The sequence below is a fragment of the Aphidius gifuensis genome, linkage group LG4 (assembly GCF_014905175.1).
Source record: "Aphidius gifuensis isolate YNYX2018 linkage group LG4, ASM1490517v1, whole genome shotgun sequence".
In the NCBI taxonomy this organism is placed as follows: Eukaryota; Metazoa; Arthropoda; class Insecta; order Hymenoptera; family Braconidae; genus Aphidius; species Aphidius gifuensis.
In genome coordinates this window covers 22,032,823-22,177,001 of record NC_057791.1, presented here as the reverse complement: position 1 = coordinate 22,177,001, position 144,179 = coordinate 22,032,823, and the positions used below count along the sequence as shown (strand labels likewise).

The 144,179-nt window shown below is 24.3% G+C and overlaps 11 protein-coding genes across 13 annotated transcripts; 7 read left to right on the top strand and 4 right to left on the bottom strand.

Annotated features, from left to right (window-relative positions):
• Window positions 1-24,047: 24,047 nt before the first annotated feature.
• Window positions 24,048-30,527, top strand: LOC122855701 (homeobox protein 5-like). Its single transcript, XM_044157254.1, has 3 exons — window positions 24,048-25,806; window positions 29,359-29,555; window positions 30,226-30,527. Exons 1-3 carry the CDS (start codon window positions 24,480-24,482, stop codon window positions 30,469-30,471), a joined length of 1,770 nt encoding a protein of 589 aa, XP_044013189.1. The 5' UTR covers window positions 24,048-24,479; the 3' UTR covers window positions 30,472-30,527.
• Window positions 30,528-48,676: 18,149 nt separating this feature from the next.
• On the bottom strand, window positions 48,677-51,887 carry LOC122855702. The gene is made up of 5 exons (XM_044157255.1): window positions 51,800-51,887; window positions 51,593-51,734; window positions 51,104-51,507; window positions 50,837-51,033; window positions 48,677-50,768 (listed from the first exon to the last, which is right to left on the bottom strand). Exons 1-5 carry the CDS (start codon window positions 51,848-51,850, stop codon window positions 50,525-50,527), a joined length of 1,038 nt encoding a protein of 345 aa, XP_044013190.1. The 5' UTR covers window positions 51,851-51,887; the 3' UTR covers window positions 48,677-50,524.
• Window positions 51,888-52,322: 435 nt separating this feature from the next.
• LOC122854054 (protein PF14_0175-like) lies at window positions 52,323-57,737 on the top strand (the record flags this gene model as incomplete). Its single annotated transcript, XM_044154466.1, has 3 exons — window positions 52,323-52,573; window positions 52,748-52,814; window positions 53,145-57,737. A coding segment is annotated over exon 3 (4,521 nt), but the record flags the coding sequence as incomplete, so codon positions are not given.
• A 3,097-nt stretch (window positions 57,738-60,834) lies between these two features.
• Window positions 60,835-73,566, bottom strand: LOC122855700 (high-affinity choline transporter 1-like). Its single transcript, XM_044157253.1, has 10 exons — window positions 73,311-73,566; window positions 68,843-69,032; window positions 65,962-66,069; window positions 65,450-65,678; window positions 64,116-64,344; window positions 63,695-64,045; window positions 63,531-63,634; window positions 63,053-63,455; window positions 62,401-62,991; window positions 60,835-62,337 (listed from the first exon to the last, which is right to left on the bottom strand). Exons 2-10 carry the CDS (start codon window positions 69,015-69,017, stop codon window positions 61,891-61,893), a joined length of 2,637 nt encoding a protein of 878 aa, XP_044013188.1. The 5' UTR covers window positions 69,018-69,032; window positions 73,311-73,566; the 3' UTR covers window positions 60,835-61,890.
• Window positions 73,567-74,434: 868 nt separating this feature from the next.
• Window positions 74,435-78,336, bottom strand: LOC122855699 (caspase-1-like). 3 transcript variants are annotated; one of them, XM_044157251.1, is made up of 7 exons: window positions 78,207-78,336; window positions 76,979-77,158; window positions 76,453-76,604; window positions 76,128-76,372; window positions 75,868-76,046; window positions 75,660-75,807; window positions 74,435-75,190 (listed from the first exon to the last, which is right to left on the bottom strand). In XM_044157251.1, the coding sequence occupies exons 1-7, from the start codon at window positions 78,237-78,239 to the stop codon at window positions 74,955-74,957; spliced, it is 1,173 nt and encodes a 390-aa protein (XP_044013186.1). In that variant the 5' UTR covers window positions 78,240-78,336; the 3' UTR covers window positions 74,435-74,954. The 3 variants fall into 3 exon arrangements, with proteins under 3 accessions (XP_044013186.1, XP_044013185.1, XP_044013187.1); XM_044157250.1 differs by having other exon boundaries at window positions 74,911-75,190; window positions 76,128-76,375; XM_044157252.1 differs by lacking the exon at window positions 78,207-78,336 and adding an exon at window positions 77,523-77,631 and having other exon boundaries at window positions 74,911-75,190; window positions 76,128-76,375.
• Window positions 78,337-79,290: 954 nt separating this feature from the next.
• LOC122855698 (transmembrane 9 superfamily member 3) lies at window positions 79,291-82,227 on the bottom strand. The gene is made up of 8 exons (XM_044157248.1): window positions 81,946-82,227; window positions 81,622-81,817; window positions 81,433-81,555; window positions 80,884-81,368; window positions 80,519-80,803; window positions 80,077-80,435; window positions 79,922-80,005; window positions 79,291-79,846 (listed from the first exon to the last, which is right to left on the bottom strand). Exons 1-8 carry the CDS (start codon window positions 82,033-82,035, stop codon window positions 79,702-79,704), a joined length of 1,767 nt encoding a protein of 588 aa, XP_044013183.1. The 5' UTR covers window positions 82,036-82,227; the 3' UTR covers window positions 79,291-79,701.
• A 164-nt stretch (window positions 82,228-82,391) lies between these two features.
• LOC122855696 (nucleoplasmin-like protein) lies at window positions 82,392-84,447 on the top strand. The gene is made up of 5 exons (XM_044157246.1): window positions 82,392-82,524; window positions 82,949-83,064; window positions 83,637-83,850; window positions 83,948-84,024; window positions 84,116-84,447. Exons 1-5 carry the CDS (start codon window positions 82,503-82,505, stop codon window positions 84,230-84,232), a joined length of 546 nt encoding a protein of 181 aa, XP_044013181.1. The 5' UTR covers window positions 82,392-82,502; the 3' UTR covers window positions 84,233-84,447.
• Window positions 84,448-85,610: 1,163 nt separating this feature from the next.
• Window positions 85,611-92,187, top strand: LOC122855697 (fibrinogen-binding protein-like). The gene is given in 6 exon segments (XM_044157247.1): window positions 85,611-85,782; window positions 86,021-86,309; window positions 86,406-86,668; window positions 86,741-87,357; window positions 87,359-90,713; window positions 90,807-92,187. Coding segments are annotated over 6 exon segments (5,709 nt in total). The 5' UTR covers window positions 85,611-85,730; the 3' UTR covers window positions 91,940-92,187.
• Window positions 92,188-92,657: 470 nt separating this feature from the next.
• On the top strand, window positions 92,658-93,464 carry LOC122855695. Its single transcript, XM_044157245.1, has 2 exons — window positions 92,658-92,972; window positions 93,045-93,464. Exons 1-2 carry the CDS (start codon window positions 92,692-92,694, stop codon window positions 93,400-93,402), a joined length of 639 nt encoding a protein of 212 aa, XP_044013180.1. The 5' UTR covers window positions 92,658-92,691; the 3' UTR covers window positions 93,403-93,464.
• A 134-nt stretch (window positions 93,465-93,598) lies between these two features.
• Window positions 93,599-95,087, top strand: LOC122855694. The gene is made up of 3 exons (XM_044157244.1): window positions 93,599-94,231; window positions 94,298-94,413; window positions 94,505-95,087. The coding sequence occupies exons 1-3, from the start codon at window positions 94,055-94,057 to the stop codon at window positions 94,860-94,862; spliced, it is 651 nt and encodes a 216-aa protein (XP_044013179.1). The 5' UTR covers window positions 93,599-94,054; the 3' UTR covers window positions 94,863-95,087.
• A 6,390-nt stretch (window positions 95,088-101,477) lies between these two features.
• Window positions 101,478-118,313, top strand: LOC122855693 (balbiani ring protein 3). Its single transcript, XM_044157243.1, has 9 exons — window positions 101,478-101,794; window positions 110,198-110,352; window positions 112,521-112,954; window positions 113,025-113,571; window positions 113,648-113,897; window positions 113,967-114,235; window positions 114,371-116,224; window positions 116,306-116,763; window positions 117,188-118,313. Exons 2-9 carry the CDS (start codon window positions 110,256-110,258, stop codon window positions 117,341-117,343), a joined length of 4,065 nt encoding a protein of 1,354 aa, XP_044013178.1. The 5' UTR covers window positions 101,478-101,794; window positions 110,198-110,255; the 3' UTR covers window positions 117,344-118,313.
• The last annotated feature ends 25,866 nt before the right edge of the window (window positions 118,314-144,179 follow it).

Sequence of the window (144,179 nt, the reverse complement as noted above, 5' to 3'; positions counted from 1 at the left end):
GATTGTACACATCCATGTTGACTTAAGTATAGCACAAAAAAAAGAGGTAAAGTTTGTAGGTCATTTTAAAAAACAAATTAATTATTTATTTATTTTTATAATTAAATGTATTTATGAATTTAATTTTATTATTTCATTGAAATTATAAATTAATGATAATTTATAAAATGAAAAAAATATTATTTATTGATAAATTATAATTCATTAATGAATCGAGAATAATTAAAATAATAATAAATATTATTTTTAGGCCAGGGTCAGTAATTGTCGATGTGTTTTATACATTTGCATTTACAAAATACTTAAATGCAATTTTGTGTGTGATATTTATGTATTTTTTATTCGTTATTTTTAAAAGTTAATAAGTTATTTACTTGATATATATATAATTTGTGTTGGCTGATGAGTTTGAACGTTTAAAGAATTGGTAAATAAAATGTTAATGTCAAAGATCAGCATTACAATGACAATCGGAAATGCGCAAGTATCTTCAGCAATTCAAATTAACATTTTCCAATTAGAATTTTATTATTGAATTGAAAAATAGAAAAATAATTATTCATTGATTATTTAGTACCGGAAACTAGGTCAACATTGAGGCCAATTTCTTGAGTTTTATTTTAAATTATGTTTTAAAATTTTTAATTAAAATACATTTTAGTTTATTATCAAAATTAAAAATCAGTATTTTTAAAATATTCAAATCTATTTTTATTGCGTTTTAAAAGAAATGTTTTTTTATATTTTTTTATATAAATTATCATGTTTATAATTAGATGACTAAATAGTTTAGTCATATGTCTGATAAATAAAATTATAAAATAATATACTGATTAATCGATCAAAGATTATAAAAAATCAAATAAAATAATTATAAAATTATTGAACTTATCTCTTTATCATTTCAACTTTGTATTGTCAATTTATTTAAATTTAATATTTATGATTTTCCTATTTATTGGCATAAATTGCCTTTTTATTTATCAAAAAAAAAAAACATGAATTTTTTATTTCAATATCAAATGACAAGCCAATTGTAAAGTAATTTAAAAACATTACACGTCAATTGACAATAACATTCATCAAAAATAAAAAACTCAAAATTAAAATAAACAATTAAATTTCATTTCACAGTAAATTAAAATTTCATTAAAAAAATATTTTTTTAAATTTCAACTTGTCTATAAGCTTTACAAAAAAAAAAATAATAATTGTTGCTACTGAATAAAATATAGTAGAGAGGGATGTTGAACCAATTTGGATGGTTACCAAGGCAAACGATACGTTAAATAGATAGGATGGCAACGTCGGTGGGGAGCCTGACATAATGAGACTTGGAGACCACCCGCTAGTTATTTTTCGCGATGTCAGAATGTCTACCCGCTTCATCCGCGTGCCACATATACACCCCCCACCGCACATATGCAAAAAAAAAAAATACAAAATTATATAAATATCATCACAGCCATGACATTAATTGTCAATAAAATTAATTAAATAACAAAATGATATTAAAAAAGTAATAAAAAACAAAAATTTCTGCTTGCGAATAATTATAATTATATAAAACACACATATACATATTTTATTTTAATTAATCATTGCAACATTATATCATTTTGCATCGTTTGAATAAAAATTAAAACTTGATTGATATGTTTTTATTGAAATGAAAAAAATATATATATTTAAATTCTCATTTTCTTAATTGACTTGTTTATAACAATGATAAGAGAAAATGATCAAATCTAAATTACACAGTAGTCCAACAAAATGTTTTTAAAAGGCACTTAATCTTTTGTTGAATCCGTTTCACGTCCAGGACATGCATACTATGTCCTTGTGTTTCGTGTCAGTCTGATGGGCTTCCCCTTTTTTTTTTTTTTTGTTAATATACATATATCCTCAAAATTTTAAATTTTATCCCTCAAATATAATTTATATATTTACAATTTAAACATACACTTGCATACACTTGCTGCACGTATGTGTATATTCAATCGAATGTACACAAATTAATATTTATGTAGACACATTAAGAGTTAATGTTTAAGTCATTAATTATTACTGGCCTAGCTATATTGAGCATGAAAATCATATAAATATATTTTATTTATTTTATTTTTTTCATGTCAAATTGCCGTTAAAATTGCAATCATGGTGGTCCTGGCATTTCTCACTTTTTTACCCTTTTTAAATCTTAATTGACAATTTTTTTTTTTTTACTAAAAAACACCCTGTATTACTAGTGTAATTATCATCATCGTATATGGATCATTTTTTTATTTTTTATATCATCATGAATTTATGTTTTAATTTTGAGACATTTAACTAAGTATATGTGTCGTGCTCAACCATAAAATTAGCTATGGTCTATTTTGAGAACAGACAGAAAATATATACATTTCAACTTGGTGAACAAGTTCAAACCTTTAAATACAATAGACAGAAAATAAATGATTTTTTTTTTTTTATTTGGAAAAGGTATATAAATAGTTGAAGGAATTAATTGAATTTTTTATATTTCATTTGGTTTTTTTTTATTTTTTATTGATGGACAAATGTAACAAACGATGCTATAAATATTTATTTTTCAATTTTTTAAATGAGAAAAAATTGGAATAATAAAAAAAGTAAAATATTATTTCGTTTACCGTGCAAGTTATAAGCTCGTTTGTTTTATAGTTTTTATTATTTTTTATTTTTGTCTTTTAATACGATTTTTCATAGATCTGTATGTGCAATATATTTGACGTTTATATATTCTCTTTTTTATTTTTTTTTTTTTTATTATTTTTTTTATTTAGCCATTTTCATTTTTACTCTTTCTCTTTTTCTCGCAGTCAATAATTGAATATCGTGTCCGGGTGAAGCGCCAGATCGACACAGAAAATAAAACGTTGAACAGAAAAAAAATAAAGGTAAAAATTAAAAAAAATAAAATAAACGAGTAAAATAAAAAATTAAATAAAGAGAAGATGAAAAGGTAAAACGACGGCTAATAATAAAAATTGAAAATATAAAAAAATAAAAAGAGGGTTGTGCAGGGATATGAAAAAGAAAATCGATATTTTAATTGGACAAAATAATTGGAACGAACGAACGAACGAATGGAAGATCGTAATCTGTCGGTACTCTTTTTCTCTTCTCGATTTAACTCATCCTTTTTTTTTTCCACCCTTAAACCACCCACCTATTTTTCCCCGAAGCTTTTGTGTGTTAAAAATTCATGCGCACGCCCTTTTTCACTGTATTTTATTTATTTTTTCATTTTATTATTACTATTTCAGCTCAACACAAATGCACAATGCTCATCGACACAAAATTCACCCTGTCAATTTTTTTTGGATGAAATACGCATGCGTCAAAAAATCCAGAACAATTTTATAATTTAAAAAATTTAAATTTAATTTAAATTAATTGAAAATAAAAAGGAATAATTTATTGTATTTTGTTGATTAAAATTTTGCATCGATTTTGGAAAATTAATTTTTTTTTCATTGTGGTTAAATAAATATATCAACGACAATTAAATGTCATAATTAAAAATAAAAAAAAATCATGATAATGCATGATAATTTAATCTCTGTATATTTATTTTTTGGTTAATTAAATTTACGTTTGACATTTAAGCTGCTTTTCTGCATGAATTATTTTTCAATGTGAGTTTGGATTAACTCAAGCTTTCATGCATGAACAATATACAGGTATATTGTGAAATTTTAATTATTAATAATAATTTATCTCTATTCTCTTAAAAAAAAATAAATTATTATTTTTCAATAACATTGATTCGTTGATTTAAATTGTTTTTTATTTTTAAATTTGTATTTAAATTAATATTATATATATAAATTTTATTTTTACTCGATTATGAAAATCTTCCTAATAGTTTTTTTTTTTATAGCTATTTGTCAATTTTTTATTATAAAAATTAATTGAAAAACAAAATATATGTATTTTTAAAAAATATATAAATCTAGTCTTTCAATGAGAAAACTAACAGTTAAATATTTCATCACTTTTATAGAAAAAAAAAAATATTTTTAATAATAAATAAAATTTAAATTGAAAAAAAAAAAATAAATAAATATATATTTAATCTAAAAAATAGAAAATTTCATAATAAATAAATTAATAATCAATAACAAAAAAATAATATAAATATTCAATAAAATATTAAATTTCAATATTAATTTTTTTTTATTACTTGTAATTTATTTATTTTAAAAATTTTGAAAGATTTTTTTTTCTCATTTTCATGATTTTTTCATTCAAAAAAATTTGATATGTTTTGGAAAAAATATATGATATATTGATAAAATAAATATCATGTTAAATATATATGATTTTTTTTTTTGATTTTTTGTTGGACTCGACACCTCAAACACGTGCTCACCATGCGTGGCTAGTTAAGTGGCCCCAAAGTGGCGCCTTGATGAACCTCCCTTTCCTCCACCCTCCAATCCACAGTTTCTCAAACTCTTCACACCGATAAACAAAAAACAACACTTGTATAAAACATGTACACTATATTAATAATATACAAAATGCAGTGTCGGAAGTCGTTAGTACATTTGTATATATATATTAAAACCAGAAACGCGCACTATATATAAAAATACAAAATTAAATTATAAAAAAAAAAAAAGAAATATATGTAAGACTCAAAAATATCATAATAAGAGCAGCATAAAGTCTTGGCTACACTTGTGATACGCCTAAATGCTTCATTTGTTTTTCAAACAAACCAAAACATGCTTGTTCTTCCGGCTATAAAAAAAACCACATCAAAATTCATATTACAGATGAAAAAAAAAAAAATTTTATATTTCCGTTTTACCTAAATTGCTAATATGTTCAACGAATTTTCTTTAATTAGTCTACATAATTTTTTCAATTTTAAAAATAACACATAATTATTCTTCTTATATATATTTTAATTTTTTTTTGATTTTTTAAATTACAAATTTGTTTGCTTTCTTTTAAAAAGCACTTAGTATAAATGTATTTAATTTTTTGTCAACTTTTTAACTCAATATCTATATATCTTTGATGTTATAATATTTTTTTTTATATTTATTATTATTTATTTCATTTTAAAACCAACAAAACTAGTAAGCTTAATTTACTCAGACTTAATCTTTTTTTTTTTTTTTTTTCGTCAGAGTGATTTATTACTTGTTTAGATCGTACGACGCCACACAGTGGATTAAAGTGTTAAATAAAAATGCCACAAATTTTAAACAGCACTTGACTGAAAAATGTGGAAATTGTTTCTTCTGTACTTTCAATCGATTTACTCTAATTGCTTGTGACTTTTTTTTCCTACTCTTTTTTATTTATTTGTTTATTTATTTTATTTTTTTTTATTCGTCATTTAAAGTTCTTCAAGATTCTCAAGTACTTTAAACGTTTGTTAGCCGTGAAATTCCAGTCTCTTGACTTTAAATATATATGTATTTATAAAGAGTATTATATACCTTTTAACTGTTCAAAGAAAATATCTTTATACTTATTCGTGACTATGTTTTAAGTGAGAGACTTTTCTTGTCAGATCATTTAACCCTGTAAAAACATTTTAACATTATTATTTATATTTGTAACTTTAGCATATCATTTTAATTATTATTTATCATTATTTTCATTTAATATTTGTTTGAATGAATCAACAATTTGCATGTAATTAATTACTGAAATATTCTTAACGACTAATTTATACTAAAATATTATAAATTTAAATTAAATACATTAACATATTTTTGATGAGTTAATTCTACTGTATAATATTCTTGCAAAAATAACCAAATGACTTTTGTTTTATTAATTAAAAAAAAATAAATAAATAATTATTCTCAATGTTTGTTTATTTATATTTTATAAAAATACAAACAGTCAAATTAGCTGAGTAGAAATTTATTTAACGACAGGAAGTGTATTTTACTTGTAGCGAAAAAGAAAAAAAAAAGGAAAAAAAGATATAGTAAAAATGAGTATAAAACAAATGAATAAAAAAAAAAAATCTTAAAAACATGTGTGTTTTTAAGGTTTCGCGGACGCACATTTAAGTAATCATTACACTTTGCTCTATTCGACATGTCCGGCTCAGTTATTTTGTCCCTCATGGCTCTAATTAACATCCCATTTAATTTTTATATACATTCGGCGAAAGAAAATTTACCATTCATATATTGTCGTAAATTAAAAAAAAAAAAAAAAATTTATTATTTATTTTATATACTTCACGTGGTATATAATGAGTATATTTTTTCCAGACAAATAAAAAAACAATTTTAACAAAATTACCCGAAGAGTGAAGAAGCAATCGTGTTAAATATAAAAATTTTTTTTCTACAATTTAAATGTCTTAACATGTATTGCTTACAAATGTTTTGTTGTAAAAAACTGAAAACTATATAACAGCTCCTAATGAGCTTGTAAAAATATATATTTGTTTTATCTCTAAAAATTTTCGTTGATTTTTGCTTTCTAACTTTTTTATTTTGCAAAAAAAAAAACCATTACATTTTTATCATTCATCTCCTTTGGATCCTCCCTTTTCAACTTTTTTCCCATTTTATAAATATTTTGTATATATTATTTTATTTTTTAAGTGTCGTTTGAGCTTTTATTTTTTATAAAAAAAAATTCACGTATCCGTTAAAAGCCATAAGACATTGTGGGGAATTACATTTTATTTTTTCAAGTTGACGCAAATCTTTTTCACTGCCGTAAATCGAGCAGATAAATTGCCGAGTGTTCAAGGAATATTACGTGACCTAGGGAAGTTGAAAAAAAGAAAAGGAAAAAAGTGTGTTAAAGCAAGAGAAAAATTACATTTTAAAATACATATATATCGCTCAAACGAAAGAAAGAAAATCCAAGAACAAAAAAACGAAAAAATCAGATATATATATATTGAGGAGGATTGCGGGTGACACTCTCTCTCAAGAAGCGCAAAATTTATTCGAGAACATGGTACACATGTCAGTAGCGTGTGTACATACACAGACGATAGAAATTCCAACCGATTACCAGTGACAGGGTCGAGCTACAACCATGTCACGAGAATTGTAAATGGCTTGTGGATGCACTTTACCGCCCATTTCCCTCCGAAAAATCATCCCAAATCGTTTAGTTCAGAGCAAAGCGATCCAATTAAGAACTATGCACGCTTTTCTCTCAAATCTTTATGATCCTATACACCAAGGCATTTAAAATAAAAAAACATTCTTAGTGTAAACACAATTATACATAGCTATAAATTACATCAAATTGATTCAATTACTACTATTTATTTTTTTTATAATGTACAAAATAAAATATCTATTTTAAAAAATTTATTATTTTATTTAAATAATTATTAACAATAAATAATACATTTATTTTAAATAATTAATATTGAATTTCTAATTGCAAATTATTCAAGTTTTAATTTATAATAAAAATTTAATTGTTAATTGTGAAATTAAAGTTGAATTGAATAATTTTTAAGAATTTAATTTTTGAATTTTACAACAATTATATGGCGCTAGTGTCGAACAACCTGCCATCTGTTTAAAAAAAAGGAATAAACTTTTGAAAAATGTTTGTGGTTTTGAAATTCTTTGCCGCGTGCCACTGTCATTTTAAAATGAGGATGATACGTAATTTATATATGAGGGTACACATGACTGCAAGTTAAATATTCCATGGTTAAGTTTAAGTGAAGAAAACATATTTACACACACAGGGATTGTGGTATGTCAGTATGTATTTTGTGTATATATCATGTATAATATGTCAAAACAAAAAAACCACTAAAAACAAAAACTCACGGTTATCTTAATTTTTAAATGTTAGACGAACATTTTAGTTGGGAATAAAATGAATAAATATTTCAAAGATGGCACATGTTTCCAGACACTACTCTCTGGAGTATATACACAAAAATTTATCACTTATTTTAACACGAAAAAAATAAATAAATAAAAATATATTTTTATTTGGAATGAACTAAAATAGAATGTCAAAGTTCCATACGTCATTCTAAATGTTTTGCGTTGTGTGGTAAAAGTTTTACATTCATAAACGACAAACTTCCTAATAGACTCTTCTGTCTTTTTTAATTGACAGAGGTGTAAACCATTAAACATAACTAAAAAATTATTTTTTTAATTTTATTTTTATTAGCACAAGTAAAATCAATTTATCATTTTTAAAAATTTGTTTTTTAAATTTTTGTATTTTTTTGGAAATTATATTTTTTTTTAGAAATGCAAGAATTGTCCAAAAAAAAAAAAAAATTGAAGGATTATTTTTAAGTCTAGATGTTTTTTTTAAATATTTTTGTAAAAAGGAAAAAAAAAAAGAGAGGAGTAATTATACGTGAAATTTAGAAGCCTGAGAATTCCAAGTAACTGGTATTAGAGAGTCGATTTTTTTTTTATTTTTTTTTTGTAAATTTACTACATTATTATAGACAGGTATATGGATTTCAATCTCATTCTTTATTTTTATTGTATTCATTCATTGTGAATGGATAGGTATTTTTTTCGCCCCCACAAAGTAGAAAAAAAAAATAATAAAAATAAAAAAATGGACCGCAAAAAGGAATCCTCACGCCTTTTGACAAAATACGTCAAGAAGTCTCTCTCGATATTTGGTGTGGCCCTTGATTCTTAGATTCGTTTTGGTGTCATTGTCATACTGAGGGGTGAGCACCAAAAAAGGATCAGTTTTTGAGCACACACTGGAAAATAGACGAATGTGATATTTCTTTATTTTTTTTTTATTCTTTTTTTATTGTAAACTGCTCTTCTTTTCTTTACTTAATTGCGATTTAAGAGGCTCGTGGGTTTTTTTTTTTTGGCAGAAAAACAGCTGTCGACTGTAATAAATACACAATGAACTATGTAAGATCGATGCTTCACAGTCTTTATAAATATATAGATATGTATACAATCTTGAAGTGGCCACTCGAATATCTTGACACTTTTCTTTGGCTTTCACTGATGATGGGAACTGAAAAATAACACAATGTACTAAAAATACAATTACTATATCTGAGCAAAAACCCCCCATGGATTTTTTTTTTTTAAATATACCAACCATTTTATTGCTTTCAAAATGGTCAATGGAATTGATTATTCATTTTATTGAATTATAAATTTTTATTTTTTTTTGTTACATATTTAAAAATTTCCTTATTTTCCTTAAAAAAAAAACGACAAAATCTTTTTTATTTTTATCAATGCGAATTTTCTATTTTAAATATATAAATAAATATTATTATTAAAATTAAAAATTCATAATTTAAAATAAAATATTAATTTTTCAATTTTTCTTTAATATTTCAACAACAAAACTAAATAAATAATAATAAATTCAAAAAAAAAAGTTTTAAAAATACATGTAAAACTTTTATGGTTTATTTTTCTATAAATGCAAATAGATGTATCATTTTTACAAAAGTCAAGTGGTGAAAAAGAGAAATGAATAAATAAAATACAGTAAAGAATAAAATATAATCTGGAATAATAAAAATATATAGTCAAACCATTGAGGGTTTATTCACGCTCACAACAATAATAGAAGAAAAAAAAAAAAAAAGGAAAATAGATCCCTTCATATGTAGGTAGAGTAGTTCCAAGAGTTGTATATGACGATGACGATGATGATGATGATGATGGTGATGGTGGTGGTTTGTCCATTGTCAAACAGGACCAAAAAGATCCCCATATAAACTTTCCATTTGAAGTTGTTTAAATCCTTGTAAAGTCAAATGCCTAGAATGCGGTTGAAGTGTCTCGAATTTTTTTATATTTTTTATTATTCTCTCTCAAGTGGATGCGATTGTCGTGTTGCTTTACAAAAGAGTGAAATTGAGTATATATCCACCACGCTCTAAAACATCTCTTAAAAATGAAAAAAAAAGAAAGCAAAGTGGCCAGACGCGCGCGACTGAAGAATCTTTCTCATGCAGGTGATATTTTTTTTTATTTTTTTTTTCTTTCAATTCTTCTTGAACTTATATTTATATCACTATATTATTTAATTTAATTTTAATATTAAAAATTTATAATCACTTGTTTGTAAACGTCCATCATTTTCGTTTAATAATAATTCATTTATAAATTTTTATAAAAAAATAAAATGACATTAATCAACTTATGACTTGACTAAATATAAAAAAATAAAAATCTAAATGGATAGATAGTAAATTGTTGTATTAATAATTTCATTTGTGGCTAATTCAGTCCCATAAAAATAATCTCAATGAGGCAAATTAAGGATGACTATAAATATATATTAAAGCACTGGGTTGTCCCCACTGAAAATGATATATGATTTTGTAATGGCATTTCAAGTTGTATAAAAAATCACGTATAACATAAGTGTATATATACACAAGACAAACCGACACCTGGACCCGGTGTTAGACCCTTTGTGAAATATTCAAGGAGGGCCCATCAAGAAATAATATATATAAATTTTTTTATTTTTTTTTAAATGTCCTCAGGGGTCCATGCTTCTCGGCTAGTATTTAATATAATATCCTCATAAACTCGCGGGTGCGCCTTGTCACTTGTAAATATTTTTTTTTCTTTTTTATATATATTTTATAGATATAAAATACTTGAACTTTATAAATATCCTAAATCTCATATTCTCATTACATTATTATTTTTAAAAATCCATAAATAATTTTTTTCTTAAATTTAATTTTTATTCAATTTGAAAAAATTATTTTTAAACTATATTTTTATTTATTTATTTAATTATTTATTTAAAGATAAATAAAAGCCTTATATTCTTTAGCTTATTAAATTTCATTTTTCTATATTTTTCTAATAATATTCCAATTCATTTTAAATAAATTCAAATATATTTGGTTGATTTTTTTATTTCCATTTATTGTTTAAAAAATAAATCTTTCGAAAAAAAAAAAAAAACATGAATACATAATATATTATAGTCAAAAGACACTTGGTTTTTTTGTTAAATATATTTTAAAAACCATTGAATAACATATGAATGATATATATTATTTTGAATGAATGAAAATGATCGAATGACCATCAGTTTGTTTTCAAAGAATATCAATAGTAAAATAAAAAGAAATAAAAAAAGAAAATACTTATAGCCAAGAGGCACGTGTATGCGATATACGTTCAACTATTATCTAATATTATCTATTATATTAGACTATAATACACCTACATTAAAATTTTTTTATTTATATATTTTTTTTTTTCATTATGCGGATTAACGTTGTTCCTTGAAGCAATTGTGATTCACAGTGGCCACGAGTATAATCGTCTATCTTCTCTTCTTCTTCTCAATTTTAATATCAAAAAATAATATATACTTCTTTTATCTTGAAGCAGAAGCAAGAGGTGTGACTCTATGTTTGAATACACCGTTGATTGGAGCCATAAATGTGTCTTGAAAATGTGCAAACGCCTCTTGCATTCGTTTTGGTTTATTTTCATCATTGCATTGTGTGACCACACACGAATATACAATAATGCATTTTTTTTTTTTTTATATTTTATTATTATTGTTATTGTTTGGTATTATTATTGTTGTCCAATGGTCAGTGATCCATTTGATCGATGTCCCCATACGCCATATTCGATTCTCATATATTGCCATATAAATTTATACCTGAAAAAGAAAAATTTTTTAAACGTTTTAAATCAATAAAATATATTTCAAGAAAATTTATAAAAAAACTAGACAGGTGGCCTCGCACTCTCTTGCTTCATCAATAAAAAATTTGCCTCATTCAAAATATCAACAATGAATATCAATTGTTATAAAAAAAAAATATAAAAAATATATATAAATATATAAATCATGTTATTTATTTTGCTTGAAATCAATTGGTCATTGGGGCACACATGGTACATCATCAAATAATTTTATAAAATTATATTTATATATTTTTTTTCTTTTATTATTCATCTTGACTCATTGGTGGCTTTTTTTAAACTGGCAATCAAAAAGCATTCTTCTATATAAATATTATTTTTTTTTTTTGGTGCATCATTCTCATCATCAGGTAGTTTGGGTTAAACAAGTCAAGCCAACACTCGTTCACAAACTAGTTAGCAATGTTAGTCTGATATATATTTAAAAAAAAAAATTATTCAACAATTTATTCACATACACATTCACATTGATAATTTGATATTATAAATACACTTGTAAGTCATCATCATAAATTGTTGATAATAATATTAATAATAATAATTTTATATTTTGAGACATGTAGAATATGTTGTATTTAACAATACAGTATTGTTGTTGAATCAGATTCAATTTGGGTCCCATTCAAAATTAGGATTAATAAATTATTTGGGCAATTCATAAATTGACTCTTGATACACCTTTGATGCCCGTTTATTTTCCAACTAAAGAGTCAGCATTTTTAATTTTTATTTTTTTTATTTAAGCATGTATTTTTTTTTATATAGATATTTTTTTTATAGTGGTATTTTATCATGTCATTCTAATGGTTATACAAGAGTTTAGAAAAAAAAAAAAAAATTTATGGAAAATTCATCGTTAAATTTGCGATGAAATTTGAGAGATAATCATTTCGGTTCAACATCAAAAGATATATCTTTGTCGTAATAAATTTTTTATCTTGTTTTTTACCCTCAGCTTCTTGTATTTTTTTTTTTTTTTTTTTAATTTTACATGTAGCTTTTCACGTATCAACTGTCTATAGATTTATAAAGACTGGTTTTTATATATATTATAGAAGAAGAAGAAGAAGGTGAAGAAAAAAAAGAAGAAGAGAAATCAGATGCTAGAAGAAAATAAAAAAAAAAAAAAAAATTAGAAAATTATCTTATGTAGAATTTATTTTTTGACTTGTGAAAAGTTGTAAGGAACCAGAAGCTTCTTTGACATCCCGCAAACACGCCCGAGCCGACACATTACCGAAACAATTCGAAATAAAAGAACCCAACCAGTCGATAATTAGCGTAGTCGTATTATAGATCTTTTTCTTTTAAGGGCGTAGAGGATTTTCTTTTTCCCTCTGTGATAAAACTTTCCACACCAAAAAAAAAAAAAAAAAAAGAAACTCATCTTTCTTTCACAATGGTCAAATTCAAATGTGCGTTAGATCTTGCCGCGCAAAATTAGTCTCACTTCATTTAAATACTCGTATTTCTTTTTTTCCAAAATATATATTTTTTTTTCTTCAACTCGACTTCTGTCTTTTTTTCAATATTTTATTATTTTTATTATCTATCATCAAATCTGATATATCTATTTTTTAAATCTATACATTTAATTATGTGAGAACATACACAAAAATTCTTGACTGACATTTTTTATTTCCATCATCAATTGATGATATTAAAACACGAGTAATTTAATTAAAAAAAAAAATATCATTGACATAAATTTTTTTTAATTTAATTAACTATAAATGTTTTTAATATAAAAAAAAAAAATCTGTATATTTTTTAATTAGAATAAATTGAATTTTGTACAATGCAATTGGACACTTTGTTGTATTTGTGAGCTACATGCTTGGTCAATGATGCATACAAGGGGTTTAAGAAATAAAAAAAAAGTATATATAAATATTAACAATACAGTGTAACAGTGTATTTATATGTTTGTCAATAAGTTTGAAGTAAAAGCGTTGACAGTTTGGGCCCATCTGTGATGCCAACTTGATTGGTGAGGGTGGATTGTATTTAATGAGACTGTCCTTTTATTTATTTTCATATTATAATTTAACTATTTTTTTTTTTTTACATATTGACTAGTCGTACGTATTGACATGGGTGATGCTGGCAATTTTATTTCAATCAAATAACACACAAGACACAACATAATTGTATTATATAAATTTTTTTTTGACACAAGTAAAAATAAAATATCAAGGTTTATTATTTTTCATTCATCTCAATCTCATCACATATTATACTCATCTCATGACTTATATTTTTTTTTTAAACTATCATATATAATATTTTTATTTGCCATAACAAAAAATAAATATTTAAATTATTTTATATATTTTTTCAAGAACTCAATTATATTCTCTTATTCGTCTTATCTTGACACGTCAAAAATAATAATATTATATATAAAAATATATATAAAAATTTATATAAAATCATCGTGAGTATATTAAAAAAAAAAAAATAATTGATAAGTGCTTTTGAAATATGTTTTTTTTTAATTTATGAAAGATGAATATATTGGTTATATTTTTTCCTCTTTTTTTTTTGTGTAATTTATCAAATAAATAGTTGTGAGATTAAATGTTTATGTGTATGAATGAATTGTTGGTAATCGGAGTGGTATAAAATTCGTATATCGAGCTTGGGAATATGGATTTGTAATTAAGTGAGAGCTTGACCTGTGAACTCGCTATTCAACACCAATATCGTGCTTAACGTCACGCACGACCTCTTGCAAGATATACATTTACAAAAAAAATTTACAATTTATTATATATACTTGGTAATGTTATAATAAAATAATAATGGATATTTAAAAAATGAAATAAACAATAATATTTATTTTTTTTTTAATATAATTAATTACTTTTTTGTTTAATTAAAAATAATTATGTTATTGTTTGTTTAAAAATTCAACTTTAAATTAAATAATGAAAAATTGTTGTTTTAATATTTAAAAAAAATTTATATTAATTTTTTTATCAATTGTGTTAAATTTATTATATAAAAAAAAAATTTATTATTTGTTTAAATGTTGCTGTAATCATGAAATTTTAAATTATCATATTTTTCTTTCATTAATTTTATAATTATATATATTTATCTGCTCCAATTTTTTTTTTTTTTTTTTTAAGGCTGATTATTGTTTATCATTTATCAATCATATCTTTTCTGAATTATAATTATATATATTTTTTAATAAATTAATAAATAAAAAATTCATCAGATTATTTTTATAAACATGTAATTAGAAATTTTAAATTCAATTCATGCGTATCAATATAACATGTTATCATCATTTTAAATTTACTCCGAAAAAAAAATAAAACCCCAGCAATCTTTTAAGATATATTTCAAAATAATTTTATTCTTTTTCTTGTGTGTATTAATGAAGAAAAAAAAATTAAAAAAAAAAAGATTTAGGGTAAAAAAATAGGAGTGAAGAAAAAAAATGTAATTTATAGGTTTTTTTTCAAGTGAAAATTGATATAATTTGATAAATTGATTTAACATTTCCGGACAAATAAGGAAGATGATTTTATTTTTTTTAATTATTCTGGCGCCTATATTTAATTATGGCTAACGATGAAGCAAACGCCGGACGTCCATATTTTTTCTTCAACAATTTAACCAAAGATCAATTAATTTGTGGTTCCCTTCCACCTACTTTTTTTTTTTTCCTTCAATTGTGAATTATGTTTTTTTTTTTTGTAACAAAATTTAAAATTTTTTTTTCTTCTGGGTTATATGGTTCAAAGGGAAAAATACATTTAGACCGATAACTATATATCTTTCAACTCTAACCAGACTATCGAATTTCTTGACGCCAGGGCGTGGTTCAAATTTTCAAAAAACCAAGTGTTACAACCGTTGCAAATTTCCTCTTTGTCTTTTAAATACATATATATTTTTGTTTCTTTTATTTTTCATCGCTATATCGTTTTCAAAAAATTTTTCAAAAACTACAAATACGTCACGCCCTTGATTCTCATATAATCTTCCGGTTATTTTAATACTCATAAATGTCATAACACACTTTTGAAAAGAATAAAAAAAATATATTATATATCCACTTGATAATATTCATTTTTATTTATTATTAAAATTAATTTTTAAAAAGTCATATTGACAAGAAAAATTTATACATTATTTTTAATAAAAATATTTTTTTCAATTGCATTAATTTATTTAAATATATCATTGAATTCTTGGAAGTTAATATTGTTATCTCAATACGAGGAAGAATTTTAATTCGCGTGACGATGATACCATGGGGTCGAAACTCTTTTTTTTATTTGTTTTTATTTAAATACTTTTATTTCTTTCTTTCGTGTTTTTTTTTTTATCTTCTCTCTCTCACTTGGTAATGTTATTTTAAAAATGTAATTATTTTTCAAATATGTATATTAAATGCATATTAAATTTTTACATATACTTGTATATATATTTCAATGATAATGAGTAATACGTTGTTGACGCAAAACTCTCATCGTGAGGTCGCGATAGCCTACCGATAAACTCGTTGCAATTAGTCACTGCCAATTAACAGCCCCATATAAGCCGTAAACAGTCATACAATTATTTTAATTTTATTTATTTTTCATTTAATTATTATTCCAATTTATCATTTATTTTAAATAACAAAAAAATATATATACAATTATCATTATATTATTTTTGTAATTAATACAAATATAAATTAACAAAATTTTGGAAATTTAATTATTTTTTTTTCATTTTAAATTTACTAAATATTTTTAATTTATTTTATTAATTAAAAAATAATTTAACGAGTTGATATTAAACAAAGGCATTTGAAAATATTTTTTTTTTGTTCAATTCATCACACATATTTGTAAATTAATTTATATATTTATATTTATTTGTGTAAGTAGAGAATAAATATTTATTTAATGTTGATAATTTGCCACAGTTACCAGCCACAAACGAGCCGTGTCACATTTATGAATATTACGAAAATTTATCGCTCACTCGATTCATATCGAATGAATTAAATTGACTTTTTTAATTTAACTTGATAATAAAGTAATAAATAAAAATTAAAAGAAAAAAAAATTAATTAATTTTAAATAAAAAAAAATTAACAATGAAACAACAACAACAAACTTGTAAGCAGAAAAAAAAATAATATATTATTAATTTTTATATTTAAAAAATGTTTGTTGTTTTTTTTGTAACGCGTTGGATGGTCAGGAAAATATGGGGGTGCAAGGGGGGAGAGACTAGGGTGGACGGTATAATTAGAGCTTCAGATAAGGCGCGAAATATGCAGTTCTTCAACTGGCCACAACAACTTTTTGTTGTTAATCATTATAACAACGTACAATTTTTAATTGCAAAAAAGTTTTGATGTGCCAGAGTGCACTTGGAAAAATTAATTATGCTGATTGTTGCATTTTTACAATGTATTTACTCGATAATATTATTATTATATTTTTTTTTTTTTATATATAACAATTTTTCAACTCAACAAATAAATTTTTTTTTTTTAACTTTTAATACTCGATTCACACGATTAATTTTGTTTATTATATAAATTTTTTTTTTTTATTTACATTCTTTGTATGTATCTTTTAAATTTAATTAAAATTTTTTAATTTTATTTCTCTATTAATAAATTTTTTTTTTTATTTTTTTTTTTAATATGATTTTGTATTTTTATTTTAATAAAAAAAAATACATCTTTTAATATTAATTAGTTATAAAATTATTTAAAATATGAAAAATTTATTTTTTAAATTTTTTATGTAAAAAAAAAAAAACGAAATTTCTGGTGCTTTTGCTTATTCAGCAATAGTTGAAAAAAAAAAAAAAAGAGATTTACAAATTGGATTATGGTGTCTCTTGAGATTTGAAAAATAAAGAAAATAATATAAAATAAGAAGAAAAAAAAAGGTACATGTAAAACAAGCATCATAATGGATATTTTCTGTTCGAACAAAGTTAAGTCGTTCAGTAAGTCGTTGTATTTTTCTCTTGGAAAAAAAAAATATATATTTTTTTGTATTTATAAGTGTGTTGGTATATATCATCAAGGGACATTTTACCCCCTAAGCTTAAATACCTTTTTTTTTCGTATCTTGTCTCGTATACTAAACTCCCATCTCCTAAATTTTTCAAATATTTTTTCTGATATATACCTGAACACACAAAATTAAATGATGAGTGTCATAAAAAATGTTTCTTTAGTTTATATCATTGGGAATTGTCAAAGCACAAATGGGTGGAGTTCATATTTTTCAATAATAATAACAAAAAAAAAAAACAATTTATATATAATAACAAAAATGCATATAGAAAGATGAATATTAACTTGACAGTTTTGACAATCCCTTGAGAATCACCTGTTAAGCTTCTTGACTTTAAATCTTTTAGAAAATATTAAAGAAAAAAAAAATGCTTGTCATTTAAATATCCTTACATACACTGTCAAAACTTGTCACCAAAAATGTCTCTATTACATGAACAATAATTCAAATAATAAACAATATATAAACATACATTTTTTTTAAATTTAAATAAAAAAATTAATCTCAATTTTTATAAATAATCTAGAAGCAATTGCTTTCCGTTTTTTACTTGTATTGAATACTCAATTTTATTATTCAAAAAACGAGTCAATTGTTTTTTTTTTTTTTTATTTTTAATCTGTGATAAATGGTGTGAATATAAAATATCAAATTTAGATAAGCCAATGTAGCCCCTGAATGACACGATGATCATTGCTTTGCGATACAGTTACTTCAAAAAAAAAAAGATAATAAAAAAGATAAAATGTTGAATGGCTATTGAGCTATTTAAATAAACCCAACTCGGTCAAATTTTTCATCCGGAAGTATGTTGTATCGTTGGTAAATGCCATTGGCAAAATAAGGGTGACATGCTTCTCTTATGTATATATGCAATTTAATCTCTCCCTTTCCTCCCTCACTTCCAGCCAACATGTATGTATGAATTTACAATTGTGTTATATATTTGTAAACATCCCTTACATGTATATAAATTTTCTCTCTCTCTCTTTTGCTCTCTTTAACTTGTGATAGTATGAATGGTTGTTAATAAAAGAAAAAATATATATATATATCAACTTTATATATGAAAATTCTACGATGTATACATTGCTGGTATCTCTCACGCTTCGTGGCTATTTCAATGTGAACAGACGTTCGTCTAATTTCCTGTCTGAATTTTAAACTACCCTATACAAAATTTCAAAATTTACTGGGTGTATATTTGTAAACACTTTATACTATCTTGTATTATTATAATTTAATCAGTTTTATGTTATAAATATTAATTGTTATAGTTAATCAAATGTATTTTATTTTTTACATAAAAATATTAAATTTATCTGCATTAAATTTGCAAATTTTTTTACTCATTTTCACGTGAATATATCGTAATTATATTTTTTTTTTTTTCAGTAAATATATTCTATTTTAAATAATGATATTTTAATTTAAAAAAAAAAAAAATTATATTGCATTTTATCAAACAAATAATATATCGATATTTAATTATTTTTTTCAAATATTTAATTTAATAAATTAATAAAAAATTAATTTTAATTAAAAGAACCAATTTATTATACGTTATAATTTATAAAATATTTTTAAATATAAAATAACTCATTAAATATTTTTCAATTGTTAAAAAAAAAAAACCACAACTCTACCCGTTAAAAATCTATTAAATTTTTTTTTTATAAAATAAAATTATTTTTATCTATTTATTTTGTATTAAATTGAGATCAAAAAAAAATTTATATCACTGTCATAATCTGGTGTATGTAACATGTCAAAAATATAAATACAATAAAACTGAAATATTCAATTGAAAAAAAAAAAAATAAATCTAGGTTTCCATCATCATCACCAGACAAATAAAAAAATAGATAAAGAAAAAAAAATTCATATATAAATATAAGGGACACACGTTTCTATTATATTATTGCTATATGAATTTGCTATTAATAATAAAAATAAACAGGGGATAATAGGCTGAACGATGATACTCCTGGTGGATGATGAAGAAGAAAAGTCAAGGGGAGGATCTTATTCGTCGCGGTGCGTTAACTCCCATATAATACGAATAATATATATCCATCTGGTTGTACGTATTATGTATACTATATATACACTATGCTTTGTTGAATTTATATTTAGTATATGGCTCCCATGAACTTGCATTTAAACTATTTTCAAATAACAAAAAAAATATAAACTTAAATTTAAAAAAATAGACATTATTAACCTCATCATCCCTCCAACAAATCATCCCCTATTTTTTTTATTTATTTATAATATTGCATGAAGTGCATTTTAATAAATATGCACTTAACGTCATACAATTTTTTTTTTTTTAAATACATCTTTATTTATTTATTTATGTTTTTTTTTTAACCAACCGTCTATTTTATTATCTCAAATAAATTTAAACAAACGTTGTAGATTTTTTTTTTTTTTTTAAACAAATATATTTATTTATGCAAAAATTATTATTTATTTTCTTTTTAGTAAAAGTCAAGTTTTTAAATATTCAGGTAAATTTAAAATAAAAAAAAAATATATATAAAAAATTATAGAGAACGTGTCAAAGTTTGATGTTACTCCACTTATCCCAAAATTTAATCTTTATATAATCTCGTTTTTTTTTATATATATTTTGTCGAGGCGTTTTAAGCTGCATGTTTGATATTTTAGGATAACCTGGAACTAGCCCACACACATACATCAACAATCATTGTTATTATTTTATTATTTTCATACACAAAACTAAACCCAGTGAATAAAAAAATGTATAAGCAAAAATATACCTATATTTAAAAATATGAAAAAAAAAAAAAAAAAAACACGCCCAGGTAGTTCGAGGTAAAACATATACATATGACAAAAGAAACAATAATACTTAATCCCAAAAACATTGAAAGATAAAAATCTATAAGTTTATCCTTTATTCTTTTTATTCTTTTTAAATTGTAAATCCTTGTAATACATACCAATTTTTGGAAAATCGCGAAATTTAGTAAAAAAAAAAATATAAAAACCAGCTCAGTCAATCAATAGACTGAAATTTATCCCTTATGATATGTGTCATACGACTTAAGAGTTTTTTTTTTTTATAAATTTTCATTTTCCTCATAAGTATACAGTGTTAAAAAAAAGATAAAAAAGACACATCTCTATTGTGTATCACACTCTAAACATCTAGCATATTATTTTGTTAAACTATAGGCGTGGCAAAATGAAATTTTTTCTTTTTCAAACTGACCATCCTCCCCTTTTGAATTAAAAAATGCGCGTGTATTAAATTCCCCTGAGAAATAAGGGTACATGTCTACACTGATATATATAATCTTTAACTCAGCCTCATTGAAGCCATTTAGTCAACACCGATTTTTGAATAAATAATAAATTCCAAAGATTCATCCACGTGTATGTTTAACAAATTTTTATTATATTTCATTTTTTTTTTCATAATAAATCTGTGATTTTTCATCTATCAATAAATCAGTTATTATTATCAAGATTTAACAATGAGCATTACAAATAATACGTGGGTGTATTTTAAAGAAAAAAAAAACATAAATTTGTATTAAACCAGGTGATGATTTTTGATCGAATGAGTCTGCGTATATAATGAGTAAATGATATATAAATTGTGTGCTCATCTTTCGGCATATGCTCTTTGATAAATTCAACACCCAATATATACAGTGTCATATTACAATAGAAACTCGAACTAATTCGACGTTAAAGAGCTTCATCCATTTGAAAATCAAATAGATGCACAGAAAAAAAAAAATACTAAATGAAATGAAATGAAAAAAAAAAAACACATTATTTAACAATGAAGAATTGCTACTCGTTCAGTCGTTGAAGAGTCATTTAATCTGATAAATAAAAATCTCTGGTATATAAATAAGTGGTAGAATAGATATAATAAAAAAAAAAAACATTCTATATATACAAGGATAAATACGTATAAGTATGATCAAACTGAGGGGTTGTCGTTGAAGCGTGAAACGCCAAACTAAACGTTCACTGAACGACCAAATATTATAACGCTATATTCTAAAACTAACACTGCATTGAAGACATGATGATGATGATAGTGTGCAAGTATATATACATAAATAGATAGGTATATAATAAGAGAGTAAAATAAAATAAAAAAAAAAAAGACAGAGTGAGAAAAAGACAATGTTATAAGAGACACAAGAGATGATATTATATTGTGATATGCCCAATAGAAGTTGATGGTATAAACGGTTGGGGATTGTACAAATATAGGGAGGGTTAGAGAGGGCTAAAAGGTAGCCATTATGGTGGCTTTTCCCCTCTTTTTACTATTATCTATATGTATATATATTACAACCCCTAACTATCCCTTAACTTGCAAGCGCATACTCCGACAAATATAGGTAGCCTATCCACACGTATATAAATGTGAATGAGGACAAGAGATTTTTTTTTTTTTTCAATCTATCTCTTGTATTTCTTACTCACTTTATATTATGTTGTCTCTATATATTTACCCTTGAAATAAACGCATCTGTCCCATTATCATGATGACATATACTACTCCCCCCTTTTGGTTATAGTTATTAATGTACATAACTATCATCCTGGACCATTAATTCACAACTAAACGACAGCCATTTTGTAAGTAAACTGGATTGTTAACTTAAACTAACTGGTTTTGTATATTGCTACTTTCTTTATGTATTTATATTGTTGTTGAATTTAATTTTATACTTGTTATTAATTTATACATGTCATTTTTATCGTCCCTTGTATATTTAAAATCAAAATTAAATTGAATTGATGTACATTTGTTTGTTCTTTTTCATAATGAATTATTGATGGGAAGTTATATTTATATTTATTTTTTTAATTTAATTGATAAGTGTATTACAAAAAATAATACAACAATAATGGATTATATAGTTCTTTTTTAAGATTTATATTGTGTATATGATATAGACGCACCGTTGTCAGAAAATTTAAGGATTATAGTGGGCAGAAAAAAAATGTTAAAAAAATATTTATATATGAATAGAATGACACCCTGCAGACTTTTTAAACTCTCCATCATTTCTGCAAAAAAAAATAAAAAGTTTTTTAACGAGATTCATAGATTTAAGCTGCTTGACTTGGAGAAACTTTTTTTTTTTTTATTCTTTTTTATACAATTTCTATATAGTGCTTTAAAAATTATATTTTGGTTATTTATTTTTTAGTGATTTAGGTGGATATATTTTTTTGTTATTAATTTTTGCGAATACCTACCACATTTGTAAGAGAGATTTATTTTAATCCAAAAGAGCTTTAATGGATGAGAAATCAATAGACTTGACTGCACTCGTCAAAATCAAACAAAAAGTTTTGTATTTTTATTTTGTTAAAAATATAAAATTTATTTATTTAAAAAAAAATGTTTATCAGCCAATTGTTTAAATGTTTTTAAATTTATAAATAATATAAATAAAGTAATAAATAAAATAAAAATAAAATCGATTGGTAAGCTCAAGGCGTATCCGTGAATTAGGCAATTAGGAGTCGTCACGTTCGCATAAGCATGGTTCACTTCTCCTTTACTTGCTAAATCTACCTATATATGGTTGGTGCTGCAACCAAGTGAGACAAAAAACAAAAAGAGAAGATAAAAATAAAATGAATAAGAGAACAATCAAGTCTGAGAGGTAGAGAGGGTAAGAGAGAAAGAGTTATAAAGTTCCAAACAAGTAGAGAAAGGAAATCATGATCAGACGAGGAGAGAAATATATAGCTAAAACAAGTAGAAAAAAAGTATAATGATCAGACGAGGGTGAAACAAGAATTTAACAATACGAGTGAGTGAGAAAATTCATTGTGGTAGTGGTGAAGACGACGACGAGGACGACGATGATGATGATCATGGTGGTGGTGGTAGTGGTGCTGGCAGTGGTAGTAGTGTGGTGCTGGTGATGATGGTGATAGTGGTGGTGGATTTTCGTATATGTTGTGTCTGATGTACCGATGTAACTTGACTTCTTATTGGTCAAATAATCAAGTAAATAGAGTTACGCCCAGTATGAAACGCCTATGTTATTTTATTCTCATCGTATGATTGGCTGAATAGTGTCTACAATATCCTGGAAGTGGTCCACTATTTCACATTGTAGGCGTTACTATCATATTCAAACCAAACCTCGAATGTTTCAAACCCCGATGTTGTAAAGCACTTTTTTTTTTTTTTTTTTTTCTTTTTTTTATTTTAATATTTTTTTTTTTTCCCTTTTTATTTTCCCCGACTTCTGACTACGATCACAAAGTCAAGCCAGTAATCAGTGCCGTTCATGCGACAGTAGCGGCAAGTTCACGCGCATCAATATTATTTAATAATATATAAATATTATATTTATATTTAAAAATTATTATTATATATTAATTAATTATTTAAATTTAATTTAATATTATTATTTTATTTTTTGTATTTATCAAAGTATAATTATTTGTTTGTAATATTTAAATTCGAGAAAAAAAAAAAACAAAAAGGTTGATCTAATATTGACTTGAACTACTTGAAAAGGAATAAATTATAAAAATTAAATAAATATGGATAATTTAAATATATCCATATGACAATATATAAAATTAATTAATTTTCATTTATATAAATAATTTAAAGTACAAAGAAAAAGAAAAAATATATAAAAAGCGTTGGATAGAAATAACGAATGGCGAGTGAAAAGTGGAAAAAAAAAACAAAGTGTCGAGTATGAGTAATATTGAAGGATTGTCAATGCAGGGTGCAAGTACAACACCTGCACCAGGTGGTGGTGGAGGTGGAGGTGGTGGTGTTGTTGTTGTTGGTGGTAATGGTGGTGGTAGTATTATTGGTAGTATTAGTGTTGGTGTTGGTAATTGTATTGGTGGTAGTAGTAGTTTATCAGACGATACAGATATGGCAAGTCCAACATCAGCATCATCAAATACAAAACCAATTAGAAGTGGTAAAATAAGTTTTAGTGTTGATTCATTATTAAGTGGAACTAAAAAATCACCAATTAATTTTTCAACAAGACGTATTATTGATACAAATAGTGATGATATTAATAGTGATATTTCAGAAAAAAGTACCAATGACATACATGATGAGGCACGTAGATATCGTGATTTTTTAATAATGGAACAAGAACGTCAAAGAAATATACAAAGTCGTGAATTAATAGCAAGATTAAGTCCCCTAACACCTGGTGGTTTAACAACATTTGTCAATATGCATAATCATAACAACAATAACAACAATAGTCATCATCATCACCATCATCATCAACAACAACATCATCAACATCAACAACAACAACAGCATCATCAACTTCAACAACAACAACAACAACAAAATAATCATCGTAATAATTCATCATCAAGCGAAATTATTAGAAGAACAAATCAAGATAATAAAGATAAAATAAAAGTAAAAGATTTTTCACGTTCTGGTTTACATGAAGAATCATCATCACCACCAGCCGTCGGTCATATTGATGATAATATAAGTTTAAATTCACCATCAGATAATAATTCACCAAAACGTATTAATAATAGACGTAGTAATAATAATAATAATGATGATGATGATTTAGATGATGAATTGGATGATGATGATGATAATATAATATCAAATCGTTCAATATCATCAATAAATCGTGATATTGATAATGAAATAAGTGATTCAGAGGCACCAAGATCATTAGAAGGTGATGGTAGCTGTGAAAGACTAATGGATATTGGTAGTGTTACTAGATCAGAAGATTTAAATGTTATGGATTCTGATTGTGAAATGGAACGTGATATTGATAATAATGATGATGATAATAATAAACGTGATAAAGAAAAATCAAGTCCAGTTATACCACAACCAATACATCCTGGTGTACAAAGACCAACTGGTGCATATTTAGGTGGACCTGGTACAACACCAGGATGGCCAACAACTGGATTTCCTCATTCACTTGCTAGTTTTGCATGGTTACCCCCACCACCACATCCACATAATCCACATGGACATCTTTATACACCACAGGGTGGACCAACAAGTCCCAATGGTATGGAAATATTTTTTCTTTTTTTTTTCTTTTTATTTTCTTTTCAAAATTTTATTCATGTCATTTTCGTAATCCTACCCTGGAGACTTGCTATTACTAATTTATCATAGTCAATTATTATATTATATAGACTTAACGTATTTATGTTTTTACTGTTTTTCTTTTTTCTTTCATTTTATTATTTTTCTTTGAATTTTTAATTGTTTGGTATTTATTTTATTTTTCTTTTTTCTTTTTTTTCTATGCGCAAGAAATTATTTATCGTTTTTTCTATATAATTCTTTTAAATTATATTTTGTCACGTATTTACTGTGAAATTTTTCATTTACGTAAATAATTTCATGTTTAACTTGTAATTATCGTTTAGAGACTTTAGAGTCATATATAAATTAAAGGAACAAACTATGTTCACATTTGATACAAATTAGCTGAAAATTAGATAAGGAATGACAAGTTTGTATAGTTGTATACATGGAGGTCTCCAAGTTAACTGTCATATAAAGACTAAAATTTTTTTTCATTTTATTTTTCAAGCTAGGCTAAAGTTCCATACATATATATATATAAATCCGATTGACTAAAAGATGAAATAAATATAAAAAAAAAAAAAATTCAAGTGTTTTCTGCCAAGGGTTAAAACGGTGATACTGACTAGGACGTGTCGTGAAACTCGATTTTTTTCCAAGAAAGAAATCTCAGCAGACCATTCGCGGGATTCTTGATAGTGTCCGCGAAGGAACGCTGTTGATCTTACATGGTATTTTATACTGTGTTTAAGTGGATGATGTTGTGAAAAAAAGTGGGAGAGTTAAATATAAAAAAAAACAATATATAACTCGTGATGGAATATTACTATATATACAGTGTCGAGTCACGAATGTCGAATGACTCTATGGTGAGTTTGTTGCAACAACAAAACAGCCATACAATTGTTTATTTATTTTAATAAATTTTCATCATATTTATCATGATGATAAATATATTCATTCCAATCCAAATACTCACGATAAAATTTAAGAGAAAAAAAATTTTTAAATAATTTTTAAATACACACAAAATTGCCGATAAAAAAACCATTTTATATCGTAAAAATTATTTATATATATTTTTTTAAGCTTATATTATTTAATTAAATTTAATTATTTTTTTATTTTCATTAAATTAATGACAATTTAAAAATGAATATGTTTTTTTTTATTTTTTGAATTTAAAATTAAGATATTTAATTTATATAAAATATTTATGTAATTAATTAATCATATATATATAAAAATAGATTTATATAAATGATAAAATAGTTCAAGTCAAATTGAATTAAATTTTATAAAACGTAAATTGTTTGAGATTCATGTATCGAGATGTCTTGAGTATCATCAAAACAAGGTACGACAGGTCTTCCGACGTATGTATGTCGTTTATAATCACAGCACACGCGCTCTCAAATAAATACAAACTAACAATCATTATCATCATCATCATCATCATTTTTTATTATTTTTTTAATTCTTCATCTTCATCATCATCTCTTTCATTGACTTGCGTACGTGTGTGTCTATGTTTGTGTGTGTATATATTTAATTTTCTCTCTTGTTCGTCCGGTCTTTCAAGAGCTAGTCCAAGAATAAATTAACGAACGTTTAAATATCACCACAAGCCATTTATATATTATTATATTATTATGTATGTTTTTATGCTGGTAATGTTGATTCAACAAGATGCTACTAATGAAGTTTTCAAAAACTATTAATCATTATATTTTATAATTACTGTGACACTATTAAAAAATCATCATCATATTTTTCAAACAAAAACAAACAAATTTTGTCAATCAATCAAATCATTAAATTTAATTGAACATCAATATTTGTTTTTCAATTATTTTTATTATACACTAGTCACAAATTGAAAATCAATATTATTTAAGAATCATTAAAGGCTTTATTATACGCAAGTAAATTAATTGAAAAAAAAAAATAATAAAATCATTGTGTTTAATGAAGGTTTATAAAAATAATAATAACAATATTTTTTTTATAATAAATTGTATAAATAATAATATGAAAATAGAGTAGTAATATCATTTAAATATTTTGAAATAATTATTTTAATTTCTATTTACTAATTTTTGTTGTTGTTGAAATTTTACTTTTGAAAATATTAATTTCTGCTTTGTTTATTTTCCGGATAAATATTTCAATTTAAATATTAAAATAAAATTTAAATGACAATATTTAACAATGACAATTGTTATTTTTTTTTTAAATATAATTTAAATAATTTAAATAATAAAATAACAATTTACAAACAAAGGTAGAGTTTATTATTTAGATAAAAAAATAAAAAAGTTGAATTTTAAATTTAAAAATTTTCTTAAAGGTAACAAGAATGTGTTCAAGTTTACATATAAGTATATTGGCTGTTTTAAATATATTGAATATAAATAAGTAAAAATAAAAAAAAAATAAAAAAATATCTAATAATGCAAGAACAAAACGCCGGAATGGCTTATGCAAGAGGTAATTCCATGTAATTTGTATCCCCGGATGAATATCGCAACTCGATCGTTGTGCTTGTGTATATATAGTTATATATGAGACGGTTCTCTTTGGCCGCGGGTAATTAACGAGAATTAATTAGCACAAGCGGGTAAAAAACACTACTCAGTGGCAAGCACATATACATAAACATAATTTTACTCTGAACATCGATACATATAAATACAAACAAAAGTAAATAATTTAATTTGTTTATTTTATTTTTAAATAAGTATCTTCAACTTTTAAATAAAATAAATAATGTTAATAATTATGTAAAATTAATAAAATTCATATACATTTTTTTTTTAAAACACAAAAAACTTTTAATATAATTAAATTATTATTTTTTTCTTTTCAAATAATTATCATGCATTTATAATTTTTTTTTTTTAATTAAAAATAAATTTATATAATTGCATATAATTAATAGTAAAAATAAATTGATAAAATTATAGATATAGTTTTTTTATACATAAAAAAAAAATTACTAAATCCAAGCTTTAATTTAAAAACAAAAAAAAATTCATCAACAAATTTTAGTAAAAAAAGTAAATAATAAATAAAAATTAATAAAATTTAGATATTATTTTAAATGAAATATAATAATAAATAACTGTATTTATAATAAATAAATAAATAAAATATTAAATGAAGGATTTTAACGATGTCGATTGAGTGTAACAGACAGATGGGTATTTCTCGACATCGCGCCCTTACTTCATTCAGACAGATAGTCACTAAGTTGGACGTTAATTGGCGGCTTTCGACTTTGTTAATAATTGGCTAATACATGTGAATACCATCATTGACTTTCTCATTCAATTTCCACCTTGTACATATTATTTTTTTTATAATTAAACTCATTTATTGATCTAATTGCAAGTGTCAATGTTTATTTTTTATTTATTTATATATATTTTAAATAAATAAATATATAAAATTGTTAATTGTCATTACAAATTGTGGATAATTTATTAATTAATACTTTTAAAAAATAAATTATTTATATTTACAGGTGATTTAAGACTACCTGGACCAGGACAAGGACCAGTTAGATGTACATTGAGAAAACATAAACCCAATAGAAAACCAAGAACACCATTTACAACTCAACAATTGCTTTCATTAGAAAAAAAATTTCGTGAAAAACAATATCTCACGATTGCTGAACGTGCTGAATTTTCATCATCATTACATCTCACTGAAACACAGGTTAATTGAATTTATTAATTAAATATATAAACGCCTCTTTTTTTTTTTTTATTCATTGATTAATAAAACTATATTTGCATATAAAAATTTTTTGTATTTATATTTTCAACACATGAATTGTTAATGAATTAATTATCAATGTACAATGTAGTCTTGGTATATATTTATTTATCAAATGATTATTATATCGTTATACATTTTTTTTTATTTATTTTAAAACCGTGTTAGTGCGTTTAATGTAAATATTTATATATGTTTATACCGTTATCAGGTATAGCGTGTCGTAATACACTTTGCACATTGGTTGCAATACATCAGACGAAATGAAGCTTCGTTGCATTAATATACTTAGATAAGAAAATTTTATACTATTTTAAAATGGGGTGCAATCGTGTACAGTTGACAACATTAATTTCACCCGACGGGACAAAGAATCATGTTCTGGCTCGCATTACTTTGTTCATGACTGTAATTTAACTCACCAATTTTTTTTTATTTTTTTTTTTTTGATATTCACATCAACCCTCACCTTTCTTTTTAATAATTAAATATATAAAAAAATTTGTTTTTTCTATTGAAAAATATAGAAGCTATATGACAGCATTATTTGCAATTTATTTTGATTTATAAAATTGTTTTTTAATTATTATTTTTGTTCTTTTTTTTTTAGGTAAAAATATGGTTTCAAAATCGTCGAGCTAAAGCGAAACGTTTACAAGAAGCTGAAATTGAAAAATTACGTTTATCAGCAAGACCATTATTACATCCAAGTTTTGGTACTGGTTTAATGTTTTCAACTGGACCACCAGGTACACCAGGTGGTGTACCACCATTTATTGCTGCGGCAATGGCTAGACACAATCATGCTGCAGCAACAGCAGCAATGTTCATGGCTCCTCCCGGTCATCGACAGTAAAATTTTCACTAAATAATTATTAAAAATAACAAAAAAAAAAAAAAAAAAAAAAAAAATTTATTTAACTTTATCTACATTTCATTTAATTTTCGTTAAACATAAATTTTTATTTCAAAAAAACTAAAAAATCTATTAATTTAATTTGATATAAAAATCAAAAAAAAAAATATGTAAATAGTGTAAATAATATCTAAATATATATTCGAAATAAAAAAAAAAAAAAATGAAATAATTGCCTCCGTACTTATTAATTAATATCACAAAAAAAATTTGAATATAAAAATTAAAATAAAATAATAATTGTTTATGTAAATAAAAATGAAAAAAGTAAAAATGTCGTTGGTTGGATCAATCGATCTTTTACACGCTTGAATGATAATCGATGACATGCAATCGAGGCCTTTTAATATAGTATTAAACATATATATAAATAATATATATATGCAAAGCGTGTGTGTGTGTGTGTGTTAATATAAAAATTGTGTATAATCGGTCAGTTCGGGCCACGTGCCAATATATAAAAACATATTTAAAAATGTATATTTATATATTTATAGGCGCATGTATACAACACTCGGAAAATTGTGATCAACTAGCTGACGTTTAATAAATAGTACTAAATACTTAAAATAATAATAAATTTAAATATAGTATTACGATAAAATTTTCAGAGAAGTGTAAATATCATGGAGAGATATGTCAACGATATAAATAATTAAAATTAAAAACAACAAACATTTTTAAATTGAAAAAAAAATAAATATTATATGGTGAATAGTGTTGTATTTCTAATGATGAAATTAAGTGAGAGGATGTGTGACATAATTATGTAAAACACACCTTAGTAATTGAGATTTTTAATTAAACGGAAAAATATAAAAATTAAATAATAATAAATTAAATGAAGGAAAATATGTAGTGAATATTATGAAAAATTTAAAATAAAAAAGAGTGTGATATATATGAGTTGATGACAAATTGATGATTTAATAATTAAAATTTTTCGGCAATACTATTCAATGAAAAAAAATAAAAATGTAATAATTTGATTAATAAAAATGACAAAGAAAAATAAAAAATAAAAAAATAGTTTATAAATAATATAAATATTATCTATAGTGTACATATTATCTTTCATTGAACTTGTTAAATAAAAAATTACTCATAAGGTAGAAGATGAGTTTGTAACAAATTGCTTGTAATTATTTTTATTTTTTTGACATGAAAAAGCTGATTTTAATTAATATTGAAATACCCCGCAGTGTGGGAACGTATCTCATGAAGGTAAGAAAAATAAATATGTTACTTTTAAATTCTTCGAACATTGAATACTGGTAATGTCGTATGGAATTTGACGGATGAAAAGAAAAAAAAAAAAAAAAACCCTCAAGTAAAATAAATAAAAAAAAAAAAAAAATTGAGTAGCATTCGTGTCACATTTGCGTCGCGATCGGTTGAGGCGCGGTAAATTATAACAAGGCGCCAATAAATAAAACACAAAATAAATATATGTATTAATATATTTATTAAAAATACAATTTGAGTTTAAAATGAACAAAAAAAAAAATTAAATTTTCCATATAAGAAAATAATAAATAAATATAAAGGAAACACATGTTGTGGAATATTGTTTATAGAAAAGAAGAGGATAATCTCCCTGGGTGCACTTGACAATTAATTAAAGTATAATTTCTTGTCTTTTCGATATATAAACCATTGATCTCGCATAACATATATAAAATATAAATAAAGGGGGATATATTGCATTTCAAACCGTTTACAGTTTGTGGCCAATTATACCAAAGGACGAGTACAGAATAACAAAACAGTTTAAAACATATATATATCCAACACAGTGAATATAATAATATACAAAGAATATTTATTATAAAATATACTCAGCAACTTATTATGCATTGTTGTATATATTTATTCAACATTTTAACTGTTATTTTATATACACAAACACATTTATTGAAAAAAAAAAATAAAAAATAAATGCATAATAGAAAATGAGGATCCTTGTTAAATAAAAATTGAATAACATTTATAAACAATTATTTATCCATTAAAAAAATATTAACATTAAATAAACCATTGAATATTTTATTGATTTATATTATTATTTAAAAAATAAAATTATATAATTTATATGTTATTGCATAATATATGATTTTGGCTAAAATAATAATAATAAAATTCACATTTAACGCATCGTCATGATTGTGAATATATTCAACAAATTCAAGGGATAAAAAAAAGGAAAAAGGGGGTTAAGAAAGAGGTAAGAAATAGAGAGGGAAAGGATATAGGGGTTTATCCAAATTAATTGGTCGTAAATTAAGCTACGGTCCGGCACGACTGTACGCGAGGTATATTGTGAAGAGAAAAAGGAGCTATATGTATAAGATGGATATGAAAAAAAAAGGGAAAGGACAAGTTCTTGTGTGTTATAGGAGTGAAATAAGGAGCAAATATATAAACTGAGTGGGAATCGGTGTGCTGAACTGATATCGACTTGCGGGACAGTAGCGCATCGACACGCCATTATGTGGCGGCTCGGACTAATTTATACAAGGTGAAAGAAAACGATGGTAGACGCACACATATTTATATAAAGCTTGTGTATGTATATTAACAGGACAATGTTGCATAGGTGTGTATTTAACCTGCTGAAAATACATACAAGTCAAAATGTGAAATTGTTGGAGGCATCGGTAGCATCCCGCGACAACCAAGGCATTAGGGAAGGAGACCCCTAATTGGAAGAGACTCGGCCCTATATTTTTTTTTAAGATATATAATCACATCACAAACATGAACCACATCAACCACTTCAAACGAATCAGTTTATAAATTTACGACTCACAACTAAATAGTATATATGGATTAATTTATTTTTTATTTTTATTTTGTTTTTTTCTTTTTTTTTTGTTCGTTTGTAATGAGCCAAGTTAATTCATGTACAAATTAAATGAAAAAAAAAAAAATTACATACAACAATTAAAACATGTTAGTTTGTGAAATAAAAAAAAAATTTTATTAATTAAAATGTTGTTATGTATTTTTTTTTTTTCTTTGTTTAAATTATTTTAATAATTAATATTGTAAAATTTTAATTTAATTTATTCAATTAATCAATGATATATTTCGTTGTGTATTATTTATGTATTGTAAAATAAAAATATATAATTGATAAAAAAAAAAAAAAGAAAAAAATTAAAATTTCCGAAAATCACGTCGGCGAGTCACGTATTTTCACGTACAAATAAAAATATATATGAAAGTATATATATATTTGAGAGAGTTGCTTTAACAAAAAGGAACTTGGAGAATCCTTGGGCAATTAGTCGATATTTTAATGCGCAAAAAATAAAAAAATGAAATGTTTTTAAAAATAATAAAAAAAAAAAACAAGGTTCCCTCGTTATATACGGTTTGAAGTGAATAAATGTGTATGAGAGGAAATAAGTGAGAGATGAGTAGAGGTATATAAAAGAATAAAATATTATATATATACATGTCCACTGCAAATATGTGTGTGTGGATTGAAGCAGGCGGACATTCGCCACTTCCCAAAGGACCACCAGAAAAACACTGTGCACTTGGTCACACAAACAAACTGCAGACACTCACTCACTCAACAATATCTATCTTTATTTATATTTTTTAAATTTTTATATAGTATTGGTGTGTAAGTCATACATACAAAATGGATGGTACATCCATCGGATCCACCGCGGCACCTTGTTAGACGATTCTTCTGGTTGACGCGAACCATACGATAAATAATCGTCCGACGGTACGTTAACCCGATTCTCTCTCGCGCCCCCATTGAACCAGTTTCTTTGCAATTTATAAGAATTAAAATTTCTCATCACTTCTGATGCTACAAAATGCAACTGTCATATGGCATTCCTAATTTTTTTTTATACTTTTTTATATATACAAAAAAAAAAAATTAAATAAAACAAAATTTTTACAACCAATATATGGTAAAAGGTATTTTGATTAAGCATTTTAAATGTTTCAAGATTGTTATATATATTTAAATAATAAAATTATTCAAAAATCCCACATATTTTTATTCTCAATTTTATATAATTTAATGAATTAAAAAAATAAATAAATTTCAATATATACAAAAATATGTGGAATATTTCATCTAATTATTTTTATAAAAATAATTATATATATTTTTAACAATATATAAATATAAAAAAAATAAATAAACTATAATAAAGGGAGTATATATAAAAAATAAAAAAATAAAAAAAATTATCATCGATAAAATTTAATTGAAGATTTAGTTTGATGGGTATCTATTGATGCTTATGGCGATTGTCGATATATAAGTTGTATACGAAAAGGGCGCGCACATTAAAGTGTGTGAAAGTTGATGACAATCTCAGATGGTTAAAGACACGCAGTAGTTATAACCTAAGAGAGTCAGTGTTTCTGGTAATAAGACTTGCTTATTTTTTATTTATTTTTCTCATCTTGGTTTGGTGTGTATAAGGTGGCTTGCACATGTCTCCTATGGGTATTACATTTACTATATATATATTTACGATAATAAAAAATATATATTTTATATAAAAAAAAGCAAAAATAATAAGAAAGAGAGAGAGAGAGATGAGGGGCCTAGGTGTGGTCCCGGAACGATGAACGAGGGATTTCCAAGAACGCGAGCCATTAGACCCCTCCTTGCAAGACCATGGTCTGGTGTTATAAATTGTACATCGTTTAATTAGGCTCAACCCGGTATAAAGCCGGTCCCCAACGTGTGTCAAGAGACTCTGCCGCATGACTTGACTTTTATACATATGAATTTATATATAATTTTTTTTTTCAAAAATTTTTTAACTATACATCATTTATCCTGGATGCGCGACATCGAAAAGAAAAAAAAATTTCATGAAATATGCACCTTATTGGCTCATTATTTTACCATTTTTGGGTGTCTTGATGTGTATAATATTGTGTACCAATAAAATTTAACATGAAAGCAAAAAAAAAAGCTCAATAAAACGTATGGCAATTGAATTTTATTATTAAAATATAAATATATAAAATATAAAATATGTCATTAGCAAATATATACGTGTATGCTGAAATAATATCCTACTCTCAATAATGATATATATATTTTTTTTTAAACATATATATTGGATATTTGAAATGATTAAATATAAATATACATGTATACGAATTACGTATGTTAATTATGTATATATACATATATATTATTTTATAATAAACATTTGTGGTAAATAAAAATTTAAAAGATGGTAAATTGAGAAAGAAGTCAATGAGTTTATATACGTGCATAATAATATGAAAGCAATTTAACGAACACGTATTTGTTTTTTTTTTTTTTTTCGAATGGTTTCTTTGGGTGAGAAGCTTCTGAGCGCTCAATTTCTTCTTTGACTTAATTTTTTTTATTTTTTTTTTTTTACTCAGTAATAAAACCGTATAGTCAATAGCCGGTATAATTTTAATTTTTTATTTTAATTTAATTTATTTTTACTTGGTGGTGGTAAAAATTCCAGTCTTATCTTTTCTGATGAAGTAGAAATTAGTAGTCGCTACTGTACATTCAACCGTCTTCTTTTTCCAATCTTAACATTTATTTATTTATTTTTTTTTTCATACAAGTGTGTTGGTTAATATTGCGTGTGTATAAATGTGACAAAAACAACACACACTTTCTTGCAATTATTTTAACTTGCGAGCTTTTTTTTTTTTTATTTTTGTCTTTTTAAAATGTCTTGTTTCTCTTCTTCTTTATAGGATTTTTTGTCTTTGATTTTTTTAGGGTTTTTTTTTTTTAACTTGGATACTGTGTATTGTCCCTTTTTTTTTTATATACTCCCTTCTTTTGCTTAACGTTTTTCCATCTTGCACTCTTCGCCCTTGTCTACCTTTTGAACGTAACGCCCGCGAACACACTGCGCGGCTTTAACGTCGCATACGAACAACCGTAAGTGTTGAATTCCCGATCGTTGTTAAGTAAATTGGGTCCCCAACCGGTTTCTTATTTCGTTGCCACTGTCTTACTCTATATAACGAAAATGCCGACTTTAAAATAATCCAAAAGATGGGGCCCACACCGCCAACCATTCAATTAAAACAAAAAAAAATAACAAAAATAAATAAATAATAATTGAAAACAAAAAGATATAAATAAATCTTTTTCAAAAATTTAAAAATTTTTTATATATTTTTTTTTTTGCTTTTGCATTAGTTAAAAAATTGATTTTCTAGATTCTTTTTATATATACATATTGCTATGAGAGCAGATAGAAGAATTGGGGAAAATAAAAAAAAAAAAATGTATATTATTTGGCCCTTTGTTTCGATGAGAGAATAAAGTTTGTAAGGTAAAAGGGATGAGAAAGAAGCCACCAAGTAGGTTACCGGTAAGATCTCAAGAAGTGATATCAACGTTGGATTTTTTTGTCAATTTATAAGGATTTATATTCGACTTGGTCCAAGACAAGAAATAACAACACTCTGCACATACAAATATATATAAAAAAAAATTTTTCAAATATTTAAAAATTCATCTCTAATGATCAGGGTTGTTTTCAAGATTTTTTTTCAAAAACTAAAATCAAATTCACTTCAAAAAATTAGTAATCATTGATTCCAAAAAAAATTAACTATAATTTTTAAATAATATATTGTTAAATAAATTATTTAAACATTTATGACTGAAAAAAAAAAATGTAAAATATATTTTTTAAATTTGCATTTGATGTATTAATTTTAAAATAAATAACAACAATAATTATTAGAGATAAAAATAAATAATATTAACGACAATTAAGCAATTATCTTTTCTGAGCATCTTTGGTTGTATATGTACACACAATCTCCATAGTTCCATTGTTGAACAAAACAATTGTTGTTCTCTTGAAGAACAAGAAGAAGAAGAAGAAGAAGAAGAAGAGTTCAAGTAAAATGGCCATGTATATATATATTGAAAGCATTAAACAAGGACAAGTTAAATTATCATTATTTTATTTATTATCTTAGTCGCACCTTATCATTCAACCCCTTCCTTCCATTTTATTATTATTATTAAACTTCATTGGACACAAATTATTGTATATAGAAATTGGAAGAACGCGCGCATACTGTTTCTAATTGCGGCCATGTTATTATAACAAAAATTAAGGGATGAATTTTAGGGAGGGAAAATAAAAGTGAGACAAAATGATGCGCATAGTTTTAATAGACAAGTTGTATGTATTTGTGAGATAGGGCGCATGTATATACTTGAAAATTTAAGAAGGGATGAATATAATAAAATTATGGTGGGGAATAAAAATATATATGACATATTCTGATGGAAGGGATGAAGGGATGCAGGTTAAAAATTTATATTTTTTTTTTATTTTTTATAGTAGGGGTAAATGAAGAAGGCACAATTTCAATAAAATAAAATTATAAAATTCAACATGGCGCTGCTAAATAATTATTTAAAATAAAAAAAAAAAATATTATATAAAATTATAATAATATTATAAAATTCATATAATTATTATAAATAATTAATATTTTTATTTCTTGTATTTTAAAATTAAATTTATAATATCAATTTTAAAATAGAAAATTTTTTTTAAATTTTACGTTATTTATTTTTTTTTAATTGTTTTAAAAAAGTCAATGCTATTTTAATATGACATTTTTATTATTATTAAATATTTAAATGACTGTTTAATAAAACAAATATCATATTATCGTATAAATATGAGGGGCGTTGACAATATTATACCGTCGGTAAGTTTTCATTGTTCGTTGACGATTCAAGAGGATTCATTAACTGGTGTTATTTAATATTTCACAATATATACTAAACATTAAACAAATATACGCATATACACAAAGAGAAACATAATGTTAAACGTGTATTTTCATTGTTTAATTAAACTACTAAATAAAAAATTTATATATGCACACAGAAAATCATCATCTAACTTTTTACTTTATAAATACAAAGAGTACGAACAAAACGAGTTTATTAAAACTATTGCCATAGTATTATTCATATATGACAGTAACTCATATACACTGTGGTAAAACGATAAAGTAAGTAAAACGTTTTCTGTATTCTATTATCATATCGTAAACGGGAAGTGAGAATCTTTTGTTTTCCCATCACGACATTCACGCTCATTTTATTTATATATATCTATATACAACTGCAGTTAATATGTATATATTTAAAGTAAAAAAATACATAGAACATAGCTTAGTTTAACAACAATATTTATATATTTATTTATATTTATATTGTATTATTTTACAGCAAGTATAAATGTATTTTCAATTTTACTTTTGTATCGTCAATATGACATAACACATGCATTCAATAATATTTTATGTATACATGTTTACAACAAATGCAGAATATGATAACAATGTTAATTACAATCGTGCTATATTAATTTCCGTCAAATATTAACTTGATGATAAAACAATGTAAAAAATATATATGCAAATACAATTGTCATTTATTTTAATTTTTTTAAACAAATAAATAAATTGAGATGTTTAAAATAAATTAAAACAAATATACCATAAAGTTTTGCATTTTTTTAATTTAAGTTTATTTTTTTTTATATTGGTTTTAATATAGATTTATCACTTGTCAAATATAGATAATTGAAAAATTTAATTATCGGCAAATATTGATTATATTGAGATACATATTTTATGTATAATTAATTCATCAATATATTTGTTTATATTTTTTGAATAATAAAAATACATTAAGCTAATAATAAATTAATTAAAATTACATAATTTGTTAGTAAATAAAAATAAATAAAAATAGCTAATCATCTAATCAGTCAATTAGCCAAAATGATATGAAATTTAATTTACAAAATAATAAATTAATGTTAAAAAAATTTTAAATATATATATTGCAATTTTATTATGGGACAAATCTAATTTCTATGATCATGAAAATATCTTCAACGAGCCACACACGATAATCATAAAATTCCGGAAATTACTAGCCACCCAAAATCTTGAAACGAGCTTTATATATATGACTCTTATCATCCCCTAAAAAAAAAAATAAATAAATAAATATATAAATCCTAAAAACCAGTTAATTTTTACCCTACAATTTTTTATTTCCCTTCGAAAAAAAAAAAATATAATATAATATATTTTTTCTCTTTCAAAGTACCATTTGTAAATGTCTGATGTGTTATAATATTGAATAGAACACTTTATATACATATTACATATATATATAACTATATCGATCACTGATTATTCGCAAACATATTCCTCATTGTATGACGTTAAAGTTGAGGGAATTGATAGAGACAGAATGAGGTAAACTGTCTATGTGTACAGTTGCCGGGGTGATTGTTGAGGGTATAAGTGGAATGAATATATATATACAGAAAAGCAAGAGGGTGCGATGTTACAAGAGGTGGAGAAGGTGGTGGAGAAGGAGGTGGAGAAAAAAGAGGAAGAGAAGGGCGCTTGAATCCTGAGCACGTCTGCGGATGATAGGAGTAGCGGGCGGTAACAATAGCCAGGAAATTACATAACTGTTGGAAATATCAACCAATACCAGTATGAGTAGCTCCCGGTGCTTTTGCACTAAAGTCAAACCTGTGTATACATACTGCTATTTTCATTTATATATATATATTTTCTCTCACAACTATATCCTCTTTTTTTTTTTATTTTTTATTATATATTTTCATCTATTCATCTCTATTTTCTTCTCTTCATCTTTCAACCACTTTATGTATACATGATATTGTATTCTTCATCATCCCTCTTTTCCGTGTGTTACCTCATAATAATATAATATCCTTTTTGCTTGCAGCTTTTATATATATATTATATTCACTCATTTTCTTCCTATTTTCTTCTCTTTCTATTCATGTATACATACAATATTATATATATTAAAATACAATAACTGAGCAATTGTCTTTTTTCTCTCTATCATATTTTTGGTTGTCTCTTTTACTACTCTCTATGAATATTCCCTCTTAAAATTATTATTATTATTATTATTCGATGAGTTGGTGGCGCGTATTATACGCAATGTTTGTCTCATAATTTTGACTCACTTTAGCTAGTTGCTAACTTGCTTGAAAGTGAAGCAAATACAAATGGCCAAATGAGATAGCATATACCAATAATATATATATTTACTTCTTCTATACAGTTGTATATATATGCTATCAACAACTTGGAGAATTAAACGAGAAATTGAGTTGTGACATATATAGAAATAACATATATTATATATGTGTTTATATTTATTGAGCGTTTGTATACTGCTGCAGGTAAATTGCTTGATGGTATTTAAAATAAAAACAATTTTTTTTTCACATAGAATTCAAGTGATACATATAGAAACATGTCATAATTATTGAGCTACATAATTTAATGATTTATTGTTATTTTTTTTTTTTTTGCAGTTTAATTTATTTATTGATAAAAAATTGAGCATTTTTTATCATTGTAAATTTAAATGGATGTAAAATATTGTTATTAGATTTTAATTCAATTAGATATGATTATTTAATTTTCTCAAGTATGGGTAATAGTTTTACTGTATAAAAATTAATTATCAAGTTGTTTGGAAATACAAGACAATGTCCCTCAATATATATACGTGAGAAATAGATAAAAAAATAAAAATAAATAATAATATGAAGACAAAGAACGTATAGATATTATATTATTGAATGAACATTTCAGGACAATAGCCCTTGCTGACAAATAAAACGGAAAAAAAAAAAAGCTCCGTACGTTATGGACAATTGAATAAATTGAATATAAAAATAAACACATTTTATTCGCAGTTGATATTAATGAAATACAATATTTTTCCCTTCTCAAAAACACACAAAAATCAAGTATTATATAATCAAAATGAAAATGATATTTATTTATTTTTTTATTTCTAATGGGAGAAAGAGAAAAAATCCAACTGTGATGATCCCCTTTTTAGAGAGCTAACATTATTGTCTTGGTATAAGTCAATAAATAAATTTATGTATGTGTGTATGTGAGTGTAGAGGGTGCGAACGAAATAAAGTGATGACATAAATGGCCGTTTAATGCTTCTTGCTCCAAATTGAATCTCAGAGCTGACGACTACAAGCCAATCTCAGTAAAACAAACAAAGAAAGAAAAAAAAAAGGGATGAAATATTATTACCCTCATTGTGGTTCGAGCTAAAGATAACTCAAAGAAAATTTTCCTTTTTTTTTTTTTTTATCTCAAACATAACTATCGTAAGAAAATAAAAAAAAAAATTACCGACAAAAATGTAAAATTAAAAAATTAATTTACAACAACTAATTGATAAATTAATATGAAATATAATTTATAATTTTAAATTAATTGTTTAAATTGATAAAAAAAAAAATTTAATTAATTAATTTATTCAAATTAATATTAAATGGTGTATTAATTTTAAAATATTAAATTTTTCATTTTTATTATTTAAAAAATTCAAAAAAAATTTACAATCTATTCATATTAAATTTGTAATGAAAGGCATATTCTGTTGTAAGTTTGTCTTTTGAAAATGGGGATAGAAAAGTTAGATAAGGTCACATGTATACATTAACACTTTGAATTTAACTGAAAGAAGGGGATGAAAATATAAAGCAAACGAGGACCATCATACATGTAGTAAACGGAAATTAAATATGCCTTGGTCGATAAGTCGTCATGTCGCTCGTTTTCGTTTATCATCTATATACATATTTATACACATCAAAAGATGAGCTATTGTTACATACTGTCTCTTCATCATTTTCACATGAAAAAAAATATTTAAAGTATCCACAAACTCTATACAAAATAGATATTTAATTTTGAAAATTATTCTTTTACAATAACCCTTTCAAAAAAAAAAAAAAAGAACAAAATCCAAAAAATTTTCACACATTCTTCAAGCAAGTATATTATGTCAATCTTCAAAAGAATTATATTTTATAAAAATGTAAACAAATTGTTGACAGCAATTTTTAAATAGACAATTTTATTTTTTTTTTTTTTATGCTCTTTTTTTATTTTAGCAAAGTCATGATATAATCATTATTTGTAAAACTTCATTAACGTCAACACATAACAATACAACTATTGTAACTCAAGTGACTTTCAATTCATTCACAATATTGACCAACTAAATTTTAACACCTTTAATATCTCAAGCTCGAGTTACTCCACTGAATTTCTATTATATTTTTTATTTCTTTTTATTGAATATTTTTTTTTTTTCAAAGTCATTTTTACTTTACCCATGGGATATAAAAATTCAACAACTATATATGAATGTAACTTCTGAAGAAGCTGATTATTATAATAGACTAAAAAAAAAATATGTATTCATTGAAGTGTGTGTTAATTTTATTTTATTATTTTTTATTCTGTTATATTATTGTACTGATTTATTGAAATTTTGGTAAATTTATATAGTTGAAATTCTACTGTATCTAAGATGAATTTATAAATTTATTTTTTGATTATTCAAGAGTTTAGATAAACGCACACTTCAATGAATATATAGTTATATTTTTTTAATACAGAAGCTAAATGCCGAGTCACCACAGGGGTATTCGTTTATAAATTTGACATAATATATCCATACCCTACAAGATTATTTAACGATTTATCATTTTGTATTTATTGAATAGAAGTGTCTATTAGATGTCTATATATATTGGAATCGATGTCTCATGTCTTTTTATTATATATAGAAAAAAATAAATAACATTTTTTTTTTTTTTTTATCTTTGATATGTGTGTCTTTGTGGGGGTGGGTGAAACCAGTAGATATAATAAAAATCAGCAAGGGTAAAAATCAAACCACCAAGCGATGACAAACGAGACCGAAAAATCTTGAAACTCTATTTTCTTCATCTCACATTTCCTTTTTATCAAAAAAAAAAAAATTAAATTAATGATCTGTTTGTAAGAAAAGTAAAAAGAAGAATTTTTTTTTACGATAAGATAGACAGGTAATTGATTATGTTCAATTAAAATAAAATATAATAATTTATTTTTTTGTTGGTTTTATCAAAAAAAATTATATTAATTGTTTTATTTTTGAGGTCGTTTATTTAACAGTTTGTATTTCCGTTGATTGTCATGATGAAATTGTGAAAAATTTAATTATAATTGCAATACAATTAATTTATTCGATGGGTCAATGATCAGGTGAAGTGGAACACGATATGAATTGTTAATTTTTTTAATATAATAAAATGTTTAAATGATATATAAAAATAAAATAGTATAATAAAAGTACAATTATCAACAAATAGATTTGTAAATTTGAATTATTTTTTTGTTTGTTTTGTCATATTTACTAGATTAATTTGATTATTTTCATTTGTTTTAAAATTATTTTTGTATTGAAAAGATTTATCCAGGTGTAAAGTGAGTAAATATATATCATTTCTGCACCACGTCTCATTCCTTCTTCCTCAGATCAACCAAGTATATATTTGTGAGTTCCAGGAGTTGAACAGAGTTCTCGTATCGAATACAAGTTTCTTGGAACACAATCGCATATAATACATATGGAGTAGGCAAGTGGAAAGGTAGAAACGCGTCAAGAAACACACCACGCTAGAATCAGAATAAAAAAAATATACTATATATTGTGCTTCAATTTATATATTATTTTTGTATAAGAAATTAATTTATTTTTATTTTATTCTTTTATACTATGTATCACCTTTTTGTATATAGAAGATAAAAAAGTATTGATGACAAAGACTGGAAATAAATATCAAGATGATAAAATATTATTGCAAAAATGGCTGGCTTCAACACTATAATAGACGACACAAAAATTGATCTATATATGGTTAAAAAAATACCATTATTGAAATATTAATTTTAATGATTTTATGAGTAATTTCTAATTGATGAAAAAATTCAAAATTGATTCCTGATACTTTAAAAATACAATTGTTTAAAAAAAATAAATTCTAGGACTCTGGAAATATTTACAAACTCGCCCTTTAATAATTTTGAAAGAAAAATAAATTATATTTATAATGTAAATGTGTGTTCAAGTACCAAACTATTGACAATATTAAAAAACCCATAATTTAAAAAAAAAACATTTCAGCTGAATTAAGGAAAAATCCATCATCAATAATTTCCCAATAAAAACAATAATAAAGTTATTTTAACAATTATAATTTATTAAGAAAAATAATAATTTTTAATATTTATTTGCTTGATTATTTATTGATAAATATTATCAGTGGGTAACGCTCGATTAATAGTCAAAAATCGCTTAGTCACAGATTATGTGCTTGGATATGTATACACAGATAAATACAGCTTTAGACACCCCAAAAAAAAAAAAAAAAAAGGAAAAATAAATTTGAGAAGAAAAAAAAAACCTTTCAGAATTTTTTCCTCGTTGGCCACGCGTCTCAATGCAACTTATCTCGTCGACTTATCATGCTTGATACGATAATAGCTGAGGAAAGTATATAGCACTGCAATAATGCTCTCTCTTTCTCTCTTCGTCTATTTATTTTATTATTATTTTTTTTTTTACTACATTAATCCCCCTTGACTTGACTCAAAGACCTCTAACTCAACCATTTATTGACACTTTCCATATTTAATAATGGCACAAATATTACCCTGATTTATTTATTTTTTCAGATATTTTTTTTATTTTCTAATACACACATTTTTTCACTTTATATATATATATATTATTTTTTTTTTTTTATAAATAAATTTGTCTTTGTTTTAACCAGTGTTAAAAATATTTTTAGTAAAATAAAATTTTCACAAAGTTAATATAGTTTTTAGCCATCATCATCATCAGCATGTGGTAAAATACTCTTCAGCAATTCTTGGGTCTCTACAAATACAAATTTAACTGCAGTTAAAAATTTAACGATCTTAAAATATATATATATATTTTATTTATTTTTTAAATTTATTATTATTTTCTATTTTTGTATTTTTATTATTTTGTATTTGTCGGAACAAAGATAATATGTAAAAGAAAAATTTATCAATATAAAAAATAATAAATTAAGCGTTATAAAAAGTGCGTGTGTTGCTAAGAAAAAAAAACAGCATATTTATAATTGAATATTATATTTAAAAATAAAAAATGTGATGAAATAATAGATGATGTGTGTAGATGCGAGGACAAGAATAAATATTTTGTAAATAAAAAATATATACACATCGTTTAACTTGATAGTTGACATGGTGTGCCGTTAATAGGACCACCCAGTGATATTTGTGTTACCTAATGCTTCCACGATTAAACGCAAACAGGATATTAAAGCTCTAGTCAAGGCTTAACTATTCGCGATAATATATTTTGACAATAGACTTGTACTGATGAATCACATCAAGAGTAAGGTAGGTGCGTCATAAACCTCATCAACACCTATCAAATCAAAAACCCTATACACATTATCCTCCCGTCTCTCCCGTCTCTCCCTCTCTCTCTTCCTCCCTCTTAAATATTTTAAAAAATTAAAACAGAAAATATAATTTAAAATATATAAAAAAAAACAAGTTGCACAATTATTTTCATTATTTAAAAATAATATTAAATATACACTCGAAAATTAAATACATACACATTAAAAATATGAATGAATTTGATATATTTAAAACATCAAGTTTAAATAATATCCATGAATAATTGTGTTGATTATTAATGGACCTGGACTAATGGCAATATGAGTTTTTTTCAAATTTAAATTCTAAATGATTTTTCGTTCATTGAAAAATTTAAGTTGATTTAAAATTTGTGTTTTTTTTTTTTTTTTGTTTTTAGACTTTTTTTTTTCTTTTTTTTTTGGATTTATTATTATTATAATATATACTGAATGAGAAATTATATTTAACCCTTCACTTTAAATACATTAAGTAAAATTATATATGTATTTACAATGCGGCAAATAACCACTGAAATTTGATATGTCAGATCAAATGGTACATTGCTCCTCGTCATCACGTATAAAAATGCATTTTTAAATGTATACTGGTGTTGTGAACCATTAGGTTGATCGTAAATAAATTTAAAAATAATATATAAGCTTGTTCTTTTTGTTTTTTTTTGTTTTTTTTTTTTTCAAATTTAATATATATTTAAAAATTTATAGCTAGAATGAGCAATATTTCGGATGACGGATTTTCACACTCTTTGTGTCATCTAGAAAAAATAAAAACAAAAAAGCTCTATTTAAAAATAAATAATGTATGAATAAAAAATTATATTTAATTAATTTAAATTATTCAAGATATATATTGAATTAAAATTTCAACGAATTAAATACATATTGATGATTGATTTCCTGGTATCATCAAGTGCACAACTCATCCAACATGTAAGACACACACTCAGGTATCACAAGTTGTATTTTTCATTTTGTCTTTTATCCACTTCTCTTTCACTGCTCACGTCAACTCTTTTATATAAAATTTTTTTTTGTTTTATTTTTATATTGTTCTTTATTTATTTGTTGTATATTGTTGTAGCTTTTTTTTATTTTTTATTTATTTTTATATTTAAAAAAATAAAAAAATGCGATTTTTTTATGGTTTTTATTTTTTTATATGGGGAGAAAGAGAGGATGGTTTTATTCAACTACCAAAGGCGCCCATAGTCGCTTCTTTAGTTTCATTTGATATGGGGGGTTTGGTCCCAGTGGCCTTCTCTCAACAACTTGCTGGGATATCATCTGGAAGGTGAGACGACGCACCGTATAGAAGCGCATCGACTAATTGGCCGATAAATCAACCTTCTCTCAAGCTTATACTTCGTTTTGCCGTCTACTCTTCATAGTTTTGCTCGAATGAATCGACTAAAATACCGTATATATACATCTACAAATACACATTTTTATATTTTATTTTATTATATACTTTATATACATTTAAACATTACATTTATATAGAAATAAAACATTTTTTTCTTTCTTTTTTTTTCAATCGAAAAAATGAAATAGAATTTATATTTGATAAATTTTTTTTATTTAATAAATTCATAAATACTTAATATTAATAAATTATATATTATACATATACATCTTATTATATATAGAATTATATAAACATTTTATTTCTTATATTTTATAATTTAATATTAATTAAAATGAAATAGAATTTATATTTGATAAATTTTTTTTATATATAAATAAAATATAAATATTTTGTTTAATTTAATAAATTAAATAAATTAAATGATATTAATATAAACAATGTAAATTTAAATTAAATAATTTAATATAAAATATTAATGATTTATAATAATTTAAATTTATTTGTATAATTATATTAATTTTTATGATTTATAAAATATTAAAATTAATTTTTCTTTGAATAAAATTAATTTTATTTTTCAAATTTATGATATTTTTAAATCCACAGTGTGTATAGTGTTTGTATGAAAAAAAAAAACAAGTTTATTTACATTTCCGGTATTTAAAAAAAGTAAAAAAATTTGCAATTGAAAAAATAATATATTTTATTTGGATATAGCGTAAATATCATTGCGCTTTCTCGCCCCGAACTAATCACACCGAGTAAACTTGTTTGAATTAATTGGACCAGGCTAATTAACTTAAATATATAAAATGTCTCAAAATACTTGATTATATGTGGGCAATGAAAATCTGTGATGACACGATAATGCGTAGGATTAATTCAGTTGTATATATATATTATAATTTTTCATGTGAGCGTAGGTAGTTTTATGAAAAAAATTAAAAATATAATAATAAAATTAAAAAATAAATATGTAAATTTTATATTTAATATAGTCGAGTTTAAATAAATTATGTTTAATTTAATTTGGCAAAGTTGATTTCAGTTTAATATAAAGATATAATTATTTGATAAAATATATATTTTGATTTAATTATATATATTTTTAAATAAAGACATAAATGCAATTTAAAACGGAAGCGTTAGTATGTGTCGTGAAATTTTTGGTGATGATATTGAGACTGAGCAAAAGATTGTCGGTGAATGTCTCAATTTTGTTTCGCGTCTTAATGACCTGATCGTTAAAAGCGAGTCAGGGCACTCTTGACTCTTAGTGAACCGGCTTCAAAAAAAAAAAAAAAAAAAATTAAAAACAACAAAAGTACACATAAACAAGAGCAAAGAAGAAGAGAATTGACCAACCAATCACTTTGCTGTTCATCTTTTTTATTTTTTTATATACTCTTATTTTTATTTTTATTATATATCTTTTTCGTTTTTCATTTTCTGCATCTTCTTATTCTTCAGGTACTTTAATAAACCAAGAAAAATAAAAAAGACGTAATCGCTGACTAAGTCACTTGTTTGGTCTTTTGCTCGAAAGATATACTTACAAAAGTTGTTAAGTTTTAATGAAGTTTTACAATTTCAACATTCGACAAATATCTCGACATACGATTTATCATCTTGACGACTATAATTGATTTAAATTACTCAACATTTTATTTTTTATTTTTTACTACTGTATATCTGATTTATTGTTTATTTATTATCATTATTTATTTAAATATTTTTTGTAAAATTAAATAGGCTTTTATTATTTAATTTATATCTTTCAATATAATTTGTTGTTGGGTTTTAAATTTCAAGTGGAGAATCAATCTGGTGGACGATTTGATCACGAAGAATGTGTTTTAATAAAAAAGAAATTTCATTTAACAACACACTTGTGATAAATTATCACTCATTGATAATAAAATGAATGAATATATTTTTTTTTAAACTTTATAATCACTTTGATAATTTAATTTGTAAATTATTACATTATTTATATGTTATTTGATATCCAAGTAATTATAGATCAAATAAAAAAAACAAAAATTATTTGTCACTGTCTTTTTTACCGACAGAAATTTGAAAAAAATTCAAATAAAATTTATGAAAAGTAATTACATTTTTATATAGAAAATAGTCTTAAATATCATCAAGTATTTTGTAGAACTAAAAGAAAATTTATCATATATTTCATTGTGAATCCTGTAAAATCTGTGTTGAAAGTTTTCAATGATTTATTATTTGTTGAGAATTAAAAAATGAACAATAAGATCATCCTGGAAGATCCATGTGCAAAAGATGCTACAAAGAAAACAAACCGATAAAATATTTCCAGCTGAGAACTAAAATCAATTCTAATTCTACATCTGGATTTTCACATGTTTCACTACCTGCTTTTTGACAAATTCAAGCAAAAAAATTATCCCACAACCCGTTAGAACCCTCTGATTTTTTCGCTGATCTGATTGATCCACCTTTCAACTGTTTGCATTAATCAAACGAAGATAACTTTGTAAAAATTAAAAATTTTCAAATTCTTTTACAATTAATAATTTTACTAAAAAAAAAATTTCTAAGAATTATTTTCATTTTCATATGCCTCTATTTTCTTTTTGAGGTGAACGGCCTCCAATGCACATTTCGAAACTGCATCTCGACGTTTTCTCTTTTTCTCGCAGGGCATTAAATAATTCATTTCCTTTTATTAAACACCGCAATCTCAGCTCAAAAGCTCACTGTTAAACACTGTTTTTTTCTAGAAAAGGGATTAGCCATCTTCGTCTCAAAACATGCGACACCGTATGATCATTTTCCCAAAGTAACGTTCGTCAGTAATGTCATAAAACTGCAGTTGACATGTCACGCTTAATAGAAAAAATTTGCACATCAAAAAAATTCATTTGTAACAGAGCACTTGCATAGCACTACAATGCCCAACAAATACCTCTCAGCTGGTATAATCTTCTCCACAGAAAAAGCATCATCTGATGATTATTTCTTGAACAATAAAGCAACAGTTATTATTTGTAAACCAAATTTAACAATAAAATAATTTGAAAAAAAAATAGTAATTTTCAAATGGTTCTTATTCTCACAAATTTTTTCTAGCTACATCGACAGGATTGCTGCTGTGTAATTAATCTTGCATAATTATTTATAAATAATTTTTAATATTTTTTGTGTTAAGTGTGTTTGATAATTGATACTTGAAAAAATGGGGTATTTAATTTGTTGTTGATGATTTAAAACTATATTCTGATGTGCCTGTTGGACTTTCTGATGGTGAAGAAGACTTCAACAAGTCTGATTGAAATGTATGATTAGTCAATGATTCCTGTACAATACTCGGTGCACTCTGACTTGTTGGTGAATTTATTTTAACAGCTCCAAATGGTTTCGATAGTTTTTTAAATGGTAAACTTAATTTTTTTATAATTGAAGTTTCATGACAATGGCCTGGGCATGATCTAATGTAACATTTCAAGACAATATAATAATAATAATGAACAGAAATTATTCATTTAAAATTACTCACGTTGTTGAGTTGAATTTTCCTGATGACTCATGATCATTTTTAGCTTGATGATTTAAATTTTCAATTGTTTTATCATTATTTATTGGCTCCAATTGTTCATCATTTGATTTTAATTTTTCAATATTTTGTATCAACTGTTGAACTTGAATTTTTAAAGATGCATTTTCATACATTAATTTACTGTTTCTCTGGACAATCTGGACAAAAGAAAAATAATTGATTAGCTTGTTTAATTGATCCTTCAAGTTTTAATTTAATTATAAGTACCTGAAGATATTTCGATTTGTTGAATGACGAAGGATCTTGAAACTTATCAGAAACAATTGTATTAAGTTCTTCTCTTGCTTCATCCAATTTTTCCATCATCTCAGCCATCACATGTAAATGATCATTCCAAAGTTTATCAATTTTATCAGTCAACACATTATTCTTAACTTTACTCCTCGAATATTTCTTCGCCAATATATTAATTGTCGCATTTTTATTATTCAATTCACAACGTAATTTTTTTATTTCATCATGAAGATCAACATTATCCTTTTCAAGTTCATGGCTACGATGAAAATTTAACCTTGATATTTTACCAGATGTTTTTAATCCACTATTTTCAATTATATTTGCATATTGTTCTTTGGCTTTTTGAAAAAATGCATACTCATCATCTAGCTGACCTGAAATTAAAATTTAATTATTGTAAAATAATTTACAACTAATAAACAATCATCATGATAATTATTTTTTTTTTTTTTATTAAACGTTTTATATGACGATTAGATCTCTGTTGTCTTTTTAATTCTTGACAAAGTATTTGATTGTCTCGTTCAAGCTTATCAACGTGAGCATTATTTAATCTTTTATCTTTTTCAAGATTGTTTATTCTTTTATTCAACTCAATAACCTAACAATTAAAATTTACATTAATATTTTTTTATAAATAATAACCTATATAAATTATTTAATTACCTGTTTATTTAATATTTCAACTTTCTTTTTATTCAAACAATTATTATGCATGTCACAATTATTATTAAATTTTTCATTTGACTTGTTAATTTTTCTGTTTATAAATAAAATAAAATAATTAGTTTAATTTTATTTTTCGTTTTTAATTATACATTTAACTGACCCATTAAAACTTCGATATACAAAAGATTCCCAAATGACTGATAAATATTTATAAAAATTAAAAAAAAAACCTAAAAATACATAAACAACACAGTAAAAAAAAATTCAGAAATGTTTAATTAATAAATAAATATGCTTATTAATTATAATTTACTTTTTTATTTATTTTTTTTTTTAATAAACAATCGTCCAACTTTTTAATGGCTTCAAAAAATAAAAAAACAAAAATATTTTTGTTTATCCTAATGTGTTCACCAGAGCTCCACTAGGTGGCTACAAATCGAATTTTTTTAGTTTTTTTTTTTTGACACACCAACTTGGTTGATTGGTTCATGCATGTTGGTACTTGTTTTTTTTTTTTAGTACAATATATATTTCTCTCGCTTCCTCATTGTTGTTTTTATTTTTTCAACAAAAAAAAAAAAAAAAGATAATATAAAAAAACCCCCTCAAAAATTGACATTGAGCTTTGTTTACTTTTTTATCAGCTGAGATTTGATAACGTGCTTTAAATTATTTTTAAAACAGTGTATTGTGGTTTTAATAAAAATAAAAAAAAGACAAAACAATTAGTGAGAACGTGCGTAGTACTCCGAGACATTCACGAGTGTTGTAAGTAATTTTTTTTTTTCTCTTTTTTTTTTAAACAATATGTTTATAATATTAAAAAAAAAATTAATTATCAACAACACGAGGTAGATATTAGTTTAATTAAAAATATATTAACAATTAATTATTAGATAATAAAATTTTAATTTCTATAATTTTTATTTTTATTGTTATCAGGATGAGAATGAGAAAATGGTGACCATAGCTACATTTGGAGTATTATTTTTTTTAGTAAAAATATAAGGTTAGTTACATTTTATTATGGCTAATTAAATGATCAAATAAATATCTATTTTATTCTTTTTCATGTTGATAAAATTCAACAAGTATAAATTAATTATCACCAATAAATATACAATTACAAAATACAAGTATACTTAACCATCAAAGTCCTAAGTGGTGTCACACAATGTCAAGATAATTATTTAAAAAAATTGATAAAGAAAATATCAATAAAAGATAAATAAAAAACACAACCTTCAAGCTTGTTGATTAAAAACAAAAAATTAAATATTATAAAATTAAATTGTTGTTGTGTTTTTAAATATATTTTTAAATCAATAAATTGTTACAGATTAAAAATCAATGTGAATGGGCAATAATCAACGAGGAAACAAAAAAATTGGATTATAATTTTGCTGTAGTCATGGCAAACATAGCATTTAATAATTTATTTTATTTTAATAAACGTAAACAATTAAATTCAATAAATAATGATAAAACTGATGATGATGGTGGTGATAAGTTAAGTAAATTATTAAAATTATGTCGTCCATTGTCAATAATATTACATCGTTTGACTGATGAAGAAATTGATCATTGGCAAGATTCACATCGTTATAATAAAACATATAACAGAAAATTATCATCAAAATTAAATGATGATAGTGATGATAAATCTATCAAAACACCAACATCATCATCATCACCATCGTCATCATCATTATCCTTATCATCATCAACAGCATCAACAGCATCAACAGCTTCATCTTTATCAACATCATCATCATCCTCTTCGCCAATAATCAAAAAAAATTTCACAAGAATTAAAGAAAAAAATAGAAAAAGAATATCAAGATGGGCACGTGGTTTTATAAAAAAGAAAATACCTACACGTAAATCAGTTGCAAGAAATAGATTAATATCATCATCTTCATCATCGTCATCAAATGTAACAGATTTAAATTCAGCAAGTTCAGTAACATCAACATCAACGACATTGTCATTAAAAAAAGTTAACAATGAGACTGAAGAAGATGACAGTGGTAATGATAATACAATTACCAATGAAATATTAACAAATAATAATAAAGAAAATAAAAATGATAATGATGCTGATGATCATTGTGAATGGAAATTTAAAAGAAAATTTAATACATTAATTAATTCTGATAGTGATGATGTATCACCAACAGCTTCATCAAATAAAAAAGTTAAAAAATTTCATCCAAATAAATTATTATCAACTTCATCATCAAATGAATCAATTGACGAGCCAAATGATAATTCAAATGACAATAATATTATTAATTTAATTGATAAACAAAATAATGTTACAAATGATGTTGTTGTTATTAAAAAGGAAAATATTATTAATCATGAATTATTAGATGAAACTTCAAATGATTGTCAGATAATTGCAGCTGATAATATTGACAATAATAATGTTCAAGATGACAATGATAGCTCAAAATGTCGTGATGTAATTGAAATTAATATTGAAAATGTTGGAACTGAGGATAGTAGTATGATAACTGATGATGATGATACTGATGATGATGATGATGATGATAATGAAACGATAAATGGTGATGTCCCTGAAATTGAAAAAACACTTGACAACGATGATACCTCGTTACATGAAAATATTATTAATAGCAATGAAAGTATTTTAAATAATAAAACTAGCAATATAAATGATGATGATGATGATGATTTAACAAAAAATAATAATATCATTAATAATGATGATAATGAGACTGAATTAGTTAATGAATATTTAACTGATGATAATAGTGAACTCAAAAGACTGTGTGAAATTAAAATGGCCAAGGTTGTTTTGCAAAGAGTTGAACCCAATGATATAATAAATAATGAAAAAGATGATGAAGATGAAGATTTAACTGATTCAGATATTGATGAAGAATCATATATTAATTATGAACCAGATAATAATTATGATAAAAATATTGAAACACCATTATTAACTGTTAAATCAAAAGTAAGCATTGATAATTTTAATAATGATAATTTATATAAAAAAAGATTATCAAATAATCAAACATCAGCATCACCAGATAATTCAGCATCAGATGATAATGACAGTGATTATGAGCCATCATCATTGTCAAATGTATCAGTAACATCTGAAAATACAATAAATGCTTCCAAAAAAACTACAAGTGATAATGACAGTGGTAGTTTTACATCTGCAATGTCTTCCAATGAATTATTTAAAAAACTACCAGCCAATGAAAATGATAGAACAATTGTTAACTCAGAACAATTAATATCTCATCAATCGAAAATTAATAAAACAGCCATTGAACAACAAAATGTATCAACTAAAAATACATTAGATAAAACAACAAATAATACTCAACAATTTAATGATCAAATTGAATTATTAAATATACCAAATAATACAATAACAATACAAGAAATTGAACAACAAAAAAATTCATCGAAATCACCAAATAAAAATAAAACCAGTACATGTAATAAATGCTCAGAAAATTTATCAAATCATGATAATCATGTATGTTCATCACCAGGTTCATCAAATACACCAAGTAAAAATAATCGTGTTAAAAAAAATCAACATTCACCACGTTCAAATAAAAACAAATCAAAAAAGAAAAAAGATAAAAAACTAAAATGTAAAGTTGAGTGTGACAATACTTGTCTTGTATGTACACTAACACTTGATACACCTGAACAATTAGCAACACATTTATTTAAACATACAAAAAAAGAATTACGTGAATCATTTAGAAATAAAAAATATGAATCAAATGTTCCTTTATTTTCTGATGCAAGTACATCAGATGAAAGTGATAAAGAAATAGAAAGAATACAAAAAAATAATAATGATATTGATTTAGTTAATGAAAAAACAGACAAAGTTAAAGTATGCCAATGTCATGATGTTAATAATAATGATACGACAAATGTACAAATTGAAATGGTACTTTATTGTGAAACATGTAGTGTATTATTTAGAAGAAATGAATGTTTTGAACTTCATTATCGTTACAATGTAAAATGTAATGAAAATCGTGCAAAAGGTAAATTACCACAATTATTTTGTACAACATGTTGTATTGTTTTACGTTCATTGGGTGATATGCGTAAACATTTGGAGGATCATGCAAGTAAAGATACACAAGGTACTGTTAATTTTGTTTGTAATATATGTAAAGTTATATTTTTTGGTATTGGTACTGTATTTTGTACACACTGGTTTAGTCATGAAAAAGATCCAAATTTTGTTGCAAGTCGTTATTCATTTCCAAAGCTATGTGTTAATGATAGCATTAAATTACCAGATGGTGCATATCCAGATGAAAAATATATATCTGTTGCTGAGTATGTCTGTAAATATTGTGGTTCACAATTTTCAATGGCATCTGAAGTATCAAGACATATTGAAAATGATGGTTGTCAAGATAAAAATAATAAAAAAAATAATACAGATAAAAAAATTGATAATGTTAATCAAAATAATCTAATTCCAGTTATAATAGCACCAAAAATTACAATTTCTACAAGAAGTTCATTAACTAATAGAATAACAACTAAAGCATTTAAACCAATTTCACCAGTGCCATCAGAAACACCAACAAAAACACCAACACCAATAACAGAAACACCAACAAAAACAACAACAACAAATGATAATAATTCAATAATAAATAATAAAAATAATAATTTAAATAAATCACCATCATCATCATCGTCATCTGGAGCTAAAACAGATATGATTAAAAAATTTATATGTGGTTTTTGTGATAAAGTATTTCCACAACAATCATTATTTGATGAACATACATCAGATCATTTACAATCACCTGGTTTTCCTGGTTATTTATGTTATTTTCCAAAAGACATGAAAGCAGGATTTGTTTGTAATGTTTGTCGTGCTGTATTTACAACAGTTAATGAATTAACAAATCATTGGAATACTCATAATATAATAAAATTTACATGTACAGTATGTGATGAAAGTTTTTCATCAATGTCAGTTTTATATCGTCATGTATCAAATAATTGTTTTAAATTTGATGCTGGTTGTCGAATAACATATAATTTAAATAAAAATATATGTAAACATTGTAAAATTGGACATAATACTGTTGATGAATTAAAAGAACATAAATGCCATGATAAAATTAATGATAAAAAAATTGTTGAAGCTGAAACAACACAGCCAAGTCTTCCAATTGTTGAATCATCAAAAAATAATGATAAAACAATAACAACAACAACATCTGTTAGTACAGTTGCTGTTGCTGATTCATCACAATCAAATGATGAAGGTCCATCAAGTACTCAAGATACAGAAATTAATTCTATTACTAATATCAACAATAACAATAATGATAATGATGATGTTAATACACAATCAACAAATGAAAAATTATTAGAAAAACAATCTGTTATTACAAAATCATCAATAAATTCTTCCATTTCTTTACCAGAAAAAAGTAAAACAAGAGCACTTGAGGATCCATCTGTTCAAGTTGTTTTATCAAATGCTTCAAGTAGCAATATATCAGCTTCACTTGTTATTGATTCACAAACAACAACATCCAATAATAAACCAACTAAATTTTCATTAAAAGTTAATAACAATAATAATAATGCTGAAAAAATTATAAATAATGAAACAATTGAATATACAGATTGTGATTTAAATAATATTGATGATGAAATGTTACAAAATTCAAGAAATGAAATTGATGAAATTATAAGAAATACTGTTATAAGAAATTCGATTGAAGATAAAACAAACGAATCATCAATTAATGTTAATAATGAAAAAATAAATGATGTAATAATATCATCAAGTGAATGTGAGAATAATAAAACAATACCAACAGTAGAAAAATCAATAACAAATAAAGAAACTTCCGAAAAAAATCTTCCAATTGATAATGATGATGATATTCAAATAATTGAAATGAATAATGATAATAATAATAAAACAATATTAAATCAAGTAAATAAAAATAATAATAATGTTGTTGTTGAAACAATGATAGTTGAAGATGAAAATAAAATACCTAGTGATAATGAAAAATCAAGACCACCATCAACTGAGCATCAAGGTTGTTTTTTGAGAGTTAAAAATATGTCAGAGTTAATGGATATTAATAATTTAACACCAAATGGTGGTAATAATTTGCAGACAGTTAGTAATGCTAAGTCATTGACTGATTTATTGAGTAGTAAAGCACAATTTGTTAAATCACCAGAAAAATCAATTGATAAAATATCAGAAGAGTTACAAAGACAACAAATTCAACAACAACAACAACAACAACAACAACAACAACAGCAGCAGCTTCACCAGCAGTATCAACAACAACAACAAATTGTAACACGTAATTTACAACCAATGTATCCAAGAACAACAACAAACATTGAAGAAAGAAGAACAAATCCAATGATGCCTAGAAATGAAACACCAAATCAACTGCCAACTCCTATATATCAAACATTTTTACAACAAAATAGTAATGATGTTACAAATGGTTATCAAAATCATTCACAAAATAATTATGTAACAATACCAGGTCCATATCAACATCCATTGTCGTGTATGATTTGTATGCCACCAAGAATATTTAATACACCTGATGAATTGAAACGACATCATAGTATACGACATTATCAATCGAATCAAAATTCACAATTACCAAGGCAACAACAACAACAACAACAACAGCAACCACCACCACCACCACCATATGAATCACCATCAACATCAACAGCATCAACACCATCATCCATACAAATAAATCCAACAAATACTTCATCAGAATCACGTCGTTATACGTGTAAATTATGTCGTGTATTTTCAAGTTTAAATAAACAAGAAGTTGCAACTCATGTTGGTCATTGTTTTATAAAATGTACACTTGCATCACGACATAATGCACAATTAACACAAGCAAGATTAAATCATCAGTTACAACAACAAATGCAAATTGTACAAGCAAATCAATTATTAGATCATGGTAATTGTGATATAACACAACAACAAAATCATCAAATACAAATTGCACCATCTGTACATATTAATAATAATAATTTTACAAATTTACCAATTTTAAGTTGTCCAATATGTACTAATTTTAAGTATACAAGAATGGAAGAATTAGAACAACATGTACAAATATTTCATTCACAATCACCAACTGGTGGATTATTACAATGTAGACATTGTCGTCCAGCAAGATTTTTTTCAACTCAGGAATTATTAAGTACACATGAGGCAACTTGCCATCCTCATGCATGTAATATTTGTATGAAATTATTTTCTTCAGCTGGGGAATTACGTAATCATCTACTTTCACATATGGAAAGTGGTCTTTTATCAGCAACACCTTGTTGAAAATAATTATTTTTATTTTTTTTTATTTCTTTTTTTTTTTTTTTGTTGACATTTTTTCAAATTGTCATTATATAATTAATTAAAAATATAATCAACTGTATATTTGTAGATTGTTAAATAATAAAAATAATAGTTTAAATAGCTATTTTTATTTTTATAATTTATTAACAATTAATTCAACTCATTTTTTCTTCATGTAGATAAAAAATAATAACAAAACTGAACATTGAGTTGCTAATAAAAAATATAAAAAGACAATTTAGAATCTCAAAACGTTAATAATATTTTTATAATTGAAAATAATAATTATTAAAATATAAAATAGATGAACCAAAGTTAATAATAAATTATGGCTGAGTTTCAAACAAAAATATTAGTTATAAAAAAAAAAATTTAGTATATAAGATTTAAATTGTATTAATTCATTTTCATTAAATAAATTTTTATATTTAAGGTTTAAAGCTAATAATAATTATAGCAATAACATCATGTTTAATGGGTGTTTTAATAATAATTATACGAGCACATTACTTGACAATTTTACTATTTTTTTTTTTACATATAAATTACAACAATCAATGTAATAATTTAATAAATCAACTAAATACATTCGATTAGTTTAAAAATTAGAAAAAAAAATAGTTTTAAAAGTATAAATAAAAGTACTATGATGAAATTATTAAATAAATATTAAAAAAAAAACAGCTAATAGAAAAATAATGAATTCGAAATGTACAAACACTAAGGTCGATAATTTTAGAGCTTTTAATATTAAAATTCTTCAAATGAAATAAAAAAAAAAAAAATATTAATAAACAAAAAACATTACAGACATCAAGTGATTATTACAAATTTTTTTTTTCATTTAAAATAATTAAAGATTGTCTTTTACTTAAATTTAAGAAAAATTTATAATTATTCATTAATTGATATACATTTTATATATTAATCCTAATTATTTTTTTTTTTTTTCATTATAAAGGATTAATTATTAATTGTATTGAATTAAATTTTGGCACGTTATTCACATGACACAATATTATTGTGCTTTATTAATTTTTTAAATTAAAAAATATTGCCAATAGATTAATTAAAAATACAGTAATTATTATTGATATATTTATTTATATTTTATATAAATAATTTCAAGGATACCATGTTGTATATATACACGAATTGATATACTCATGAATTCATCAAAGGTCACTTATTATTATATTTAAACTATTTTTATTATTTTTTTTTAATTCATTAAAAATGTTGAGTTTTTAATTTTAAGTGATTATTACTCTTTATTGATTATTAATGCTTCAATGCACTATTTAAATTACTATTAATAATTATAGTTTTGTTATTATTATTATTATTATTCAAGTGCAGATAATTTTGTGCGTTTTATTTTTTTATAATTAATTCTACGAATGATTATGTTTCAGAAAACAAATGTCTTCTTTAAATAATAACAATTTATTATTACAAAAACAAATAAATAATTTTTTTCCTCAATCCTGTATTTGTCATTATTCATTATTATTTATTATTAATAATTTTATAAATTTATTTTTAATATTAGTAGCACATCATTTCGATGATTTTTTTCTCATTATTTTAATAATTTACATAATCGTTTTTATTTTTTTTTTCAAATCTAAATTTATTTTCTAAATTTTTTTAATATTAATTATGACTAGATATCGATTTTTTTTTTTTGTTTCGATTTTCTTAAAGTCTATAAATACTGGCACAGGTCGCAGATGTCATTGTTTTTTTTTTAAATATTAAAACCTAATTTAAAAATGAAAAAAAAAAAGTTTGAAATATTTTTACGTTAATTAATATTATTTATCATTTTTTTTTTTCTAAGAAAAATGTTTCTTTTGTTCAAGTTAATTAATTTTATTGATTATTTTATTTATTGTTATATTTTTTTTTGTATTGATTGATGAGCCAACAGAGTTTAAAAAAAAAAAATCTATTTTTGATAATAGGAAAATATGTGTTGGTAAATTTTTTTCATGATGAATTTCATATGATTAATACTATGATTAACTAGTTATTGGTATATTGAGCACAAGGATCATTACATCTACAATTACAAATATTACAATACATATTATTATACGTATATTGTTCCGGGTTTGTGGCAAGTATAATCAGTGTACATATTTCCAATACGGTAAACACGATCAATTCAAAATAAATTAGAATAATAATTATTATTCACGAATACGTAAATATATTTACCCCTTACTTATAATCTATATGATACAGTCGGTGCAAAAATATCGTATTTACCTTGATTTATTGATACAGCTTTTTAAAATATTTTCAACCCCAATGGGATTTCATTGGACGTTCTTATAATTTACCTATCATTATTATTATCTTTAACTAAATCAATTTATCTTTTTTTATATCAAATAGAAACCCTCAGCTTTAATTTAAATTTTACTCATGTAAAATTTATTTATTTACAGCTTAATCTAATTTTAGTTGAAAAAAAAGTAAATAAAAAAGTATAATGTCCTAAGAGATTGAGCAAAGACGTAGTGTTTTTTTTTTTTGTTCGTAATATTTTACAGAATATTAAAAAAATTTTACATCAACCGAAAGACCCACACACACACACAAAAAATTTAAATAATATATTCCAAGTTTTTCATGATATACTCAAGAATAATTTGAAAAAATAAAGATAAATTTAAAATCTGCTAACAGCTTCATCATCACAAACAAAAAAATTACTTGGATTAAATACATTATAAGTTGGACTTAATAATAAACCTCTACCACAATGATTTTTATCATCAGCAACTGATGAATGTCTTGCAATAGTACCATTTAATTTTTTATCTCTTTTAATAGTCATTTTACAATCATCTGTTCTTATTGGCATTGATGGATAAGCTGGTTGTCTAGCAAGTGTTGTTAATGTTCTATCACCAGTATCATTAAAACTATGATGTCTAACAATACCACGTTTTATTCTACAATGATCATTACCACTTCCACCAACAGCTGTACCATGTATTTTACATGCTTCAACACCTGGTACTGGTGATAATGATGCCGGTCCAAATGATCCACCACTTTGTCGTCTGTCCATTATGTGAACCATTTCAACTGATGGTGTTGGTGAAAATGTACCCTAAATAATTTTATTTTTCAAATCAATAATAGCAAAATCATCATGACATTATTAATTAATTACCTGTGATGGTCTTCTAAGTGTTGTAACACCATCCATACCAACTAATTTAACACCAACTAAATTTTTTTTAACATGTCCAATTGAAATGTCTTGATTTAAATTTAAATTTAAATTTAATTCAAGTGTACTACGATCACCAGAACGTTCAATTTCTTTAGCTTTTTCAATATTATTTAATTTACCATATGTATGATTTGTTGAGGATGATGATGACATTTGTAATGCATTATTTATCATTGTATTTGTATTTGTTAATCTAATTGTATTTGCTGTTATGTCATTTGTAATATGATGATGATTTGTTGTTGTATTTATTGGTAAATTACGTACACCAAGTATTTGTCCATCTAAATTATTTAAATTTGTATTTGGTATACGATTTCTACCTGGTGTTTGAGTTTGATTTTTTTGATAATTACGATTTATTTTTGTTACTGGTGTATTTTGTACACTCATACCACGACGTAATGTAAAATCACGTCTATCTGTAAAATTTCCATAATTCATTGTCTCTTCTGAATTTTGTGAATCTTCACAACTTGGTCTATCATCTTCTTGGCTATCTGTTGAATCACGTCCAGCTGATCCCTCCTTAAAAATTACAAATCCATTAAACAATATTTAAAAAGGAAAATAAATTAATTAAACTTACATTCAAGCAAAGCAATGCAGCACCAGAACTACTTTGTGCAACTCTATTTTGTTCTTTCGATTTTCCTGATGCATATATACCAAGAAAATCACAACATCTTGGACAGCATGTTTTACCACCAAATATATTTCTCGTAATAAAACTGACAATTAATTGTGTTACTATTGCCGATAGCATTGCTGTTGTACGAAATGGAAATTTTTGAATTTGATTTTTATGATCAAAATAAGGATACTGAATAAATACAGGTAGTCCAATATATTTTTCACCAGCTGTTAATCTCAGAAACAATGAAACAATGTAACCAGCAAGACAACCATATGTATCAATATAAGATGGCCAATGTATAACAGCCAATAATTGTGGAAATAATATAACATAAGTTAAATCTGATGATAAAAATCTATAAAGAATAATTTAAAAAATAATAAATCTTTGTTAATTTAATTGTTTTAATAAAAAATTATGAATAACTTACGAGAGATAATAAACACTTCGAGTTGTTAGAGCAATTCCAGTAGCCATAAATGTTATGAGTAATATTGTTATCATGAGAATCCAGCTGAGTTCTTTGTCAGTTGCCTGGAAAAATTTAAATACTCAACTACTAACCAAATAATTCAAAATAATATTTGTATTTACCTTTGGTCTTATTGCCATTCTATAAATATTTCTGGTAAACATTGAACTACTACCAAATACACTTGAGTTAGCTGATGACATAACAGTCACAGATATTACACCAAGACCAATGAAAGCAATCCATTGTGGTGTTAAGCTTTTTAATACAATTGGTAAAATTGATGCATCATTTATTGTTGGTGATGTAAATGTACGATTAAAACCTTCAACAATTGACCAATCTGTACCACGTGCAACTAAACCCATTAGTCCAGTTGGTATTGAAATTATCAAACAATATATCATTGCAATTACTGAACATGTTTTTGCAATTGTTGTGTTTTTTATACTCAATACACGTTGAAAATATCCCTAAAATTTGAATAGTAATTTAGATTTAAATTGGGGGGTTTTTTGTTTCTTTGATTTATTGATGATTTACCTGAAAAGTAATTCCACCAAAAATAAGCAATAGCATTCCATCAATCCATTCAATATAATCTCTCGTTTCAATTTCACCAAGCCAATCTTTTTTACCAATATTTTTATCAATTGATACTGCTGGATTTAAAATTGCAAATGGTGTTGCTATTCCAAGACCAATTGTAATACAAATAACTTGAAGTACATCAGCTGTAACTGGACTGTATAATCCACCAAACATAATATATCTGTTGGATAAAAAAATTTATTTATACATCCAGGCATTATGCCAACAAACTTTTTATAAAAATAAATAAATATTTTAAAAAATACATGATAAAATGTAATATTATTTTGGCTCTTATTCGCACAATTTGTAAGTTTGATTTAACGCTGTTGTTTTTTTTTTTTTTTTTTCTACATGGTAATAAATATCTTGATGTCAACATAATGTCTTGATTCTCATCTTCCAATGATTTATTGATAAATTTTTTTATCACCCAGTGAATTTATGATATTTGAGTTGGACAAAGTTACAGTTGGCTGAGCTTTTTCCATTTACGAAATTACTCTAGTTGCCGTTACGATATTTTTTTTTCATTTTACTATTCCCAAGAATTTACTGATACACTATTTTTTTTTATTTTTTATTTTATGAGGGTTAATTTTGGTCAATCAGAACCCTTGTTCTTACAATCAATTGATATTTTATTGAACCGAAGAAAGAATTGATAAGTACTTTTAAAAACCACTTAAACTCCAATCTTTTTTTACGTGATTTTTTTTACTATTTTCGTTTTATTTTTTCTAGATAAAATAAAATTTAACTTCTTTCATGAGCACTTTAATGTTATAAATAATTCAACGTGTCACGTTCGATCTATTTACATTTATTGATCGATAATAAATTTTTAAAAAAACAAAAATATATTTATTTTCATCATTTAATTTTTGTCATGAAAAAAATTCTTAAATATCATTTTTAATTTTTTTTTTTTGTTATTTGATAAATGTCATTTTTATCGACAATTTAAGACATCAAAAAAAAAATAATACAATGCGTTTTAAAGTTCTGAAAAATATTTATAAAATCAATTATTTTGACAAGAATAAAGTGCAAAGCTAAATCGAGTCTAAAGCTTTTGAAAAAAAAAAATAAAATAAAAATTTGTTTGCTCTATCTTTAATATGAAAAAGTCATCTCCAATATTTCCATAGTACGTATTCATAAAAAATTCACAATGGAATATTTTTAATATCCTTAAATCCCCATATATGTATTAAAAATATAAAAATGAAAAAGAAGAAAATAAAGTGATATATAAAATGAGATTTTAAAATATAATAACTCACATTGTAACAAGTAAGTGAGAAGCAAAAACACTATGATGATTGCTTATTCCCCCAACGATACTCAAGGTGTTGGAAAGTGCCTTGAGCAATGCTGCTGTCCAAAAAACATCACCAACAAGAGCTGGAATAAATAGTAAACCACCAAGTCTAGCACCATATCTCTGTTGAAATGGATCCAACATTGTCACGTACTCAGCTTTTCTCATTGGTTTTACAAACATAAATGCACCTGGGACATGAAAATATACAATCATAATAATCATACAAAATATATAAAAAAATATTATACAACATATCAACCGTTGGGATTTAACTTGCTTTCATCAGTTTTTTATTTTTATTTGTTTTGACAAATTGAGGTAATTTTTTTTTCTCTTTATTTTTCATTTTTCCCTTCTACAATTTTGCATACAAATTTTCATTCTTTTTTTTTTATTTTTTTTATTTTTGTTGATTTGAATATATAGGTATTTTTTTGTATTTTAAATATTGAAAATATTATTTTCACGTACCAAATAGTAAACTGAGACTGTAACCAATTGGCACTTGGCACCATATTAAACCCTTGGAGTATATGGATTCAGCTGTTCCATGTACAAAAACACCGCCAATCCAAGTTGCTGTAAAAATTAAAGAAATTAAATAATGTATTTAAATTATTTTTATTTAATTTTGATATTTTGTTAATGGCAAAATTGTTCCATGGCTGTTCCTTGTTAGACAACAATTTAATAACAATAATAAATGATAATTTTTGAGTTTGATTGTCATTGCTTTGAACCTATTTTTTCTATAAATTATTTTTGCCGGCGAAATATATTAATTTTTTTTTGAAATATCATTAAAAAACCTTGGAAAAAAGGGCTTAATTTATGTTGGTCTTCACAGGGGCTGTGAGGAGTAACGATTTACAATTTTTTGAGATTTAAAAATTAAAAAAACATTGATTGATAGGGGCTGGGAGGAGTGGCAATTCACAACATTTGTTGTAAATGGAAAAACAATAATAATTAGAAAACAGATTCCTCAAAATTTTATAAATAATATTTTTTTTCAATTTTTATTCTTCTTTTTGAAGTTATTTTTTAAAAAATGTATGAAATAATGAGATGACTTTGTTAGTGAATATTCTCTCACTCTGTGGTTTTTTTTTATTTTCTCATTTTTTATTTCACACATGATGAAAAAAAAATTACCAGACGATGAAATGTTGTAAAAGGTCACAGTGATAATGAGAAAAACCCAGTGTAATGAGTTGAGCCTCGAGACATTATGTACCCAACTTGCAAAACGAAAAAAAAAAAAAAGCTTCTTTGTGTTGGGAAAAAAAAAAAATAAGATCAAATAAATAAATAAAATATATGAAATAGAATAAAAACAGACATGCACATGAGCTTCTGTTGAATTTAAAACTTTTTCTTTTTGTTTTTTCAAAACAGCTTTGAAACAGAAAAATCTTGAATGACCATTTTAAGTAAAGAAAAGTAAGTTTTATATTTTTTCTTTCATTTTACAATGTTCAACCTCAAACTTTGATTCCTCCCTTTGTCTAGATTTTTTTTTTTTTTTTTTTAAATATATATAGTCACCCTCTCTCATGGGTCCTCTATCTACCCGAGGCTTTTTTTTCTCTTTTATCTTTTTTTTCTATCCACAGTTGTTTCGTTTTACAGTAAAAAAAAATGGGATAAAAAAATAAAATATACATATCTATATATTTGACACATAGAAACTCATATTACACGAAAAGAAAAATATGCAAAAAATGAAAAATACATATATAAAACGAAACACAAAGATGGAAAAATAGAAAAAAAATAAATAAAGTATAAGAACAAAAAAAAAAAAAAAAAAAATGAACCGCTGTGTGTACTCTTGTGAACACACTTTTCATTCGTGCTTCGTTGAGCTTTGCATTTACGAGTGTTCATTAGGGTAATAGCTTCAATATGAAAGATAAAAAAATATATATAAAACCGTATGGTTATAATCGTGAAACTGACCTCATCCCTTGAATAAAATTGAAATCATAACTGTTTGATAACTCTTGTATTTTTAAACATAAAAAAAAAAAATTTATTCCAAGCTTTTTCTTTGTCGAATAAAGCTCTCAAATATATATATTCAATATTATTTTTATTATTATTTATATGTAAAATATATATTTGTCTATCAAGTTTTTTCTTTGATAAAATATTTCAATATATTATAAATAAAAATAAAAATTATTGAACACGATAACCGTTCAAGTGTTACTTTGATTTTTTATATCTCAATTTTTATTTTTTTTGCAAATATAGAAGGCAAAAAAAAATTATTAGCTTTTAGTATTCACAAGGGAAATCTTGATGTACATAAGCGAACTACCTCAGAGACTCATTTGCAAAAGAAAATTGTAGAAAAGCTCATTGTTGCCACAACTGTCGACCACCCTTTATTTTCCCTCTTTTTTTTTTTTTTTCTATAACGAATTCATTAATTTTTTTATATACTTTACTCTTTTTTACAAGCTACTTCTTTAACTTCTCAATAAAAAATTTTTATTATTATTTTCTTAATTAACCAAGTATTTTTCTTCTTATATGAAAAAAAATTCAACAACTTTAAAAAGAAAACTCTGGTTAATTAATGAGAATTTAGACACCGGTCTTTTTGGCTTATTTTTAACTTTTCAAATTATTATTTTTGTTGTATATATATTTTCTATTTTTATGAAAGGATCTGGATATTAATCCTCTTTCATTTTTCTTTGTCCACAATATTATCCAGCATTGACTTGAATTCTACTTCAACTATCAACTGAATTTATTGCTATTATTATTATTACTGTATTTTATTTTATTTCTTTTTTATGTCTGGATGAGGTAAATGTTGTGAAAAGTATATAAAAGAAGCAAAGATGCTTCCGGGCTGAGTGTATGTACTTGAAAGTGAATAAAAGCTTAAAAATTTCTACTCAAGAAAAGTGTATAATGATTGACTTGATTTCATTTAAAAAAAAGACAAATTTATGTTAGTTTGTATTTTTAATAATATATTTTAAGACACTTTAATGTTGTAAATTTTTTAATTTATATTTTCTCGTATTCATCAAGGTGAAATAAATCGAAATCGAAACTAAAGCTTGATTAAAATTAAAATCGTGAAAATAAAAACGACAATGAAACGGGAGCTAAATTCGAAACAGTAAAGGAATAAAAAATCAAAAGAAAAGTAAATATAGATAATGTAGATTTTTTTTCTTTTAAATGTCCACTGAGACAGGAAAAAAAATTTTTAAGTGTAATGTAAATGCAAGAGTTTAATTTATAAAAATTTAAGTAAATTGAAGTCATTATTTATTTATTTTTTAAATGTTATATAAATAAATTTATAATATAATATTGAGCTTACCAACAAGTGTTAAAATTCCCATAATTGTACCAAGACCACGGTTTGCCAGGATCAAATCATCCAACGATTTACCACGTATTTTTTTACGTTTTGAAGCACCAGTCCAGACACTAACACCCAAAATGATTATATAAAATACGCCAACTCCAGCAACCCCCGCAGTAAACATCCCCATTTTTCAAACTTGTTTCTGAAAATATAAAAAGTATAAAATAAAATTCAACAAGAAAAATGTACATGTATATAAAAATAAATAATAAAAATAAATTACTTTTTATAATACATCTTAATTTATTTTTTAAACTTTTTTTTTAAATTAATTAAAATTATAATGAGTTTTTTATATATTTAACAAAAATAATCAAACAAAATTTAATTTATATATTTTTAAAAATAAAACTTATTCGTGATCAAATTTTAAAATTAAAAAAAAAAAATTTATAATTTGATTTTCATTGTAATTGAGTCAAATACTAAAATATATTTACAATTTTTTTTTATGTGTCTTAATTAAAAGGGTAGTTGATTCAATTTACAAACCACAAAATAAAAAATGATAGTCTAAAAAAAAAAAAAATAATCTTCTCTGTAAATATTCACGTATGCAATTTTTATTTTCGTTTAAATATTTGAAGTTGGATATAGCATTGCCCCAATAAACGTTTTAAAAAATTTTCAACAGTATGAGGATAAACTTCAGATAAAAAATACAAAAAAAAAAAAAATACACAGTAGAAAAAAAAAAATTCTATGAGCTTTTTTTTGCTCAATTCAAATTCCTACAATTGCAACGATGAAATTTTTTTTTCATTTTTAAAATATAATATTTTCAAGTATTTTTTTATATTTACTAAAGTTTCAATTACTTGTTTGTGGCATTTTATTTTTTTTCTTATCCGTTTTCCGTTGAATATATATATGCGAGGAAAAAAAAAAATCTACGACTTTTCCAAGTCAAGTGCTTTGGCATCTGTGCAACCGACTTTATATTAAAAGACCAAAATTCGATTTGTCGTGGTGAGACTAATTCCTTTCTATATTTTTTATACCAAAAAATAAAAGAAATTTATATTTTTCACATCGATAAACTTGCCAACAAAAAAAATTATATTTTTTTATTAATAAAGCTATATTAAATTTCAAATAAATTTGAATAAATTGAGAAATAAAAAGAAAATAAAAAATGATATAGTTAAAATTATAATTGAAAATATAATAATAAAATAATGACTAAATTAATGTCAAATTAGTTTGAGCAGTGAGATATTCAAATTTATATGTGAAATGATTTATTAGTAGAAAATAAACATGAAGTATATAATTAAAAAAAAATAATAATAATTAGAATGATGAAAAAAAAAACAAGTAATTAATCAAGGTTTATAACGATATATATTATTCATTTAAATTTAACGGATGACATGAGTCAGTTGAAAACACTGATTAATTGACATTTGAGTATTTATATAGTAATTAGGGTATATTCATTATAAACAACTGCATCAAACGGTACATGTGTCAGGTCATGACCCAGCCAAATATCTATATACATTAATGGAATTTAAAAAATTTATACGAAATGAATGAAATTAACAAGGTGAATACACTAAACTAAAAATTCAATGAAATTTTTCAAATAAATGATATAAACAAAATGAAATGAATTTTATAAAGCTAATAAAACTAAAATTTATAAAATAAATAATATAGATGAATTAAAAAATTTTAAAAATGATGAAAATTAATAAAAAAAAATGAAATTTAAAATATTTACAAAATTAATTAAACAGAAAATTAAATGAATTATATAAAATGAATAAAATAAACGAAATGAAAAATTTTTAAAAATAATAAAATAATAAAAATAAAGTAAAATTTACTGAAAGAAGAAAATAGTGAAAATTTAAAAAATAAATAAAATGAGAAAAATATTTATAAAAATAAAATGAAAATAAAGTTGAAACTTTTACATTTTATCTCATTTTCTGCTTTTTTTTTTTTTTTAAATATTACTTTTTCTCTAAATAACACGATCCATCTTGTGTATGAGCAATCCTAACACATCTATAATAGCTTTTATATACATTCAGCCCCATTCCCTCATTTTATTTTCATCCCTTGATTTTCACCCCTCCAACAGTCTTTCGACAAAACTATTTTCATCCAGTGCATACGATAATTGCAAGTTAACATTTTCCAACATAAATTTCAATAGAAAAAAATTATTATTATTATTAATATTATAAAGTTGGAAAGATCGAATATGATAAAGTTGAATATAAATTTATATTTATAACATAAATTTATTAGGCATGTAAATAGCTCGATGTTAAATAATAAATTTTCAAATAATTCTGAATAGTTCACATCATAATGCCACGACCTTCATCATGCATTTTAAAAATTAATTCAGGTCATATAATGTCAGTTATAATTATACTGTATTTTAATTATAATTTAAAATTAATATTTAAATATTTCAACATTTTCTAAAAATATCTAAATATACATACGCAATAACTAGAGTAAAATTTAATTTTTAAAATTATTTATCTTCTTCAATATATATTTTAAAATTAAAAAATATTTATCATATTGTTTTGTAATTATTTTAAATATTAATCTGTTTTTAAATTTTTTTTTTTATATTTATTTTCAATGTTATAATTAATATTGTATCGTAATTTTCAAGTGTATGATTTTTTAATTGTTTTTTATTTTGAGATTAGTTAATTAATCCACATGGTAAACCACTGGAAATTAATATATATAGTGATGCCATCCGGGACACGTACACAAATACCATATTGTTCATAATATGTATCAAGATGATAAATATGATGAGGTGAATTGAATGGATCGATTGCCCTTGTCCATCCGTTCATCCAGGATTAATTTAACAATATCCAAATTATATTATCTTCAATTCAAATTTTCTTTATATTCTTTGTTATTTTTTTTCCTGATTTTTTTTTTTTTTTTATTCTACTTGTATAATGATTTATTTCTTTTGACAATAACATGAAAATTAAAATGAAAAAAAATAAAATAACCTTTGAATATAAAAAATATAATTGAGAGATAAATTTATTTTTTTTTTTTATTTTTTTTATACTGATGGGGATTGTACCAACAATTTGACTTTGTACATACAAATTGGTTGAATAAAATTGTATAAAATCTGATGTTGAGAAAAGCGTTTGCTCTAACACGAATTGAGATTTGAATATTCATGATTATATGCCTGAGAGAATTATTTTTATTTTAATAACAAAATGGGAATTTTAAATAGACATTTTTAGAGTGTGAAAACAAACACTCTTCTCAGCTTAATTTAAATAAAAAAACACCAACAAAATTATACTCCAAAAATTTTTTAAAATAATATTTTAAAATACAAAATAATAATAAATTTAAAATTCAAAATTGATTTTAAATAAATCAATGAATTATAATAATAAATGAATATTTAAAAAAGAAATCAATTAATTAATTATTTATTGAAATTTAACTGACCCAGTTTAGCCAAAATTTCATTGTCGATATTTTAAATAAAATTTGCATTTTGTTTGCCTAAATAAACCCTCAAAATTTTGAACACGTATACATGAACCAATCATTCTTGATAGCTCCAGAAAAAAATAAATTTATAAATAAAATAAATGAAATTAATGAAATTTAAAAAAACATTTATTCAACATTATAAAATTGAATAATAAAAAAAATTCTTTTTTTATAAATTTCATTTATAATATCATCTTTTTGAATAGGGTAAAAAAAAGTTTTATTCAACGAAATGTGTAGTCATTGTGTAGTCAGTCAATTGACGGTTTATATTTTTATCCTACCAAGTGAAAAGGAGCGACGCTACATTTCAATAGAATAAATCGGCACGCGCTCAAATACATTTATACAAAGTACATAAATACATTTATACATAGAAAATATATCTATGTAAATAAATGTACAAGTATTGAAATAATTATTATGACTTTTAATCGTGTATAAAAAACCGGAAAGTATCCAGGTATAAATGTAAATACTACCCTTCAAAAAGTTCATGTTTTGTTATTTAAAAAAAACCATTGCCTGACACATTTTCTATCAATGAAAATATTACATTTAAAAAACGTGTCATATTTAATTTAATAAATAAATTTATAATAATAATTAAATTTAATTTGTTAATATTCAAGTTATAAAATTATTTAATTAAAATTTAATTAGTTTCCTTTAAAATCAATAAATAAAAATAAATTCAAGTTTTATTTATTTTTATTTTTTAATATTACACAAGTGCTAGAGGTATTATTGAATATCGATAACAGCCCAATTTAAATAATTGACTCTTCAACAAATTGCTCAGTCAAATGACAAAAATCAAGAATTATTAAATTAATAAAAAATCATATGAGCTAGCTTTATGTATATTTTAAAAAATGTACAATAAATTAAAATATATATTTACCAATATTCCAGAAAAAAAAGAAAAACCACGAGTCCTTTTCCAGGACTGGAAATCTTCAGGTGTTCATCAATCCACTATTTAAAAAATGCACTTGAATAATTAATTAAAATCACTGTTAATTTAAAAGCTTATTAATAATATTTAAATAATAATTGTTATAATTAAATGATGAAAAAATGTGTTTATTATATTTATATGAAAAATAAAATATTATTTGTGCACGATAAGCACACGGGTGTGCGACTGAATGCTAGTGTATCCAGCATCCAGCAACGGGAGTTTAATGCTGGACCGGCTCATGAAATAAAAAAAAAAATATATGAAAAAGGGGATAGAGGGTGGATGGAGGGTGGATAGTAGAGAAGGGTAGTAGCTAACAGAACAGATCTTTCTCCACGTGCAAAGGGGGATCACTGGTTGTATTGATCTGTCCGCGCAAACTCTCCAAGCTCGTTTGGCTCCCTTAAAAATCTTTCTCTCTCAATCATATAATTATTATCATTATAATCATCTCTTTTTATCTTTAATATACATGTATATATGTAATCTCAAAAGAGGAAGGATATATTCCCCTACTGGGGGTTGATGTATAGGGTTGATCATACAGCATCTCTCTCGTTCACTTTGGCAAGATGATTATCAAACTCATCTGGCCTCACTCACACTATTTTCTTGTGTAGATTTCACACGAGATAATTTTATTTTTTTTTTTTTTGTTTTCATTCAGATGTTAACTGAGCTGATCCTCATCATCATCATCTTGGTTGTTTAGTTTCCATTTTTTTGCAGAATATATTTAAGACAATCTTGATTTTACTGCAAGAAATACGATGCAATGTTACGATTACTTACATTGAAATATCACACACAAGTTTTGTCTTGAACAGTTGAAATAATAATAATCAAATTTCTTACTTCTCTTTGGTTACTATCATATGCAATTAATATTTTACAAAACACAAGTCAACACGAAATTCAAATTAATTATAACAGAATAACAAATCTATTCTTTTTTTTATTTCGACAATTTTTTTAATCGGTTGCTTTTTTGTTTTCTAAACATTTTTTCTTTGTTTTTTTTTTTTTTTTAATTGAAAGAGATTTAATCAATTACACGGTGTCAATTTGTCTTGAAAAACTTTTTTTATATTCAAAACTTATTATACAAGTAACAAATGAGATTTTTCAACTTTTTAAACTTCTTTCTTTTCTTTAATTTTTTCTAAACTTTTTTTTTCTGTTATTTTTATTTTTTTAATACAAAAAAAGTTATGTATAATATTGTCTTATTATTATAAATCAAACAAGAATTTTTTTTCTATATATAAATAATATGATAATTGAAAAAGTTTAATAATCTTGATGAAAAAAAAAAATGTTATTTTTATAAAACAAAAAAATAATAATGTATATTTAAATTTTTTTAAATATATTTTTGCATTTATCTATTGTTTAAATAATAATTAAGTATATTTATAAATTTTTATAATGCACGTTGTTGATTTAAACTCAACATGAAAAAAGTAAAATAAAAAAAAACTATATATATATTTATATATATTATAAACAATAATAAAAAAAAAATAAACAAATGTAGTATAATTGTTAAAGAAAAATAATTAATGATAAATTAATTACTGTAAATTATTTTTGTAGAAAATAAATATCCCGAAGTAACATTGTCGTGATTGATGGTACTTGTTTGAGATCATTATTCAATGGATTGACATCGTCATAACTTGAATATTCAGTAGCAATTTTTCTCATGCAAATAGTTAGCATTTTTTGTAAATCAGTTGTTGTATAATGTTCATCAATAACATCACAAAGACACTGAACAAACCATGTACCCTCAGTTGGATTTCTCCATGAATAAAAACCTTGATTAATTAAAATATAATTAATTATATAAACATCCATTTAAAATTTATATAAATAGTAATTTGAACATTTAAACAACTATTACTACTGCTGCTGCTACTTGAACAACAATACGAAAATTCAAAATACCAAAAAGTTATATAAATTAACTCTGAAGAAGTTGAGAAAATTTTAGTCTTATGTAACGAGCTTCTAATTCTACTAATTACTCTGAAACAATTTAAACCTGAAAATTTACCAGTAAATTACTTTGAATAATTATTTAATTTTTTCTTTTATTTTATTCTCATTGTTTGACTTTTTTTTTACGGTTTTTCTATTTGTTTTATTTATTTTTCTACAATTCTCAAGTTAAACTACTTGAGAGCTGTTTTTTTTCTTTTCAATTTTTAATCTCTGTGATTCTTTTGTTTGATAAAATTTATGATTGGAAAACTTTATGGGGATTTAAGAGAGTTAAGAATCTACCTTGAACAGTGCTGTGGGCAATTAAGAAGTCCGCATGAGTTGGAAGTTTGTATGTATCAATATTACCATCAACTTCTGTGTTCATTCTAATTTCAGTATTTCGTTGTCTCATTTGTACACCAACATCCAACTGGCTTCCCCTACATGCCTGGGTTAAATTTAATATTAATTTATCATAATTATTTATTTTATTATAACTGTTATTTACCTGGATGAAAAATAGTTTTGGTTTGCCAGCAAGAGTTTTACATTTATCAGCTGTAAATGGTTTCCATATTTTTTTAACATCATACGCAACATCTTTTGCAAAAACAAGATCATTTGATAGTCCATGAGTTAGCATGAATATACACAAGCAATCATTGTCCCGATGATCTTCATTACTAACTAAAATTTTCATTAAAAAAATAGATAAATTTTAAAGCTACTAATTTATAATGATTTTCAAATTAATATAATTTATATTACGTTCATCTATTTTTTTCATAATGTCAGTATGCTCCAAATCATCAAGTATCTCAACATTAAATCCCAGATTTTTAAATGTTGTTTCAATTCTTTTTGCATCTTCAGATGATCCATTACGTGTTTTTAAACCGGTGTCAAATGTTTCCTGATTAAAAACAATACATTTACCACGATTTTTGTGATTCATGTTGTATCTTTCCGCGTCAATTGCAACTGGCATTGATGCTGATAGCTCAAGAAGACTACTGCTTCAAAAAAAAATATACATATATAATTCAAGACAGCGAATTAAAATGATAATTATTTATTTTAAATTATTTTTTACTTTTGTGATAGGGGTGAGTGATCATCTTCATCTTCACCTTCATCTTCTGGAAGACCCACTGGTACAGAATCAGCTTGTGAACTTTTTTTACAAAGCCATTCAGGCATCAAAAGATTAACTGATTCTGGTGTCACTGGAACTATGGTTTCTTCCTGTTATATATAAAAAAAAGTTTGATAAATTTATCTTGTTAAAAAAAATAATATTTATAGCAACAATTTAAAAACCCATGAGTTGAAAATTACTAAAGTTATATATTTTTTTTATTGAAATACCTTTTGCCACACTCAAAAGTAATATGTCATAATTTTTCTTTTTTATTTCGAAAACTTATTTATCATTTGAACAAAAGAAGAATCAAGATTTACTGAAAAGTGGGAGTTTTATCGTTGAAATAATATATCAAATTTATATGGTCAAATTGTTTTCTTGACAATAAAAAAAATATCTAGATATATCCACAAAAGCAAAGTGTTATTTTATTGGTTTTGTTATTATATAGATCAAGATTTTTATTATTATTTACCTCTTCGTTGATATAATTTTCATTTGAGTCACCATTTACGTGTGATGGTAAATCAAATGAGTTGGAGTCATGACCAGAATCATCACCAATTGAATCAATGACATCACTTACACGTCTTTTTCTTGGTTGACGAATTGTCATGTCATCTTTCACTTCATCACCCCTTTCAGTATCCAACATCTTGAATCAAAAAATATATATTTTTCTATTTTTTTTTCTATTGATTTCGATTAAAAATTTTCTATTTTTTATTTGTCTTCAATTGGCACATGTAACACCTGTCATTTATCAATTTATTTTTATTTTTTTAAATCTTATAAATCATGTAAACAACAGCGCTTTTTTTTTTGTTTTTATTTTCATTCTACATTTTTTTTTTAGCGTCAGTTATACGTGACGTCACATGTTACCCTTCATTCTAAAATTCTTGGAATTATCAAAATTTATTGCGACTCAAAAATTAAATTAAAAAAAAATAACAACAACTGAGTGATTTTAATGATTAATTTAGTCATTTTGATGTATAATTATATTATTATCTTACCTCATGATATTTACGTTTAAACATATTTAATATAATTGTTTATTTCATAAAAAAATTACATAAATTGTTTTTTAATATTTTTTTAACAAGCTCAATTTTCATTCCGCAAATTTGTTTTATTTATTTATGTTTTTTGCCATTGTTTAATCATTTGTCAATGATTAATTCAACAATATACTGTAACAATGTTTTTACAAAAATTTTTTTTTTTTTGAGTAAAAATATGTTTATTTATTTTTTTCTTGAGCTTGTGGTTTTGTTGACACAACACGACTGGTCCTTATTTTTAATTTTTATCTTTTTAATTTTATTATTATTATGATAGTGTACGACAGACCGGATTTGTTTACAAAGTCATTTAAACACGACCACAATAATCACGGCGATTTTAAAACAATGATATTTTAATATGTAAAAGTATAAAATAAATAAAAAGAGTGAGATAATAAATATCAAGTGCGTAATAAAAAAAAAAAAGAGAAAAAAAAAAATTGTTAATCATCGTTATTGTTTGCAATTTTTTTAACTTGACCTTGTTAAAAAAAAATTTATTTATAAAATTTAATTTATAATTAAATATTATTGTTAAAAAAAAAATTTTTTTTTCAAATTTTAACACGTGAATAAATTTTTTAAAGGTGATTTGATTTTTTATTTACTGTAAAAATTAATAAAAATACTTACATCGTTGGATAATTCTACAAATACATCGTCCATTGATAAATTATTTAAATATTTAATTTAATAATTGTAAATTTATTTGTTGATAAATAAAGTATCTCTGTGATTTTTTAAAGAGAGTATTTTTTAATACCGTTTGATGAGTAAATAAAAATAAGACTGACACCTTCATTGTGATTTTTTATTTTAAAAAAATTATGAGTAAATCATTTTTATCTTTGTTATCGTACCTTGACCCCTGTCCGAGTAATTCACGGTAACCTTGTTTAGCAAAATAAATCATAAACAGATATAAATTTAAATTATATTTTTATGTTTTTTATTGATTTTATAAATACATTGTAATTTTATTTTTTCAAAATTTGAATTATTTAATTTTGGTAGTTATTATTAATTAATGATAATTAAAAATTTATCATAAAAATATTATTATGTTATTGATTTATTGATTATTGAATTTTTTATAATACTTACAACTTTTTTTTTGGAGAAAAAAATACTTTTTATCAATAGATAAATCAATTGATTCTAAATAATCTGTAAAAAATTTTAACTAAATATATTTTAAAACAAATTTATATTAATAAAAATTTTATTCAAGTCTAATTCTCGATTACACTTTTTTCTCTCTCACAATTTTACAATAATGTTAATTAATTATTTATATTTTTCATCACTAAAATAAAATTTAATAATGAAAAAAAATTTCCCCAATTTTACAATTAAAATATACTTTTATTATTTTGTGTTGAAAATAAAAAAAAAAAAATAAAAATAAAACATTGACTAAGTCCCTGGCGTATTTATTAAATATTTCTAATTAAAAATTGACAATTTAAAATATTTATTTGTTAATATTAAATATTAATTTTGATTAAATTCAAACATACCAATTGGAAGAATAAAAAAAGTTAATAAGTTTGTTATTATTTGAGCTAAATAATTTATTGCTCAAGGAAATTATTCCTTTTATTTTTTTTTACAATAATTAAATAATAACATAGTAATTAAATTAATTGTTATTATTAATTTTTTAATCATCAATTTGACAATAATTAATAAATATTGACGTCATATAGAATACTGGCTCACAATGATTTTCTTTAATTTTTATTACTTAAAAATTAGATTGAAACAAACTCATATACAATTACAGTTTATCAAAACAAAAAAAAAAATACCCGCACTCGAAAAATGAAACATATTTTACAGTAGAAGAACTCAACTAATAATTGAAAACAATAATAAACAAAATAGCAATATTAATAATAAAAATAATAATAAAAAAAAGACTTTTGATTTGAGTAATTTGATGAAAATTAAATTCACAAATAATCGAATGATTTCTTGCAATATCACAGTGCCTGCAATGGAACAACAACGACACTGATCATTGCATATATTTTTTTTATCATTATAATTATTATCATACATATATTTTTTTAGGAGATAACTAATTTAATCAAAAAGAGAACAGAAAAAAAAATAATAATATTATTTAATCTATCTTAACTGTTGAATAGATTTTACGAACAAAATAATTGGTACCAACGTATCCAATTGTTCCACACATAATACCAAGTGTTAGACTGAAAAGTGCCATGTAACCAAAATAAAATGTCGTTTGGAAGAGGCCATACATTCTAAAAACAAGAACACAAAAAATATTAATTATTTTTATAATAAGAAATTATTTTAATGAACAAAAAGAGTCTTACTTTGTTTTAAAGAAGAAATAGTAGAATGAATATAGATACACATATCCAGAAGTTGAACCAGCTGCCAAAAAGCTCGTCCATTGCCTGAAGAAAATAAATAAAATTAATAACCACTCAATAATTAATTATTGTATAATTGAAATAATTATAATTACCATCTATAATCTTCGGCATTTAAAAGAAAATATGTACATACAATTGTAACACAAACAGTTACAACAAGTAGTATGATAAATACCAACAGCATAAATCCATAATAGACATAATAAATTTTATACACCCAAAATGATGTTAAGATAAAATACATTTCAATGAATATTGAACCAAATGGTAATATACCACCAAGTATAATAATAACAAGTGGTTCCATAAACCATTTTTTTTCTGGTATCGGTCGTGGTACAGCATTAACACGACATGGTGCATCTGGTGTACCAGCTAAATTTCTTCCAAGTATTGTACCAACAAGTGTCAATGGTAAAATAACAAATATACAAATACAAGTTACAGCAACCTATAAATAAAAATACAATTTAATCATAAAAAAACAAAGACAATAATAATAGTAGTAGAAGAAAAACAAATTTGATGAATTACCATTGATCCAAATGGAATAGCACGACTTGCATGATAATACATTGCGATAAAATTAATAAAAAATGCAGTACCACAAACCATTAAGGGCAACATTGATGCACTTAATAACATTTGTGTTATCCAAATACGACCACCCATTCTAGCATAAAGACCACCACCAGTATATCCATTAACTGGTGATGTTGCAGCGTATGTTAATATTGCTGTTGTTAATATTGATCCACGTTCTGTATATAATTCACCAAGTATTGCAAATATAATAACACATAAAATGACAATTGTCACCTGTTAAAAAAACAAAACAAATATTAAGATAATGATTAATTAAAAATCAATATAATTTATATTTATTTATTAAGATTTACCTGATAACCAGAACCAACAAGTGCTGTAAATAATATTGGCTGACTAACTGGACGAAATACATCACCATGAACTTGTTTCCAACCATATTCATCACCCAAATCTCTTTCAATATCATCCATTTCTTCATCTCTACTATATCTTGCATAATCTTTTCTTAATGTTCTCATTAATATCATTGACACAAGACCAACCAAAAATATAACCATCATAAAACTATTAAATATACTAAACCAGTGTATACGATGTTGAAAAAAATTTGGTAGAAGATATTTATCAAATCTATCGTCAAATTTTATATCACTTTTGTACCAATTAACTTCATATGAAAATGGTACATGAATATTTGGCTCAAGTTTTATTTTATTATCAGCTGTAAAATTAACATCAACTATTTGATTTCCATTATAACCAATGTCAAATTTTTTGTGAGTATATATGTACTGATTTTTGTCATCTTTATCATCAGGTGGTGGACCAACAACACCTAAATAAATACATTAAATTAGTCATTATTTAATTACTCATCAATTATTAATTTATAAACATACCCCAAAGTGGAAAATTATCAATATACATTTGATACAAATATTGACTCTTAACAGCAAATAAAAATGCTTTTAAATTATACTCATTAAGTTCAATACCACAAAATTCCGTAAATGGTACATTTTCTGTAATGAAAATAAACAATTGTATTATTGGATATTAAAAAAAACAAGTTTATAAATTTTATTTACCTTTAAAATGTACTTCAAGGCCACTGACCGAGAGTTCAATACCCTGAAGAGCCTCTGATAATGTTTCATGATAATGATTAATATCCCTTTTTAGTCCTTTACAAAAAGGCAATGAAAAATATGAATATGTTTCTTGTCTATTTGAATAAGGACCAACTGTACTCATCCAAACAACAACTTGTTCATTATCTTCATACTAAAAATTTAATAAATTAATTATACCAACAAACTAATCAAATTAATGGAAAAATAAAAAATAAATTTTGACATAATTTTTTAATATATTTAATGCAATAATATAAACAACATCTGTAAATAACTTACTACGTGATTATGTTCATCTGATTTGACAAAGTGCAATGAACCAATTGACAAAAAAATTAATAACTGACATATCCTTGTTAAATTTGACATGATGATATTTACACAACAAAATTCCCACTTTTTTTTTTTTTTGAAAATTTATATAAATAATATTTTTATTTAACGGGGATATTGCCCCATGTATTTTTAAAATATCATGTAATATTAATTATCTATAAAAGTGACACGAAAGCCGACACGAGTACAACAGAGCCTTTAATTTTTTTTTTTTTTTCTGAATTATTTGGTCAAATTTACATGAATTTCTATCAAAAATAAAAACAACAAATCATTGTTTTCATTGACAACAGATGTCTAACATACCAACCCGAAAAATTATAAACAGATGTCAGTAGTGTTTGTGTTGTCGTCCGCCATTATGCGGCGTCTATAAAAAAAAAAAAAAAAAATAGGAAAATAGATTCACTTCAGTTGATTCGACACACGCATCAAAAGTTGCACATTTTTTTATTAAAATAAAAAGTAAACGTTAATCCGTTGATATTAATTCAATCACGATGGCAGAAGAATACTTTTATCGTAAGTTAAATTTAAATAAACATAATTAATTAATTTAAATAATTATTTTATCATTATTTATGTTACTTTATTGTAAATTTTTTGAGTTAATACATATCACGCATTGGCAAGACGCCGGTACATATTTTCGGCCATTGTTAAAATTAATTTAAAGCTCTATTTAATTTTTTTTATTGTTTAATTATTTATTGTTGCTTTTAGAAATTTTTTATTATAAATTTATAATTGTTTATTGAGTTGGGCTATATTTATTTTGATGATAAATATTTTTATTTTAATTTTTTTTTTATAAATTTTGTATTGACTCCACGATGTTTCCTTGATGTGTCTTGGCGTGAGTTTTTTATGACCAAAAATATCACAGGATACTAGGACATTTTAGATAAAATTAATTAATTAATTTTTTATTGTTTATTGTTTACAGAAGCAACACTCAAGGGTGAAAAATCAACAGAAATCTGGGATCCAGAGCACAAAAATGACGACGCTGAAGGCAGCAATCCACATTTTGGCGTTGACCAAAAACTCATCATCAAAATGGTTTGTTTAAATTAAATTATTAACTAATTATTCAGCTAAAAAAAAATAATTATTTACTCCAAATTTATTCATCAACTATTTATCTTGATTTTATTTCATCTCATCAGCCATTTTTAACAACAATTACTTTTTTTTTTCTTTTTTTTTAAATGAGAAAAAAAATGATTTAACATTGAGTTACAACAATGTCGTCTCTTTTTTTATTTATTTATTTATTATGTAAATTTTTGGTTATTATATTTTATTTTTTTGTTGGAGTAAATGATGGTTAATGTACCGGCGAGTTGGTGATTGGTGGAACAGATAATGTCGCCATTGGTTGTCACAGTTTGCGCGGCAATAATTATTAATAATAAATTTATTTTTAGTTGACTTGTCGAATAAACGATATTATTATTTGACGTGTTTCGACATGTTAAATTTTTTTTATCAGTTAATAGCCTCAAGAACTGATGATATTTTAAATCATAATTAAAAATCCATTTTGTATTTATTTTTGATCATGGGATATTATCATCAACATCAAGCTATTTTTATTTCATGTAATTAATTTGATTTGACTAATTTTGTAGGCACTTGTTGGACCAGAAGCCAAAGAAGGTGAACTCAATGTATTGGGAGTTGAAGCTATGGGATTAAAAGGACTTGTCAAGACTCCAATTGCACTTTTGCAAAGAGGAAAAACTGAACAAATTGCACTTGATCTCAGTTTCCCAGATCCACCAGTTACATTTTCTCTCATTCAAGGATCTGGTCCAGTCCACATTGTCGGACACAATCTTCTTGGTAATATAAATTAGCTAAAAATAAAAAATATATTGAGTAATTTGTGGTGGTAAATGAAATGACAATTAATTTTTATTTTTTTATTTTGTTATTGTAGGAACACACATAGAAGAATTTGACGATTTGGAAGATGAAATGGAAGAAGAAAACATTGATGATGAAGATGATGAAAAAGTAAGAAATTAATAATTATATTATTAATTTTTTTTAATTTATAATAAATGATTGGAGTGTTTATTAATGCTTTTTTAAATTGGTAAATCAGGACAGTGATCAAGATGGAGAGGAAGATGATGAACCCAAGAAAAAAATGGCAAAATTGACAGCTGCAAGCAAAAATAACAAAAATCAAGTCAACAATAAGAACAACAAGAAGAAATAAGAAAAAAAAATAATAATATTTCTTTAACATGTGTTATTTAAAAAATAAAAATAAAAAAAAGAGAAATCCAGGTTTAAGCTTAGGTTTTTAAATTTAAGTCATCATGAAATTCCATTTGTGCTGAGTCAACAATTGCACTAAATTATCAACTCGATTAAACAATTATTAATAAATAAACAATAATTTTTTTTTATTTTTTTTTTTCTGTAATGGACGCAATCGAGTTGTAAAAAAACAAAAAAAATAAATATGCCAATTTGAAAATTAATAAATAAATTGTCCAAATACATCAATATATTTTTTGAACTTGATATTTTTTTTTTTTTTAATTTCACAAACTCAATGTACAGATTTGATAATTGCTAATGTCAAATTTTATCATTTTTTTTTTTTTCTCTGACAATTTTATTATTGACATTTAATTTGATGAAAATACAAGATTAATCATGTTAAAAAAATCGGTAACATGCCATTGAAAATAAATAAATAAAAAATGATTTCATTAATTATAATTTTAGTTAATGTTTAGTTTTCTTTAATAAACATAATTTGTCATAACAATTTTTCATTTAAACAAAAATCATAAATTAATTATCATCTTTATTTTTTAAAAATCATTAAAAACTATTTTCAACATTGTCTAGGCATTGCCATGATCAAAAAAATAAACTCTAAATAATCAACGAAAATATAAATATTTCTAAACAATTTAAACAACAATATTTATTGAATTTTATTTTTTAAAATTAAGGCAAGAAAAGTAACAGAATCCCCAAGCATATAATCAAAATAAAATTCATATTTACAAATGCTTAAAAGTAAATTTAAAAAAAAAATAAAATAAATATTTCTACTCCTCTTAATCGTTCTCCATCATGATCAAGCAGACATTTTTATTTGGCCAACAGAGAGAATCACACTTGTTGCCGGATAATAATAACATTCATAAAAAAAAAACACAATGATAAAATAAAAAAAAAAAAAAAGCGCGCAAAACTACTTTATTGACCGAGTAAAAACATACATGTACAATAACTTCATACACAATTATTATCATCATTATTATTATAATTTGTGTATAAATTTTTTACTTGCATTTTTATACACCGTGTGATCAAAGCCGCATCATTGACAATCAATTTAAAAGGTAAGCAAATTTGAGTAAATTGTTAATTAATTAATCATTTAGTTTGCAAATAATCTACAAAGCTTTGTTGGTGCGTTGCTGCATAATTCCATCCCATTTGTCCTTGGAAAACAACAAGCGCGCGGGAGTGAAAGAAAATTGATGAGATAAATTTTTTTTTTTTTTTTTGTGGTGCCTAACCGTTAATATTTAGTTGATTCACCATTTTTTTTTTTTCACCCGGCAACACGTGTTTCTCGCATTTTCTACGTATTAATTATTAAACATTTATAATTATTGTGAACAAAATAATAAATATTTATTTAATTTAATTTTATAAAAATTAACGACAATATATTGTTGTCTTGAATAATGCAATCATTGAAAGATATTGAAGAAGAGAAATCTGATGCCAAAACTGTTGGTGAGTTGGTCTTTTTATTTTGTTGGAAAAAAAAAAGACTTGAACGGTTTTATGTTGCTAGAAATTATAATAAACATTTGTCTGTTTTTTTTTTTTATTTTTATGAGTAATCAAGCTTTGTAATTATTGTACCTATTAACAAATGTTTATATTAACATCAGTGTCCAGCTGATGATGATGATAACAATAATAATTTATCAGTTGAAAATTAATGTTTTATTTTGTTGAAATTTATCAGTTCGTAGACCATTACGAGGAACAAAAATGTCATCAGTAACTGATTCACCATTAAGAAGAAGTACAAGAAGTACAAGACGTCAACCAGCAGAATCATCACCAGAATCAATTGTAAGTGAATTATCTGGTCCAGCAACAAAGACTCGTTCACTTAGACCAAGAAATCCATCAATAACATCAGATATTAGTGAAATTGGTGATGATGTTATTGGTGAAAGTAAAAGAATTACACGTAGAAGTTCAGCAGCAATAACAGTATGTCCAGATACACCACCAAAAACCAGACTCAGGTTAATACATAATTAAAATAAAATAAAATGTTGATAATATTTTTGTTTTTTAAATTTTCATATTTAATTATTAAACTTGTCATGTTATTTATTTAGACGAGGTGTCAGAGCTGGTTCTGAGACACAAACAATGTCACCATCTGTACGAACAAGAAACACCAGAGCTGGATCAGTTGATGATCAAAGAAATGACACATTAAGAACATTAGAATTACCTGGATCAAATAGTGGTACACCAATTAAAACACGTACAAGACGTGCATCAGTACAACCAAGTGAACCATCTGTTATTGAAGAGCCAAGAATTATCACCAGAGGTAGACGTAAAATTGTCAATGACACTGACAGTAATGCATCTGGTGAGTTTAATTAATACTTGAAAAATATATAATATTGTTTATTAATTTATAAAATTTATTTTTATTTTATAGATATAACTGAATTGGAAACAATAGAAAAGAAAAAATTAGATACTGTTGATGAGGGAATTTGTGGTCAACTAACAATACAGTTAAAAAAAATTGATGAAATTGAACCATTAAAATCAATATCACGTCAAACAACTGTAGAAACTAATAATGATGATGATGAAGAAGTAGAATCTATAAATAAATCAAATAGTCGTGAATCATTAAATAATAATGATGATAATAATAAAAACAGCTCATCAAATGTCATTGATGCATCACAAAAATTAGAACCAACTGAAGATGAAAAAAAAGAGTCCAATGAACCTTCAAGTGCCTCTGATAATAACCTAAACACATCACCAGACACATTAAAAACTGATGATGCATCAAGAACATCAATTGGTAGAAAATCTTTAAATAAAATTGATGATTGTTTAAATACGTCATCAGTCAAATTAGAAGACGATGATGATGCTTCAAAAACATCAAGTGTTAGTAGAAAATCTTTAAATAAAATTGATGATTGTATAATCGAATCATCAGTCAAGCTGGAAGAGGATGATTCATCAAGGAAATCAATTAGTAGAAAATCATTGAATAAAGTTGATGATAGTTCAGATGATTTATTAAAATCATAATGGTAATTTAAATAGCTCACGTAAATCATTGTCAGCAGTTGAAGATAACGTGTTAGATTCAGCACAAAAAGTACTGGAATCAATTGAAGATGAAAAAGATGAAAGTGATGAATTATTGATGAAACCTGTTGATCATTTGAACAGATCAAGTACTCCATTAATTCCACTTGAAGCTGATGAAGAAGTTTTACCAAAATCAAGTGATAGAAAATCTTTAAGTAAATCTGACAGTTTTAATAATTCACGTAAATCATTTATCACATTGGATGATGATGATGATAATGATAATTTAGATTCTCTAAAAGATTCAACATGTAGAAAATCATTGAATAAAAATGATGATAATTCAACTGAAACATCTGTACTTACAGTGCAAGTTACTCCAGAATTATCAAGAAAATCAATTGATAGAAAATCGTTAAATAAAACTGAAGATAATTTAAATAGTTCACGTAAATCATTGGCTACATCTGAGTCAAATGATTTAAATTCATCACAAAAATTATTAGAGGCAGAAAAAAATTCTGATAATGAAAATAATTCATGTAAATTATCATTTGAAATGGATACAGATAAAAATGATGTTTTAGAAACTTCACAAAATTCATTTAAATTAGTTGATGATGATGATAATAAAGATAAATCTGAAAAACCAGTTGATCATGATGATGACGTTGATGCACCATTAGAAAATGAAAATAATAATGATGATGAAGATGAACTTGATAAAACACTTATTATTGAATTACCAGAAAAATGTGAGGATGTATTAGAGAAATCAAATGAATCAATGAGTCGTAAATCATTTGGCAACAATGAAAATATTGTTAATAATCAACAAGATTACTTTGAAGAACCAATGGAAGTTGATGAGAGTCATTCAGTTAGTTTATCACTTGATACATCAACTAAATTAGTAAAAAGTACACCAATTAAAACACCAGCTAAAAGTCAAAGACATTCAATGATTGATGATGTTTGCTCAACAACTAAATCACCTAAAAATACACCAACAAAGACACCAGCTAAAAATGAAAAAAGTTTATTAGCTGATGAAGCTGAAACATCCTTAATTAAATCAGTAAAAAATACACCATCAAAGACACCAGCTAAAGATGAAAAAGATTCATCAGCTGATGAAGCTGACACTACAATAGTTAAATCAGTTACAAATACACCAATAAAGACACCAGCTAAAAGTCAAAGAAATTCATTGATTGATGAAGTTTGTTCAACAACTAAATCAGCTAAAAATACACCATCAAAAACACCAGCTAAAAATGAAAAAAGTTTATTAGCTGATGAAGCTGATACATCAATAATTAAATCAGCAAAAAATACACCATCAAAGTCACCAGCTAAGGGTGAAAAAAATTTATTGACTGATGTCACTGATAAATCAGCAAAAAATACGCCATCAAAGACACCAGCTAAGGGTGAAAAAAATTTATTGACCAATGTCACTGATAAATCAGCAAAAAATACACCATCAAAGACACCAGCTAAGGGTGAAAAAAATTTATTGACTAATGTCACTGATAAATTAGCAAAAAATACACCAATAAAAACACCAATTAAAGTTCAAAGAAATCCATTGTATTGTCCACTTGATTTATCACCAAAATCAGCAAAAAATACACCAATACAACCACCAGTTGAAAGTGAAAATAGTTTATTGAATGATACAGTTGCAACTTCATCAAAAACTCCAAATAAAACACCAGCTAAAAATCGTAAAAGTTTACTTAGTGAGGCACTGAAATCTTCACAAAAATCTATGAATGATTCAATCAATAAATCAATAAAATTATCAGAAAATGATGATAAAATTAAAGAAAATGATAAATCAAAAATTGTCAATTTGGATTCAGATTCAAATAGTCAAAATTCAGATAGTGATGAAGATGTTCATGTTGTACAAGCATTTGTGTATAGTGATGATAATGATGAAGGTCAAGACGATGCTGAAAATGAAAATGATGATGATGATGACGATGATGATGATAATAAAGAAGAAGAGGAAGACAGTGATGACAAAGATGACGAAGAGGAAGAAAAGAAAATTAATGGTGATAATGAGGATGATGATGATGATGATGATGAAGAAGATGAAGACGTCGATGTTGAAATTAATGATACTGATGATGATGATGATGAAGATGAAGATGAAAATTCCAGTATCAATTCTGATATTGCAAAAGAATATAATTTCAATGGTAACACATCATTAAAATATTCAGATGATGATGTACCAGCTGATAGTTGTCTTGCTAGTGAAGATGATGAGGATGCATCAGATTCCGATGATGATGGCAGTGATTTAGCTGATTTTGTTGTTGATGATGATGATGATGATGATTCTGACGAAGAAGAAGAGGAGGATGATGATTCTAATAATGACGACGATGATGACAGTGATGAAGATTCAAATGAGTATTGCCGTGTACGCAAGCCTTCAACAATTATTATCGAAGGATTTGATGATGATGAGGAAGAAGAAAATTCAGGCGTTATTATTGAAGAAATTAACGATGAAGATGAGTCACTTGATAAAACAACAAGTGATAAAGAAGACGATAAAAAAGAAAATGAATCAATCAATTTAAATGAATCTAAAAATAAAAAATTCAATCGTATAATATCATCTGTTGATAGTTCAACACCAAAATCTGAATCAAATAAAAAAACTACATCAGAATCTGATTTACCACCACCAACATCAATGAAAAAAATGAAATTAAATTGTTCATTGGGTAATAATAAAAATGTTCCACATGTTGATACACCACGTCCAAAAATTGAATCAAATAAAATGTTTAATTTATCAAATGATAGTTTAAAATCAAATACAGAAAATAAGAGTTTTGCAACTCCATCAAATGAATCATTTGGTTCTACAAAAAAATCAAAACAACCTGTTGATTTATCAGCAAAAAAAAATACACCAGGTCCATTGTCATCTAAAAAAACTAATAAAACTATTGATTTATCAAGTTCTGTATCTGGTGTTGATTCACCAAGTTTATCATCAAAAAAATTATTGACATTTGAACAAACACCAAATAAAACAAGTTCAAGTGTAACATCATCATCTGGAGTTGATTCACCACTTCCTGCATCAACAAAAAAATCAGCAAAACTTGCTAAAACACCTAAAATGATGAGTATAAGTATCAGTTCATCATCTGATATTAGCACACCTGAATCATCATCAAAAAAATTACCAGTATCATTGAAAACACCAAAAACCACAAGCATCAGTGTCAGTTCATCATCTGATGTTGATACACCTGGACCGTTATCATCAAAAAAATTAATGAAAAATGCACAATTATCAAAAATGATTACTGAAAGTGGTGACAGTTCATCCGGTGTTGATACACCTCGTCCAGCATCATCTAAAAAAACAAAGAAAATTACTGATTCATCATCGTATTGATACACCAGTGGTGACAGTTCATCCGGTGTTGATACACCTCGTCCAGCATCATCTAAAAAAACAAAGAAAATTACTGATTCATCATCGTCATCTGAACTTGAATCAACTGATATTGATACACCAGATAAAAAATTAAAAAATAAATTAAATACACCAAAAGATTCAGCTAAAAAAACTAATGAAAGTTTTAAAGAACCAAAAACACCAAAAAATCTTCTTCAAAAGACGTTAACAACAAATATTGAAAAATCAAAAACACCAAGTGCATTGAACAACACATTTATGCCAGGTGCAACAGAATCACCAGATTTTAGAACATTGATGAAAGATAAATTAAATGACACAATGCCAGCAATAAAAATACAAGCAACCAAACGTCTAAGTGCAGCATCAGATAATAAAAATGTTGAAAATAAAAAAAGAAAACTTTCTCTACCAGTTGAAACAGAAGATGTTGATACTAGTATTGATGAAGAACAAGTATTTTCAAAAGCATGCAAGCAAATTGAAGAAGTAATTCAAAAACAAAAACAAATGCAAAATAAAATTGATGTTGATGATGATAAACCAGAATGTGTTAGTCTATCCAAAGCACGTCAAGATAATGAAGAAGCTATGAAAAAACAAGCTGAAAGTATTCAAGCAAATAAGGAAAATAATAAAAAGAAAAATAAAAATAAAAATAAGAAAAATAAATCAAATAATACAAATGTTGTTGTTGAAGTCAAGAAAAATTCAATTGATGAATCAAAAGAACATGTTAATAATGTTAATAATGTCAAAACTGGAATAAAACGTTTAGCTGATGACTTCTTGGACAGTTTATCAGATGAAAAACCAATGAAGAAGAAGCCAAAAATTATGCCATCACGTACCATGTTTGATTCACCATCAAAAATACCTAAAAATATGTTAATTGAAGATTATGTGCCATTAGAAACAACAACATTTGGTAGTACAACACAATTTACTGTTGTTAATTTAAAGAAAAAGAAATCATTAAAAAATAAAAAAAATAGTGAATTAAATTTCCGTGAACGTATGCTCAAAAGAAATCCACGTCAGCCAATATCAGCATATTTGATGTACAATCAAAAACTCAAAGCACAACAACAACAACAACAACGACAAAAATTTAATTAAACAAAAAAATTAAAAAAATCATATTTCTAGATGTTAGATTAACACGTTTCGTTTACTTAACTTTTTTTTTTTTTTTACATTCTGATTATTATTAGTCATCGTTTCCATCATGTGATGCTTCTTCACTTTTTTTTTTTTTTTTTTTCGTTATATTTTTTTTTTTAAACATACTCCGACACGTTTAGATAATATTTTTATTATCAAACGTTTATTATTATTACTTGATGTTTTTTCCAAATTCTTGGGGAAAAATATTTGTACTGTTTTTTTTTCATTCCTATGAATTGTTTTTTTTTCTGTTAATAAATGTAAAATTAAATTAAAATTAATTTTTATTATCTGTATGAGTTAAAAAAAAAAATCAATAAACTACACTTTTTTTTTTTTTATTAGTGTTGATCTATTGAGCAAAATGTTAATTTTTTTGTCAATATTATGAAAATAAATATAATTTAAGAAAAATTAAATTAACACTTGTGTTATTATTTGATTTATGACTTATTGAAAAATTAATTTTAACTTGTTTTATTAATTTTTATTATTATCTTAAATGATTGATTAATTTTTGTTTTTAAAATAATAATTTTTTAAAAATAATTTCTCTTTGTTTATTATTATATTGCTAATTACTTTGAAAATGAAAACAATTGTATATTTCCAGTGTTTATATTACTTGAATTTTGTAAGTATAAAATGAAATTTTAATATCATTTAATCATCATAATACTAACAAGTTGAGATAAATATAAAAAATGATGTATTTTAATTATTTTGTAGTTGCATTAATTTCCATTATTGTTAAAATAAATGGACATGGAATGATGGTAGATCCACCATTTCGTGGTAATGCTTGGCGCCATGGATTTTCAACACCAACAAATTACGATGAAACTGAAGTTTTTTGTGGTGGTGTTGGAGTACAGTACCAGCAAAATAAAGGAAAATGTGGTCCATGTGGTGATGATTATTCTCAAAAACAACCAAGAAGTAATGAAAATGGTGGACATTATGGAACCGGTGTTATTGTTCGAACGTTAGTATCTATTTTTTCTTTCATTATTAATTTATAATCTTGTATTAATATATTTTTTTTTCGATCATACAGATACAAAGCCAACACAGTGATACCAGTTGATATACATTTTGCCACAGCACATTTAGGATATTTTGAATTTTCCTTGTGTCAATTGATAAATAATGAGCCTGAAACTGAAGAATGTTTTGAAGAATTATATCTTGCTTCTGGTGAACGTAGATATCCTGTTACAAGTAATTCACATGATAAAAATTATACTGCCAGTGTTGTTTTACCAAAAAATTTAATTTGCAATCATTGTTCATTGAGATGGCATTATAGAGCTGGTAATAATTGGGGAATGTGTGATGATGGAGTTGGTAAAATGGGATGTGGTAATCAAGAAACATATCGTAATTGTGCAGATGTAAAAATTATCAGTGCTTAACAAAAAAAATAAACAATTCTTTGAAAATTGATAATAATAAAATAAATATACTTTCCAATTATTAATTTGTTTTATTTATTTATAAAAATTATGATGCAATTGAATGACACGAGCCGAGGTTTTGTTTTATCTTTAACTAGAAAATAAAAAAAAAATTACAATCAATTGGCTTATGAAATAATTATCATTTAATTTTATCAGTATGTAATATATTTGTTGCATTCCAATAAATCAAAATACGATTAAATTGTTCATCATATTAAATAACAACAAAGTATAACATGATTAATTTTTAAATATAAAAAGTTTTCATCTTTTAATTAACTCAAAAAAAAAAAACAGTTGATATTATCAAGGCAAAAAATGGCAAAGGAAGTGATTTGTCATAAAGTATATTTTCCATTGTCAAGATCTTATCAATGACGATTGTATTTATCACAAGAAATTCATTGTCAACAAAGAAATATATTTGTCAAAATTCTTACAATCAAGTTTATCATTTACACAAAAAATAAAATGATTAAAATCAGATAAAATATATTTTTTTATCAACACTATCAGCTATATAAAATGAATTGTTTTCTAAAATATTGTCTATTGATTTATCATCAAGTACACGACTCAAAACAATTTTCAAACATAATTAATTATAATGAAAAAAAAGTTGATAAATTATTTAATTTATTCATTAGTTGTTATATTAAATATATCATATATTTATTGTCATGGAATGCTCATGGATCCTGTTAATCGTGGAAGTGCATGGAGACTGGGATTTAATACACCTGTAAATTATGATGACAATGCCAATTATTGTGGTGGTGCAAATGTAATTAATTAATTAATTTTTTTTATAATTTGATAAAGTTTAATATATTTTTTTTCTAAATAAAAGATTCATCACAGTGTTAATCATGGTAAATGTGGTGCTTGTGGTGATGATTATCGTGATTCAGTACCAAGAAAAAATGAAAATGGTGGATACTATGGAACTGGTGTTATTGTTAAAAAGTAATTAATTAATTAATTATATATAAAATATTTATAGGTAATAAATCATTGTGTTTTTTTTTATAAATAATTTTTTAATTTGTTATTTCAGTTATACAGAAGGACAAGAATTTATTGCAACTGTAAAAATAACAGCAAATCATCGTGGTTATTTTGAATTTTCAATTTGTTCTCTTGATGATATTAATGTCATTGAGAATGATGAATGCTTTGATAATCATCCAGTTGAAACAATTGATGGTAATTTACAATGGAAACTTCCAACAAATGAAAGTCGTGAATTTGATATTGGATTAGTATTACCAGCTGGTTTAACTTGTCAACATTGTTCCTTGAGATGGAATTATGTAACTGCCAATTCGTGGGGTATATGTAAAAATCAAACTGGAGCTGTTGGTTGTGGTCCACAAGAAACGTTTCGTACTTGTTCAGATATTAAAATATTATAATTAATAATTATATTATTATTGTTTTTTTTTTACGTTTTAAATTTAATAAATTTAATATTTATCTTTTTTATTATCATTTAATTAAACTATAGATATTTTTAAATATTTGATTTGAAATATATTAATTTAATCTCGACATTTTTATCATTAATTTAACATATATTTCAATAATGACAATAAATTAATTCGAGAAATAAAACCAAGTCACAAAGAAAGATAAGAAAATTTTAAAAAGTTTTTTTTTTTTTATTATTATTTCAACTCCAGCTGTTTTAAATTCAAGATAAGAAACTAAAAATATATATATACGTTTAATATTATGAATTTTAAAATGACAATGAAATTTGCGTTTGTAAATTTTTTTTTACTTCTCATTTAGGTAAATTTTTTTATTCTTCATTTAGGCAAATTATCCGTGCAATTTTTTTTTTGTTATTTTCAATCAAACTTATTTTATTTCCTGTTTAATAGAAAAAAAAAGAAAAAAAGAATTTAAAATTCTAGATAATCAATACTTGTGGGATATTTATTTTTTTTATTTTGATTGATATTTTAAAATTATTTAGATTTCTATGTGATGCATTTATGTCAGTGGCAGGTATTGCATCAATTCCATAACTATTTCGACAGATAAATCCTGATTTCCAATTTGATGAATCCGCAAACATCCGTAAGAGTCTCTCGAGAGTACCAACAATTTAACAATTTCCAACATCAAAAATTTCATATACATACATATGTTCAATATATCATCAACAGTAGCCGAGTCAAAAATGATTTTTAAATGAAAATAATAATGGTAATAATATTTGTTGATTGACTTTATAATTGCAAGCTGATTAAATAAAAAAAAATTATAAAGAAAAGTAAAACAAATATCAAGTAATCATCAAATATTTTTTTGACTAAAAAAAAGGTGAAAAACAAACAAGTAGAATTTTTAAATAATTAGTAAAAAATTTAAAACTAATAATATAAATTTTTTAATGTTGTATACGTATAAAAATAACTGTCTTATTTTCTTTGAAAAAAATTTTAATTTTCCTTTTCATACACGATTTATGTAAATGAAAATAAAAGTAATATAAATTTAATATTCTCATATTCAAGATTTTTATTTTTCAAAAAATAAATACTATTATTTATTCAATATGAAGATACAAAATAAATTAAATATTCCAAGTTGCTATTTGCTAAGTAAATAAACATAGTCAAATAATATTAAACTACCAAATTTTACATGAATATAAATAACATTTTTTATTACAGCAAAGTACAATAAACCCAGTTACAAAATAAATTAAAAAAACTGTCAATTTATTGTATTTAAAAAACTGCAAATTAAATTAACTAAAACAATTAAAAAAAAAAACAAATAAATAAACATTCAAATAAAAAAGAAAAATAATGAAAGTTAAATGTTTTAGTTATTCAATAATAATTCAGTAACAATTCAAGTGAACAAGTTGATAAGTATAAAACATTAAAGTAAAAGTGTCGAATATGATAAGATGACAAGTTTAAAAATACAACCGACAAAGTGAACTTTGCTGAGTATATATAAGATTTCCGGTTGGCTTGAATTAACCAAGTCAAGAATTTCAAATTTTCAACGAACCTTGCAGTATTTAACTTCCGGTAAATTGTAAAAACCAGACGTTATAATTTTAGAGTCCCTATGTATGCCTCTTGTCCCCTGTCCCATTAAAACTTGGTCCTCTTTTACCTCTCCCCAATTTTGGCACAAACCCCCCTTAGGCTATTTCGTTAAGCGTGAAATTTTCGATATGCCCAAGCCCACCCTAATTGCAATTAACGGTAATTCCGTTTTACTCAGCCTAACCAGCCTCCTCTCCTCATTCACCTCATCCACCTCATCAGCAACCTCCCCTTATCTACATTGCCGTAACTAAATTACGAAGGATAGTTTATCGATCGATAAAACGACAGACACACAACTTTATATATGTATATATATTTACCCTCTTTCTCTATCCACCTCATTCTACACTTGAACGATTTTGGCATCAGTTTATAACGGAAACTCGTAAATTGTTCATGCACATATAAAAAATTTATAATAATAATAAATTTTAAAAAATAGTTAACTTACAAAAACCGATCATCACTGGCCTCCTGGCGTATTTCCATATAATCGATTTTTTTTTTTATTTTGTAAAAATCATTATTCAATTTTTTTTTTTTTTTTTTTTTTAATTTTATATATTATAGTTTTTTTTTTTTTTTTTTTTGAAAAATAATGAAATTCTTTATCGAGTCAGGTGTTGAAAATTTTTCATTTCTTGAAAGAAAAATTGCTGGGATATTTAAAAAAATTTAAAAAAAAAAATTTTTTTTTTTTTAAATTTACATACTTGGGTAATTTTTTAAAGTTTATTTATTGGAAAAAAAAAATTATAATTTTGTTGTTAATTTGAATGAATTAACAATTATTTGAAAAATAAAAATTTTTTAATTCTATTGGGTTACTGCCAAATGGCCTCTTTGATCATTGAATATATAGAAAAAAATTTTTTCTATCAACATTTGGTTTTGATGTATAATCTATATTTTTATATATTGAATATATTTTTTTTTTTTAAATAATATATATTCAGCATGAATGGATTTAACAAAAATAAATAAATAAAAATCTGGTCAAAAGTTTTTTTTTTTTTGACAGGAAGCCCGATTGAAAGTTCAACTTTTTCATAAAAGTTTTTTGTTGCTTATACAATATTTTATATGAAAAGAAAAAAATTAGTTTATCGCAATGTAAAAGTATTTTTTTTTTCCATATTTTCTACATTGAAATGCAGAAAAAAAAAAAAAACACCTGGCTGTGTATCAAATAGATATTCATGATGATTATTATTTATGATAAAAAAAATTGAATGAAAATTTGAACGACGGAATAAATATTGATAGAAAAAATATGAATGAAAAATAAAAAAAAAACAGGTATTTATTACGAGAGTCATTTAAAGTTTATACAATTTAATTGAGCTAAATGTAATTGCTCAATAAATGTTCTATTTACTATCGTTTAAAAATTATATTAATCAAAAAAAAATAATTACTATCTTTGAATTTTTATATCGTTGAGATTATTTTGTAATATTATTATGATAAATGGATATATATATGAATCAATTTTATTTTTTAAATAATTTTTTTTTAATCAGAGAGTGTAACATCCGGAGAATCAGGAAGAAGTGGTAATGGGAATGTCGGTCAGTGGGGCCTTTCCTCCTCTTTTCAAGAATCGTTGGAGCAAGTTTACCTCGGCCTCCAACGGTCTCTCACCTCACCTCTTAACACTTTTTTTTTTAAATAAATTTTTTTTTTTTATTTTATATATACTTAATTCTTTCATTTTTATTATCATTTTTATTTATTTTTACATTTTTTATCAGGCTACTTCTATCTTCATGTTTCTTTCCCTTTTTGACTTGAATGAAACCACCTCACAGGAATTCCGGACCTTTATTATTGTTATTATTATCATTATTATTATTATTTTTATTTTAAATTAAAAACTCTGCTTTTTTCTCTACCAATTTTTTGTTGCTTTAGTTTTTTGTAAAGTGTAATAAATTAGAAGTAATATAAAACAAAAAAATAATAATTTTTTTGTTTTTTTTTTCATAAATGATTTATCAATCTATAAAGTATCTCAACAAATAATAAATACACAATAATAATATTTTTAACTCAACAGAATTTCGTTGATATAAGTATGTATAGAAAAAAAAATTTCGAAAACAAAAAAAAAATTGTATTGCTAAAAGTTTTTTATAGCTTTCAAAAAGTTTTTACCCACAGAGTTTTCAAAGCGACTTTCATTATGGAAAAATAATGAACGAAAAAAAAAAAAGAAATAAAAAACAATAATAATAATAAAAACTAAAAAGAATAAAAATCATGAAAAAGTATATTAAAAAAAAAAAAATATGTTAGAAGCTTTACAAGATATGCATTGAAAATAAAATAGCGAGAAAATTATTTCGTATAGAAATTTATAAAAATTTAAAAAAAAAATGCTAATTGTTTAAATGAATTTTAGAGTAAAATATTGATTTAATAATATTGGGTTTTTAATTTAATAAAAAAATTAAACACTTGGTTATTTTATGTGTAAATTGTAAAATAAATAATTACGAGGGAAAATAAATGTGAATTTTTAAAAATAACGAGAAAATAACTAAATAAGACAATTTAAAAAAATCCATTTAATTATTTAATTATTCAATTGTTTTAAAATGATAAATTTCAAGTAAAACTAACAGACATACATGTACATTTGATAATTGAATAACGAAGAACAATTATTATTGAATAATAAATTTAGTGTAAAAAAAAAACTGGAATATTGCTTGCCGCAGCATCAATTGAAGCGTCAAATCACTAATTACACTCTGAACAATTTAAATTTTAATTAAATAATATATTTTATGAATATCCTGATAATTGAATTGTAATTTTATCTGATAGTATTATTCTCATTTACTAAGTTTTGTGAATAATTGTGATATAGAAATTGCAAAAACGTGCTGTGTGTGCAGAATACATAATTTAACTATTAAAAGTAGACAGACATTTAAAGATAAAAAAACAAAATATATATGAATTTTATAACCTCCTCATTATTATTATTAATTTATAATATATTAATATGCATTTTTTAGTTATTATAATGTACTTTTAAATATATTAAATATTTATAATTTTTAATTAACCCCAAGCGGCAACCTGAGTTGCCTGAGGGCTGAGTTTCAACCTGAATTATCAAAACAATCAAAGTAGTAATTAAGGATGTTTGGACCTCATTAAATGTAGTCCACATATTTATTAAATACACACATCCTAAATCTATATTGTCCTTACAAACCCCATCTCATCACAGCTATCTCTTTTGACACGTTCGTTTAGAGCATCATTATAATTTCGTCGCAAGAATTTGCACAATGCACTCAATTTCTGTATTGTATCATCATCACCAACATTAAATACAGATTAATTATTTACAAAAATTTGTATTATATAATAACATGATTTGATATTTTTAAATATAACAATAAAAAATTGTATTGTGGTTATTTTTACAGTGTATTACTTAGTTTATTCATTTGGTTTTTATTTTAATTTAAAAAAAAAAAATGTAGCTCCAGTTAATTTAAGATCTTGGATACAGTGAAAATAATTTTTTTTTTTAATATTTGATTCATTATAAGGATATGATCGATTATGAATAATTAAAATAAATTAAAAATTAATATGATTAGTAAAAATGAATGACATATAATTGTAGAATAATTGATTTAAATTTAATTTTAAATTTTTTAAGTCAATTTTTTGGGAGAAACGAATATTTAAAATAAAGAAAAAATGAAATAATAAATTTTATTTCATATTCTTGTTTTATATATATATTCCACCTCACTAAATAATTTATTTTTCATTTTTTTTATTTTTCAACCTCAATCCTTTTTATCTCATTTTATTTTCTTTTTCATCTTATTCTTTATTTTATTTTTTTAACATTTCCCTTTTTTTATATTATTTATATATCATATGTATTTTTTTATACATATAATTTTTTTTTTGTGTTTGTTATTTTTGGCTTGGTCTTTATCTTTTTCTTCTTCTCGAATTCCGTAGCCATTTGATTTTGTAGCTTTGGCACCAGTTCTCAAGGGTGAACTTAATCGAACGTGAAATCGCGTGTGGTCCCCGTCTCCCACAGGAATATGCTGTGCAAAAAAAAAATGCCAATATTATCCTTTCAAAAATTGGCAAAAATTCAAATAATAAAAACTAATTGATAATAATTATATATTTCAATGTTTTATTTACACAAACAAATCTTGAGCAATAAAAAATTCAATTTTTAAAATTTTTTTTCATTCAATTTACGAAAAATATGAGTATCAAGTTCCAAAAAAATTTTTTCTTAAATAATTTATATTTATTATTAATTAATAATGTTAAAAACTCGATGATTTTTGTCTTGCATGATTTTTCTAACGAGTTTTTCTAAAGTAATCTTTAGATATTTCTTAGCACTTTCTCCACTTTTTTTTTGGTAAAATAAATTTCTTTATAAATTCATCAAAAATTCCTCAGTAATTGAAACTTTCAGTGATTTTACGTATATATTTTCTTTACCAAGAGTAAGTTTGGATGAAATTTTTTTCATAAACTATATTAAATTATTCCCAAATCATTCAGCCAAATGAAGCGACTTCATAAAGTTTTACAAACTTTGTTTTTAATATAGAGCTAACTTGAATAATTTAAATAATATGTATTTCTTAAATAATAGAAAAACAACAAGTATTATTTAACATTGATAAAATTTATTTATATATTTGATTTTGTTAATTTATGGATAATTGGAATGGGGCATAACATGCAAGTGGAATTGAAGAGGGTCAACGGGCGAGCCTTATTTTTCATTCCCTCTTTTACTCATTTTTATTTATTTTTAATTATTTTTTTTTTTTTTTCTCCTCTTTCACAACTCTCTTTTTTGTATATATATATATTTAACCACACATATCCCGCGCTGGCGTCGCTTGCTAAACCATGCTTCTCTCAATTCTGGCGTGCTTGTTCGGATCCAGTCTATCCAACGACGTTGAACCAAAAAGCCGCTCTGGTGCTCACACGTGAATGATCAAACGTGTCGTGTTATAAACCACTTTCATATTATAAACCAATATCAAAGTCAAAAATTCTTTTTAATTTATTAAATATTTTTATATTTAAAAAAAAACTATAAAGTTAAAAATTCATTTTTTAATTTAAATATTTAATTTAAAATTTATACAGTGTGTTTTTTTTTGTTTAATTATTATTTTTTAACGTTATTTATATTTTGGATATTTACGTGAAATTTTTTTTTAATTTCACGCTGAAAAAAATACAAGGTAAATTTTTTTATTATTAAAATTAATTAACAATACATTTATCGATTTAGAAATCGAATTTTTACAAAAAATAATTAGAGCAATATTTTTACATTTAGAAAATCCTATTTAAAAATATTTTTATTAAAAAAAAGTTAACATTAATCATTTAATTTAATTAAAAATTACACAAAATATTAAATTTTGCTATAATTATATTTGACAAATATTTTATTAATTAACATTTAATTTAAATTAAGCTATTTCAAAAATTATCGAAAAAATTTCACTCCAAATATTCCCAAATTAAAACTATAAACTAATTAAATTTAAAATGACAATATGTCAAAAATTAAACTCAATCTAAATAGCAAAAAAAGAAAAAACTTAATTTGTACTAAATTATAAAAATAAATATTTAAATTACATTAATATACTCCAATAATTTTAATGGAAATTTAAATTTTTCTATTTTAAAATTAATGCAGATATATTTGAATAAGTACAATGAACTTTTTTTTATAATAAAATGTATATTGAATGACAATTGGTTGACAGATATATCGACAGTTGTGTTACATTCAAACTATTCAATATTGCATACATATGCAAATCTATAGAAAATATGTTGTGAAAGTTTTTTGTATATATTGGCGTTTTTGTATAGTTTCTGAGATTTCGCGCGGTGTTATACATCGACCTATCGGAAGAGCGACAATAATAAAATACACACAAACACACTCACAAACGCACGAGTAAATAAATAGTATTTGAATTGAAAAGGGTTGGTGGTTGGGGGGTTAAATCACCAGTGAAAAAGTCATAGGGTGGTTTGAAAAAAAAAGGAGGCTATGCGGATTTGAGAAAATAAATAGTTTTCTTTTATCTTTTGCGACATGGTTTTTATATATAAACCAATGAATTTCTCAATTGTCAATGTGATATATATTTTTTTTCTAGTAATATACACATTTTGTCAGCGGGTTAAATAAATTTTTTTTCTTTTGTATTATTATATGATAATGTTTTATAGATAATGGAGAAGAAAAGTGCCATTGAAATTCTTAACAGCACACCATATGAATAATGCCAAAGTGAAAATTTATTTTCCACGGTTTACTTTTAGCCAGAGAGAATATGAAATTAACCAGCGCGTGTTAAACCGCCTGTTACCATCAAAAAGAAAAAAATACACTTATTAATAAAGAAAAAAAAAAGTAGAAAAATTATAACAATGAAAATTCTTTGAGAGAAAATTTTTTCATATTTGAATAAAAAACATAAAGATGATTTATTTATTATCTGATTTAAAATTTTTTTCAAGTGGTTGAAAAAATACAAAAGAAATTTTGAATATTAAATATTTTTTAACATTATGTTATTATTATTATTATTATTTAAATAAATATTGAGTAAAATAATTTTAAATATTTTTTTTTTGTTATTTTATTTATTTTTGTATGATATGAAAATTTTAGTTGAATAATAGTTAGATTGAATTTTCAAATAGACATGTCAATGTCCCTTATCGTTGTTATTTTTTTATATTTATTTTTATTTATTTATAATATTTTTTCAACACCCATGGGAAGAGGAAAATAGAAAAAAAAAAAAATTCAAGTGCCAGGATACTTTGTATTCCCATCTCGAATCGAAACCGACGTTTCGAAATTTTTTTTTTTCTTATTAAATTTATTTTTCTTTGCTCTTTTATAAAATTTACGATTTATTTATTTGATTTTGTTTTTTTATTTATATTTTTCTTGTATATATAAAGTATTTTTTATTATTATATTTTGACTGTTTGCTTGTTACATCCTGGACTACCAATGGAATATCCAGTGAATCAAGTACGTGACTTAGGCGGGCGTGATTCGACCATCTCGTTTTATTTTATTTTTTTTATATTTCCCCCTAATGTCCCCCTTCAAATTTCAAACCAACTAGAAACTTCAAATGAAAGTCGAGTGAATGCACAAGGGAATCAGGCGAGATTAAGACTTTGTCGTGAATTAATGCCTTGCGCTCGTTCTTTTGTGTCCAAAGAAATATATTTCTTTTTTTTTTCTTCTTCTAATTGTTTGATTTTCTATCAAGTTGTAAATAGTGCTTTAGTAAAAACTATTGGCAATGTTGTCAGTCGTTTGACAATTTTATTATTATCACAGTTAAAGAGATCTAATAAAAAAATAAATTTCAATTGAATTTAATTTTAAATATTTTATTTATTTATATTCATTTTGGAGCAGTATTAAAATGTCAATAAATTAATTCGAAATTGTTGCTATTAATTTATTGTTAGATAAAATTTTTTATTATAACATTTGACATTTTATTTATTTATTCGAATTTTAATTGAATTTTAAATATTTCATTTATTTTTTCATTTTATTTTTGGAAGGATAAAATGATAATAAATTAATTAAAAATTATTATTATTGTTAAATAAAGTTTATATGAAAATTTGGAGTGTGATATTGGAGTGTGAATAGATTCAGTACTGTCCATTTGCTGTCCAATTAAATTGCTTCAATATAACCAACATGGAAAAAGAAGAACGATATCCGGATTCAAGGATTCATGTACTCAACAATTTTATCCAATAACACTAACCCAAATAAGTAGACAACCAATTCAATTTTACATTGGGGAAATTACATTCTCGAGTTTTCACTATATTGCTTTTATTGATTATTAATGTGTCCAATAATTTGAAATTTATATTTTTTAAATGCAGGATAATTATTACAAGCATTAGTGGAAATTTTCATTTATTTATATAGCTTACTTAAAAAGCTCGAGTAAAAGTTTTACCCGTGGGAAATTTAAAATATTTTTTCGAAAATCACAGAGAAATTTATTCGACGAAATAAGTCTAAGGAAATTTATTTCACCGAAAATATATGGAGAAAAGTCTCAAGAAAAATATGAAAATTCACGAGCCATATTATTCTCATAATTTAAATAATTTCTATTAATTAACAATAAACATTTAACAATTTTTTTTAATCCTCAATACTAAATATAATATTATTTATTTCATTTTAAAAAATAAAAAAAACTATATATTTTAATTTTATAATTATTTATTATTAAAAGTTTTAAATTGGCAAACTTTTTATCTGATAAAATTTATATTATTTAATGATAATAAAATTATTATTGTTATAATAAAAAAAAATTTTAAAATATAAATTAAATAAAATTGAATTTTTTACGATATCAATTTTCAATTTTTTAAAAAATTTATATATTATTTTATTTTTTGGTCATTTCAAATGAAAACAAAAAAATACCAATCGTAAATTTTTCATTTTATGTGTTATTTCATCAGATGAATTTTTTTTTCGTTAAATTTTCCCAGCAATATTTTCGAAATATATTTTTTTTAAAATTTTTTTCATCATATCGATATTGTTTATTGATAACTCCCCTATATGCTATTGTATATATATATATTTTCTTCATTTCTTAATATTTTTTTTATAGCTATTTATTATTTATTTATATATTTTTTTATATATTTTAGCAACGGTATATATGGCCCTCGAGATTGCACAAGGTATATATAATAGTTTTGCGGTTTTAGTGTACATCCCCCCAGGGCGATCACAATGTATACAACAAGTTTTACGATGGATATAATACCGTAAGAACGTGTGTGTGTATAACGGGTTAACCCATAAGGTGAATTGCTATACTGCTTATTTTAAAAAATTTATATTTTTGTTATAAATAAAATACAAAACAATAAAATACAAAAAATACAAAAAAAAAAAATCCCTAAAATAAAATTTTTAATATTACTTTTAAATTATTATTATAAAAATAATAAAAATAATTAAATAAATTACATCATAATAATTGAATTAAAAATCATATAATTAATCTAAAAAAAAAATTTAATATAATAAATTTTAAAATATTAAAAAGTGCAGGATATTTTTTGTATTAATATTATTTTTTTTTTTTTTTATAAATATATTTATATCATTTTTTTAAATTCTTATTCACACTTGTTGTTGTGTTACACTTTTTTCATCTTTTTACCGGCGTCATGTATGTCCGGAGAATTGTTGTGTGTACTATTTTTAAATTTTTTTTTTTTTCTACCATCGTCTCTTTCATCTCGTTGTATACCTGGAGGCATGAACTCACATGTATATTTTATATTCAACGACTGTTTGTTGCCCCATGAGCCCCAGATGTACCAAACAAATTCGACACACACATTCATACATTGACCATCTACAGTAATGTTCACGTAAATCTCCATACTCAAAAACGCAAACAATATATGAAAAAAAAAAACAATTTATAAAGGTATAAAAAATTCATGAACGTGGGCAACAAAACATGTTGGATAAAGGGACAAACGACCACATATACAGTTATACTGCATATTGTAAATTTTATATCGTATCCATTTTTCACATCTTTGTTTCCCAATTCCGCACAATATGTGAAATAAAACGAGGCATACCAAATCGTGGCTAGTCATGAATCAAATATTATTCAAAATAAAAAAGTAAATTATTTAAAAAAAAAAAATAGTTTTATATATTTTTCGTTGTGTCAAATATATTTTCACGTGGTAGTTTGATTTATTATCATTAAAATAACAAAATAATATACATGACAAAAAAAAAATTGATTAAAAATTTTTTCATTTATGAAATTGATAAAATAGAAAAAATATAAAAATTTTATTTTATCTTTTCTATTGTAGTTTTTATTATTTCATTTTTTTTTTTGCAGCTTTAATCGTATTTCGATTATCTTTTTATTTGAATTTTTCGAAAAAATTCAATTTCGATTATAATTTTTTATTTCTATTTCGATTGCTATTAATCTGTTTATTTTATTTTATTTTCTTTTCATTGCATTAGGGTTTTATTTTTCTGTAGAAAAATTTCATTTCAATTGTATTTTTTTTATATATATTTCGATTGTGTTGGTAATTTTTTTTTTCGATTTCGATTATGTTTTTTTTTGGTAGCTATTTTTATTTTCGACATAATATTTTTTCGATAAAGATGTTTCATTTAGGAAAGTTAGAGAGAAACGTGTGTATGACGTGAATTGTCGACAATAGAAAGTCCATACGGTTGATTGGCCAAGATCCGGAAGGAACACGATGAGCATGAAATGACCTACATCCGGTTGATTCTTATTGCATATATATATATATATACAATATACATGTTGACAAGTAAATACATACATTACATGTTGATTGACGTATATATGATTATGTAAACACAGATCAGTAGTAGCACATGTACACAGCTCTACTCATGCTACATGACGAGTCAGCACAAGACCAGTCAGACAATGCGAATACAATTATTCATATCATCATAGATTGTTAATAACAATATCAATATATCAAATCTAATTAACATATATACAATTTTTTCATAATTATAACAAGTAAAGCAATGAAACAAAATGTATGTAGGAAATATTGATATCTGCATTGATAAATAACCGATGATTATTTTTTTTTTTAATACATATAATTTAGTCAATCGATAAAATTGAAATATTTTTCAACAATAAAAAGTGCAACGAAACAAAAAAATAACATCGAGGAAATATTTATTGGTCAATAACCGATGCATCAAATTATTTTCTCGATAGAAAAAATTTTTTTTAAAGGACAAAGATCATTGTGATAAGGACATTATAAAAACAAGGATGATATTTATTTTTTTTTTTTTTGATAATTTTTTGCACTCAAGAGCAGGAAGATGATGGAAATAATAAAAAAATGATAGAAAAAAAAATATTAAAGTTGATTTGCTTGGAAAATGTTGGAGAAAAAAAAATAGAAAAATAGAGGAAAATGATGAGGATGGAAATTGGCATGTCTGAGGGTCGACTGGAAGAAAATAAAATTCTCTGAGATATATCGATCCTGACGTTTTCAAACTGTGTTATATTATGTGAGATATAAAAATTTATATATACCTGGTGCATTTTTATTTTTATATTACAAATTTGTTATTATTTTTTTATTCGTCAAATTTTTAGTAACAATTTCATGACATATTTACCAATCTTTAAATAGAAAATAGGTATATAAAACTTTTTTTTATATAATCAATTTTTGATGAGAAAAAAAAAACATATTTGGCATTTTTTTACTGAGTAATTTTATGACTCAACATGATGATGACTAATGACGTCAGGTATTTTTTTTTTTGTCGTTAACATTTCTCTTAACCTAATTTGTTTGTAAAAATATATTTATAAAAATTAAAATATTCCAAATTATAAATGGTAAATAAATTCAAGATTTTTAAAATAATCATCAAATTTATATCTAGTTTTACCAAAGAAAAAATAACGAGAAAAATAAAGATAAAAAATAATAATAATCTTGGCATGTTTAATCGACCAGCTCAAGAGTATACCCTCAATTTTTTTTTCCTTTGAAGTATCGTAAAGGAAAATAATAAATAAAATAACTACCAACAAAAAAAAAAAAAAAAAAAATCACAACAATTTAATTAAAACCTTTAACAATAATCCCTCTTTAATTTCAAAGAAAACGTAAAAGATAAAACAATTTTTTTTTTCAAATTTAAATAATATTACAACACAAGTGAAGATGAAAAATATTTTCAAAGCAGTTATTCCATCAGTAAACCTTGAGTAAAAAAAAAAATAAAATATATAAAATACACTAAAACCAGACAGAAAAAAAGAGTGGAAATGCGAAGAAAGACAAGTGGTCTCTCGAAGTGGTATAAAAGAAAAAAAAATAATATCGAAACAATATGAAAAGATGAAAAACACAAGTACATCTAAGAAAAAGTAAAATAAAAAATATATATAGATAAATGAATAAAAAAAAAAAAAAAAAGTTATAAAAACAAAAATGATAAATAAAAATGTAAAAATAAAAATAAATAAAAGTCAAAAATATTTTTTATTCAGTCTCCACAGTAGTTCATCATAATGTCTCATGAATAAATTCAGTTCAGACAAGATGAAACATTTGAATATTAAATAATTCGTTGGTTGCAGATAAAATATATATACATATATTCTTTATTATAAAATATAGTTAAATATATTTAAATATTAAAATATATTTTCATGAATTTTAACATTAAAGTTTTTTCATTTGTTTTGTGTCTCTTTCCACAGTACCAATTGAAGCTTCTTTCTCGAGTCAGTGAACTGACTACTGTGTACGCTTGTTAAACTCTTGAAAATCCTCAAAGACCTCTTCACCAATGTTCGAGTCTCAACGGATTCGATCTAATTAACTGTACTGCTACTACTACTATAGACTACACTATCACCCTCTTTAAACCATCAACTCCACACACCCCCACAGCCATCCCGTTTACTTATTTTAAATAATCTTTTTTTAAACTACTACCTAGAAATCTTTATAGATTTTTTTGCCGATTTTTTTTTCACCAATTAATTTTGATGGGCTATTTTTAAGAAAAATCATCTGTCACCAGGTTCGAGTGATGTATACTTTGGTCAGCAAATGTAATGAAAAAAAAAAATTACAAATTGATGATTGGATCTGTTTTTAACTTGATTGATTTTTTTTTTTATTATTGGGTAATTAGATTTGGCAATAAAAAATTTACAATTAAATGAAAATGGCTAGTTGTTGATTTATAAAAAAAAGAAAATTTTTTTATTTTAATTGTTGATTTGGTGTTGATATTTGGTAAAGATTTGTTATCGAAATTTATTACAGAAGAAAGGTTGAATTTCAATTGATTCAATGGAAAAAAAATCAATTGAAAAAGGCTATTTTTAAACGTAGGAAGAAATTTTGATGGTTTTTAATTATCAATACATTTACAAATAAACTTTTTCAATTAATTTTATTCAAATCAAGCCACTCAAAATGCCACCAACTAAAACAAAATAAAAACAATAAAATAATTTATTTTATTTACTTTGATAAATATTTTTTAATTTAATTAAAATAACAAAAAAAATATTATCGTAATCATGATTTGCAAATTAAAAATAAAATAATCATTCTCGTCAATCAAAAAAAAAAAATTTAATTATAAAATGGAAGTAAAAAAAATTGGAGTAAACTTTTTTTTTTATTACAGTCTGTAAAAAAAAAAATAATAATTATTGAAAATTACCGCAAAGTGTTTTTTACTTTTCGAATGATGATGATGGTGATAATTTTTTGTATGAATTAAAAAAAATGTGGGTGAGTTATAAAAAAAAAGAAACAATGAGTTGAGGTCTTTTATAATTTAATTAAACTTTTGTCTCGGTTTATTTTTTGTTATACAATTTGTACTTAACCCCTCGAGCAATTCAATCAACGTGTTTTACACTTGTATTTATTTGTTATTTTAAAACTTTGTATTTTTTTAAAAATATAACGATTCGTTTATCATTGTTATTTTATTTTTTTTTCAGGTGTCAAAGAGAAGATCTCATTATTAAAAAATATAACCGGCAATTTGATGCGCTGAGAATGCCCGAGGATTCACGTCACCGTCGTGACGCCTCGTTGCTGACGACGTTAATTATAATTTTTGTCATCTCAACCTTGACATCAATTCTCCAAGCAGGTAATTTTTAATTTTTTTTTTTTAATTCAAACAAATTGACATTTTTATCCAATAATAAAACATTTTTTTTTGATAAATTATGTACAACGTAATAATTCATTGTCGAGGATATACTAAAATAGAAATTATGTTGATATTTTTTAAAAAAAATTATCATAAAAAATATATTAAGAAAAAGGCTTAATTAAATCAAGGGTAACTCTTTTCTATTTTGGACTTTTGCCAAGATTAAAATTCACCACTTAATTAACGGAATAAAATAAAATAAAAATAAAATTCGTAACATTAGAATAATTAATGAAATGAAAGTAATATTAAAATTTACTCTAAAAGTAAATTATATAAAATTCATAATGGTTTATTATTTAAATAAAAAAATAATATAACCATATTATTTAAATTTTTTATTTTAATAATTACTTCCACCGTAAATAACTCTGGTTTTTTAAAAAAATAATTTCAATCACGAAAAAATTCATTTTATACCAACAAAATCTAAAGAAACCTTACGAAAAATATCTGGGAAAATTACATAATGGTTCTGGAATTCTTCCGTAAAATATTTCCGTATAAAATCAATTTTTTTCATCGGAAAAATTCAGTAGAAAATCGTGCAAGATAAAAACCCACACTCTTTATTTTTGTAAAAGAAAATGATAAAAATTACTACGGGTTTATAAAATTATTTTATAAATCAATTTATTTATTAAATTCATTGACACTTTGTTGTTGTTAAAAAGGAAAAAGAAACAAATCCAAGACTCTTTATATACCTTGATTTAATTCTCATTATATCCGGTTGAGTTAAAAAAAAAAGTAAAAAAAAAAAATATATCCACTTGATACACATAAATACTTGACCTATATTTCTCATCTCTAATTCCACATGAATATATTAAACGGAAAAAAAATATCTCTCGATTATTCAAAGGTGTTTGACGTATTCATATATTAAATGCTTAAACACAAGTCTCATCCAAGATTTGACCTAAAAATTATTTTAATGATGATAAAACTCAATTTAAAAAAAAATAATTTCATATAATTTTTCACCTAACCGTTAGTAAAAAAAGAAAATAAAAAATTAAATAAATAAATATACTTAATAAAAAAAAAAGAAAAAAAATTAAGTTTAAAGAAAAAATGAATAAATAAAAAACTATCCTACATGATGATAGTGTAAAAAAGTTAAATGAAAGAGAGTTAAAACAAGTTGTCATAAAAAAGAGTTGAAAGATTTTTTTTTCATATATTTAACTTGAAGTGAAAAGTTCACATCTAGTTTTTTTGAAAAATGAAAAAAAAAAGTTTTATTTTTTTTATTTTTTATAGCTGTGTCATTGTTATACCTGTAAAATTTTTCTTTCAAAAAATGACTGTGCCATATATCGTATGTATTTAACTTTGCAAATATGTATAATAAAACTCGAGGATAATGTATATACCAAGCTTTTAGCTCTGTTTTAAACAATACCTCTATTTTATATAAAAAAAAAATTATAATGAAACATTTTATTTATAAAACATGTATGCAAATGACTATGTGCACTTTTGGTGAACAAGAAAATGTCATGTTGTTCTGGTAATTAGGAATGTGCAAGTGGTTAGACAAATGAAATTTGGGTAAAACACAAGTCAACAACGAGGTCGACAAGTTTACTATATTCATACTATAAATTGAAACCCACCATGAATTTTAAATCACGAATGAATTTTAAACAATGTTAATATATTTCGAAAAAAAAATTGTCGAAAAAAGAAATTCATAATTATTTTACATTTCGATTCGCTATTTTCGATTTCGAAAAAATAACAAATTAAATATTTAAAATTTATAATAATGATAATAACTAAATCAGGGTAAAATGTATTTTTTTTTTTTCAAATTATTGGTTCGTGTAATACCGGAGTAAGTGTGGCAGTAGGATGCGATTAACCGTTAACTTGGACTCCAGCTATTTTTATAATTTTTCACTGTAAAAATTAATTTAAAAAAAAAAAAAAATGCTCTACTAGTTATTGAAAAAAAATAAATAATTTAAATAATTAATGAAATTATAATTTATTTGTCATTCGATAATAATTATACATGAAAATCATTCTTTTTGTTGAACGATTTTATTGAATGAAAAAAGATTTTAATTAATTACGTTTCTTTGTTTTTTCAGAGCCATTGTTAAAGACTGCAGGAAGATGTCCATCATTAACTGAAACAAGCTATTGTCCATCACGTGCAGCACCATGTAGTTTTAGTGATTTTGAATGTTCAAGTCCAAATGAAAGATGTTGTGAGACAGTATGTGGTTTACGTTGTGTACAAGGTGAATTAACTGGTTGTGAACAACTTGCAATTGCAGCAACAAGACGTTCACGTGGACTTGGTAATAATGGACAAATACAATTTATACCACAATGTAATAATGATACTGGTGAATTTGAAAAAATTCAATGTGAAGTATCAGAAAAAAATTGTTGGTGTGTTGATGAATATGGTAGTGAATTAGCTGGTACAAGAGCATCTGGAAGAGAATTTGTTGATTGTAATAATCCAAAAATATGTCAAGCCCATTCTTGTCGTATGTTTTGTCCACTTGGATTTGAGGTTTTTATTATAATCATTATTATTTATTTCAAAAACTAAATTATGTATTAAAATTAAAATTAATTTACAGATTGATAAAGAAAGTGGTTGTCCAAAATGTGAATGTCGTGATCCATGTCGTGGTTTTGTATGTCCAGGTAATGGTCAAACATGTGAACTTATTGAATCAATATGTGCACGTCCACCATGTCCACCAATACCAAGTTGTCGTAAAGCAAAATCATTATCAACAGTATGTCCACGTGGTGAGCCATTACAAATAACTGATACAGCAAGACCATTTTTATGTGGTATAACACCTGGTAAACCAACATGTCCACCATTGTATACTTGTCAAGTTGAAAAAAAACAAGAATACGGTGTATGTTGTCCATCAAGTAATAAATTTGAAAGACCTGGTACATGTCCAATAAATGAACCAATTACTTGTGGTAATATTTGTCAGCATGATTTAAATTGTCCTGGACCACAAAAATGTTGTAACAGTGATAAATGTGGTGGTCGTGTATGTTCACATCCAATTGGTTTGAGTCGTTGTAGAAAAAATCGTATGCTAGCTGAAATGTTGAGTGTATCAGAAAATGAAGGACGTGGATATGTGCCACAATGTAATCTAGGTAATTTTTTATAATTATTAAAATAGAAAATATTGAAATTGTTTAATTGTGTTTTTGTATTTTTGATTTTATTTAGAGGGAGAATATGAACCAAGACAATGTTCAAGAAATGGTTTAGTTTGTTGGTGTGTTGATAATGAAGGACAAAAAATTTCTGGAACAATGGGACCATCTGAAAATGTAACATGTCAAGTAACTGAATCACGAGGTCGTTCACTTGCACCAGTATCTTGTGCATTACAACAGTGTGCTCAAGTATGTCAGTATGGTTTTAAAGTTGATGAAGATGGTTGTTCAACTTGTGAATGTGATGATCCATGTAAAGGGTAAGTTTTAATTATAAATACATAAATAAATAATATTAAAACATATATTGTTTAATTTTATAATTACAGATATCCATGCCCAGAAGATCAAGAATGTACACTTTATCGTGAAAACGGCTGTCCGGATTTTCTTTGTCCAACAAGACCTGAATGTAGACCAAAAAAAACTTATAAAAGTCCATGTACAACTGGTGCACCATTGATTGATGACAGTGGTAATGCAATTATATGTTCAGTCAATAATACTTGTCCTGTTGCTCATGATTGTACATTAGTTCCTGATGCTGGACAATCAGTATGTTGTCCAGTTACAAGTTTCATACAAAAAGCACCAACAAGTAAGTAAAAAAAAAAAAATAAAACTAAAATAATAAAATTAACTTACAAGAAACGTTTTCTACTAAACCGACAAAATTGTTCCCCGAACGATCATAAAAACAACAACTTTTATAATATATAATTTTTGTTTTTAGTGTGTGAATACTTGAGGGATTTTAATGAACGTATGGAGGGTACTCGTGAGGGTATGACTCTGGCAATACCATCACCAAAATGTTCCCAAGATGGTACATGGAAATCTCTTCAGTGTAATAATTCAACTTGCAATTGTGTTAATGAATATGGTGTTGTATTATTGAAAAATATAAATACAACATTAATTAATTGTGATAAAATACGTTCAACACGTATTTGTAATAAAATTGATTGTGAGTTAGAATGTCCATATGGTTATATTGTTGATAAAAATGGTTGTGATACATGTAAATGTAATGATCCATGTGAAGGAGTACAATGTGATACACGTGAAACATGTACAATTGTTGATGTTAATTGTGGTGATGGTATAAATTGTCCACAAGTACCAGCATGTCTTGCATCAAAACCAGGACAATGTCCATATCTTGTACCAAGTTCATCAAGTTGTGAGGTACATTGTAGTAATGATATTGAATGTAGTGATAATAAAAAATGTTGTTCAACTGGTTGTGGTACACAATGTGTATCACCATTTGTTGCAACAGCATGTCAACATGCACAAGCTGTTGCTGAACATGCTGCTAGAGAATCTGGTGAACCAGCAAGAAGATCATACATACCAAAATGTAATGATAAAGGCTCATTTGAAAAAGTACAATGTCACATGGGTTTATGTTGGTGTGTTGATAATGAAGGACGTGAAATTGCTGGTACAAGAGGACCAAATAATATAACACAAATATGTAATAAACCAGATATATGTCCAATAATTGAGTGTGATATTGATTGTCCAGATGGTCTTGATTTAGATTCATCTGGTTGTCCAATTTGTTCATGCAGAAATCCATGTAAAACAATTAATTGCCGTGGTGAAAATGAAGCCTGTCGTATGGTTGAAGTTGCATGCAGTGTACCACCATGTCCACCTGTACCAGTATGTTTACCTAAAAAAGATAATCCATGCCCAAATGGATCACCACTTATAACACAAAATGGTGTACCAGCAATTTGTGGACCACATGGAAGACATTGTCCATCAACTCATAAATGTGAATTATCACCACTTGATGAATATGCTGTTTGTTGTCCAAAACCACGTGATGTTTGTTTTGAACCACCAAAAATTATTGAATGTAATAGCAATAATGATATGAATAATACAAAACGTTGGTATTTTGATCCAGAAAAAAATGAATGTATCAGTAAAATTGGATGTTCAATTGGTCATAATGATTTTTCAAGTAAATTTGTTTGTGATGATGTATGTCCAGTATTAACACCATGTGAATTACAAAGAGAAAGAAATTTAAAAAATTCACAAAGAATTAAAAAACCATCATTTTTACCAAGATGTGATGCTGAAACTGGTGCATGGGAATCAGTACAGTGTCTTGAACATGTTGGTGTATGTTGGTGTGTTGATAAAAAAGGTGTAGCAATAAAAGGATCACTTGTACGTGATGAAGAACCAAAATGTAATTTTAGACAAGCAAGAAAAGGTCGTGGTCCATCAGATGACATTGATATTGATCCGGAAATATCAGCTTATATTGAAAATGCATTAGTTGGTGTTGTTGAGCAAGAAAGAGAGGAAGAAGAGGAAGAAGAAGATGATGATGATATGGAAATTGAAAAACATAAACAAGAAGATGAACAACAACAACAAATAAATAGAATTATGGTAACAAGATGTGAAGCTATGAAAGAAAAAGGACATGTACCAACAACTTGTGATATTGATGGAAAATTTGAACCAACTCAATGTGCTGGTGATACTTGCTGGTGTGTTGATGAAGCTGGTAATCAAATAAGTGGATCAGAACCATTTTACAAAGGCACCAGAATGTGTGGTAAGAATTTTTATTGAGAAAAAAAGTTTATATTTATTTTATTTTCAATTGTTTTAAAATGTTTTTTTATTTTTTCAATAGTTATGACAATGATTGAAGCTGTTGAAGTAACACTACGTTTTCCTGGACATTTTATAAGTGATGATACAAATCGTTTTACAAAAGCAACAAGTGATTTATTACGTGATCTTGGTGCAACAATAAAAGACGGTATTGCTGTTGAGCTTGATCTTGATTCAGCAATAATTGGCTTTGAAGTTATTGGTGATAATAAAGTTGATGTTGCATTTCATCTTGAAGAATTAACAAGAAGTAGAAGTTTATCATTACTTGGATCAATTGCTGATGCAACAACATCAAGATTCATGCATAGACCATTATTATTTGAAGCTGAAAATGGAATAATGGCACTTGAACAAAAAGACATGATTAATGATGAACAAAAAAATGATCATCCATCAGCAACTGTTGTCTTAATTACAGCAAGTGCATTTATCATTGGTAGTCTTATTATTCTACTGATGATTTATCGTAAAAAAGTAAATATAAAAAAATGATTTCCTTCCCTGGTAGAAATAATCTCTTCGGATTTCTCCGGATTTTCTACGCAATTCCAGAGATATTAATCTAGAGTTTTTTCGGGTTTTCTCCGGATTTTTTTGGAAAAAAAATTCCTTTTTAATTTTTCGTATGTAAACTCTTAATTCTGGTTTTTTTTATTGATTTTTCCATTTTTTTTTTGTTGGTTTTTTCAAGCGAAAATTCTGGAAAAAATCCGGAGATAATATGAAAATAGTCTGGAGATTACTCCGTAAATATCTCCGGAAGTCTCAATTACGTAGAAATCCGGAGAAAATCCGGAGAAATTTTTTTCACCAGGGTTGTTATTTAATAAATATAATAGATACAGAAAATAAATAAATAAATAAATAATCGTTATGTTAATTTAATTTATATTTTTAGACAAACATAAAATATTGCACACCAAGACCAGTGTCAGCTGAACAACGGTTTTTAGCATACAACAAACAACCAGTCTACATAATATCAGCTCCTGAAAATGATGAAAAAGATAATAAACAAAATTTTTCATCATCTGATAAAATTGCTGAAGCCTAATAAAAATAATTCCTCAATTTATTATTAAACAAATATAATTAACTTTTTTCTTTTCTTGAATTTTTGGCTAAAAAAAAAAAATAGTAAACCTTTGTAAATTCAAGAAAAAAAAAAAATAAATTCATCAATTATTAATTTAGAAAATCAAATTATTATTTGATCTAAATAAATAATACGGCCACGGTAATTTTCCCTGATAATTTCCCGATTATATCTTGACAATTAAAAATAATAATTTATCCGGATATTTTTAGTAAGTGAAAAAAATTAAAAAATGTATTTTTTTTTTTTTTTTAATCAGGGAAAATAACCGGATGCGCCGTAAATCAATATTATCAAATCGATAAATATTTAAAATATATCGAAATATTAAAATAATGTTTTTTTAAGCGAAAATTTTACACATTTAACAATTTTTTTTTTAAAATAACTAAGAATTAATAATTCTTGCAGTTTTTAAATTATTATGTTAAATGTAGATTTTGTAGACGCGTATCGTGTACCCACAAAATGAAAAAAAAAAATGCAAAGTGATAATACATTGTAATGCTTATCGTAATTAATATATTGATAAAAAAAAAACAAACATTATGATTGTCGATCCATAAACTCGATTTATTTTAAGGTGTTTAGGGGATTGTACATATCGATATATAAAAATTTATAATAATTATATTAATCACTTTGTTTAGATAATAATATTTATAAAAAAAAAAATTTATAATAATTAATTAATATCAATAATACTATTCATGAATATTGTTTTATATTTCATTCATCAGTCATCAATTTATTTATTGTATGCATTTAAATCATCGTTATTTAAAATATATATTATAATTATTAGTTTAATAATTTAAATTGAAAATTGTAAATGTAGAAAATTATTTAAAAATTCTTGTATTACATTTAATACTATATGATCGATGCAAGTCAAAAAATAAATAAATAAAATTCGATTTAAAAATATGTAATTTGTTATTATTTAAAAATAATTGAAATTTAATTTTAAAAGTTTCAGGATGATAATATTGAGATGTTGTTGAAATATTGGAAGCATATAATTTGATGAAAATTCCATTTAGAAATTTTTTTTTTCAACAAGTATAATCTGCATCGACAAGTGTTGAATTTCTTCTGCAAGACACAGTAGTCTCAGAAAATATAAAATTGAAAAAAAATTAAAAATAATTGAAATTAAATTTTAAAACTTTCAGGATATCGATATTCATGAATTGTTTAAATAATAAAAGTATAATTTCATAAAAATTCCAGTTAGAATAATTTTTTTTTTCATTAAATATGATCTGCTGAATGACCTGTTGAAATTTGTCTGCAAGTTACGAGAAATATAAATTAAAAAAAAAACTAAAATCTATTTTTTAAGTAGTCTCTTTTGTTTTTAATATTTTTTTATGTCAATAATCATTTGCTAGATGTGTTACTCTTATTTTATTTTTCTCATTAAAAAATAGCTAAATAATAGATAAGGTTTTATACATTTTTCTTATCTAGGCATTCAAGTTATAATTTTGACATATTTATAAATACATCAAAAACAAAAACTAGATATAAAATGAGATTACAAAACATTTAAAGAATTATAAATATTGAATTAATGATATAAAAATTTGAGTAAATTAAATCTAAATTTAATTTTGTTTTTCCTATTAAATTTTAGTTTAAAATTCAATGCTCCGCTTTGTGTTTCAATTAAAAAATAATAAAATGATAAAAAAGCATATTTTCTTATTATTAATAATACTAATAAGTGCAACAGGTTTGTAAAATTAAATTAAACAACAAATCAATCATAAATTTAAAACATAAATTATGTATAATAATTTTTCTTTAAAGTTTGCAATGGAAAAAAATCAAGTAAATTAGTTGGTGGTACACCAGTTGATATTGAAAGTTATCCATTCCAAGTATCATTACAACAATCATCTCATCATATCTGCAGTGGAAGTATCATTTCCATGTTTTACATACTTTTACGCAAGTTGTGTTATTTTAAAAGAAGGTGTATTCATGGGAAATTTAAAAATTCTCAGTGGAACAGAGGACAGATATAATGCTCAAGGTTTTGGACAAATTCATGATGTTAGTTTGATAATTCATCATCCAGATTATGATCAACAAAATTTTTATAACAATGATATTGCACTGCTCAAGGTTAATTTTTCAAACGAATATATAATATTATTTTTAATATAAAATTGTAATCAGTATATTAATTTGTATTCATTTTTTTTAACAGCTTGAAGCACCAATAATTTATTCTCAAACTCGTAAAAGAATTGCAATTTCACGCAGTTTTTATCGAGGAATTAGACCAGTTCATATGACATCTTGGGGTGATGGTTTTTTTTTATTATCATCACCAGTAAGGTATCTTTCAAAAGCCGACATGGTAGTTGAACAACATTTGAAATGTAATAGTATATTTGGAGGATTTATTTCGAAACTTTATTCGTCTCAAAGTTGTGCATCTTTAAAAAATAAACGACAAATGATTACTTGGGTAAAATATATTTATTGTTATTATTAATACTGTTTGCTAATTATTGTGTATTTAATTTTTAGGGAGATGGAGGAAGTCCACTAACACTTGATGAAGAAATTATTGGAATTGTTTCTGTACATGGTCCGAAAATTCCACATGCGCTTGTATTTACTCGAATGTTTTTTATGAATGAATGGATAAAAAAAGTGTTGAGAGAATATTAATTTGAATTAAATTATCAATTTTTATCAACACACATCATTAACGATAATAATAATCAGACGCCTTGTTCAATGTTTCTATTGAAAAATATCCTGCATTTGGAAAGGAAATTATCTAGATATATAGCTTCACCAAGAAGACTAGAAACCTGCTCTATCTTCGACAGTATACCGTTATCTGTATAAGAAGAAAATGTTAATTTTATCTATGATAGATATAACTACAGTATGAAATTTGTTTTTTTTTTTTAACCTGTTCTATTCATAGCTAGCTAATGGATCATTTATTTCGTCTACTGTCTCAGCACTGATTGATCTTTTTTTATTTTTTATATATTTATTAAAATCAATAAAATATATATAAAGAGTGGAATTATTTTTTATTTTTTTTTGATAATAGATATATTTATTGCAAAAAAAAAAAACAAAATAGATTTAATTTTATTTGAATGGAGATTTTTTTAATATTCCTAAATAATATATAATTTATATAAATTTCTAAATAAATATTAAATAACATTATGTATTTAATATAAGTATACAAAAAAAAAATAATATACAGAGATTAAATGATAATTTTTAGAGTTTATATTTTTACTTCTGATAAATTATTAACATCATCAATTTTGTGTCTATAATTGTTCTTAAAAGGCTTATAAATATTGAAACAAGTAATTAAATTAATCATAGTCGATAAGTTACCAAAAATTAATTATTAATTAAAAATAAAAATAGTATTCTATTAAAAAATTGAAAAATAATTAAAAAACTATTTTTTTTTCATGTTTTGTATATTATATTTTTATTATTTTTAGTTTATATTGGCATGTATGTGAATTTTGGTTGTATGTAAAATTTAAGTATATATATGTATTTGTCAAAGTGCTCTTTGTGCTTGACACAGATGATATAAATAGATGCCTTCACGTCTTTTGATAAACTTCTATATATATTGTTGTTTAAAAAAAAAATAAAAACTTTTGAGGGTTTTTTTTTTATACTAAAAATATTCCAGAGTTTTTAGAATGGCATTTGTTAAACCACAGTGATATATAGTTAATCAATATATAATTGATTACTTTAGTTATTTGGTCCATCAACCTGGTGAATTATTTCCAAATTAAATATCAATTCAATTGATTTGTTTTTTAAAAACTTTTAAGCTAATAACTTTTTTCTTTTTTTAAATTGAATTAATAAAAAATGATAATGTTTTTAAATTGATTTTTAGTTTATTTTAATTATCAAGTAAATATTTTTAAATTTAAGTAATTGAAAAATTAAAAATTTATAATAATAAAATTATAAAATAATATTAAAAAAAAAAAAAAATTAATTGCATAAAATAAATTGAAAAAATATATTCACTCAAATAATAATTAATCAATTTCCATTTTAATAAATTCAAATGAATTTATAATTTTCAAAAAAATACAAATTTTCATTTTAAAATATCAAAAATTTTTAATAAAAATTTAAACAAATGTTAAATAAATATTTTATGATTTTTAAAATTTAATTTTTAACATTTACATTTGTATTTTTTATTGTGTCAATGTAACTTATTGTGTAGAAGAATTTTATTTTTTTCAAATAATATATCGATGATCTTTTTAAAAAATCATTTTTAATTACTATCAGTTTCTTAATTCTTTTTGGAAAGTTGATACACAGTTAAATACGTGGTCTGTTTGCGAATGAAGATTGATGATGATATTTTAGATAGAAAATCCGAGGATTAATGGTTAAATTTTGTTGGATGATAATGATGCATCCGTTCATTGATCGGTCTATGTTTGATTGCAAATGAGATTGATAAGATTACAATAATATATTTATATTTATTGTAGATATATATTTATTACTGTGGATAAATTGAATGAGCGACGGACAAGGTCATTTTGTAATAATGACACCTGCTCATGTCCTTGTGACCGATGAGCAAAATAAACTTCCTCATTTTCTCTTTGTTTTTTAGCTTTTAATATTTCATTTTTTATCAGTCACTACTATTTGAATGAGTATCGTAAAATAAAAATTTTTTTTTCAATGAATGAAGTTATTTATTTATTTTTTTTATTGTTGAATGACATTATTTTATTGTTCAATCAATTTTAAATTTGTATTTTAGTTAGATTATTTATCTTTTCTATGAATAATTACTTTTATTCAAAAAAAAAATTTTTTTTATAATATTTGATATATTTAAATAATTTTTTGATTAATTAATTATTTTTATCAGTTGTTCTTTTATTTGAATAATTTTATCTAAAATTTTAGATTAATGAATTTTTATTTTTTACAATTTTAGTAAATAAAGTATATTTTTTTTATTCATTAAATTTTATTTTTTATTATTAATAATGATATATTTAAATAATTTTTCGATTAATTAATTATTTTTATCAGTTGTTCTTTTATTTGAATAATTTTATCTAAAATTTTAGATTAATGAATTTTTATTTTTTACAATTTTAGTAAATAAAGTATATTTTTTTAAATGTCAATTTAAATTGTTATGTTTTATTATTAATAATCAAATATTTATACAAATTTATTGAAATTTAATAATAAATATCTTTTTTAATTTTTAAATATTATTTTAATAATTTTATCGTATAATAATTGCTTTTTTTTTTGTTTATTTTATTGAATTTCCTTTTTATTTATTTATATTTATTTATTTAATAATTTTTTCAAAATTTTTTAACTATCCAATTTCATCAATATTCATTTGACAATTCAAATAAAGTAAAAATTAATTTTATCATTTAAAATTTGCGTCATTTATACGTCATAAATCAAAAATTATATTTTGCAAGTAGTACAAGCCAATATTTGCTGCGTCTCTATCATCTGCCCACACGCAATATTTCATACTACCACTGTAATAGTAAAATTTCAAACTCAATTAGGTCATTTCATTGCAATTTATATTCAACAAACGTGCGTTGATATTTCCCACAAAATACATACACACACCCCTCTCAAATATACCCTTAAAAATACTAAAATCATATCTGTCAAAACAAAAAAAAAAAAAAAACTAAAACCCATAAACTCTTTACACTGCATTAAAAAAAAAAAACTTTATTTTTCAAACTTGTTAGACAATAAATTCTACTGCAGCTTCCCTCACATAGTCTTTATGTCGGTTCTAAAAAATTTTGATTGAATCATTTACAATTACATAAAACGTTTCCCAAATAAAAAAAAAATTAAAATTAAAAAAATAAATTAAAAAAAAAAGACAATTAAAAAACTACTTGTTATATCGATTAAATTATATTTTTTATTTTTCAAACAATTTAATCTTAAATAAAAATATAAAAATATAAATAACATTTCATGACGGGGACATTTGAATTGTCGGAAAAATAATAGTCGTCATGAGTCATATGACGCGTCGAGTGTTTGTCAGGACAACCGCACTTATACACCCCATCCCCTTCAGTATTATTCCTCAGTGATAAAATACACCAAGAAATTCTACTACATATTCTTCCCTTCTTTTTATTTTTATATATATATATCTATCCTCGGTTCATCTTTCACAAATTCCGTTTAGTTTGTGGAAAAAGCTGTGTGTATTGCAGCGTGGGAATAATTCTAGACGAACGATGGGTGGGCGGGTGGTTAAAGGGGATGAAAAATAAAAATAAAAATAAAAGATAGGACAAATGCAAGAACGAACAAAATCATCCCCTAATTTTTTTTTATTTTCCATCGTCTTCCTCTGTCTCTTTCTCTCTTTTTCTCTTGCTCTTAATATTATTATTTTCCTGGTTTTGTCTCTTTTTTTTTTTTTTTTCTTTTCTTCTTTTCCTCGTGACATTTCCACAAAATACGAACGAGCTTTTTCGGCTGACGTCGGTTTATATCGTTATTATAAATTTCCTATATATATAAATTTTAGCGCCGGCGCTTTTGTGCTTAAATATCCTTGACGTAGGCAATATGGCGGTGATGTGTCGGAGGCGTCACCATCGTAAAAATCAAGTGAACATACATACAACAGTACACAATCGACACAGTGCTCGAGAAACATCTGAAGGATCAGTCTGTTATATTTTTAAATGTTTAATTATATATTTTAATCAAGTGAACATTTTATTAAACACAATTGTTTAATGATTATTAATCAACAAATAATATACATATACTTATTTCAGTAATTTATCCTTTTTTTTTCCATTTTTTTTTCATTCAAATAAATTATTAGAAAAGTTTTAGATAATTTTATTTACAATTACGAGTTTTAAAGTATATAATTTATGTTTTCTTGTTAATTTAGAGTTTTAATTGAAAAAAAAAAATTGATTTATTTAATTTTAAAGACTATTTTTGTTGCTATTTTGAGAAATGTTTGTGATAAATTTTAAATTTTGTGGCTCTATTTATTTTATTATAACAAATGAGCCGAGAAAAAAGACCTGACACCGGTTGTTATTATGTTGAGATTTTTTTTGAAATTATATATTGCAATATAATGGCTCACCGGTTATGTGAAAATAAAAAATGTGTGAATTATTTTTAATTTAAAAAAATTAAAAAAAAATAAAAACAATGTTGATAGAAGAAAAATTAAATTTATCAAGTTTATTTGAGGATAAGATAAAAGTAAATTAGCCAAAATCTGTGGCTATTTTTCTTTGCAAAATTAAATTACATATATCGTTTTTTTTTTTATTGTTGTAATTATTGATAATTACAATTGCAACACGCGAAATGTTAAGAAAAGTCTATTGGTGCGCGTTTCAAATGTGCTGCCATCGTATTAATGTGTGATCAAATAACGTATTAACATTGTGTATTATTTTTTATAACAAAAAACATAAAATTAAAATATGAAAATATTGAAATAAGTATCTTCAAGTATAACTCAATTATTTTCACTATTTTTTTGTTCAAATAAATAATTTAAAAAACTAGCTGTTCAGTGTGAAATCAAGAAAATAATTTAATCAAAATATTGTTCATTTAAAAGAAAATATTAGACAATATTCCAAAGGAAATAAAAACATTTTAAAATGAAAAAGAAAAAAAGTTTATTATTGAATAATATCCAAGTGAAAATATTAAACATAATGAAGATATGATTTTTTTATTTGATTGAAACTGATTAAATAGATATAAAAATATAAAATAATTTTTTTTTCGTCTGTGTGTATATTTGATATATACACCCACAATCGTTGCATCGATTCGCTACAACTTGCTGGGGGCTCGTGTGCCTCTTTGGCTTCCGGTCATAGATGTATACATATATACATTGTATATTGCCACTCAGTTGTTATATACATTATATCGAAATATAAATATGTATAAGTAAAAAATTGTTAAATATACAGAGAAAATAAAATGTCAAAAATTAAAAAAGAGAAGCCAAAAAAAATGCCTCTAAGACAATTTAAAAAACAATCATCATAAGGAATAAAAAAGAATAATAATATTGAAAATTGATATATTATTAATGAAAGTATATATGTTTAATATAAAAATATATTTTGAAAAAAATTTCAAGAGCCTATTCAAGGCTGATGAATTTTTTCCTTTTTTTTTTTTTGCTTGCAGTTTCTCTTCTTTACCAAGCTCCTTATCAAAAATCGATTTAAAAATATTTCACAACTATGCACCGGTTAAATCAATTTTGTGTGTGATAATATAAATTATTTGTGAACTTAAAAATAATAAAAAAAAAGTACAGTGAAGTGAAAATTAAATAAACATATGAAAAATAATTTTATGATAATTTTTTTTTTATTTAAAAATAATATCAAAAGTTTTTAAAACTTTTTGATAACAAAATTATGTTTATTTGGAATGCCTTTTAATTAACTGCCGATTTGAAAAAAAAAAAAAATTAATAATTAATTAATAAACAATGATAAATTATTGAAAATATAAAAATTAAAAAAAATTAGAAAAGGAGCAGTTGACAATGTCACTTCTCAACGTAACTGGTATGTTAATATAAAAAATCATTTTTTATTTTATGCTTGTTTTATTATCAAGTTTGTCGTTTTTTTTATTTTATCTTTTTTTTTGTCATTATATTTAATAGTTTTGCGGAATTATTGGGATTTCTGGTTACAGGTTACTCGAGGTCGTTGCCAAGACATTCGAGTTTCTTATTTATTTATATATTTATTTATTCATTTTTATATTTTTTTTTTTTCCTTTACATAATATTTATTGTTTTATTTATTATCTGATTTATTTTATTATTTTTTTTTAACTCCGTATAATTATTTGTTATCGAATTTCTTTTTTTTTTCTATTTTTAGAATAATACTATAATTTTATTTCACATTTGATGGTATTCAATCGTTATTGACAATGACATGAGTATCTTTTTCTCCTTATTAAATTACGATTAACATTATTATTATAAAAATTTAAATTAATAATTATACTTGAAAATATTTATTTCAAAAAACAATATTAAAATTGAATTTATATATTTTTGTAAATTAGATTTATTTTTGTTTATTTTTTTAAATTTATTAAATTAATTATTATCAATTGTTATTTTAATTGAAACAAAAAATTGATATTCTTTTTTTGTATATTTATTTTGTTTGATTTGACTGCCAAAATTGATGATGGGATTAAAATTACTTGCAACTGCAGTGCAACTTATCGATCAAATTGTACTAGAATTGTGAATTTATTTATATGTATGTATGTGTGTGTGAAAGTATATACATGTGCGTGTCGAAAACGAATTTATCCCTATTTTTAAAAATCTTTTTTTTTTTTATTTATTATATATGAATTTAGCTACTCGACCTCGATATTCACTCACCTTTGTTTCATTCATCGCTTGGATTATCCATGCATTTTATTGTTTCGATTTTTTTAATAATAAACTCAATTTTTCATCTATATCTTTAGATACTTGTATTATTAATTGAATTTTCCAAAATTTCTCTAACAAAATTTCATATATTTATATTTAATTTGAGGTTTTTTCCAAAAACAAAAAATGCATTTTCAAAATATTTTCATTTAAAATTGCCTCTTATTTCTACTGGTCTATTTTTTTTAAATAAATTTAATTTTTTATCTGTTTATTCAGACATTCAATTGAATTTTATATATTTACATTTTATTATAATTTTTTTTTCAAAACAAATAATGGGTCTTTTCAAGTTTATCTAATTTTAGAAATAATTTTCTTTTTTTTTCTTTTTAATTTATAAATTTGATTTATGCTGCTAACTGTCAATATATTGTGACATAATAAAATACAAATGTATTGACTGTAAAGTAGTGAGAAAATAGAAAATATTATATAAAAAAAAAAATCAATATTCAAGTGCATAAAGGTAAATGTTATAGTTGAATGAGATGTTGCAAAAGGCGAGAAAATAAATAAAGAATAGATTTATTTATTACTTTTTTTTTTTTTACTATCAATATAAAAATGTATAGTTCCGTTGATCTTTATTCATATAACGTTCGTTTCAAAGTTTTCTATATAAATTTATTATACACCCTTAGGTTGATAAAAATACTCAGTATGAATTTTTAAAATTTATCTTGTATTCTTTTTACTCACTTTGAATATTTAATTATTATTTTTTTTCTATTTGTTTATTAATTTATTTTGTTTCACAATTATTATTATTAATATTAGTATTTTTTTTTATTTCTTTTTCATTATTTCTTTTGTAAATTTTACATTGAAAGTTCTGAGATTATTAAAAATAGAAAACGTTCTAGATTTATATTAAAAAAAAGTATATATAAATTAGGATCGATGTGGTATTTTTATTTTTTTATTTTTTACTATAATCATGTTGAATTTTATTCGTGTGTTGGAATTTTTAACCTCAGGTTATCACGGGGTCATTCCCTTCTTCAAACATCTCTTCATTTTTTTCTTGAAATTTTTATTTTCCACAAAATATTTCATTCTTGCACACTCAATTCACTATTTTTTTTTCACCTATTTTCTCACTTATCTTTTTTCTACATTTTTCATCATCTAACTTCCTATATATTTTTTTTACTTTTTTTATTTTTCACTCTTACATATAGTAAATTTATATTTTCCAAGTCACCTACTGTAGATTTAAATTTATTTACGACTTTCGAAAATAAATTTACTAGATGGTTGAAATACTTTTTTTTTTCATCGATAGTAATATAATTTACAAAGAACTAAATTATTTTTTATATCAAAATAATTTGTGACTTGAACAACATAATTTTAATTAACATAATTATTAAATTTAAAAAAAATATTCAATGCAACAGTTGAATTAATTTAAAATAATAATATTAAATACAAATAATTGTTTGGCAACAAATATGCAGTGTGGTTTATTGATTTGACACTCAAAAAAGAAAGAACATATTTGTGTTTTTATTACTTTTGTATATATGTGTTGGGGAGTGATAAAGGGGTGTATATTTATATCGTTAGAGGGTGCGCGTGTTATAGATAAAACTAGCCACATATCGTTATACTTTCAACAAATCCAAAATTACATTTAACAACATGCATGATTTGTAAAATAAAATACAGTTCATGAAAATACATTTGTCAATTATATTAATAATTTTTTATTTATTATTTATTATATCTTTCAAATAATTTTTTAATAAATCAAATTTTATTTTTATCATCATTTTTCTATTTATTATAGATCATTTTAAATTATTCAAAATAATTATAAACAAATTGACAAAGCATTTATGGTTTTTATGTAAAATTTAAAAATAAAAAAAATATAAAAATTTCGTCTGACAGTGCTTGACTCGTACTACTGAAATACATCATGTTTTTGATCGTCAAATTTTTTGAAAATAAAACTACTTGTTCGAATGATTTTTTGTCATAATTATTTATTAATTATATATATAATAGAAAAGAAAATAAATTTGGGATTTCTATTTAATATAAAATAATTAATAAATATTTTTTTAAAAATTGAAATTCATTCGTGGGTGTTTATATCATCAAATTTATTTTTTTTTCTATTTTTGTTTTAACCAATTTGTTCGGTGGGGTATAAACGAATTTGATATATTGTTAGCTGCAAATGAAATCATTGAATGTGAATAATTGAGGGAGAATGATCGGAATGTAGAATGCCATTTTTTTTTTTGTTCTATTCATATCGAAGCATTAATGTATAAAATTTTTTTGATTGTATAAGAGTGTATGTATGCGAACATGATATGACCAGCTAAATTGATTTATTCAAGTGAAAATTTAACGTATACAGTTTGATGTATTGTATGGATTAATTATAGGCTTGTTGAAATCTTTATAAAATTAAAAAAAACACGTTTAATCACGTCACCTATAAACAACTTGTATAATTTATTTTTCAATTTATTTTTTTAATCTGAAAATCATAAAGATACTTGAAAAAATATTAACAGTTAATTAAATTTAAAATTTATTCATTAAATATTTTTTTTTTGTAATTTAAATTACTTTATATTTATTTATTTTTATTTTTTCATTTTACAATTTTCAATGTAAATTTTAAATTGATAAAAAAATAAATTAATTTTATATATTTATTAAAAATTCTTTCTAAAGTTTAAATTAAATTTTGCTTTTGCAATATAAACTGATGATTTTAAGTGTACAACTCTTTTTTTTTTTTTTTTACAAGTAAAATAAATTTTTCAATATGTTGAGAGGGTCAATGCTATGTTTTAGCTTGTAAGTTAATTATTCAGAGGCCAAACAATATCAATCGAATTAGTTGTCTATATATTGTCACGTAAATTTTGCTTTTAAACAATTTTTTTTTTAATTTTCTTTTTAATGCTAATGGAAGTTGGTCTTTATATATCCTGCATATATATTGCTTATCGATTTAATTATATTTTTTTTATCAAACAAAAAAATAATCCTGATACAGGGAAAAATTTATTTACTAGTTGAAATTATTATTTTTTATAAATTGATAAATAAAAATATTAATATTCAAATTTTTCCATGAATTAATTAGAATATTTTAATATATATTTCTTTTTCAATAAGAAAATTTCAAGTGATATTTCCCAATGGTCCTTGCCCGAAAGCACAAGCCGAGCTTAATTTTACGATTATAATTTTTTTTTTTTCTTTATAATATCGAGGTTACATGGATGGTCAACTAAACAATATTCGTTAAACTATAAAATATTATATTAACCGAATATTCATAAGTTATTTATATAGCAGTTACTGAGCCCTGAGCTTTTGCAGACTTAATATTTTTTTTTCATAATAATAAGCTTTAGTTAGAGTCTTTCAAAAGCAGCTGTGTGTATTTCATATTTTGTACAAAGACTTTCTGCTATAAAGTTTTAGTTTGTTTAAAAATATATTATTTAAAAATTTATTTCAAGTTTAAACGTTGAAGAATTAAATTTAAAAAAATGCATTTCTCTTGGTTTATATACGGTTTTTTCTTTCTTCAAATGATTTTTATATTTTTTTTTTGTTTGAAATTAGAAGGGTCAAGACCACTCATATAGTTTCCATAATAATTAAGATAGACTGTTCATATTAGGCTCAAATGAAAGATTTTAGCAAAAGCCACAGCCTCTGATAAAAATAAAATTGTTGAGATGAATAATGAAACTATAAATTACAAAAGAAAATTTGCCAAAAATATTCAAAGCGAAATATTAAGAAAACTAAGCAAAATTCATGGATGCGAAAATTTGACAGAATAAAGTACGGAACGAAATTGATATTTTTAAAGGTCGTTTTTATTTTTATTTGTTAAATTCATTTATTTATTCAACAAAAACCAATATCTGTTTTTTTTAGAAATTACACAACTTCTTTAAAAATCATTTTACATGTTTTTTTTTGGTTTTAATGGATTATACATGCCAAAATCTACAACCAAGGCTATACTTGGAATTTTTTCAACAATTAGTTTACTTATAATCAGCAATTGTTTATAAAAAAAACCTGAGTAAGTGCTTTACACAATGAAATAAACCACAAAAGAGTCATTTCTTGAGCATTTTTAACCATGTAACTAGTAGAAAATGTTTCAATGAATTTTTTGACGATAGTACGAGCTTTTTTAATTGATTAGTTAATTAATTAATAAAGATTCAAACAATTACGATAGTCACTATTTAGTAATTCTTTTAAAAGTAGTCGAAATTCAGCGGCAGATAGCAGCACGAAATTTTAGTGATTTTACTATAATTCCCTAATGTTCCCTATACAAAAGCATATGAGTGTAAAAACTGAATGACAGACGGAAACACTGTTTATTGACAATAAAAGCATTATCTTTTTTATCATAAATAATTGTAAGGTTAAGAATTTAATCATTTAATTTTATACATATTGTGTGTATCGGACCAAAAATGATGTACCCAAACGTGCTATCCCACCGGAGTTTAGGAAATTTTCAATTTCCAATTGGTAAAAGACTAAAGGTCATCCGTTAATGCATTTTTTTTTTTTTTTCATTGGTTTTTAAATCCTCCTCTTTAAAAACTTTTCAGAAAGTGGTGAACAAAGCGGTGAACAAGTGTCTTTTCACTGTACTCATAATACAACAATTAATAAAATTTTTTTAAATCACACTTTCTCGAAAAAACAAAAAAAAAACCAATTCTGGAATTATTATGTGAAATAAAATTTGGCTAATAACTGTCCGTAGAGACTTATATAATAATTAGGTAAACATTAATCGAGAAAAAGAATTATTAATGTCCACAATATAAAATAAATTTGTGTTGTTATATAAATACAGATGTGCTATTGCCTACAGAATGAAGCTGGAATGCGGATATCGAATAATTTATTTATTTTCAACAGATGTTTTGAATAAATATATATATCAAGTTTTGACTAACATAAACTAATACTCTTTTGTAAAATAAGCAACCTTAAAATTTATTTTTCAATAAAATTGATTAAAAAACTGATAGATTAGTCTATTTATTTGTTTAATCATATTTATTATATTATTTTTTAAAGACTACCATATGTGACCTTCCACTTTACGTCAAATAATTTCCCTTCTCGGTATATAGAGAAGTAGCTAAGGAAAAAATGTTATCATAAATTTTTAATTGACTAACAATACAACTTATGCATTCAGCATGAAATTTCTATCTCAGTTTGCAATCTTAGGATTGCTTATAATTTTATTATCTAATGAAATTAACCAGAGTGATGCTGAATTACTAGCAAAAAAATTTGAAGAGACTTTTGATTCAATTGTTGATGAGTATGAGTACAAGGTAAACAAAATATAATTCTTGTAAAATTAAATAGCTAAAACTTTATTATAAAAAATAGATTTGAAATAATAATACGGCTAAATAAAATTAATGGTATTCTCACATTTGAAATATATTAAATTTTAATAATATTACTTTTTACAGAAAGAACAGGTGAACTTTCAAAGAAAAAATAATGGATTCATTCAAAAAAATTACTATAGAAAACGTCGTAGTATTAATGACACAGATATCAGCATTTGTCGCGATAAAAATGAGGTGCGATCTTTTTTAAAGCATCTTGATGAAGGAGAAAAGCTAATTAAATATGCTAACGATCCAAACATAATACTAGTACTAGGCAATACGGGTGCTGGAAAAAGTACGTTCGTTCGATATTTAGCTGGTAATAACTTGAATTTATTTTCAGTTGAGGTTATGGACGGAAATGAATCAACTGGAGATTTTATCATTCAAGATACAGGAAACAAAATTGGCCAATCTTCTATTAATTCGCATAAAGAGTTACCTGAACTTGTAATCGATAGCAAAACAAATACATCAATTTATGATTGTCCGGGATTTAGTGATACCAGAGATGAACAACATGATATAGCTGGAACTTATTATATCAAAAAAATAATAAATCGTGCAAAAGCAATAAAATTTATTTTCATTGTCAACTATTCATCACTTCAAAAAGGTCAAGACAAAACAGAATTCATGAAATTAGCCAGCCATGCCATTAATATGATCAAAAATATCAATAAATTTGAAAACAGTATTGCTATTGTAGCAACAAAAGTTGATGATCGTGAAGCAGACAATGAGATCATTGCTAATATTAGGTCTTTTTTGACTGAAGTGAAAAATACACTGAGTAATAAAACAGATAAAACTTTGGAAGATGAAAAAATAATGCAATTCGTTGATATCCTTTTAACAAATGGTTCTAATAACAACGATCATTCTCGAATCAGTTTCATGAGGAAGCCGACTTTTTGGGGGGTGGATCTTTTATTACAATTGAGGGAAACATTACTTGGGGGGTGGAACGGTGGATCTTTTATTACAATAAAAAGTTATCAAGAACATAAAACATCTCTAGAAAATCTATTGCACAAAAATATAAAATTTATTGAATATAATAAAGAAGATGACTTTGGTTATACTATATCAGCAGACTCACAAAATTGTATTCATTATTTAATACAAGAAATTTACAACAGCATTTCGTTTAGTATAAAAGAAGTAGCAAATAAAGTTCAAATTTATTATGACATTTTAGTACAATCTATGCAAGATAAAATTAATTTATTTTTAAATAGCACAGCTGTTGTTAACACTGATTCTTCTGAGCCTTCATTGTTTTTATCAAGTCTTGATACAGGATATAATATAATATTTAATCTGATAGAAGAAATAAAAAGTATAACGACTGCAGAGGAATTATCAAATAAAATCGCAAGTAGAATCAAATCATTGGATGGTAATATAATTGTTAATATATCGGAGATTGTAAATCAAGCACAATATTTAGATTTATTGGGAAATTTTAATTCCGAAAATTTCAAGAGCTTTGATTCACAAACATGGATATCTCCGTTTCAAAGTATAATGAGAAATCTAGAACAATCAAAAAGATATATCAATAGAACTGCTACTAATATAGGTAATCAAATAAAGGATAAAATAAAAGCCAATGCAGAAGATATTGGAACGGAGATAGAAAAATACCTTAATTTTAAAGAAAAAACGATCCACGATATACAAACTTTAAATCAAATAATAGAGCCAATATATAACACACTTTCAGAAATAATGATAGCAGCAGATGACGTGGATGAGACTATCAAATGTACACGGATAATTTTTGATAATGTACGTAAACTAAATATCTCTGATACAAAAATTGAAAGTTCTACAAAATATATTTCATCAAATAATGTAAAGTATGGCGTTTATTTGGATTTTCTAAATTATTTGACTCGTGAATCGGACAACAGATTCAAATGTACCGATGGGTTGGACAACACCATGCGTTACTTGAATGGCACTAGTAGGTTTTATCACTTTTTATTTGGTTTTTATGAAAGATTGTCAGATTACGATATACAGAATAAAGTTGGAGAATGTTATGATTATTTGATTAACTTAGTTCAAATCCAAAAGTTCTTTGTCGAATGTTACCCCGATTATAATTCGAATATTAAAAATATCAATCTTAATCAGCCGAAATTGAATAATTTGAATAAAGTAGTAGAGTTCACATTGAAATCCAATTTATTAAAATCTTGTGATTATGCTCAAGGCAATAAATTAGTGGTAAAAGGTAATTATGTTAAGCTCAGTGATATTCAAAGACATGACTGTCAAACACCACTGAAATCAATAGAGATATATGCTTTGAAAAAGGTATTTATCGATGTTGATTTGAATGAAACCGGCAAAAATTTACAGCTTATTATCATAGCACCAACTTGGGATGTTCAAAGACCTCACACAATAATATTAGATGGCAATCCAGGTAAAGCTCACAATCCAGCAAAAGCTAATGATGGTACAACTATCGTAGCGAACGGAGATCATGGCAAACCAGGGTTACCTGGAGATTCAGGTGGAAATTTTTTGGGTATTAGAGCAAAGTTTATATATGGTCAGTATTTCATTGTAACTGCTAATGGAGGTAAAGGTGGGCCGGGTCAGACTGGTGGTGATGGTGCAAAAGGGCCTGATGGAATCAGCCCTCCTAAGCCTAACGACATCAAACATGCGCAATTATTATGCGAAAATATAGATGCAAAATCGTTTACCTGCGGTGAGTACACAAGTGAGTCCACAAACGGATATTTCAAAGCAAGTACTGAAACGGGTCAAATTACTCTTTATGGTTCTAATGGCGGGCTGGGTGGCAGTGGAGGTGATGGAGGAAAAGGCGGTAGTGGTGGTAAACCAGGAAATATCATATTAATTAGTCTTTCGGATTATGATATAAGACCTCGTACATTTGGTTTTACTGGGCGTGAAGGAAATGATGGTGATGGAGGTAATATTGGTATGACCGGAGCAGATGGATCAGATCTCACGGTGATTCGAACCACGTATTTCGCGACCAGAGGTCAGTCGTCTTACTTCGATGAACAAAAAAAAACAGTACCTTCTGCAAGGACTAGGAGTCGAATAGATAATCGGGAGGGTATTCGTGGGCTTAATACAAAGGGAAGAAAAGAATCGGAAGAAGCAGATGAGTTTATAAACCCATCTTATTCCATAAACAATTACAAGAGTTATTTAAGAGAAAATTTATCAGGTAGCGTACAAGAAACAGAACTGAGAGATTTTTTAAATAGATTGGAAAACAGTCCATTGAATAGAGATCATACAGTTTCTATCAGTGATTTATACAATGAATTTGGATTTACTAATGAGTTGTATATTTTAGAAAGTCAATTTCTCAAATTACAAGAGAAAATATCGTTTTTACCATTTTATGAGTCATTATTTAAAAGAGTTAATCAATATAAAGAACAAATTAAAAATGATACCAAATTTATCGAAAGTCAAAAAGTAACTGATTATTTACTTGCTGCAATTTTGAGTAAAATTTATTGTATAAAAAATAATTTATCAACATATCTAGTAATAGACATTGATAAATATTTTCAATCAGTAAAAGGAAAAATGGAAGAGTACAAAAATGTACGAAAACAAGTAGAAATCGATATATACAATAAACGATATCAAAATACAATAAATACACAAATAAAAGAAGCGATTAATCTCATAGAAAATGATATACTGCCAGAAATGGATAAAATCATTGAAGAAACAAATAATAATATTCACTCGCTGGTAAATGAAACAGTTAGCTTGCAAGAAAAAGGCAAAGAAGAAAAATTAAATCTCATAGACAAAATGAGTCAATTACAGGGACAATTTGTCCAAGAGGCATTGTTAAGTTTTTTGAAAATTAGTAGTGTAGCCTTGGCGTTTGCTGGTCCGATTGGAGCAGTTGCTGGTGCTAGTATAGGAATCGCAGTAACAGGTTACGAAACTTTTCGTCCTAATAATATTAATACGCCAACTCAAGTTTCAAATACACTTCCTCTTGGCGTTAGTCAGTCTTTTACTAGAATATCTGATCTAATAAAAGTTGACCAAAAAAAATTCGAAGAACAATTAAATAAAGCACAAATATTGTTGGATGAAATTTCAAGTACAGACCTGACAGGTGATATTGAAAAATTCCGAGGTAAAATAAAAGAAAAAAAAGATGAATTGAAGAAAATAAGTCCTGAAAACTTAAAAGACGATCCATCACTTGTCATAAAAATTACTGAATTGAAGAATAAAATATCAGAATTGACAAAAAAAGAAATAGAACTGGTTAAAAAACAAATCGCTAATAATGATCCTGCAGAAATCAAACGTAAAATAACAGAAAATCAAAAAAACATTGATGATGAAAAAGCAAAAGGTAGAACGAAAGATCCTTTATCTGTTGATCGACTAAACGAGTTGGAAAAAGAGAAAAAAGAGTTAAAGACTAAACATTTAGAGTCGTTCAACGAAGAAAAGCCAAAATATAATTCAAAAACAGAAAGATACTTGAAAGCCTTGACTCACATCCAAACTGGTGTAAGTGTAGGTAATGCAGTACAAGATGCTTACAGTAAAATAAAAACTCACTCGTCAAAAGTCAGTGAATTCGATAAGAATATAAAACAAGCAACTGAGAAAGTTGAAAAATTAGAAAAGTATAAAACAGGTATCTATGAAATGATAATTCTGATGATTGAGATGATAAAAAATAGTTACACAGATGTTCAAAAAAATTCTCGAAATAAGTCTCATATGTCACTTGACGTGATTAAATGGAAAATACAAAGCACTTTTAGAGATGTTCAAACTCACATACGAGAAATGACTCAAGGATTTCAGACACAAGTTGGCTTGACTCGTTGCATAGAAAAATTTGAATATGGAGTACTAGCAGTGATTCAAATGTATGATCGTATACAAGATGCTTATGAAAAAGAACAATTAGGTCGTTACATTGCTAACATTCATTCAGGGGTACCGATTACAAATAATGAAGCACTTAATCGTGAAGTTAATAACTTAGATTTGGTCACACGATCTAATCTTGTTTTATATGAATATAGTCAAGCTATGGATGCATTTAAGCAATATATTTTCCCGTTTGCAAATTTATATTTAAATCAGTTTGATTCGAATGCTACACCCAACAATTTAAGTGATTTAGTCGATAAAGCCTCTCGAGAAATGAACACTCTTATCAATGAAAAAGATAAACGTTTGAGTTTGATTGATTCAAGTAATGAGGCTGATTCATATATAAAAGTTGTATTCAGAAAAAAACCTGCTGGGGCAGGAGAGCTTGTTGTATGGGACCATGATAAGTATCACAAAGAAATATCCAGTTTATTGAAAGGAGAAGAGATAACGATTAACGCAGATATTACAAAAGCTGGTCTTGCTTACAATGCTGTTAAATTTAATGAAATCGGAATACAGTTTGGATTACCGAATAACGATAGTTTAGAAAAGAAAATGCATCAATATTTACAACATTTTACTATAGAAATGACACATTTAGGTAATTCTTATTATAAATGTGATGATAAATTTTATATCATAACTCATAGTCAACAAAAAATTAAACATGATGCATTGTTACAAAATGGAATTTACGAAAATTTCAATGAAGTTCATTCCAAAATCGTTGAAAATCCTCCGTTACTTAGTCCATATACTATGTGGAAATTAAAACTTTCCAACAAAACTGAAACCGCTTTTGAGAATTTGTCAGAATTTGTCGATCAACCGATAGATATGGCATTGATTGGTAAAGGTAAATATGTGGGTATCAATCATGAAGTATGCAATACCATACTCGAAAAATATTATAAAGTCGCTGATATATCTACAGTTAATTAAAAAAAAAAATTCTAACATTACTATTATAAAAAAAAAACAAAAAAAAAAAAATTTTTATTATTCACCTAGTTATAAATTGTAACAGCGATTTTTTTTATTTTGATGATCTTAGACGTTTTTAATAATCATAAAAACTGAATGATTTTTATTTTTGCATTATACTGTCATTATTGACGGAATGACAGATGGAGACACTGTTTATTGGCAATAAAAGCAATATCTTTTTTATCATAAATAACTGTAAGGTTAAGAATTTAATTATTCAATTTTATACATATTGTGTGAATAATATTGGACCAAAAATGATGTATACCCAAACGTGCCATCCTACCAGAGTTTTGGAAATTTTCAATTTCCAATTGGTAAAAGACTTAAGGTCGTCCGTTAATGCATTTTATGGAGGCTAGGCTCAGCCGCAGTATTGGATTTATTCCCAAAAAAAAAAAAACGTGTATAACTTTTAAACCAATTGTCGTAAAGACTTCGGATTTGGCTTAAAAGACGCGGATTTGGAAATTCTATCGCCCCTAATAAAAAGAAACACTATCTATTGGGCCATTTTTTTTCACGAAAAATACTATTCGTACGGGAAAAATTAATTTAAAAAAATTATAGAATTTTGAAAAACGATTATTTTAAGTCTAATAGGGTACCTCTGCGACTACTCCATTTTCAGTTATAGCTTGTGCCGTTTTCATTTTTTAGGCAAGCAATAACTCGTGATGAAATAGTGTTAGAGACTTCATATTAGGCTTAAAACATGCGTACTCGAAAAACCTATCGCCTCTACGAAAAAATCTTGATCTATGAATCACATTTTTCATAAAAAATTTTAAAAAATCAATTTTTTTTTTTTTTTTAATTTAGTTTTTTTTTTTTAAAAAAAAGTGACTGAACACATAATGCTCTTTCTCATGAGGGGCGATGGAGTTTCAGAAAACGCGTTGTTTGAGCCTAATACAAGAAAAAATCTCTTAGTTAATTTTCAAAAAAGCTATGTCTGGTCTAAAAAAATGTGGTTTTAGTTATTCTTGAATAAACCAACGAATTCAATTTCAAAAAAAGTAAACAATTTTTAATTATTTCCATTACATCTTCTACTGTATTCTGGGAAATTTTTGCATCCATGTTTTTTCCTTAGTTTTATTTTTCTTTTGTCATTTGTAAACTAAATAATTGCCAAAAAATCAGAGACTCTAGCGCTTGTCGAGATCTTTAATTTGAGCCTAATTCGAATAATCTAGCTTAAGTATACTTAAGTATACTTATAATATATTATGGAAGCTATGAGTAGTATTCATAAAACATATATATTATAGTGAAAACAATACTATGGTGGGATGCTTCGCGTCTATCCCACCTTGATAATAAAAATTCAATGAAATATAATTATTTATAGAAAAATTTAAATATCATTTTACAATTTTTTCATAATATGATATGCAAAAAAAAAGAAATTTATATACAAATGTAAAAGAGAGAAAGAAAAAAGGTAAAAGAAGAAATTAGTAGAGTAGAGTACTAAAATGAGGCCGTGCCTCGTGTCGTCGTTATATTTTTTATTTGAGTATGTGTATATATTTAACGTCACTCGTCTTCTCTTCAACTACTGTCGAAAATAAGAGAATATACTGTATTTAACTTTCAAAAAATTAAAAAAAAAAGTTATATAAAAAAAAGTGTTGTATAGGGAGAGATTGTCGAAGCAATTTATTGTATATGAATTTCAAAAGGAATATGTATTTCTTGATGATGCTGTCGAGTAACAACAAACAAAATAACAAACTTTTTTTTTTTTTATTTCATACATTTACAATTCATACGACTTGTTAATACATATACATGAAGTTGCCATTATTAATTTTTTTTTTTTTCTTCATTTTAAATGTCCTCTGTATTTAATAGTTATCGAGCTGTTATTAAAAATTTAAACATTTTTTTTTATTCTATATACAGTTTGTTATAATAAAAAGAAAAAAATATAAAAAAAATTTTTAATGTTGAATTAAAATGTTATTAAAAAGTACTAAAAATAAAGAAAAAAATTAGATTTATTTTGAGATTTAATAAATGTAAAAAATATTATAATTTTACATTTTTTTTGCGTCTAATTTATTATTATTTTTAGCTTGCTTAATTTTTTTTTTAAATGGTTTTTTTTTTCCTATTTGTAAATTAATTTTTTTATTATAAAAGCATTTTTTATTTGATAATTTATTTGTCTGTTATTGTCTTATCATTTATAAACACCTTTTAAAATGTAAACTTCCATAAAATTCAAGTTTATTTAATTTTTTTTTCTTCCTTTTGTTATTGAAAATTATTGTTTCAACGTGTCATGTTGAGTATGATAATAAAAATGTTATAAAAAAAATAACGTAAATAAGTGGTTGAAAATAAAACTCGTGTATATTTTGTAACCATGAGATGAATTTTTGCACGTGTACGACATTATTACGTAAAATTTCGATTACATTTTTTATATCCTTATATAGAAAGGACAGTTGTCATCGATAATGATTGAGCAATTTTTATAGAAAAAAAAGCATTTATATAATTATTATTTTTTGTTGTTTTATTTGTGCAACTTGTAAATGGTTGTAATTAATTTTTTTGAGGATATTTCTTAAGTGTTCAGTCACAATTTACATATAACAATTTGTATTCAAATTTAAATTAAAAAATGTAAAATAATTAATACAGAAGTTAAAAAAGACCAAAAATTAATTGCGTGAGGGCAAATACATCCAATCATAGAACAAGTGAAGGAGTTTGAAGCCTACTTGTTCTATGCGAGAAGGTATTTGCCCCAACCATCAAATCAGTAAGTATATCTTAGACAAAGACCAAATCCTAATAATCAAAGGGAGATTATGCGCAACACCTCAGGCTTGAACTGAAGACCTCCAGCACCGTCGACAAGGTGCTTCCCAACTCAACCACAAGAGCATCACGCTGTAATACATAGTTTAATATGAAAATAAAAATGTTACAAAGTACTAAAGCCATATTGTCCACCAAATAAATTAACTAAATTCGAAATCTTATTTATTAAAATAATATTTTTCCAGTGTTCAGACAAGATTAGTTTCCTCGGTCACTCAATGATAAATAAAATACTTGCATTTTAAATGTAAAAAAAAAAAAAATCTAAATTGCATAAGATTTGCATGAAATAAAATTGACAGATAATTTGATTTGAAATTATTTTAATATTTATCTTCTTAACATTGGAAGAAGCAGTTGTTGTTTACATTGAGGACAAATCAATTTTTAATAATTTTTGTTTTGGATTTATTTATTATTAAATTATGAAATGAAAAATAAATTTTAAAAACAGGAAATGTTTGTAAGATTATTTTTTTAATATACCGTTTAAAAATTGAAAAAAAAAAAAATGAATGAATACTAAAAAAAAAAAAATATTTTTTATATATATTAAAAAATAAAATTATTGTAGAGTTTTTTTTTCATTATAAAATATTTTTGGAGTAATAAATAGTTGTTATTCAAGCTGTAGAATCAAGTGGAAAGAAATTTCAGAGATAAAATAATCGTTATAAAAATAAAATAAATTTATGAAAATTCTTATCACGTCCAAACAGTATAATTTAAGTGTAAAATTCAGCAATATCAAAAGTAGTTAGTTGCATTTTATACTTACCTACATGAATTCCCTCTGGAATTTTGCAATATAACAATAAAATATTTTGGTATTTATACGCAGAATCACGTATAACCGCAATTTGTTGATCGGAATTTATAATTTATCCTGCATTTTGTTTTAAAAAAAATACCCATTTATTGTTGTTTTTTACATTGAATAAATTTTCTACGTGTTAAAATCCATAAATACATAAACACATAATACTTTGAGTAAAAAAAAAAAATATAATTTTCAATTTAAAAATAAAAGAGAAAAAAATAAATACATTAACTTCTTTATGATGTTGACTGATGAAAATATCATCGCATTATTTTATGAACAAAGGGATGTAATATTGACAATCATTGTTTCAATTGAATGAAATAAAAATAAAATATATTACGTCTGTGCAGATCTTACGTCGGTTAGAATAAAAAAAAAAGAAAAAAAAATTTATCTAAATTTAGATTTATTCAAATTGCCACATAATACCTTGATACTTTTTTCTTTTTTATTCAAATCTCTTTTCTAAATGTTTTATTTAAATAATTTAAAAATTATCTTTTTTATAAATGTTTTTTCTTTTTATAATTTATCAAATTTCTCTAAGAAAAAATAATTAATTATTATACTTAATTTGTTTCAGTTAAAAAAGCCAGTTTTGTTGGGGTTCAAGGTAAATAAATTTAAATATAATTATTAAAAATACAATTGTTTAATTGCATTAATGATTAATTAATATTTTTTATCAATTTAATTTCAGCACAACAATTTAACACCTATGTAACCCTCAAATTACAAAATGTTAAATCAACAACAGTAACAGTTAAAGGGGCCAATCCATGCTGGGAGCAAGATTTTCTTTTGTAAGTTAAAAAAATAAATATACAATTTTTTTTTTGATTCATTAAATTTTCTTAATTGCCGTGGTAAATTTAACCAAAAGTTTTAATGAGTTGCGCAACGAGTCGTAATAACACGAAGAATATTAAACTGATGCTGAAACATTTTCTTATCATTGTGGTCATACATATAATTTTCATACTTTTTTTTTCAAATAAGACGACAGGCTTGATGGTAGATATATGTAAAAATATACAGTGCAAGACTGTCGTAGATAATTTCCTTTTTTTTTTTGAAACGTTGGGAAATTTGTTTCTTTTTAAATTAATACTTACTACGTGTTTTACTTGTATATGAATGTGAAGATTTTTAAAGAAAGAAAAAAATATATATACATGTATGAAAGAAAGAAAAGAAAATCATAGTGTATAGGGGCACTTTTCGTACCATCCAACCAGAATCTAGGACTATTTAATCGGTGTACTGCATGAGGCGTGCAACGAGTTCAATGGAAACTAGGTTAAAGGTCATTTGGGGTTGTTTCTCTGCAGGTTGAAAGGGCGTTGTCCGATGTGTATTTTTCTTCCATCAGGATTGGCTTAAATACATTTTTTTTTCTATATATTTTTCAATCAACTTCCATTTTTTCATTTATCATTCATAGTTTTTAAATTAAAAAAAAAAAATATTCTGATTCATAAAAATATCAACCAACCAAATACATATATTTTTTTTTTTTTTAAAACTAATTTTTTATATAAATAATAAATTGATTCATGAATAAATATTATTATTATTTTTTAACTTATTGAAAATAATTGACCTGAAAAATTCACTCGATTAAATATTTTTAAATTTGTATGATTTTCATAAAATTGGTTAATTTATTTTGATTAAATAAATCAATATATTTATTTATTTATAGTTAAATTAACAATTTTAAAACTGGCTTACTGTGTTGGTAGAATTTTAGAAGAAATTTCTAAGCTTTAAATATCAAAGAGAAATTTTTCTATGAAATTTTATGAAATTAAATTTCTAAAATAATAGACTTACTTGTTTTAAATGAAATTAATTATTTTAACATGCTTGATTACTAAATTGTAGTGTATTTTAATAACTAGCTAGAATTAAAATATTTATTTAAATGTTATTAATTAAAAGTAATTTTAAATTTTACAAAAATATTTTTTTTAATTTAGTTTTAAAATGTAGATAACAAAAATTATAGTAATATATTTGTTTTTTTGATTATATTATTTTATAGTGAAACGAATGATGTTAACACTGGCTTATTGGTGGAAGTTTGGAGCAAGGGTATGCTATGGGATCGTGCACTTGGATATCATTATATTCCTTTGCCTGGTATATCCTACGCCAATGAGGTGAGTCTCAATTATCAATACAATAATTATTTAAAATAGAAAAATTAATTGCTCATAAAAAATC

Excerpts from the sequence above, each read along its gene's own strand:
- LOC122855701 (XM_044157254.1), top strand. The coding sequence starts at position 24,480 with ATGAGTAATATTGAAGGATTGTCAATGCAGGGTGCAAGTACAACACCT. Across the intron at positions 25,807-29,358 it reads TGGACCAACAAGTCCCAATG|GTGATTTAAGACTACCTGGA; the intron begins GTATGGAAATAT and ends TTATATTTACAG. Across the intron at positions 29,556-30,225 it reads TACATCTCACTGAAACACAG|GTAAAAATATGGTTTCAAAA; the intron begins GTTAATTGAATT and ends TTTTTTTTTTAG.
- LOC122855699 (XM_044157250.1), bottom strand. The coding sequence starts at position 78,239 with ATGGACGATGTATTTGTAGAATTATCCAACGAT. Across the intron at positions 77,159-78,206 it reads TTGTAGAATTATCCAACGAT|ATGTTGGATACTGAAAGGGG; the intron begins GTAAGTATTTTT and ends TTTTGATTCAAG. Across the intron at positions 75,808-75,867 it reads CAAAACTATTTTTCATCCAG|GCATGTAGGGGAAGCCAGTT; the intron begins GTAAATAACAGT and ends AATTTAACCCAG.
- LOC122855694 (XM_044157244.1), top strand. The coding sequence starts at position 94,055 with ATGAAAAAAAAGTTGATAAATTATTTAATTTATTCATTAGTTGTTATA. Across the intron at positions 94,232-94,297 it reads ATTATTGTGGTGGTGCAAAT|ATTCATCACAGTGTTAATCA; the intron begins GTAATTAATTAA and ends TCTAAATAAAAG. Across the intron at positions 94,414-94,504 it reads ACTGGTGTTATTGTTAAAAA|TTATACAGAAGGACAAGAAT; the intron begins GTAATTAATTAA and ends TTGTTATTTCAG.
- LOC122855698 (XM_044157248.1), bottom strand. The coding sequence starts at position 82,035 with ATGTCAAATTTAACAAGGATATGTCAGTTATTAATTTTTTTGTCAATT. Across the intron at positions 80,006-80,076 it reads AATGCCGAAGATTATAGATG|GCAATGGACGAGCTTTTTGG; the intron begins GTAATTATAATT and ends TATTTTCTTCAG. Across the intron at positions 79,847-79,921 it reads TATTTCTTCTTTAAAACAAA|AATGTATGGCCTCTTCCAAA; the intron begins GTAAGACTCTTT and ends TCTTGTTTTTAG.
- LOC122855695 (XM_044157245.1), top strand. The coding sequence starts at position 92,692 with ATGATGTATTTTAATTATTTTGTAGTTGCATTAATTTCCATTATTGTT. Across the intron at positions 92,973-93,044 it reads ACCGGTGTTATTGTTCGAAC|ATACAAAGCCAACACAGTGA; the intron begins GTTAGTATCTAT and ends TCGATCATACAG.
- LOC122855702 (XM_044157255.1), bottom strand. The coding sequence starts at position 51,850 with ATGCATAATAATTGTTTGAATAAAAAGAAAGTTGAAATATTAAATAAA. Across the intron at positions 51,735-51,799 it reads TTGAAATATTAAATAAACAG|GTTATTGAGTTGAATAAAAG; the intron begins GTAATTAAATAA and ends TTTAATTGTTAG. Across the intron at positions 51,034-51,103 it reads ACAAATCGAAATATCTTCAG|ATTGTCCAGAGAAACAGTAA; the intron begins GTACTTATAATT and ends TCTTTTGTCCAG.
- LOC122855696 (XM_044157246.1), top strand. The coding sequence starts at position 82,503 with ATGGCAGAAGAATACTTTTATC. Across the intron at positions 83,851-83,947 it reads TGTCGGACACAATCTTCTTG|GAACACACATAGAAGAATTT; the intron begins GTAATATAAATT and ends TTGTTATTGTAG. Across the intron at positions 84,025-84,115 it reads ATGATGAAGATGATGAAAAA|GACAGTGATCAAGATGGAGA; the intron begins GTAAGAAATTAA and ends TTGGTAAATCAG.
- LOC122855700 (XM_044157253.1), bottom strand. The coding sequence starts at position 69,017 with ATGGGGATGTTTACTGCGGGGGTTGCTGGAGTTGGCGTATTTTATATA. Across the intron at positions 66,070-68,842 it reads GGGAATTTTAACACTTGTTG|CAACTTGGATTGGCGGTGTT; the intron begins GTAAGCTCAATA and ends TAATTTTTACAG. Across the intron at positions 64,345-65,449 it reads TCTCACTTACTTGTTACAAT|ATATATTATGTTTGGTGGAT; the intron begins GTGAGTTATTAT and ends TTTATCCAACAG.
- LOC122855693 (XM_044157243.1), top strand. The coding sequence starts at position 110,256 with ATGCCCGAGGATTCACGTCACCGTCGTGACGCCTCGTTGCTGACGACG. Across the intron at positions 110,353-112,520 it reads GACATCAATTCTCCAAGCAG|AGCCATTGTTAAAGACTGCA; the intron begins GTAATTTTTAAT and ends TTGTTTTTTCAG. Across the intron at positions 113,898-113,966 it reads TGTGATGATCCATGTAAAGG|ATATCCATGCCCAGAAGATC; the intron begins GTAAGTTTTAAT and ends TTATAATTACAG.